Raw genomic sequence first — 144179 nt, forward strand, 5'->3', positions numbered from 1 at the left:
GCAAAGATGATGAAGTTAACACTAATCATTTCATTAATTGAGTCACGAATTACAATGAGGAGACAGCAAAATATTACAGAAAAAAATTAATAAATTCAAATTTGGGTAGAGAATATGAAGATTAATGTTATCCAATGAAAAATTAAGTAGCCTTTGTATTTAATTAATTGATTATATATTTAGTTTTCCTTACAGATTAATTAGTGTGCTTATTAGTCATTTTACACTTAGATAATATAGTCTTTCAATAATTTAAATGTTTGTAGGGTGAACTAAGAAAATGGTAGGTGGCAATAGCCGCACCCTAAAGTGATTAATCTTAACTTCTAGAACAAAGTAAGAAAATTAAGTAAAAAACAGGAGTAAAGCGATCCAATCAAAAACATTTAATGTCATTGATTCTAAAATTCTAAATTATATGGTTTGTCACCCCATTTAATTACAATTTATTTAAAAAATATTTAAATTAGATGGTTTCTAACTTTATTCTTATATTAAATGGAGAGGCCATGTATAGAAATTTATTGTGTTTAGATAACTATTCATACATAATTATTTAAAAAAATGAAGAAAATATGACTATTTTTTTCTTCTTCTAATACAAAGATTTTTTTTTTTTGTCATTTAACCTACCTATAAAATTTTATTTGAAATATAAAATCATAGAGTTGTTTATTAAGTAGTTACATGTATGTATTTAAAAATTCTCAAACATTAAAGACATATATCTTAGAACTAGCTGGGAAACAATTAGTCCCTTGACTCTTGAGATATTATTATTATTTTTTATATGCTCATGAAATGCTATTCTATGTTATCATATATCGCTAATGGTGTCTTTGATAAATCTTTTTATATATATATATTTTTTATAGAAATAAAGAGTTCATAAGAATAAAATTAATATAACCCTAAATCATGGGTAAGAATCGGTACGTTGAAGTCAAGTACTTTGACAAAGATTCGTAGAGACACAACTAGACAAGACAAACCCATCGAGCTTATCGTGCTTGTCAGTTGTCACCTCTCCTAGAGAAAAATAAGACAACACAAAAATAAATGCCTAAACCGAACCGAAACCCCCAAAAAAGAGGAATTATTGCAAAGGAAAAAAATAGAACAACCAGCCCAGAAGGCCCATAAGATCACTAGGCCTTGGGGGCCCAATAGGATAGGCCCATCTTAGTCCAACGGTCCAACCTTCCTTTTTGTGCAGAACCCTCGCACCAACACGAGCGGCGAGCCCTTCCCCCCCACCGCCGTCACGAACATGCTACCGTCGTCTCGACTGAAGGAAGCCACCACCAGCAGGATGCCACCAGAAAAACATCGGCGAGAACATACCGTACAAGCCATGAATCCTACACTTGACACTGCCCACGGTTCCTCGCAACGTCACCAACACCGCCGCCCAGATCAAAGCTCAAACCAAGTTCGAGCCCAATCTGCGCGGCCAACGCCCACTCCAAATGGTCCCACGACCGTCATGCCACAGAAGAAGCAGACCCAAACTATGTCGTCCACCACCGTCAAACTTCAGAAGCTACAGTCCCGAAGCCACATGGACACTAGACGACCATTCCCGTCCGGCAGCGACACAACATCAACGGGGCAAGCGCCAGCGCCAACATCTGCTGCCACCGGACGAGCAGAAGAAGCACGAGATTATAGACTATTATATTATTTTTTTATAGCCAAAATTTATTTTTTTATATTATAGACTATTGTCGACCAAATCAAGGCATATTTAGCACCATTTATATAATCTAAACGAACAGTTCATGTCTTGGATGCATATCTTGATGAAAATCATCTCTTACAAATTAGATGACATTAACGCACTTAAAATTTTGTGATAAAAGACCATTCTTTGTTGGAATGTAAATGTTATTGAAATCACTTCATGATTACTTTAATTTTTTTTTCTTTTTTATCAGATAAACAACTCATATGCAATAATTAATTTTTTATGAGTCGAACTCATGATCTCTCACTTACGAATGAAATACTTATATTATTAGACCAAATGTTACTAGGCATTATTAGTATAGTTACTATTTATTTTATCTTTTGCAAGAATTTTTTAAAAAGTAATATAGAAATGAATTCAAAAATCTAATAATCTAAATTACGCACCATTAGCAGAAGAGAAAATACTGAAAGAATTAAATGATACTAGACTAAATGGTACTAGACATGATTATTTTAGTTACAATTTATTTTATCTTTTGCAAGAATTTTTTAAAAAGTAATATAGAAATGAATGAATTCAAGAATCTAATAATCTAGATTACGCACTATTAACAGAAGAGAAAATACTGAAAGAATCAAAGAATAATGGTGCAAACACATCTTTAAACTATAGTAAAATAGTAATTATGTTACCATAGCTTAGGTCAAACCATTTGAGTGAAGACAAGAAAGTAAGATGTACGTCTTAGAAACTGATTGCTGGTTTTCCGCTTGATTAGACAAATTAGCTGACCTCTGTCACTTACTTATTAGTCGAATGGTGCTCTTTGTCAAGCTTTACCTGATGAGATTCATTAAATCTATGATCTTAGTTTTCTTTTTTATCCAGATTCAACTTAATACATCTCTATGTGGCTATGTGCCTAAACATTAATCAATTACCAATTGGGTAAGTTTAACAGTCTAAACTAGACCTTACGCCACCATGACGATGGTTTATGCTCAGAAAATCAGGCTATAGTTTTTGCATATATTATAGACTCGACAAAGTTATGAATAGAATACAGATTTTGTGGCAGATAACACGAATGGCCCCAGTTTCAGATTACAGGTATTAATCTTCTTTTTATGGGCAATGACAGCTCTCAATCGTATAAAAGTTTAAAACTGCAGCTAGCAATGAAGAAAGCGCTAAATACTTGGTTTTCAATCGGCCACTGTTAGCAGAATCGGTAATTATAGTGACTGACAACATTTATCTCTACATTTGAAGATCTTAGGATTTAATTTCCCTCTGACGATATTTGTATGACACAAAAGAATGTCCTCCCTTACTAGCTCATAGATATATATGGAAACTGGAAAGGCAAAACACTTCTTATATCAATTGATAAGGTGCGGTTGGATTTTCATGTAATTACATCATAAATAAACATGATGAGTGCAATTTTAAAACTGCAATCTAGAGACATCAAATTTAAGAGTTTCAATTAAAAAAGTGATCATTTGTTTAGCCATCAATTAAGTTGGTATATAGCTTCAATCTTCCGTCTAAGAGAGATGTTGCATATAGGTCAGAATATTGATTTCGTGTTTTTGAGTATTTATCCGAAATAGGTGGCGCTTCTATGTATTGATTCATATAATATAAAAAAAGATGAGGCTATTTAGGTAACAATTTTTTTTTAATAGCCTTAATAAGACGAGTTGTTAAGTTATATCTTTCAGATATATAAAAACTTTAGAACGACCACCAACTATGTAAGTACCTAAACTCCTTTATCAATATACACAGTGTGATAGGTTTTACAGTATATTTATCTGATTCCATTTGTATAAACAAAATTATGTAAATCATATTGGAAGGATATGGTGCGACTGTGCGAGTGCATGTAAGTGAGATGTCCATTACAGAAGATGAGTGTGTGTTTAATGGCAGCTTGCTTTACCTACTTCCATACTTGTCTCCTCTTTTTCCCGTGAACCCACCTCAATAGCCACTCAGTGCTTAAACTAAATTATTGTGTTAACACACTGCCCTTTCCCCTTTTAATTAGTATTTATTTTGGCATGTGATGTCAAGTATAGCTTACAAAATTGACGTGACTGGATTAATTTAACCCTAATTCTCAAAAGACATTCCAAAGTGTGACTTACCTCCCACTGCTTTCAGCTTTCCCATCAACTAAATTTTTATACTTCTTTTTAATTATTTGTTTAGATTTGTCTCTACTACTCACATCTCTATCAATGTCTAAGTGGAGTGGAATGCCAGGTCAATGGGCTGCATCCATCTGTTTTCTAATGAATATTTCTTTGATAAGGTCCAAAATGCATTATTATATGATTCAACGATCCAAAACAATATTATGCAACAAGACTATCCATCAATAAAGCAGTTGCCTTGGTTTTTTCGATAAAGCGAAAAAAATTACAAAATAAACTCTCTAACACAACCAAGACTCAACTCATCAAATAGAAAAACATGACTAGCAGCTGAGGGTAAAGATTTATTCCAACTCTGAGCAAAGCAGTTGCCATGGTTGGACCAAATAAGAAATCAATAATGTGTTTAATGTTTTACATTTTTACGAGCATAACAATTAGTAGTTGTTATTCACTTCTTCAGAAGGTCATTCATAATGATTTAACCATCATGAAACAATTTCAGAAGTGCAAGATGACCTCTTGAAGTGTGGCCGGATAGCATTGCTTTTTAACAAATTTCGTAAAGTAGGTCATAGCAATTTCATTTTCTTTGGTTTAGAGTACCATATGAGTGCATGACAAGGATTATCGATGAGCTTTAATGAAAGAGAGAATTTCACAAATAATCACTCAACTATGATTCATTCAACACTTTGGTCACTCAAGTTTCAAATATATCATTTTGATTACTCAACTATTACACTGTCAATCACTTCAGTCACCCAAGAGGCATTTTATCTCACTTTGATCACTTCTCCCAATCATTCTAATACATATTTCTCAATTTTCACAATTGGTTGCACAAAAATATCATTAATATTGAGGAAAATGGTCCGTACGGTGCCTGACGTTTGCCTCCTTATAACTTTTGGTACCTCATTTTTGAAAAATATCAATACGGTACCTGAGGTTCTTGGCCCGACCTATGGCCGTTATCTTCATTACAGAACTTGCCATCTCAATTTTTGAAGGGTATTTTGGTCCTTTCGTATCTTTTTTTTTCTCTAAACAAAATCTCTCTCTTTCTGTTCTTCTTTCTTCCTCTTTCCAGATCAAAGATCAAGAAAGCATAATTGTTAAGAAGTTATCAATTAAATCATAATTGTGGCATTTATCAATTAAAGTTGTTTGTTCTTTTCTGGGTTAGTATTTTAGCGTCATAGTTATATAGCTCCTCCTCCATCTTCTTCTGTTAAAGGAAATTGAGGACGACGGTTGGGGGTTAAGGTGATTTGGTTGGTGGAGAGGGGAGAGGTCTTGTGACCAGAGAGTTTCTTGATGAGTATTTGCAACGTGGTGCTATGAGGGAGTTGATCGGGTCATGCCCACCAAGGAGTTTCAGTGCAGTGATGTGAGTTGGGTTCTGTTAGTTTCTATTTTTGGTTCTGGCATTCGGGTCTTGCTAGTTTGATCGTGTGAGTTTCAAAGTTTGGAAGTTTGTTGAGAGGTTTTGATGATCTGGGACTGGGTAATTGAAGCAGTTCTATTACTATTTTGAATTCAAATTTAGTTAATTTTTCAATTGATAGGGAGAAGGAAGAAGATGAGAAAATGGGTTTGCTTGTTCTTCTTGTTCTATAACGGCGAACCTGTTTGAGGAGGGGTCACACATCAATTGCCCATTTATCAACTCAATCAATTGGTCTATGAATTTGAAAGGATCAGAGTATACAGAATATGAGAGATGGGAGAAAGAAAGAAATATGGGGGATCAGTGTTCTAAAAAACGGCTGCCCAGGCCGCCTAGGCGAGTAATGGCTAAATGGAGCTCTGAGGCGGATTGGATTTAGGCAGCCGCCTAGGTGGCCTGGGCGTCCGTCTGGGCGGTTTCAATATTTTTTTTTTCGTGACACCTAAACTCCAAATCGACAAAACTCAATCACCCAAGCCACTGCGCCTCTGCACTGGAGCTCTTCCCAAGCCACTGCAGCTCTCCCTAACCCACCGATCAAACCAATTTTGATCGTGAAACTGAAGGTGCGGTGGAGACAGCCGTGGCTTTTCAAGCTTGACAAAAATTATGAAAGCGAAAGAGAAATAGAGGATGGGAGCTCACCTTGGTCGATCGGAGCGAGAAGACAAGAGAATAGCAGAGAAGTGAATAGGGAACCAGATTAATATGTCGATTTTGACGATGAGTTTGCCGATGTCATATGCTGGGTTCTCCAGATCTATTTCTTTCTGGGACTCTGGTGGTCCAAGTCGACATTTGTTAGAGTACTTTGAATGTGTGGTTCAATTTGAATAGGAACCCATATTCCAGGTCAAGTGCTTGACCGGCATTGGAAACAGGAGTAAACTATATTCCTATAAAATGTGCTTATTAATCTTATTGTATATTATAGTAAGTCTTCATATATCTTTTAATAAAAAAGTCTTTATATATAATTTAAGTCTATATATAGTTATATACTCTTTTTTATATTTTTATATGCTATAAAAATAAATAATAAATTAAAAAATACAAAACCGCCTAGGCGCCACCTAGCCACCTGGGCGCTCCTCCCCAGCCCACCGCCTGACTAGCGCCTAGCGATTTTTAGAACCTTGTGGGGGATTTAAGAGAGGGGAGGTTTGGGTTTGGGATGAAGATGAGAAGGGGAATTTTTAGCTTGTCAAAGCCACCATTTGATGAATGAAAGAAAGAGAGACATAGGCGAGGATCCAATCTCCTTCGAATGGATTTCCCTCTTAACTTTCTCTCTCTTCACATTCACACTTGGAATAGAGAGAAAAAGTCCAGATTCTAGGTGGGTTTGAGGAGGACAGAGACATGGCTGGGATTACTGAAGAATATGACATTAAATGACGAAAATATCCTTCAAAAATTGCCAGCTGGCAAGCTTCGTAACTGAGATAACGGCCATATGTACCAATCCTCGGTCGGGCCAAGAACCTCAGGTACCGTATTGATATTTTTTAAAGCTGAGGTACCAAAAATTATAAGGAGGCAAATGGTAGGCACCTTACGGACCATTTTCCCTTAATATTGTGGCAAATAATTTTTTTTTAATGAAAAAAATTAACGAAGTGACTAAAGTGAATAACAGAGTTAAACTTGAGTGACCGAAGTGATATTTTTTAAAACTGAGGTACCAAAAGTTATAATGAGGCAAACGTCAGGCACCGTACGGACCATTTTCCCTTAATATTGTGGCAAATAATTTTTTTTAATGAAAAAAATTAACAAAGTGAATAACAGAGTTAAAGTTTAGAGGTCGTGACCACTTACCCAATTTCAGCTTCAAAATTATCCACTTACTCCACTAAGAGTTTTTTAACCTCATTTACCCAATTCAGTGTTAAATGACAATTTCAACCTTCAACTAATTAAAAAATTACAGGTTCACTCTCTCTCCTCTATCTCTCTATGCAGTTGCAAACTCTCTCTCTCTCTCTCTCTCTCCGGCGAGGAACATCCCCATAGATTTTGGCGGCACAGGTTCAGATCCTGATGGCAACGGAGACGGCTGCAACACGGTAAGGCTGAGTGACGCCGACGACGTTGCTTTTCCCTTGCGGCTTTCCTTTCCCCGACAGAGGTGACCCTTCGAAGCTCCACCCTCCAAGTTCGGGTATGGGCTTCGCTCGGACGCTTCAACATCGCTTAGACAGCATCGTTCTCCAGGTTCGGGTCTGGGCTTTGCTCGGACGATTCAACATCGCTCAGAAGGAGTCGTTCTCCAAGTTCGGGTATGGGCTTCGCTCGGACGTTGATGCTTCAACGTCTCTCAGACGGTGTCGTTCTCCGAGACTGGGCTTCGCTTGGACGTTGACGCTTCAATGTCGCTCAGATGCATCGTTCTGTTGGATTTTTTTTTGGGGGGTAAATTTGGCATAAGGCTTATACATGTCTAAGGAAAGAGGAAAGAAGAAAGAAAAAAAAAAGTTTTATCAAGGAGTTATGCATGTCTATTGCGGGTCAATAATATGATTATTGTGGGGCAATAAAATTATTATTGGCAATAATAAGATTATTACGGGGTAATAATAAGATTATTTATTTGGATAAACCTACAAAAACTTTCAAAATTATAAATATTTTCATTTTTCACTAATTATTGATCTCCAATGCCCTTGTTATTGGGGAGCAATAATATGTTTATTGAGAGGCAATAACATGATTATTGGGGGGCAATAATATGATTACTGGATATTATTTGGGGGGGGGGGTAATAAAATCAGATGCCGGAATCCGGTCACCAAACCGGTAGCCGGATTCGGGATTCCGGTCACCGGTTGCTGGATTCCGGTCATTGGTCGCTGGAGTCCGCGGCCGGCCACTGGTCACTGGAGCACAACAAGGTGGAGGACGATTTTTCTCTCTAAGTGAGAAAGAAGGAAAGAGCAAAAAAGTCCCAAAAATAAATAAAAATAATAAAAAAAGAATTAATTGGGTATTAGGGAAATAATCTCTTAGAGTGTTTTGGGTAAATGGGGTTAAAAAAACTGTTAGTGGAGCAAGTGGGCAATTTTTAAGCTGAAATTGGGTAAATGATCATTTCCCGTAAAGTTTAGTGACTAAAGTGATATATTTAAAAGGTGAGCGACCAAAGTGTCAAATAGGTAAAAGTTGAGTGATAATTTGTACTATTCTCCCTTAATGAAATTTAGTTCATTACTAGGTGCATTCCTATTCATATGATCATACATTTCACTAATGGATCATTTGGCATAAAACTCAATGTTCGTGCATTCACTACTGCAGACTGAAGTAGACGCACTCGCTCTCATCATGTCTGGTTAAAAGACGCTTTGCTTTTGAAGGGTTATCGATTGTTGATATGTGAGAAAACTTAACACAATTATCTATTGCAACTAATAAAAGTTATAAATATTTGTGTTTTTAAAAGAGAAAATATTTCAAACAGTACCCGAACTAAGGCCGACTCCTAACTTCAGTACCCGATTATGCAAAACTATCACTTTGGTACCCCAAGTTTGAAGCTCGACCCAAGAATAGTACACGCCGTCCATCACAGCGTTAAGTCTTTACTACGTGGCAAACCATGAAGGCCCTCAAAATATGCCACGTGGTTAGCTAGTTAACTCCGTGATGGACGACGTGTACCATTCTTGGGTCGGACTTCAAACTTGGGGTACCAAAGTGATAGTTTTGAATAATCGGGTACTGAAGTTAAGAATGAGCCTTAGTTCAGGTACTATTTGTAACATTTTCTCTTTTTAAAATGAGCAGTCAGTCAATTTTCTAATTTTTTACTCACCAATAATATATGGACATGCATGCGTTAGGCATCTGCCTTCATTCTTTTTAGTTCTTTTTCGATCTCCATATTTGGCAGGAGCACTAACAAAGAAGTCTAAAAATTTTACATTATTAAAGTTTATAGACGTAAAACTTAATGGAACAATTATTTGAGGGATAGCTATACCTAGCCTACCTAGCAATCAAAAGCCAAATTAAGAGATGTACGTGCATATATTGCATATATATATACGAATTTGATATCTGCCTATTTAGCTATTACCTTTTCTCTTGGGAAATGGCTTGCTCTACAGATTAGGTATTAGTTTTGGTTGTTTTCTCATAGGCTGTTCGAGATTTCCACGATCCTCTGAAAGTAAGCATGGATCTCTCTCTCTCTCTCTCTCTCTCTCTCTCTCTCTCTCTCTCTCTCTCTCTCTCTGAGTCATAATCCCTAGTTACCCTCACATGGTACTGGTCCCGTTAGGGTAATTTGTTAGGGCACGATCAAACGCGCTCACTGTTGATATTATTGATTAAATATACAACGGCAGCCAGAAAAAGAAAGCCATGTTTTGATATCCTCAGGCGTATTGTGCAGCTGGGTTGTTGATAAGGCCTGCATGAGAATTGAGACCTACAATAAACAATTCCGGCATAAGAGTTGGAAGCATGGCGTATTAGAAAATTCATCTTTTATTTTTTTTATTTTACACAATTACATGATTATCATTTTTATATGATTACATGTTTTTCTTTTTTATTGAGTGTTAGGTCAAACACTCAAACATAAGTTACATAATAAAAACGATCTTAAAGTTTTCAAATCAATTTTAATATATTCTAAACACGTTAATTAATTGCTTAATATCAAAAACCTAGTCTACTAAGCATGTGAACACAAACTTTCTACGTCTTTTATCTACCATAAAGTCTTTTTTGACTCGCAACTAATTTTTTCTTTGAAAACACAGAGGAGTTGTACGTGATTGAAAGGAGGTTAGAAGTTACCAAAAAAAATCAAACTCTTAATTCTAAGCATCTGTTTAATTAAGACATAATGAGAAGAAAAGCATCTAGGAGACTGGACATAATCGATCACATAGGGAAGTGCACTTGGAAAGAGACTTGGGGAGCCAACTTGATGGGAATTAGTTGGGTCTACAATTAGATTAGTACAATCATGTTTTAAGGATAATTCTTAGGTTCATTTTTCATTGTCGATCATCATCTCTGTAGAAAATCAATCGAATCAGAAATCGTTTAATTATCTAATTGAATCAAACAAATGAATGGTTCCAACAACACATACTACTATCATGATGAACCATCAATGTATTTCATACAAATGCATAACTAAACGGTCTTTAATTTGATTGATTTTTTACAGAGCTAATCTTTATATTACGTTATACAACATGAATAGTTGGATTAGAAAATTATAAAGTTATTATGCATTAATCGCAAGAGATTGTGAATATGCTCATTCACCCCTATATGTAAACCTAAGAATTGTCCATGTTTACAGTCATATTTTAACTTATACATTACTCGTTATCTACTTCAACAACAAGAAAAAAAAGGTAATTATAGTTTAACCGAAGAAAATACAATGACTATTCAAAACATTCAGAAATTAATTAATTTGTAAAATTGGTTTTAGTTAATCAATTAGTTAATTCCAATACTACAGATCCATTTTATTCCTGAATTAATTTTGTGTCTTCTTCACCATACTTACAGTCTATGTTGACCCAAAAAAAAAAATTCCTACAGTCTTTGTTGTATCGGAAACGAATTTGTCGCATGAGTTGAGACAGGTGTAATGTTGATGATGAAGACTGATGGATAACACGCGCATTTCTGTGGCAAAGCAGCAGCCCTCTCAGGTAATAAGGACCTCAGACAAACCACTGTCGCAAATGTCATGGAATCTTGAAATTGATGTCCCTCTTAGGATTGCAACACATATGGATGTCCATTTCTTAGTACTATGCAGGAAAATTCAGGTTTCGTGACGCTTAGGGGGTAGCGCAGTAGCGTTTTATATCCGACTACGTACCTTCCTCTCCCACCTTAAGGAAAATTTAGTTAGAGTAAAACATTCATGACGTACCAGCTAGTACGGTGCGCAAGTTACACTGATTAGAAAATTTTTGTTGCCGAGGGCGATAGACTCAATTTGCTCCTATATAGATTGGCCAGTGATGATAGATAATATTTACTCCCACGCCAAGTCAGTTCTTCCCGGAAACACTAAAGGTGGCTTTCTCCGGTAGAGTCGATGCTCATTAAGTTCACCTAGCCAAGTGTAAAATATCTATATATTTTACTAATTATCGAGGCGATAGTATTCAGATGGAAATTAATCTGACCTAATCAGGTAACTTGTAGTGGAGGAGCTAAGACTGTAGAACAGCTGCGGTAGTTGAATGAAAGGCAAGAAGCCTGTGATATCCATTGCAGCCTCTTGTGCAGCTAGGAGCAGTAGTACTGTTAATGGCGCTGAATTGCTCAAATAAGTGCAGGTAGTTATTAATAAAAACTAATGCAGCCAGTACCCCTAAGATCTTAAAACTAATGTGAATACCTACTTCGTTATGTATTAATAAAAATGATGACAATGACAGCTCTAACGCACTATCCCTTAATTAATTGCAACTTTGTTAGTTTCATCAAATTACGAGTGAACTAGTTGAGAGTACAGAAACACACTTTGCTAGGGCTTAGTTCTAATATATTGATTTTGTGTATCTGGTTGGAAAGGTACTGTCTTATGTGCATATATAATCCAAAATCTTTGTTTTATTTTAAACACAAAGGGTTTCTATGGACAGTGATCATCATCCCATATTCTCGTTAAGAAATTTGGTCACAATGTAAAAGGCAAAAAATTAAGGGTACTGCCAAGGAAATGCACTGGTGATCACCATTGTTGATGCAAGGTGGTATCAGCATAGATAATTTAGAGAAATAGCAAGTTTGTTACCAATACCAGATGCACTATAATTAATTTTAGTTTCTGACCATATTGGAAAATATTGTAGTAGTAGCTAGCAAAGTGATGGGGTGGTCCTGTAAGGTTTCACAAGCTGTTTGGACCTCAAACCTAAACTCATATTAGAAAGGGTCCCACACCCAACTAAGATTTGCAATATCTTCTTGCTCTCTTTCTCTCCATACCCACTCTTTATACACACCTCACTCATTTGCCTCTTGTTATAAATGGGTGTGCTACCAGGACAGCCAATGCAGATCATGGGTGTCACAAACTACTCACCATTTCTTCCTCTCTCTCCCTCTCTCTCTCAGAATCTCTCTCTCTCTCTCCCCCCCCCTTACCCCCCCCCCCCCCCCCCCCCCCAGGTTCTGTATGAGAAGAGAAGGGGAGAACAAATCTGAAGGTGTGAACTGAGCCAGATGAGATAAATATGAAGGTGTGAGTTGAGCAAGATGGAGAAGCAGGGCACGTGCATTTCTAACTCATGCGCATTCTTTCTCTACCTGGAATTAAAAGTTTCCCCACTTTTAGTTTGTTGATATGGGAAATCATATATATGCATGATCCTGCAGTGAGTTAGTTCTTCATGTGCCCCCCTTCCCCATCATGACCACTACACCTTAATTAGTATGAGCGCAGAAGAATCATGCATGCAGATAATTCCGTTCAAATCGAAATGCAGAAGCTTCGATCAGTAATTTCAGGTGGGTCATGATTTATGAGTTTTCTTTATTAACAGTCTGATCAGCTCTGTAGTAGCAGATAAATACAGCCTCAATAAACACATATAAAAAAAAGTGGGTAGAATATATATTGGTGTGGAGAAACAAAAATCCCAAGATAGTAGGATGGTTATGGTATGGTACCGATAAAGAGACGAAGAGCTAATGCATGTGTTTTTGCAGGTGAAGGTTTTGGTAGGGTAACTTATGATTTTGCCAACAAATGATGGCATATAATTAACCACCGAGTTATGAGCAAATTGCTCTCTCTCTCTCTCTCTCAAACTCCTCTCCATCCTCAAACTCGTTTTGATGCTGTCGATACATATATATTATCAATGCATAGAATGCTTTAATTTTGGGTTCCAACCATGATCTAACAAGCAATCTGATACTTTATACCTTTTTTCTATAACATGTCATCGTCCCGAGTATGAGGATAGCTTTCCACATGTGGAAATGCATGATGCTTTTGAAAAGGAGAAACCATGGAGCTAGCAGATCTCTCTATAATGGCTAATACATTAATATCATTATCAATGATGGTTTAGCAATATTAACTGTTATTGATTATTTTGTTGAGAATTTTTTTCTGAGAAGTATTATTTTGTTGAGATGAATTAAACAAAGAGGAAAAGAAAGTGGATACTTTCACAGTTCTCACTGGGTCTAACTTTATCTCTTCATTTTTTAAAATTTTTTTGGAGCCCTTGATATTGTTTATGGTGGGGAGAGGCCCCAGGGTGCGTGGGGATTGCATTGCAAATTCAGTGCTGTCAATTTTGTGCCAATAATGATGAGAGCTAAGCAAGAGCTGAAAGTTACATTACGGGTCGATGGTTTTCCGAGGACAGTTGTGGAACTTATGGGTGAATTCTGATAGAATTGACTACTTAATTGCTGCAACCACCAGAGAAACACCGGCCTTTATGAGTTCCTATTATGTTGTAGTGTTGTACAACATGCCATCTTAATTTTTAGGCGATACATAGTCCTACTATGTTGTACAACATGCATGCTATTGATCGACACCAAACTCGCGATGCTATTGATCTACTTTTAATCAGTAGAATCAAGTTTTTGGTAGGGTGATCATTTTCTTAGATAAACAGGTCCAAGTTTTGGATAAGTTGCCGAAAAGATGATCAACTTTTACCAAAACTGGAATATGACATATGTTGCGTGCAGCATAGTATCTACAGAAGCATGATAGAAATTTCCCATACTATCTGTCTCTGTTTAGTCCTTTGGGCACTTCCTTCTGTCCAGTTCCTAAACCACAAACAATGTTTAATCTAGCCGCTCCTGAGTACAGAATTTTATTACTTTCAAGAACTATAGAATTTTAGGAGTTAATATGGTCACTACAGAAAGTTTTGCCCACCGCAGAGCTAAACCCTTTTGACACCGACAATATTTTAAATTTCTGAAAAGAAGACACCTCAAGAAGACAAACAGGAATCTTTTGATGCCTCAATCATATCACTGAAAAAAGTGTTAAAGCGAGCAAATTGTTTCTCTTCCCTTTTCATTTGTTGGTTTCTTTCTGAGTAAACCAAATGGCTGCAATGCTTTCCACACAGAAGATAGACTTAACTGAGCAAATCATATCCAGCACCGCTTTCTCTGAAAGTTTTGAAGATCATTGACTTGAAAATTCAGATTGAATCAGAAAGTAGAAGATTTGGTTCCTATGGGCCATGCTTAACTAGTGATTAAAAGAAAATCCATAACACTGTTTTGAACTCGGGTGCAACTTATCAGAGGATGGTAGCAAACTTAAACGGATAAATCTTATCTTCTAAACTTTATTTCAAGTAATTTTGGAACAATGTGGTACAAAAATCAACTCGATATTACCCAACAAGGCGATAGATTCGTCACCTTAGTTGGAATTTTCTACCAACTGATCTATGTCAACTAAGCTATCACTTCAAGCAAAGCGGTTCTGGTAAAGAAAAAGCCAACAGCTACAAAACACCAACATGGGCACATAGCAAGTAAGGACAGAAGAGACAGTGATTATAGGTTGGTAATGGTAGAGATGTACTTACAAGTCTCTCTGCCAAACATTCTTGGACACTGAAATGAACAAACGGCCAGCAAAAGTGCAGTGAGCTAAGTCAGGCTAAATTGCCCAACTTCAGAAAAAGGATAAAAGAAAAGGCATCTGATGCACATGGAAGGAGCAACTTCATCTTCACCTTTGCATTGTATAGTTGAAATCAATCACCTGTTGTTATGGATTCACTACACCAACTAAAACCAACGCATTGTTTTCACTAAAGGAACCAACGCATTGTCATGTATAGGTGGAGTCAATAACTAGCTTCAATGGGCTTTTACCAAACTAGGCCGAGTAGTCTAGTGATGAGATCCTGAGCTAAAGACTAGTGCTTCCCAAGGCCTTGCCCTCAGCGCAATGTTCTTGTCAACCACTTTCTTCAGTAATTCCAGTACGTTACAGAATACAGACCAGGCCCCCTTTGGCACAATACATGAATTATCTCATCGTTTGTCGAAATGCAGAACAACTGAAGTCGCATTTCCTCCGTTGAAATACAAGCTTTGTGGACATCAAGTTTACGAAATAGACCATCCAGCATACTCTTACGTTTTGGCAAGCCCACTCTAGCACCCTTTGGAGTCATATAACTCATGGCCTTGAACAAAATGTTATTAGTAATTAAAACCCCTACTGTTCCATACGAGAAATCATCTCCAATTCAGTTTCCAAATTATTTTGCTTACACTAACCATTCAAATACACATTGTACAAACATCAAACAATTCAACTGCTTTCCTTAATTCCCGTCTGCAATAACACCTTGTAAAACCATGGTATAGGCGTATATATACCAAACAATATGAGGTTTAATTCCCTCCACTTGCATTTAGTACAAAACATTTGAAGCATCCAAGTAGTACCTTGTTTCACCAAAGTGGTCCATCATACCAGGACAAAACCCAACACAGTGATGACATATCAACTAAAAATTCTCACATCTAAACCATACCCATTACTGATCTTGTAATTCTTTATCCCAATAGCAATAACGTCTGTTCCTTTGCATTGTGTATGTGAACTTTAATTGTGGATTCAGTTCAATACACCAGCTAAAACTATTGTATTGCACGTGTAACTGAAGTCCATCAACTTCAACTAGTTTTACCAAGCTGACGCAAGTAGTCTCTACTAAACAAGTTTCAGACCCTGAACTACAGAGTAGTGCTTCCCAAGCCCCCAGGAAAAACTCTCTTGTCAACCATTTTTCTTCACCAAGTTCATTGCTTTACAAATCAAAGGCCTTCAACAGAACCCATTGATTATCTCATCAAAAGTCAAAACAACATTTCCTCCATAAAGAGACGAGCTTCATTGATGTCACCTTCACGAAACATACCACCCAGAATATAATTCTACATATCTGCTAATTTTCAACAGTCAACACCTTTAAGGTCATTGGTGTCATTGGTACCATCCAGCATATAATCCTACATATCTGCGAATTTTCCACAGTCAACACCTTTAAGGTCATTGGGCTCACAACCCATACACATAGTAAGTATGAACATCTGGAATCAACTCAACACGAGTGATTCATCAAGCACCTTATCTGCATTCTTGTAATCCCCATCTACAATAAAACCATGTAAAACTATGATATAACAAACAGCTCATCTGCTCTCCATACTTATCTTTCACAAATACACCGTGTAAAACCATGGTAGAAGCTAGAAGGTGTAATTCCCTCCACTTTCCTTCTTACCCATCATAACGAAAGTATACAGACCCTTGCCTTGTTTCACCAAAACTTAATCATATTAGAATAGTCCACCAGTGTCAAACCCAAGTTTATTCTTTTTTTTTTTTCCAGAAAACCCCAAGACCACAAAACCAGCTGAATCCTTTTGTTTACAGATAGAGTGGAAACAGTATTAAAGATCAAACTTCATGTCTAAATGTACTCATTATTGATCATACAATTCTATCTCAATAGCAATAACGTCTGTTTCGGCGTCCATAGTGGAGGTGAAGAGAATAAACTATAGTTGTGATTACACAATGTTTGTGTAGGTGACGTAGTGAAGTCAATCGACTTCAATTGGGTTCACTAAACCAGTCCAAGTAGTCTCTACTAAGCAAGGTCCAGTTCCTGAGCTAAGAAGTAGTGCTTCCCAAGCTCTTGCCCCGGGCGCAACATTCTTGTCAACCATTTTCAGCAGCAAATCCATTGCTTTACAAACAAAACCCCTCTGGCACAACCCAAAGATAACATCATCATATGCCGAACAACAACGACAGAGAAACTTATCCGACATTTCCTCCATAAAGATACAAGCTTCATCAATGTCACCTTTACAAAACAGACCATCCAGCATAATTCTATGTGTCTGCAAGTTTACCCCAACACCCTTTAAGGTCATCTCACTCACAAGCTCCTTCGCCCGACCCAGCTCCCCATTCTTACATAACGCCTTCAACAACATGTTATAAGTAATCAAATTCGGCTTGCACCCCAACTCTTCCATACAAGTAATCATCTTTATTCCAGCTTCCACATTGTTCTGCTTACACAACCCATTTATATAAACATTGTAAGTACAAACATCAGGAACCAAACCCAACACAAGCAATTCATCGAACACCTTATCCGCATTCCTGTAATCCCCATCTGCAATAACCCCATGTAAAACCATGGTATAACAAACAACATCAGGCTTCATTCCCTCCACTTTCATCTTCCCCAAAACCCTCAAAGCATCCAAACCCTTCCCCTGTTTCACCAAAAGCCTAATCACATTTGAATAGTCCATCATCCCAGCACAAAACCCAACTCTCTTCATTTCTTCCACAAAACCCACAACCTCCAAAGCAGCAAAACCCTCTTGCTCACACAATGATGACAGCACCAAAGAGCAAATCTTTACATCCAAATCATACCCATTTCTGATCATGCACTTCATTATCTCAATGGCATACCCAACCCTTCCAATTCCACACAATGCAGTGATTAAAATCCGAAAGCTCGACTCTTCTAGCCTAATCCCCATAGCTCGGCTGTTCAACAAAATCTGGGGCACCATTTTAAGACCTTCACTACTCCCACAAAGCACATACAACAAAGAATTGAGTGAAACGGCAGAAGGGTCACACCTGAACTTGGGAATCCTGTAGAAAACATCAATGGCATCCCCAATTCGATTGGCACTGCCATAAAATCTAATCAGATTGGCGAAAATCGATTCGGGTGTGTGGAATTTTTCTACAGATTCAAGGCGGTCAAGAACAGAAGGGATGCGGGTCAGTTGTGAGGTTTTAGTTAGGGTTTTGAGGACAAAGTCGTAAGCTTCAGGGGTTGGGTCAGAGTTGAAGGTTTTGAAAGAGTGGATGAGTGTGGAGAGAAGGTTTTGGGGTGGGTTTAGTGGGGAGTGTTTGAGGGTTTGGAGTGCTTGGTGTTGATTGAAGAGTGTGTGCCATTTGGTGTTGTAGGGTGAGACTGGCCATTTTCTGTGTTTTCTCAAGAAGAATTTGCTTCTGGGTGTGAGGGAAGAGGTTCTCACCATTTTGTGTGGGATTAGAGATTGTTGGGAAATTTAATGGGGATAATCTGCTTGTTTCAGTTAGAGTCTCTGTAAGTACAATTCTTGTACGTATCGTATTGGCATTCCCATACAAAACTATGACAAAGTCCTTTACTGATCTCGGAGAGTCACAGGTAATTGCATCTGCATATGCATGGGATTGCAGTGTGTGTTGCAATCCCCGAGTCAGCTGTCAGTTTTATGTGGAGTCCGATTTTGGAAAGTTGGTTTTAGGTTTTATGTATTTATGTCTTTAAAAGATTTTTCTGAGTGTTAAAATCGTGGTGTTGATGCCTTAGGGTTTTTAGGACTTGTCTATTCCTAATTGATTTTCTTTAAGATTGATTGGATTTCTTATATGGAAAGTTACTTTCCTAATTAAAAGAGAATTAGGGTAGAATCTTGGTGGAGAGGTTTTTGCCGTGAGTGCTTGATATATTTCAGAAGATATGCATGGCAAAAACGTGCACTTTTGGTGAGGCAAGAATTTTGATAGAGTCTTGCATGATTGTTTGAATTTTGTGTCTTCACAAAGAGTCATAACACTTGTTCCATGTATAAGCGTTGGTAATCATAGTTTCATATGCATCATACTTTCTCAAGATCAGTAGAGAGACGGTGAAGAAAGAAGAACAAGATTTGAAGATTGATCAAGAGAAGGAGTTCAAGAACGAAGACAAACTTTGTATTAGATTTGGTGTGAATCTTATAGCCAAGCTAGCGCTATTCAAAGTTTGTAAAAGAACATATCCTTTTCAATATGATGATCTTTATTTTGGGTTCTCAAGAGTAAGAGCCCCGCAGTGTTTTTAATCTCATATTTTGAGATTTTCACTGCGTAACCAAAAGTCTGGAGTTTGTTTCATTATTCATGATATTTGCCCAGTAGGGATTGATCCATATACTGCAATCCCCATTCTCCAGAAACTTATGTTCCATCCTTGTATTTTCAGTCTCTTTGGATTTTGTGGTTCCCGCAATTTCTTGAATTTCTAGTCTGAGCTTTGAAACAGGTTCAAACACACACACTAATGACACTATAAGCGGAGCGAAATAGGTTCGGGTCCGCGGGGTGGGCGGTCTCTACCCGTATTTTTATTTTTTCAAGTTTTTTTTTGAGAAGTTTCATTAAGGGACAAGCTCAGCGAGTCCAGAAAACCGAAGCCCAAAAACAGATACAAAGAAATGGAAGGCATTAACATCTCCATCTAGTTCCCAGTTAAACAAGGCATTCGAGAGTAAAGAGCCTGGACATAACCAGAAAATAGAAACAATTAAACAGGAGGACAGGGGAGTCCATCAGTCTTAAGAACACGAAGCAAGGATGGTGGTGGCATACTAGCCCATCTGTGAAGACCCACCGTCCCTTTGGCAATCGAGGCCGCAGCATGGGCGGTTGCATTCGCTTCACGGGAAGTCCAACTCCAGCAAATCTCAGAGAATAGAAGACTCCTCCTCCTAATTTCTTCAATAAGAAGATAGGTAGTCCAATCTCTACTCTTCTTTTTTGATTGAATTTCTGAAATTATTTCTAAAGCATCAGATTCATCTATCACCTTTGAAAGGTTAAGATGCAATGCAGAATCAATTCCATCTAAATTTGCCTTTGCTTCTGCCAAAGATGCAGAACCAAAAAAAAAAGAGTAGCTTTCATAAAAAAGAGGGAATCATCTGTGAAGAAAAGGTGGGAAACCATAGGGCCCCTTCTACTCAGTTTGACACCTTTAATATTTCCAATAGATACAGCCTTGGTTAGTCTTAGTGAAATAACTTCACTAATAATCAAGAAGAGATAAGGTGAAAGGGGGTCTCCCTGTCTGAGACCCCTGCTAGGCTTGACAAAAGATCCCGGGCTTCCATTCAACACAATAGAGAAAGACACAGTTCATCACCAAAGTAACCCATGTCTAGGAGAAACAAAGCGAAGTAAAGCAGCCTCCAGGAAATCCCATTCGACTCTGTCATATGCTTTGTTCATGTCTAGCTTTAGTCCAAATTCATGATTTCCACCCTCTCTCTTTAAAAGAAGATAGTGATATGTTTCGCCTGCTAGCAAGATGTTGTGTTGAATTTGGCGATCCGGGACAAAAGCATTTTGGTTTGTTGAGATGATCTGGGGGAGGATTGCTTTTAGCCTGTTAGCTAGTAGCTTGGATAGTATCTTGTAGGAGTTGTTGCATAGGTTGATGGGCCTGAAGTACATGGTCTTCTCAGGGTTTAGGATCTTAGGAATCAGAACTGTGGGAGTGGGAAAATTATGCTGGGCCTGCAATTAAGGCGATTAACTCCGAAGTTAGTATGGCGTTAAATTTCAGTCATGAATGCGGCGATTATTACGACAATAACTACGCACAATGATTATGATTATAAGTGCGTAATGAATGACTATCATAAATACGCAATGAATGACGGTAGTAAGTACACAATGATTAACTGTTATTAGTGCAGCAATAATTGTCATTATAAGTGTGTAAATAAATGCTGCCATCAAAGCAGAAATAATGGCGGCTTGTTCCCGAAGTAAGTCATCGCCTATATAAAGGAGGCTTGACGTCTAGGTAATCTATCGAATTCCAATTATCTCAACTCCACTACTAAGAAATGTACTGACTTAGGCATCGGAGCGTTTTCTGCAGGTACCCCCCTCCTCCTCGAGCCGACGGTCAAACTCCAGGTCAACACTCGAGGGAAGCTTCTCGATTGTTCCCAGGTCAGCTCCCGCTCCAGTCCGCATTAATTGTTGGGTCAAACTCCTCTACGAAATTTTTCACCTCCAACAAGTGGCACCGTCTGTGGGAAACACTTATCCCTAAAAAGTGATGGCGGGAGCTGCCCCTGATGGGATTCCATTTCTGTCACTAAGGACTGGGAGTGATGGAATACAAGCCTCGAAGTGACAAAAGTGTGGGTAACGTAGACTAGCGTTCTTTCCTTTAGTAATCATATTCTGACTTTTTCCTTTTATATTTGAAATATATTTGTGGTCAGTTGTTGAAATGTATGTGTCAAGCTGGTGGCCAGAGTAAATACCCAAGGCCGGTGGCCAAGGAGAATAAAATGTTGTTGATCAGATTCAAAGGGAAATGGGGGCAATTCCATGTCTCATGCTGAAAATGAATCTTCGCCTAGAGGAAAGAATCGAGGCGGCCAGGGCCCGAGGAAATATTCAGGGCTGCCAGGGCCCGAGGAAAGATTCGGGGCGGCTAGGAAGGCCAGGGCCCGAGGAAAGAATCGGGGCGGCCAGGGCCTGAGGAAAGAATCGGGGCGGCCAAGGCTCGAGGAAAGAATCGGGACGGTCAGGGCTCGAGGAAATATTCAAGGCAAGATTTGAAGCAGCCAGAGAATGGAAATTTCCTCTTAGGATGAGTGTCCAAAGAGAAAATTTGGGGGCATTGTGGGAGTGGGAAAATTCTGCTGGGCCTGCAATTAAGGCGATTAACTCCGAAGTTAGTATGGCGTTAAATTTCAGTCATGAATGCGGCGATTATTACGACAATAACTACGCACAATGATTATGATTATAAGTGCGTAATGAATGACTATCATAAATACGCAATGAATGACGGTAGTAAGTACACAATGATTAACTGTTATTAGTGCAGCAATAATTGTCATTATAAGTGTGTAAATAAATGCTGCCATCAAAGCAGAAATAATGGCGGCTTGTTCCCGAAGTAAGTCATCGCCTATATAAAGGAGGCTTGACGTCTAGGTAATCTATCGAATTCCAATTATCTCAACTCCACTACTAAGAAATGTACTGACTTAGGCATCGGAGCGTTTTCTGCAGGTACCCCCCCTCCTCCTCGAGCCGACGGTCAAACTCCAGGTCAACACTCGAGGGAAGCTTCTCGATTGTTCCCAGGTCAGCTCCCGCTCCAGTCCGCATTAATTGTTGGGTCAAACTCCTCTACGAAATTTTTCACCTCCAACAAGTGGCACCGTCTGTGGGAAACACTTATCCCTAAAAAGTGATGGCGGGAGCTGCCCCTGATGGGATTCCATTTCTGTCACTAAGGACTGGGAGTGATGGAATACAAGCCTCGAAGTGACAAAAGTGTGGGTAACGTAGACTAGCGTTCTTTCCTTTAGTAATCATATTCTGACTTTTTCCTTTTATATTTGAAATATATTTGTGGTCAGTTGTTGAAATGTATGTGTCAAGCTGGTGGCCAGAGTAAATACCCAAGGCCGGTGGCCAAGGAGAATAAAATGTTGTTGATCAGATTCAAAGGGAAATGGGGGCAATTCCATGTCTCATGCTGAAAATGAATCTTCGCCTAGAGGAAAGAATCGAGGCGGCCAGGGCCCGAGGAAATATTCAGGGCTGCCAGGGCCCGAGGAAAGATTCGGGGCGGCTAGGAAGGCCAGGGCCCGAGGAAAGAATCGGGGCGGCCAGGGCCTGAGGAAAGAATCGGGGCGGCCAAGGCTCGAGGAAAGAATCGGGACGGTCAGGGCTCGAGGAAATATTCAAGGCAAGATTTGAAGCAGCCAGAGAATGGAAATTTCCTCTTAGGATGAGTGTCCAAAGAGAAAATTTGGGGGCATTGTGGGAGTGGGAAAATTCTGCTGGGCCTGCAATTAAGGCGATTAACTCCGCAGTTAGTATGACGTTAAATTTCAGTCATGAATGCGGCGATTATTACGACAATAACTACGCACAATGATTATGATTATAAGTGCGTAATGAATGACTATCATAAATACGCAATGAATGACGGTAGTAAGTACACAATGATTAACTGTTATTAGTGCAGCAATAATTGTCATTATAAGTGTGTAAATAAATGCTGCCATCAAAGCAGAAATAATGGCGGCTTGTTCCCGAAGTAAGTCATCGCCTATATAAAGGAAGCTTGACGTCCAGGTAATCCATCGAATTCCAATTATCTCAACTCCACTACTAAGAAACGTACTGACTTAGGCATCGGAGGGTTTTCTGCAGGTACCCCCCCTCCTCCTCGAGCCGACGGTCAAACTCCAGGTCAACACTCGAGGGAAGCTTCTCGATTGTTCCCAGGTCAGCTCCCGCTCCAGTCCGCATTAATTGTTGGGTCAAACTCCTTTACGAAATTTTTCACCTCCAACAAGAACGATGTGCGTTTTGTTTAGAGCCCCAAGTCTAATTCTATTTACCTCAAAGTCCCTGGATGTAGCCCAAACAATCTCATTTACAATGCTCCAATACTTATGATAGAAAAGACCCAGGAATCCATCGGATCCTATTGGTTTCAAAGCTTCGAGTTGGTAGGCAGCCTCTTTTTCTTCCTCAAGGTTGAAGGGACATGTTAAATTGTCATTCATATAATTGGAAACCAACTGATCAACCCCCAAAAGAGCATCACCCCATGGACGAGTGCCCTGACTATAGAAGAGATTCTTAAATTGGACTTCAAATTCTCTCATGATAATCCTTTCTCCGATCACCTAAACCCCATCATCGTTCTGGACCCAAGAATTTGATTCCTTTGTCTATGATGAATAGTAAAAAGGTGGGAAAAGTGTGAGTTGGAATCGCCAACTTTTAGCCAGTGTACCCTAGATCGTTGGTGCCAATATTGCTCATCAATCCTCTACAACGAACTTAATCTGTTGGTAATCTCTAGTTGTTGTTCAATGCTTGTGAAAGGAGCAGAGGCTTGAAGGTCCTCAAGATCAATAAGACAGCTTTTGATCTCTGAATGTGTGCATTTGGGATATCGAGATTTACTCTATTTACTCAACTTGACCTTGCATCTGGATAAATTAGAGGGACCATAAGGAGACGTTTGAAGAGATAACATAATTCTTCCAATTATCCTTAATTATAGCTTGACAATCTAGGTATTCAGCCCAATGTGCCTCAAACTTGAAAGATGGTTTCGGCTTAATAATAACATGATTGATTTCAAAAAGGAGTGGATTATGATTTGACCCCACCTTAGTCAGATGAGTCAACATGGAATCTGGCCAAGATAATAGCCAATTCTCATCCAGTAGACTGCGATAAAGCCTTTCATGTAGGATAACTTCTCCATCCACTTTCCTAACCCAAGTAAAACTCTATCCCTTGAACCAAATATCTTAAAGCAAATTTGAGTTCTGGAAATCTCTTAAAGAAATTCTTCGATTTGAATCCCCAGTAGCTCCACCTTCTTTTTCATGTTGACTCACTAGCTCGTTCATGTCTCCTATAGCCAGCCATGGTGTCCCATCTTTCCAATTCCTGTCATTCCAAGAAAGCCAGAAGTCTTCCTTATCTTCATTGTAGGGGGGATGTATATCCAGGTGATCCTGAACCGAGTTTATCCGGGCTTGGTAACCATGGTGTCAATGAAGTGCTTTGAGTGGTTCTTGATTTCGACAAAAAATTCAGGTTTCCACCATAGATTGAGTCCACCAAATGTGTTAATGGGTTCAACGTTGAACCCCTTATAGTAACTAAAACGTCTTCGAATGTTATTAACAAAATGGCCATTCTGATGTGTCTCCGAAAGAAAAATAAACAAAGGACTATGAGATTGGGTTACTTCCCTTAAGGTTTGTACTGTCAAAGACTTCCCCAAGCCTTGACAGTTCCAAGAGATGTAATTCATTGATCCCTTGCAGCTGAATTTGGGCAGCCACCACAACCCTGGAGGTAGGTTAAATCCTCCATACCTTCTTTCAAAGAAAACATAGCACCATGGTTACAAATATCATTTTCTGAGATACCAGATCCAACATTTATATTAGTGGAGCTATCAGACAAGAAAGAATCCCTGCTTGTTCCTGCTCGAAAGCCTCTGCCTCTCTTTCCTTCCCTTATTCCAACCACCGATTTAACCTTAATAAGCTCAGCATCCTCCTGCTTCTCTTCTTTCCCCTTCCTCTGCCCCTACCTCTCTCTCTTATACTACCCATTAACAGCTCAGGACTGTAGATCTTTTTTGCCTATTTGTTCTGAGAGGAAGCACCTCTACCCTCACAATGAAGCAAGCATGTTTTTTGTTTCTGATCTGAGGGAGGAGAGTCAGGAGATGGTGAGCGATTTTCAAAGAGGTGGGAGCTGGTATAGTAGTGGTGGGCTCACTTTCAGTATCTATGTAGCCCGAGACAGGAAACATTGGATTTGCTCCAAAAAAATCCTCCTTGTTCTTGAAAACCCAAGGGTATGCATTGAGGTTCGGCCTAAGAATTGGGCTTAATGCTCAGCCCAGTCAAAGCAACGGTAATATTCCCATTTCGATACATAGAGCCATGTGTGTCCGGATCCTACATGTCAATCCATTTCTTTTGAATTTTTTTCTCACGCCTTACCGGGAGTTGAGGCTTGGATGAGCCATCGCTGTCTAGCCTAGAGCAGAGTTCAAACTGAGACTTGTCCTTAACGCAAGCAGCTTTAGTCATATCAGGGCTGACACCCATGTATTTGAATTTGTTTGATATCTCTTTCCTACTTCGTCAGAATATACCGATCGTCGGAGCATAGGGAAATTCCGGTGGAAAGTGTGCTTTAGTACACCGTCTTTGGGAGAGGTTTTACAACCAGGTTATCATCATAGACAACCCCCACTTTCAACAAGATAGGATTTACTTAGTATTTGCATGCAGTAATCATATGGCCAAGTCTTCCACATTTGAAGTAGAAGCATTTCAAATTCTCATATCTAAGTTTGATCTTTGTCTTCAAGGAGTTAGTTCTTGGAATTTGGCAAAAAGTTGTAAGTGGTCCTCTAGCATCAAAATCCACTCTTAGTCTGAGAAACCCTCGATTACCAGAAACTAAGGGATCCTCAACTTCAATGACAGAGCCCAATAAGTTGCCCAGCTTCTTGCCATTAGCCACAGAGATCTGGTCTATTGGGATCCTATGTGCATGTATCCAAAAGGTAGCATGTACGGTAGGGATTGATGTCATCAAATGAGTGAAAAGAGGGCCAATGGCACACAGTAAAGCAGTATCCCTTGATATTCTAGGGGCAACAGTTAGAGAGTGAACATTCTTCTGAATTTTGATGATTCTGATTTGGCCTAGAGCTTTCCAAATGCTTATCAGGACTGCCTTGACTCCTCTCAGCCCGGGCTCTTCATCAGCAATAAGTATGCCTATAAGATTGATCCCATATTTGAAATCTATGAAATCAACACTACTCTCGAAGTTAATGGACAGAGCCTCAATGATTTCCTCATCATCAAAAGGAATCTCTTCACCAATGTTTGAAGAAGAAGAAGCCATCATTGAATAAAAAGAGACTGTGCTCTTAACAAACCACTAGAGGGAACAAAACTACTAACAGTAGATGGAAATATTGACTGAGCCTAAAGTAAACAGGGAACTAACAAATAGCATATATGGACTAGGTATGGAAAAGACAGCAAGCATAGGGTCAAGAATCTGACTCTTTTTAGGTTCAAAACTCCAAATGAGTTGAACCAAAGCACAGAGAAGATTGCTCCCTTCGTGGAGTTATCAATTCCATCTAGTCGCATGAATGAAAGTATCGAGTTGTTTGTAATTGTTTGCTAGATTCAGGCAAGTTGGGCAGGGGAGATGGGGTTCTTAATTCTAGTGAGAGGGGAGACATTATCTCTCTAGCTTTTTCTCCTCTTTAACTTGTACCACTTTTTTTTTTTTTTTTTGAAAGGTTGTACCACTTTTTTTTTTTTGGAAATGGATATTTCTCATTAAGGGCAGAGCCTAAGCAAGAGACCACAACAAAGTAGCTGTGGCCCAGGAAGCATACAACTAAGAAAGGAATAATTGCCAACTAAGTCCGACAAGGACATAGAAACTGGAAGCAAACCCAGAAAAAATAAAAATAAAAATGCCAATGAAACCAGAAAAAAGAAACCAGTTACAGCTCCGCTGCGTGAAGACAGGGGAGGCCATCATTGCGTAGAAAAAGAGAGAGGGAAGGTGGTGGCTGATCAACCCATCGCAGAGGACCCACGGACAGGATGGCAAGCGAAGCTGCTGAATGAGGGGCTTGGTTCGCTTCACGGGGAACCCAGTCCCAACTATAATCATCAAAACCCATACAACGCCTTCTAATTTGAGCTATAATCGAGTAAATTCTCCAGTTTTTGCAAGAACTAGAAGAATTCAAATCTGAGATAACTTCTTTGGAGTCTGATTCAATCTTTACTTTTTTCAAATTCATTGTTAAGGCAAGTTTGACACCAGAGAGAATCGATTTAGCTTCGACAATGGCCACAGTGCCGCAGACAGCCGACACGGCGGAGCCACCCAAAACCAACCCCATATGGCTTCAGATCACCACTCCAAGACCAGTTGAGGAGGGGAGTTTCCATGCGGCATCGCAGTTTACCTTAACAAAGTCGATTGGAGGGGCTAACCACTTAATCGAAGTGACCAAATCAGTACTAGTATTTACTGCAGCTGGAAGATTAGTAGTGGCATCAATAAAATCAGATGCGAGGCCGACAACAGCCCCTATTGTACAACTTGGTGACACAGGTTTATGTTGGTAGACAAAGGCACATCTAGCCTTCCAAATGTTCCTAGCAATGAAACTGATCAAGGTGAGTACCTTTCTTTTTTCACTCTTGTTGAAAGTAATGTTGATGAATTGAAGTAGCCACCTATCAAAGGTAGTAATTTTCTGTTTGTCTACCTTGATGCCTAGGGGAGAGCCAAACCATACCTTATCAACCCATGTGCATAATAACAATAGATGTTCAAAACTTCCATAGTGGATTGCTTACTACCCTTCTTTTGTATAAGGCCTGCATAGTAGGAGCTGCCCCATTTAAAACTCTCCAGAGGAAAAGTTTAACTTTAGGAAGAGTGTTCAACTTCCAAACCGACTTCCAAACAAGCGAATTGATCATGTGAGAAGGGCTAATACCATGATTGAGGGAGTAAGATATGTCTCTGTGAATCCAATGGTAGCCAGAACTAACATTATAGGTTCCATTCTTATTCCAGGGCCAAATCAAGCGATCTTGACCCTCCCCATCCCCAATTGGGATTGACATAATCGCTGCTACCCCATTAGGATTTATGAGATGAATGATGCTATCCAGAGACCAATTATGAGTGTCCCTGTCAATCAAGGAACTGACCAAAGTAGGTACATTACGTGGTGGTGCCGCATTAGTACCCAATAATCCACAATGAGGGGGGGGGGGGGGGTAACCATAACCATCTATCTTTCCATATGTTAATGGAATAGCCATTGATGACTTGCCAGCTGCTGCCATTTATTAGAAAATCCTTAGCATCCCACAAGCTAGACCAACTCCAAGAAGCACGATAACCTTTAACAGCCTCAAAGAAATAACAATTCGGAAAATATCTTGCCTTGAGAACACGGGCCCATAAAGAGGTAGGATCCTGAACTAACCGCCAACACTGCTTGGTCAGTAAGGCAAGATTAAAATGATGTAAGTCCCTGAAACCCATTCCACCATCAGATTTGGGAGTACTGAGAAAATCCCAACGTTTCCGGTGAATTTTATGATCATTTTGACCGGATCCCCACCAAAAGCTTTCCAAGGGCATAATTAATCTCATCACATAAACTCGTAGGAGACTTGAAACACACCATAGGGTAGGCGGGAACAGCCAAAGCAACTGACTTTATAAGCACTTCTTTTCTAGCTTGAGAAAGGGACCTTTGCTTCCAACCTTCTAGCTTCCTATGCACCCTTTCCTTAATATAACACAGTGCCTCTTTCTTTGATTTTCCCCAAACAGTGGGAAGACCCAGATTGTTACCCGGATCTTCAACTTTCACAAACTCCAGAAGCTCACACATCAATCTAGCCATTTAGGGAGAGGTATTAGGAGTGTAAAACACACTAGACTTCTCATTGTTTATTAGTTGACCCGAAGCCAAACAATACTCTCTGAAAATCGTAACTAGCTGCCAACAGTTCCATAGAGTTGCTTTAAGGAAGAACATTGCATCATCAACGAAAAACAAGTGAGATAGCGTAGGACAGTCCCTGCTCAAAATTATGCCCAATAGAGACTTCTCCTCAACTGCCTTCATCAAGCGAAGGGAAAACACTTCGTTAACTATCAGGAACAAATAAAGGGATAAGGGGTTGCCCTATCGGAGGCCCCTACTAGGGACAAAGAACTTCCCAGGATTCCCATTCAGTACAAGAGAGAAAGACACAGTGCTAACACAAGCCATAATTAGGTCCACCCAACTCCTAGCAAAACCAAAACGAAGTAGGGCAGCCGTTAGAAAATCTCATTCCACTCGATCATAGGCTTTGTTCATGTCCAATTTAAGCCCAAGCTCGCAATTTTCTCCTTCCCTTTTTAATTTGAGGTAATGATAGGACTCGTGTGCCAAAAGGATGTTGTCTTGGATCTGTCTTTCAGGAACAAAGGCATTCTGGTTTGGGGAGATCAATTGAGGCAGCAATAGCTTTAACCGATTTGCCAGCAGCTTTGAGAGAATCTTGTATGAGTTGTTCCAGAGGCTGATTGGACGGAAGTGGGTAGTTCTTTCTGAGTTGGGGATTTTTGGAATAAGCACAATGTGAGTTATGTTTAACTCCATCAGCCTAACACAATTGTTTATGAAATCCTTTGTTGTCTCCCAAACCACCTCCTTCACAATATTCCAGTACTTGTGGTAAAAAAGACCCGGGAATCCACCTGGTCCCCCAACTGATTAGCTGCAGCCTTCACTTCCTCTAGCGAGAAGGGCGCTAATAGCCTGTTGTTCATGTCTTCCAACACAATAGGGGAAACCCCCATAAAAACATCTCCCCAAAATAAGGACCCCGATTTTGTAAAAATCTTCTTGAACTGATTTTCAAACTCAGACCGGGTAAGGTTTTCACCAACTACCCACACATCTGCTTCATTTTGAATTTTCAAAATCTGGTTCCTTTGTCTCATGTGGATAGTAGATAGATGAAAAAAATCTGGTATTTGAATCGCCAGATTTTAACCATTTGATTCTAGACCTCTGATGCCAGTACTTCTCTTCCCGTAACCAAAGAGAACCCAACTTGGTGGATAGCTCCTATTGTTTCTCAGTGCTAGAAAAAGGACATTGTAGTTGCAGCGTTTCTAACTCTTCTAGACATTGTTTAATCTCCAACTTGTTACACTTAGGGAATCTTTTCTTGCTCCAATTCCTTAAGCTAGAAAGACAACGATTGAGATTAGCAGTCCAATTTTTTACATTTGGGAGGGTAGAAACCGAAGTCTAGTCCTCCTCAATCAAGAGCCCAGCCTCCGAATCATCAGCCCAAAAAGACTCAAACTTAAAAGCAACCTTGTGTCTCTTCAAAGGTGGGTTTGTACTCATAAGAATAGGGTTATGATCATATCCTATTCTTGTGAGGTGAGTGAGACAAGTATTTGGCCAATCCAATAACCAGTGTTGATTGGCTAAGCACCTATCCAGCCTTTCTTGTATAACAATTAAGTCACCTACCTTTCGGGCCCAAGTGAACCTTTGCCCTTTAAACCCAATATCCAACAGGGAATTAGTATTCATAAAGGATCTCAGTAAATATCTACGGTTTGGGTTCCAAGCGGCACCACCCTCCCTTTCATGTTGGCATAGCAGCTCATTTAGATCTCCAATTACTAGCCAAGGGGTTACATCATCACCTCCTTGATTGTTCCATGAACTCCAAAAAGTATCCTTGTCCGCCGAATAAGACGGACCATACATCCAAGTTATTCTACTAAGGGTATTGGATTTGGGTAAAGTTATCAAAGTATCAATAAAGAACTTTGAAAAATTCACAATCTCAACACGTGACTCAGAATTCCACCAAAGACATAACCTGCCTGCTGTATTCAAAGGATCCACGTTAAAACCTTCAAAAAAGCCCATCTAACTTCTAATCTTATTTACATAATCACTGTTCTTGTGTGTTTCAGCAAGGAAAATAAACATAGGACGATGGGAGTGAGTAATCTCCCGTTGTGTTTATACTGTTAAGGACTTCCCCAAGCCTTGACAGTTCCAAGCAATACAATTCATTGATTCCTTGCAGCTGCATTTGGCCAGCCGCCACAACCCTGGAGGTGGGTTAAGCCCTCCATACCTTCAGTCAGTACAATCGAATCCCATGCAACGTGGACTTCGGTTAAATTGTCTCTTGCACCAGAGACAAAGTTTCCAGCAACAGTAGCTTCACCCTTATCGTCTTTTCCTCTCCCTCTTCCTCTTCCAGCTCTACCACCCCTTCCTCTTCCCCTAGTCTTTCCTCCACTTGCTGACAGTCGATGATGACTGGGGCTGTGGACAACCTTTAATTTCTTCCCACTGATGATTGAGTCATTCTTATCTACTGTGGGCTTTACCTGCCTCTTTCTCTTCACATGAAGACTTGTGTTAGAGGACTGCTCTAACACTACTTCTTTATTAGCAGGCAACTCCACTAGTTTCACTGAACTAGGTCTCATGGGCTGGTTATTTGCCTCCACAATATCAGTTCTCAGGGGGATAGGGGAAAAAGGGTTAGACTTGAAATAGTCCTCCTTCTCTTTGAAAGCGCAAGAAGGGAGGCACTCTGGATCAGCCCAATTCCCATCCCTTATACACAGACCTCCAAAAGCTCTCGTGACACTGCCATTTTGGTACATAGCCCCATGTGCATCAGGGTCAAACATGCTGGGTCCCTGACTAGTGTACTTAGGCCTAGGGATGAACCCAAAAGATGTTGACATGTCCTCTTTTGTTGCCACAGAGCAGATTGAGCCATCCCTATCTTTGATAGACCCATGAGCACCCACTAATAGGTCCCTATCAGGGTGTTGCTCATCCCTAGAATTCAAACTTCTGCACCTTCCACCACGTTTGCTTCCCAGGCCAAAAATTCCGGTCGTCGGAGCATATGGAAATTCCAATGGGAAGAAGGACTGAGTAAAAACAGGTTACTGTAATGGTTCTGCCACCAATGATAGATCATAGACCTCCCTAAGTATTAAGAGAAGAGGATGAATATGGTGCTTGCAGGAGGTGCTCACGTGACCCAATCGTCCACAATTGAAACAGAAATTCATGAGATTCTCATATTGCAATCTGATTCTGGATACTTTAGAATTCGCTCTTGGGAGATTGACAAAGGTTGCTAAAGGCTTTCTGGTATCAAAATCCACTCGCAACCTCAGAAAGCCTATGTTTCTTACCAGCCTGGGATCTTCAACATCTAAAACTGAACCCAAGAGATTACCCAATCTTCTGCCATTGTTGACATTGAGCTGGTCGCGTGGAATCCCATGTGCCTGAATCCAATATGTAGCTCTGTTGGCTTCAAAATCATCAATAGAATGATATTTGGGCCAATGCCTTATCGAGAAGCAGTAACCCTTAACATTCCAAGGGCTCTCCTCCAATAGTTTCTGGGCTAGCTTTTCAGAACCCACTGTTAAGTTGTAGGTATTTTTCTTTACCCTTATGATTCGGATCTGACCCAGAGTCTTCTAGATGCTCATGAGGGTAGCTTTGACCCCTCCAAGCCCAGGTTCTTCATCAGCAATAAAAATCCCAGTAAATCTATCCCATTTTCCAGATCAAGGAAGTCAGCTCCTTCTTCAAACTTAACGGACATAGCTTCAATGATTTCCTCATCGTCAAAGGGGATCTCATCTTGTGTGTCAGTTTGTGAGGCCATACTTGATGATAAAAAGAGAGACAAAGCCTTGAATAAACCACAGAAGGGTTGGGACCCAAACTCCACAGAGTAGGTGATAAAAACAGAAAAGAAGTAATGGCACAAGCATAGTAGTTAGGTTGTACCACTTTTTAGCAGTTCATTTAGACAAGCAAAATCTGATAAATTAGTACCGGTACCATTTAATAGTAATCTTAGTCTCTTATTTGTAAGTTGGAGTTTGGAGGTTATGAGTTCGACTTACATGCTAGTTTTCTTTAAATTTTTCAATCAATCTAAATTAATAAAATACTAAAATTATGAATAAAACACATAAATCTGGTGGGCTCTAATATGTCGATGCCATTTCCCCAAGCAGCAACATCTCCTTGAGCTTTATATGGATCTGAGCTCAGATTAGTGGCATCTCTTGACATAGCTTACTCAAGCCACTTTCTAGGTGATAAAGAAACTCTAGGATGGTGATCAATTAGCTGGTGATCGATATGAGACGGGGTGGCTATTGTTCTTTCTACTTTCTAGTTGGGATTCATGAGTGAGTTTATAGGTTTTGTTTGATGTGCACACTAATAGGAGCATAAAATGCGATGATTAATTACTCAATCATTTACATTTTACTTAGTTATCTAAGAAAATAATCCATTTTAACTTTGTTATTTAAGAGATCTTTAAAACTGTAAAACTGGAAGCTATGCAGACTTAAAAAAATGAGAAGGACACGCACAACTTTCCGCAGGCAGCATCGCAGTAAGTTCCATGAAGTTCATCAATCACCAATAAGAAAACCATTGATTGAGAAATCATTGAATGATTCAAATACTGCCATAATTAACAAATCTCCTCTGTAATAATTATGTTGTCCTTTATCCTCACGTGTCGTCCAAATTTCAACTAGTCGTCGAAACCAAACTACCCGGCAACTTCATCCCAAGAGGAGCGAAGAGACTTCCATGGACCAAGGTCCACCTGCACCAAGCCATTAGGGGGCGTTTGAAGGACACGCGCGGTTACCAAACCGCGGCTGATTATCGGATGGGTACAGTTGACATGGGAGGCAGTGAGGCACGCCGATTCGAAGCCTCTTCCATTAAACCACCTGCAGAACAGAGACAACTAGTCGGCGTCGGTGTCTCCGCTGACGGCTCCGTCAGAGTGTTGTGGTTGTGGTTGTGGTGGCGAAGAGAGGGAGTCGAAGCCGAGATCGTTGTCAAACTGAACCGACAGGAGATGCGGGCGACGTTCTGGGCCGAGGGCGGCGACGGCGAGGTTCTGGGCCGACGGCGGCAACGTGGTGCTGTTGTAGACGCTGATGAAGCGGAGATCTTGGACGTGTTGCTGTTGTTGACGGAGACGAAGGGTAGGTTCTGGGTCGAGGGAGGCGAGGCGATATATATATACAGTAACGCCCCAGCTGCATGTACAATCGGAGATCGCAGGGACGTAGGCGACTGCGAGACGAAGCTTTTTCCGGTGGTCCGCCGCGGAGAGATGGCCGGAGGAGAGATTTCCGGTCGGGTCAAGTCGTCGGGTCGCGGGGTTGCAGTTCGGGTGTTCTAGATCGTAATGGGGCTCCGGTTGGGTGGCGGATCGGTTGTCCGGTTGTGCTGTGGATGTGATCTTCTGCGCGTCGGTGTTCTCCGCTGTGCAGGTGGTTTAACGGAGGACGAAAGGAATTCGACCCCGACGAGGACGAAGTCGGGGAACAGTGAAAAACCCAGCATTTGCAGATCAGCGGGTCCCATGTCGCGTCAGCTGATTTCGGCTTTCTTCCTCACTCGCCTGAAACCCGCACGTGCTGTTCACCCGCCGGATTTAACCGTGGTCCACCTGGACCCTGGTTCATATTAGAATTTTCGCAAGAGGAGACAAAGCGCACGTTTGGTGCTTGGAAATAAAAAACAGAGAGAGAGAGCGACAACAAAAAACAAAAACAAAAAAACAAAAAAAGGCCGCGTATGTACAGAAATAAAGGGCATTCCTAGTTTGTCGTCTAGCGTCCTAAGCTACAGCTTTATTTTTTCACCGTTGATATCATGACTAAGGTCAGTCCAACTTGATCGTTAACAAAAACTACTTTTGCTTTTCTTATTCTCGGGTACTTTCCGTTGATCTTACATGCTTGACTTCATATTGGTCGTCGTCGAAGACCTGAAGTCTTCGACACAACAAACTCTTTCAATTGCCTTTGGAAAGTGTGATCAGCGTATAATTAGTTCCAAAGTTCCAACTCTTTCGTTAGGAAGCCTGATTCAGCTACCATCCAAGTACAAGCCAATCCTTCTTCCATCTATATATTTCCTGGGAGAATTAGTGAAGTACCCATAGCTAGTGGTAACACTGATAGTCGATCTGTAGCTGCAAGTTCGGAGCATCCATCCATCACACACAAGTTTAATTCGGATGGCTAGTTCGAGTTCCACAAATGAAGTAATACAAGATGAAATTACTGTAAACCAAGCTGCAGAGGATCTCGAGGCTACAGGGGACAGACGAATGGATCCAAAATTATACAGGTATGTAACCACTGGTAAAGTAGACCAAAAAAGTGATTTCCGGGCAATAATTACGGCCCCCTTCTGTAATCCTTTTTCGGTCTTTAGACAAAGAGTAGAGGTCATGATCTACCAAAAAATCTTGGGCTTTTACGAATGGCTTCTCCATATGTATACAACCTACTGTTATTCCGGCTTCAGCATTCCCTCTGAAGTAGAATTACTGTTACAAATAAATGGAGACAAAGTAAGCCCTGGCCAGAATACAGTGCTTCACCTTGCGGCAAGTGTAGGCAATACCCATCTCGTCACACAGATACTGGATCGTTTTCCGAATCTTGTCAAAGTAAAAAACTATCGTGGAGATTCTCCGCTTCATGTTGCAGCACACGGTGGGCATCTATCTACGGTGCGCTGTTTGGTTGAAAAGTTGAAGACACTGATTGGTGAAGAGAATGCGGTTGGTGAAGAGACTGCGGTTGATGAAGAGAATGGTGAAAAGACTGCGGTTGGTGAACAGAATGCGGAAGGAAACACAGCGTTACACATTGCCTTAGAAAATCACCACAAAAAAGTGGCCAAGTTTTTAGTCGAACAAGATGGATTGATCTCGCATTCCCAAAATAAAAGCAAAAAGATACCGTTGTGCATGGCTGCGGAAGCTGGAAATCTTGACCTTGTTCAAGTTATGGTGGTCAAGACACCAGCTGACAGGGCTTCTGTTTGGAAAGAGTCCAGTGGCTGCTCAATTTTGCGTGCTGCTATCGTGGGAAGGAATAATGGTAATTCTCATCTGCCACCAATCATTATTTTTATTCATGCATACTATTTATCCTTACTGAAATAGAAGCTTAGATGTCATTCCTAAGACTTAAATTTTAAAATTTATGGTAGATAAATTATACACACACATCTTATTCTGCTTAATGCACATATGTGAGTTTTGTAAAATTTTAAATCACTATTTTACCTCTAGCTTTCACTATTTTAAATCACTGAAATAGAAGCTTAGATGTCATTCCTAAGACTAAATCACTATTCTGCTCAATGGCAAACAACAATTGCTGGAGTGATTACTCGTTTTCTAATATCTGAGTGAGTTATGCTCACGTATTTAGCTTTCTGATATTATTTTGATAAAAATTTATCCGAAATGCTTACAACTATATATGCAAGTCTAGTAAATTATTGTAGTATTATTTATTTGAACAATGAAGAATGATGTTTATCAAAACACTAGCACATAAATAAGAAAAGTTGAATAAATTTCTTCACTATCTATTTGAGTATTTGCTTGGGATTACTAGATTATCAAAACAAAAAGTGAAATTCATCATAGTTTAATAGTATTATAGTAGTTCATTGATTCATATATATCTGGGTAGAGGTTTTGATGTCCAGTAAACTAAAGATCATGAGAACCATATATGGTACCTTTTTCAGAATGAATGAGAGAGAGAGAGAGAGAGAGGCGTTGTTATTTGCAGGTGATCGGAGAAAGAGTGTATAGTAAGGGAGACATAAAGATGCGGAAGGGTAAAAGAGGAAAGACATAGGGAAAAAATGGCAAAGAAAATTTGGAGGTGTATGAAGAAAAGTAGGATGTGCAAATAAAATTATCCTTCATCATATTCATTTTTTTAAAATTTTTTTTTTATCAGGAGTGAGGTTAAAAGCCACATCATTTATATTAGCGAGTTAATAACACGCTCATTTAGTCATATTCAGATCGATGTCCACGAGGATATCCCAGTAAGTATTGAGAAAAGATTTTTTTTTTAATCAAAAGAGGTCAGTCACATTTATAATTCAGTAAGCAGTACCATAAACGACACACCTCAAAATGGCCAATAGAAAGAGCTGTCCTGTAGGACATACAAATGACCTATACTAAGAAGATAGAGCCTCGCACTCCTAGGTACACCCGCCTTTTAAGGACAATTAAGCACCTTTATTCTAACAAAATCTAGAGACTTAGAAACAAAAACAATAAAAATGACAACCAAGCAACTAGATCTTGCGACCCAAGGGAAAATTAAACATTACTATTTGAGGATGTTGCTCCTACATCCTCACCAGTTCCATCATCTGCATGCACATCCTCTATAAGTTCAGTTTCAAGAGCCTTACATGTTTTCTTCTCCACGAAAACGTGAACCAAGTATTGAGAATAGATTGATCAACCAAAACAAATTTTTTTCTTCATAACTACATATATTAATTTACTTTGAAAATCAATTAATTAGAGAGAGTAAAAATGTAAAACCACAAATAAAAAAACAAACTAAAGAAAAAATTTGTATAACTCACCACTTTCTTCAAGTACCTCCACTCCTTCATCCATCACTGGGGGTACGTCTGGATGTTTCTATTCTCATGTCTCCAATAGTAGAAGTTATTTTTTTAGATTTTTTTTAATAATAGGAGATATTTTTTTTAGTTAAATTAACTAAAAGTAGTGAAATATAGCTAGGTTTAGCAATTTTGCTCTTGCAATAGTAGCTACTTGTAAGTTATATGATTCATTTTATTGAATCATAAATTGACATGTGTACAAAAAAAAGGGAGAAAGAGATATATATAACTAAGCAAGTCTTTTCATGATTCACTAGCTAAATATAGCTAGTCATTTTTCTAAAAGTTAAATTTAACTTAGCTACAGTTATTATGTTGGTGTTGAGTTTTCACTACAACAAAAGTCCTCATTTCCGACGAAAATTTCCGACGGCACGAAATTGCCCTCACAAAAAGACTCCTTTTTCGACCACAAAAAATGGTCGTCGGAAATGTTCTGTCAAAATATATTTTATTTCCGAGGGACAATATGCGGTAGGAAAAGAGTTCCAATTTCGTCAAAAAAACAAAAAAATTGGCGGGACCTTTTGGCGCCAGTATTATTTTCGAGAACATTTTGTGTCGTCGGTAATGGTAGACCTATTTCCGAGAGGCAGTTGACTTTGTCGAAAATGATTTCTTAATTGCGAGGGCAACAAAGTACCCTCGGTAATGAACAAAGTATTTCCGACGGCTAGTGACCCTTGAAAATATTTCTCTAAATTGTATTATTTTTATAAAAATATTATGTCAAAGAGGAGAATTGAACATAGGATCTCTAACTTTCAAAATTAATTTTACCATTTTTCCACAGGTTAATTGATGAGTATATTATTAGTTTATTAGAATTGATGCATATAAACAAAACAATTTTATTATATATTGGTTACAAGGTAAGATCGGATAAATCTCATAATATATATATATATATATATACACACACACACACATATACATATACATATTATATATATATATATATACATGTATATATATATATATATATTATAAGTCTCATAGTTATATATACATAATACCTATGTGTTTTGAATTTATATATATAAGACTTGATCGATCGATCGATCATGCTAATTGGGAGGTTACGCCCTAACCCAATATATTATTAGTTATGAAAGTAGATAAGAGATCATCTATGGTAAATCACGAATATGCTAATTTGGAGATTCCGCGCAAACTGGGATGCTAACTAGGAGATTCCGCATATTTAGATAAGAGATCATGCTAACTGGGAGATTTCGCCCTAAAACCCTAAACCTTAATAGTAAATCATGATTATGACTACATTAACAATCATCGATTGTACTAGAAACTTGTATAAGTGATCTACTCATGAAGACCTAAAATTGAATAGTGGAGATGTCGATATATGAAATTGAAAAGTGGGTCTCACATGCAAGAGATCTCTTAAAATGGCCAAAGAAAATATCCGTTAGTGGAAGACTCCTACACACACGCACACAACTCAATTCATTGTTGATCGATCATGTGTGCTTGTCCACGCACACACTATATTATTACACAGTACTATTCATTATCGATCACATACATACTACATATATAGTAAGAATTTCCCTCCACACATATATGAATTTGTATACAGTAGACATTGATCGATCATATACAATTATATAGAATAGCTAGACGAGAAAAAATAGAATACTAGCGAGTACATTTGTTTTTTAAAGGCTAACAAGTACATATTTATATATCAAGAATGTTATGAAATATTTTTCATTGGTCTATCTTATATTATAATAAAGATATTGATCTACATAGTCCGACATATCAATACATATGCATTTATATATAAGTTCCATGAAAATTGATTAAAAAAAAAAAAAACTTCCCGCCTAGGGAGGAAAAAATTTCCCTCCTATGGAGTATATTTTCTCCCTCCTATGCATTTATACATACCCTAATAAGGAGTCTTATCTCACCAAAAAAAGGAAAGACTCCTTATTTCTCCTCATGTTTAGTTCAACTAAATAATTAAAAAAATAAAACTTCCGTTGCTACACACTTATTTCTCAAACCCTAAAAACTTATGTTTCTAGCTTCCTCCTCTCTCATACGGCAGTGGGAATTGAGACTATATCAATCAAATTGGAGAGCAGAGGAGAGCAGGCCGATCAATAGTAAGTCATCAACAATGTGGCAGCAATATATATGCTCAAGGTCAACAGAGTTAGGTCAATCAAATTGGATGATCCAATGATTCATAATTAGAGGATCTCCTAAGGCTTCAGATATATTGATTGCAATTATGTAATTGCAATGCTTGTATGTTTTCTCATATTATTTCTAACACAGTTTTTTTTTTTTTTTTTGGGATATGTATAGAGTGAAGTGGAGTGGATCGGAATCACTGTTGATTCATTCTTTCGGTGCGGTGCGGCAAGCAAAAGCAAAATTAGGTACATATACAACTCTCTCTGTTTTGTTTCTCATTTTGTTTCTAGTTTTTTTTTTTTTTTCTGTACATTGATATGGGAGTGTCTTCTTTGATTTAAATTTGGTATATATGTTCATACTTTACAGCAGTTTTCTGATTTGTTGACCTAGGTAGACAATCTCTTACAACTGTACCAATCCATTAATAATTTGGAAATAGTTTCTTCTAGAAAATTTAAATAGACAAATTGATGATTAATACAGAACTGGAATCACTCAAAAATGATATTTCTACATTTAGTTATGAATTTCTGAACTTAAGTGTTAGTAAATTATATTATTTTTAACCTAGGTAAACGTTTACTTAAAACTGTACCAATCCATTAAGAAAATTGAAAAAGTTCCTTCTAGAAAATTTAAATAGACAGCTTGAGGATTGATACAGAACTGGAATCACTCAAAAATAATATTTCTACATTTAGTTATGAATTTCTGAACTTAAGTGTTAGTAAATTTTCGTATTTTTAACCTAGGTAAACGTTTACTTAAAACTGTACCAATCCACTAAGAAAATTAAAATAGTTCCTTCTTGAAAATTTAAATAGACAACTTGAGTATTGATACAGAACTGGAATCACTCAAAAATAATATTTCTACATTTAGTTATGAATTTCTGAACTAAGTGTTAGTAAATTTTCTTATTTTTAACCTAGGTAAACATTTACTTAAAACTGTACCAATCGATTAAGAAACTTGAAAAAGTTCCTTCTGGAAAATTTAAATAGACAAATTGATGATTGATACAGAACTAGAATCACTCAAAAATGATATTTCTACATTTAGTTATGAATTTCTGAACTTAAGTGTTAGTAAATTATCTTATTTTTAACCTAGGTAAACGTTTACTTAAAACTGTACCAATCCATTAAGAAACTTGAAAAAGTTCCTTCTGGAAAATTTAAATACACAGCTTGAGGATTGATACAGAACTGGAATCACTCAAAAATAATATTTCTACATTTAGTTATGAATTTCTGAACTTAAGTGTTAGTAAATTATCTTATTTTTAACCTAGGTAAACGTTTACTTAAAACTGTACCAATCCATTAAGAAACTTGAAAAAGTTCCTTCTGGACAATTTAAATAGACAACTTGATGATTGATACAGAACTGGAATCACTCAAAAATAATATTTCTTCATTTAGTTATGAATTTCTAAACTTAATGAATCATGTGGAATAGGAATCACTTCAAAAAAATATTTCTACATTTAGTTATGAATTTAATTCTCTTCATCTGGTGTTGATGAAAATGCTTTTTTTATCATTACCATAGGCTATAATCGAGCTTTGTAATTTTTTTAAAGAGTTATGTGCTAAAGTATTGAGGGCAGAGGATTTGGAACTTCTTGAGAAAAGTGTGTTCATAACTCTTTGCAAGTTGGAAAAAGTATTCCCACCAGCATTTAAGTTCCATGTAAGTAAAGCAATAGAGTGTTGGAGGAAGTTCCATGTAAGTAAAGCAAAGGAAGGAAAAGAAGAACATTGGAAAAGTGACAAGGCTAAGGAAATTTATGTAAGTTTCTATACTGCATTCGTAAGTCAAATTTTTCCTATTCATATATTATTGTGATGGTTTACGTATGATTAAATTTGTATAATTTTATTTGAAGGATGATCTTACTGAAAGAAAGAATAGAGTGGAAGAAGTGTTTGGTGAAGCTGATGATTGGGAAATATATCAGAAAGTGATTGGTGGGCCTAGTCACGGTCGTGTACTTGGTTTAGGTGCTGGGGTGAAACTAAAAGATTACAATTCACCTAACCAAACTTGTAATAAGCCTACATGTTTGGAAGAAAAAGAAGATTATGAAAGAGTGAAAGGCCAAGTTGAATCTCTGACAGATAAATTGGACAAGTTGACTCAAATTGTTCAAAGTTTGCTGCCTAATACCTTAGACAATTCTAAAGCAAGAAACTCACATTCTGTGGTACTATTTCTATCTTTCAAATATTTGTATATGTTGCTATTGTTCATGCTATTTACTGCATGTTTTAGCTCTTACTTATTTTGCATTCTAAGTTCTGTGTTTTTCTTTTACAATAGGACAATATTGCAACAGATTCAAGTGCACACCATGATGAAGATGGTACTGATGAAGATGGTACTGAAGATGTTGCTGATGAATATGATGCAAACTCTAGTTAAGACTTTTATTAGATATATTGTTAGCTTCTTTGCTTAAGAATGATTATATTATAAAGACCAAATATTGAATATTTATCTTTATCTGAACATGTATGAATGATTAACTATGTTTCTTCTAATGCAATTTTTTTATGAAGATTTAATTGTCTCCTTGTATGTTTAATAAAAAATTATCTTGATTCATCTACCTCTTCCAATCAGGTTAATTGACAATTAAATTGAGTGGGAGGAAAAAAAAATTGCTAACAAATTTCGACGAATAAACCTCGTGAAAAACATTTCCGACCACTTTTTCCGACTACAATATCATTCTCGGAAATATTAGACTATATTTTTCCGACAGAAAATATCAATTTCCGAGGAAAATATGACCCTCGAAACTTATTCATTTTCGATGCCAAATAGTCGTCGGAATTAAATATTCTTATCGGAAATAGTTTTTCCGACCACTACTATTTGTTGGAAATAAGTCCTTGGAAAAAAATGGATTGGCTAGCAACCAATTTTTTCCTGCAAGCAACAAATTATTTCCAACAAACATCTTTTGTCGGAAATACTATTTGTCGTCATTGAGGAGTAACAATTTCCGACCACCGAAAAATTATTTACGACCACATTTGGCTGTCGAAAATATATCTTTTTCCGAGGGTTGGTCGGAAAAAGACTATTTCCGATGATATTTTTTCCGAGGACCACCGAGGGCACCTAGCTGTCGGAAATAGCTTTTTCCGACGGGGAAAGTGCCTTTTGCAACCAAACACCACCCTTGGAAATGACTATCATTGTTGTAGTGTTTGCTTTGAAAGTTAGTTATATATAGCTAAAAATTGAAAAAACTGAGCGTTTTAGGGTTGGGGTTTTCAAAACGCTTTCTACTGCTTGTCCGGCGGCCCTTCTGTGCCAGCAACGGCGCCATGCCTTGCCGGCATGAGATAGGAGAAGCCGGATGGGCCTCGGTTTCTTTTGCTCTCTGCTATGAAAAGCTTGGTTGTTTAGGCATGGTTTTCTTCCATTCTCTGGTGGCGGCGCTGCTGGTAATGCGAGCCGGCCAGCGCAGATCTAGTGTGGGCTGGGGGATGGCTTCAGGGCGACGTGATCTGGTTAGGGCTGTCCTTCGATGCTGTGGTGGTTCTGTCTGGTGGAGCGTCGGTGATCGACATGATGGTGGTGGGATACATTGGAGATGGTGGAGGTGGATGACCCTTGGCTTATGGAGGTTGTGCAGAGGTGAAGGTGATGTTAGGATGTTGATTGACGAGATCTGTGGCAATCTTGTCTGGGTTCATGATGCATGGCGGTGGTTGGTGGCTCTGTGGGTGTGGAGTCTGAGACTGGGGCGTTGGCTTGGGTTTGGCATGATGTATGGAGCTTGGTCAGTCACCGACAGTGGGTTGGATATCAAGTGGTTAAATCGATTAGGGCAGTGGCTGTGCAGTGGGTGGGGTGCTGTTACTAGGCTAATGGAGGTGGCGGTACCTGAGCGATTGGTCAATCATGGTAGTTTCTTTCAGTTTTTTATTAGGGTTTTAGTTTCAGGTTTTTGGTTAGGTCAAATAAAACGTCCCTACTCAATTGAGCTAGGGTTTGGAGGTTTTGGTCGTGTTGTGGAGCCATCTATATGGTGTTACTCCTGGGAATAATATGTTACAAATTCGATGCTGTTTGGTTATCAACGGAAAGGTGCATTTCCCTTGCACGTGGTCTGGCGGTGTACTTACATAGGCATTCACAAGCATAATTAGCTATAATGAGCCATGCTCATGCTACCACTAGAGGTACTAACTCCCGCCAAAGGAGTAACCCACAGAAACACAGCCAAACAGGCTATCACCTGAGCCCCAGCTCGCCTCCAGATCGCCGCTGACGTGCCGCCACGCGCCACGCCAAGTTGGCATTAGTAGCTTCAGAAGCTGGGGACTGAAGCACATCAGTCTCACATCGAAAACATGGAGAAGATCAGTTCCCTCCTCACCTATAAAAGGTTCTCTCCTCTCTCCTCATTGATTACACATTTAATACTTACCTACTGTTACTTTGTCAACACTACAACAATGATAGTCATTTACAAGGGTGGTGTTTGGTCGGAAAAGGCACTTTCCCCGTCGGAAAAAGCTATTTCCGACAGCTAGGTGCCCTCGGTGGTCCTCGGAAAAAATATCATCGGAAATAGTCTTTTTCCGACCAACCCTCGGAAAAAGATATATTTTCGACAGCCAGATGTGGTCGTAAATAATTTTTCAGTGGTCGGAAATTGTTACTCCTCAACGACGACAAATAGTATTTCCGACAAAAGATGTTTGTTGGAAATAATTCGTTGCTTGTAGGAAAAATTTGGTTGCTAGCCAATCCATTTTTTTCCAAGGACTTATTTCTGACAAATAGTAGTGGTCGGAAAAAACTATTTCCGATAAGAATATTTAATTCCGACGACTATTCGGCATCGAAAATGAATAAGTTTTGAGGGTCATATTTTCCTCGGAAATTGATATTTTCTGTCCGAAAAATATAGTCTAATATTTCCGAGAATGATATTGTAGTCGGAAAAAGTGGTCGGAAATGTTTTTCATGAGGTTTATTCGTTGAAATTTGTCAGCAATTTTTTTTCCCTCCCACTCAATTTAATTGTCAATTAACCTGATTGGAAGAGGTAGATGAATCAAGATAATTTTTTTATTAAACATACAAGGAGACAATTAAATCTTCATAAAAAAATTGCATTAGAAGAGACATAGTTAATCATTCATACATGTTCAGATAAAGATAAATATTCAATATTTGGTCTTTATAATATAATCATTCTTAAGCAAGGAAGCTAACAATATATCTACTAAAAGTCTTAATTAGAGTTTGCATCATATTCATCAGCAACATCTTCATCACCATCTTCATCAGTACCATCTTCATCATGGTGTGCACTTGAATCTGTTGCAATATTGTCCTATTGTAAAAGAAAAACACAGAAGTTAGAATGCAAAATAAGTAAGAGCTAAAACATGCAGTATATAGCATGAACAATAGCAACATATACAAATATTTGAAAGATAGAAATAGTACCACAGAATGTGAGTTTCTTGCTTTAGAATTGTCTGAGGTATTAGGCATCAAACTTTGAACAATTTGAGTCAACCTGTCCAATTTATCTGTCAGAGATTCAACTTGGCCTTTCACTCTTTCATAATCTTCTTTTTGTTCCAAACATGTAGGCTTATTACAAGTTTGGTTAGGTGAAGTGTAATCTTTTAGTTTAAGTTCAAAAATTCATAACTAAATGTAGAAATATTATTTTTGAGTGATTTCAGTTCTGTATCAATCATCAAATTGTCTATTTAAATTGTCTAGAAGGAACTATTTCAAGTTTCTTAATGGATTGGTACAGTTTTAAGTAAACGTTTACCTAGGTTAAAAATAAGAAAATTTACTAACACTTAAGTTCAGAAATTCATAACTAAATGTAGAAATATTATTTTTGAGTGATTCCAGTTCTGTATCAATCATCAAGTTGTCTATTTAAATTGTCCAGAAGGAACGTTTTCAATTTTCTTAATGGATTGGTACAGTTTTAAGTAAACGTTTACCTAGGTTAAAAATAAGAAAATTTACTAACACTTAAGTTCAGAAATTCATAACTAAATGTAGAAATATCATTTTTGAGTGATTCCAGTTCTGTATTAATCATCCATTTGTCTATTTAAATTGTCTGGAAGAAACTATTTCCTAATTATTAATGGATTGGTGCAGTTGTAAGAGATTGTCTACCTAGGTCAACAAATCAGAAAACTGCTGTAAAGTATGAACATATATACCAAATTTAAATCAAAGAAGACACTCCCATATCAATGTACAGAAAAAAAAAAAAAAACAAGAAACAAAATGAGAAACAAAACAGAGAGAGTTGTATATGTACCTAATTTTGCTTTTGCTTGCCGCACCGCACCGAAAGAATGAATCAATAGGGATTCCGATCCACTCCACTTCACTCTGTACATATCCCAAAAAAAAAAAAAACTGTGTAAGAAATAATATGAGAAAACATACAAGCATTACAATTACATAATTGCAATCAATATATCTGAAGCCTTAGGAGATCCTCTAATTATGAATCATTGGATCATCCAATTTGATTGACCTAACTCTGTTGACCTTGAGCATATATATTGCTGCCACATTGTTGATAACTTACTATTGATCGGCCTGCTCTCCTCTGCTCTCCAATTTGATTGGTACAGTTTCAATTCCCACTGCCGTATGAGAGAGGAGGAAGCTAGAAATATAAGCTTTTAGGGTTTGAGAAATAAGTGTGTAGCGAAGGAAGTTTTATTTTTTTAATTATTTAGTTGAACTAAACATGAGGAGAAATAAGGAGTCTTTCCTTTTTTTGGTGAGATAAGACTCCTTATTAGGGTATGTATAAATGCATAGGAGGGAGAAAATATACTCCATAGGAGGGAAATTTTTTCCTCCCTAGGGGGAAGTTTTTTTTTTTTTTTTTCTTAAATCAATTTTCATGGAACTTATATATAAATGCATATGTATTGATATGTCGGACTATGTAGATCAATATCTTTATTATAATATAAGATAGACCAATGAAAAATATTTCATAACATTCTTGATATATAAATATGTACTTGTTAGCCTTTAAAAAACAAATGTACTCGCTAGTATTCTATTTTTTCTCGTCTAGCTATTCTATATAATTGTATATGATCGATCAATGTCTACTGTATACAAATTCATATATGTGTGGAGGGAAATTCTTACTATATATGTAGTATGTATGTGATCGATAATGAATAGTACTGTGTAATAATATAGTGTGTGTGTGGACAAGCACACATGATCGATCAACAATGAATTGAATTGTGTGCGTGTGTGTAGGAGTCTTCCACTAACGGATATTTTCTTTGGCCATTTTAAGAGATCTCTTGCATGTGAGACCCACTTTTCAATTTCATATATCGACATCTCTACTATTCAATTTTAGGTCTTCATGAGTAGATCACTTATACAAGTTTTTAGTACAATCGATGATTGTTAATGTAGTCATAATCATGATTTACTATTCAGGTTTAGGGTTTTAGGGCGAAATCTCCCAGTTAGCATGATTTCTTATCTAAATATGCGGAATCTCCTAGTTAGCATCCCAGTTAGCGCGGAATCTCCAAATTAGCATAATCGTGATTTACCATAGATGATCTCTTATCTAGTTTCGTAACTAATAATATATTGGGTTAGGGCGGAACCTCCCAATTAGCATGATCGATCGATCGATCAAGTCTTATATATATAAATTCAAAACACATACGTATTATGTATATATAACTATGAGACTTATAATATATATATATATGTGTGTGTGTGTGTGTGTGTGTGTGTGTGTGTGTGTGTATAATATGTATATGTATATGTATATATATATATATTATAAGATTTATCCGATCTTACCTTATAACCAATATATAATAAAATTGTTTTGTTTATATATATGCATCAATTCTAATAAACTAATAATATACTCATCAATCAACCTGTGGAAAAATGGTAAAATTAATTGTGAAAGTTAGAGATCCTATGTTCAATTCTCCTCTTTGACATAATATTTTTATAAAAATAATACAATTTAGAGAAATATTTTCAAGGGTCACTAGCCGTCGGAAATACGTACTTTGTTCATTACCGAGGGTACTTTGTTGCCCTCGCAATTAAGAAATCATTTTCGACAAAGTCAACTGCCTCTCGGAAATAGGTCTATCATTACCGACGACACAAAATGTTGTCGAAAATAATACTGGCGCCAAAAGGTCCCTCCAATTTTTTTGTTTTTCTGATGAAATTGGAACTCTTTTCCTACCACATATTGTCCCTCGGAAATAAAATATATTTTGACAGAACATTTCCGACGACCATTTTTTGTGGTCGAAAAAGGAGTCTTTTTGCGAGGGCAATTTTGTGCCGTAGGAAATTTTGGTCGGAAATGAGGACTTTTGTTGTAGTGCAACATAAATACATTGACTAACTTAGGCATCGAAGAAGAGAAGACCGCCCAGCGCGGTCTCCCTCTGACGCCCCCTTGTATTTTACTTGACAAGTAGCGGGAACTCTGAGTATGGTTTATAGCGGTCCGCCCATCGGACCAGCGTTAGTAAAAGATTTAGCTACCGCTAAACTTTAAACATTAACAGGCGGTTTATGGATACGGTGTGGAAGAGGGTGGAGTGGTTCGTCGGGATGTTGGTGACAAGGTCGTATCATAACACTCGGGATTGGTTATCGTTCTTTGTAGTCTAGGGTGATAGGCGTAAAAATTGGTTAGGGTTGGACCTTTTCGGTTCATGGATGTTACTATTAGTGACGGACCCATAACTAGGGATCTTGATAGGAATATGTGTCGTGGTGTTGACACCACAACCGGTTATTCCAATGCCTTGTAATTTTTTTTGTTATTAATGGATTCTATTTCTTCTAAAATATATATATATATATATATATATAGCTAAAAGTTGAACTATCTATTCTATAAGGGATGCTCAGATGACTGCTTCAATGTATTTCAATTCTATTTTAGGTATATATGTAATTTAATAATCATTATTTCTTTAGTTTCTACAAAAAAAGGCCAAACTAGAAATCATTTTACTACCATCACTTTCATTCCATTTTTATTGAATAAACTGTATTTGGTTTTGTTTTTTTTTTTTTTAAAGACGTGCAAAGGCTCCCGTTAGATAGGAGTAATAATGCTCCCACCCAAAATATTATTACTTAAGTTTGGAGAGTATAACAAGGGGACATAAAACCTGAACCTCGTGATACATTACAAGTTTACAACCATCCACAATAAGAACATCTTGAATGATATCAGGTATGTCATTAAGCCACAACTCATCCAACATGGATACATTAGCAAACTGCATTTGTTTACACGTTTTAGATGACCAAATGGTTAAGGTGTTGGCAAATCTTCATGTAGACATGATTTTTATATCAGAATACAAACAATAAACTGTTAGGATTATTCAAATAAATTGCATAATAGTTGAGAATAGTAAAACTCCGCACATTTTAATTTGAATAAGTCCATAAGCCAGAAATATCTAAAATTGTGCAAACCAATAAAAAGACAGCAGAATTACATTCATTTATAATTTATATGCATAAGTGACATGTTTTTGGTTACTCTTCATATTTTCTTTTCTTCACATAGTTACTTTTAAATCACTGTAGACATCTTGAAGACATTATTATTCAAAATTGATCCTACTCTCATCCATGTGTCAAAAGACGAAGAGGAAGAGGGGATGCCTCCTCTTGCACTTGCAGCATATATAGGTAACTTTGATGCCGTACGCTGCTTGTTAGACAAATGCAGTAACGATGCATACAGGCAGGACACAAATGGATTCTTTCCGATACACATAGCGTCCCGAAACGGCAACATCAAGATAGTTCAAGAATTCCTCAATCATTGCCCAGACTTGAAGGAGTTACATGACAAGCAAGGCCGGAACATTCTTCATGTGGCAGCTGCGTATGGACGAGCTAAGCTGGTTGAATATATGCTTGGAACGACCAAGCTTGAAATGCTTCTCAACGAAAGAGATAATTTCGGAAACACCCCTCTACACGTAGCTGTTCAGAACTGGCATCCTAGGATTGTCAAAATTCTGACCCGGGATAAGAGAGTTCACCAAAAGATTCTCAACAATAAGGGCATGACAGCATTTGATATTGCAGAGAAGTCCGAGGTGCATAAAGACATGCTGTTTCGATGGGTATTTTCTCAAAACAACTTACTATTTTTCTAAACCTTGGTTGAAGTCTCGATTAAAGGACAAAAAAGGATGAATGCATGACCAAAAGATTGTTTTTTTTTTTTCCATTGCAGAAACTAACTTTGATGGCCTTGAGATTAGCTAATGCTCCCCGATCTGAGATACAAAGAGTTGCAAAAGAAAGTGGAGCAAATGATTATGGTGAGAAGACCAAGAATAATCCTGATTATCTACTATTCTCAAGAGAAAATATGAATACTCTCCTTATAGTGTCGACACTGGTGGCTGCTATAACTTTTGCTGCTGGCTTCACTGTGCCGGGAGGATATAAGAACTCTGGAACTGACGAAGGCATGGCAACCTTGCGTAATACAGCTCTATTCCAAATATTCCTGATATGCAACACCATTTCAATGTACAGCTCTATTACCGTTGCGATTGCGCTTATCTGGGCACAGGCAGGTGATCTTAAAATGATTTGTGTTGCTGTGAGGACTATACTACCCATGTTAGGCCTAGCTCTTATAATGATGTCCGTGGCATTCCTAGCTGGTGTTGATCTCGTAGCGAATAACCTTACTTGCGGCTACGTTGTCGTGGCCCTGGGCTCGTTTTTCATCGTCCAAGTAGTTGTGTTCATTCTTCCGCTCACAATCCCACTTTCCTCCAAGAATTGCATTACACACTTCATTTTACGTGGTAACCTTCGTTTGCTGATGATGGTAACTAGATATGAGGTTGAGAGTGGTTGATAAGGATGGAAGCAGTCTGCAGTCCTAACGATGGTGGTTTGTGTGGTACTTGGCAACATCCAGATTTTCTTGATATGCAGCCAGCAGAAGAGCTTGTTTGATACATTAATTTATTGAGCAGAGCGTCTTGATCGATACGAGTTATATGCATTTTGCCTTGGTTCAACAAACTACCTCGGAGCTAAATAAGGAGGTTGCTGATTCTCAGGAAAACACCTTTGTGTATTTTTTTTTTTTTGGGGGGGGGGGGGGGGGACAATACTTCGCTGCCCAGCCATGGGCAGCCCTTCCTAACCAACACTTGCGTGTCTCACTCAAGGTCCAACACGTGGTTTTTTGGGGGCCCCTCTCTTTCTGTTCTCCTTCTTCTTCTTCTGTTCTCCTTCTTTCTCTTCACTATTCCCTATCGGCTGCTCACCCCGACCATCCTCAAACCTCATTCCTCCTCCTCCTTAATCCTCAACCCCTTCTCCACTCCCTATTGCCGGTTTCCAGTCACCACCACCGCCTTCCTCACTCTCTCAATCAAAGCCTACACCGCAGATCGAGATCTCTCCGTACTTGTCTCCGGCAATGGCAAATCCTCCTCCGGGATACTATTCCTTGTTTCGCAGCAGTACTATGCTTGCTGCCTCCACCTCCATCGCGGTCATGAAGCACAGCGCCACCGACGAAATCTAGATTGTGTAAAAGGCATAATTGGCTTAGGAGGACACATGTCTCCCAGTTAGTGGATATGGTCAGCCAAAGCTGTTTTATCCCCGGGGGGGGGGGGGGGGGGGCGGAGGGTTGGTGTGTTTGTACTATTCTTACTTCCCATAGAGAAGTATAATTATCCATTGCTTGTCGTAGTCCACAAAACATTCATTTGGTCTTTATTGTTGACGAGCCATAGCTGCCCGCGCGTTGCTGCGGGAGTTGTGGTGGCTAGTGAATTGCTTAGAAAAGTAAATGATTGTATACAAAAGAATATCATTGATTTTGTATTGTTGGTTTGTACATTTGGTTTGCTTTAAATTGTTTGATGGTGGTGCAAAAATTTAGGTAAGATATATTTGATTTGAAAGGATATTTGATTTGAAAGGGTATTGTGAAGAGAGATACAATAGAATATTCATTGGGTGTTGCTGTTGCTTGCTGGTTCTTCGATTGCAATTTCTCTTAAAGAAGAGCTTGTCTTGCTCTGTCAGCAATCATAACCATATGTCGATTTTCTTCAGAGTTCTTTTTCAACGTGGTTACTCTGCCGGTGTATTATCAATATGATTAACACTACATTTACAGACATCAAACACAGTATATCTCTACTTTGCGGGTGCATTGCATTTGCCAAACACAGGCTCAGCAAAAATTGTCTATATTTGTAATTAGAATAAACTAATTTACATCAGCTCCTTCGGTGTGACCCCTCCCCCCGTTGATTGTATCATGTCAATTTCATCAGTTGGAGTAGTTACCAGCTCCTTTGGAATCTGATTTGGGATGTTGTCACTGGAAGTCAGAAATAATCATGTCAATATGAAAGTTGACTGAGGAATGAGGTTTCAAAATGTCTAATATAAACATTGAAATTTAAAATTTGTCTAGTTCATGTTATCTGTAAATTTTCAGTGTAAAGTTCAAAAATTGTTGCAAAATAAAAGAATCTATTTGGTAGAAAACCATTTTTGGTGTAGAGTGAATGCAGAGAAGAGATGAGTTAGGAGTAACTTGAAAGAGAAAACTTACTGTAAAATTCCAATTCAGCCAGACATGGCACAAATGTGATATTATTATGAACATAATGCATATAGCCTTTTTGATTATTAAATCCTGGGGAAATGATTACTAATCCAGCGCAAGTAACTGTCCGATCTTTAACAATATTAGTTGCTCTGTTTCTATTTTCTTCCAGTAGAATATCGCATCTAAAATCTTCTTCTCAATTGAACCATTGATTGTATTTCAGTAAATGTGTGCATAAAACTAAATTTAGAATAATGTCGGATGTAATTTCTTGTACAATGGCATGGGTAATGTCTTCGGTTCATATTGTTCACCAAAAGAAAAAAAAATTTCACATTATCCAGTTGCTAACCTTGAATCCTATCTTTTCTTTCGAGATTTTAATCAGGAGAAAATGATCAGCATGTAGTCTATATCCATTCCAATTACCTGGCCTGTACTTGACTTTCTAGCAATGCTTCTACTCTTATGCACTCAGAAAATAGCTCAAGGTCATACCTCGAGATTTTAATCAGGAGAAAATGAACAGCATGTAGTCTATATCCATTCCAATTACCTGGCCTGTACTTGACTTTCTAGCAATGCTTCTACTGTTATGCACTTTCATTGTTAAGTTCTCATAAGCCTGTAACCACATCATATCCACTATTCTATGCTAGTTTGAAACTTTGAACTCAGAAAAATAGCTCAAGGCCATACCTTCTGCGAAAGAAACTGGATTTCCAAGCCTTGTCAGAGCAATTCAACCTTAGAAAACTGCAAAACTGTCAGATCTCAATCAAAATTACCGACTCACCAAAATTTCATTTCCAAGTGAAATTATTTCGGGTACATAAATGAGGTTGTGTATAGATAATCAAAGTAAAATTTTGGAGGAAAAATATGTCAAGACTATAACTTAAAACCATAATCTGACTTAATAGCATATTTGAGAAGCAAATGAATAGAATAGAGATGCATAGTATAATATAAGTTTGTAACGGAATTTACTGCTAACAACTTTTGAAATTCCAGAAACAAACTGGATCCAAAATGAATCAAAGTTGCAAGAAATAACCATTAATGCATAGTAAGTATAAAATCAAAATCAAAGCAACATAAGATTGATTCGATTTCAGAGCAGAAATCAAAGCTCAGGACAATAGATCTAGACATCAAAATCAGTTTTGAGAAGAATAATAAACTTCAATCCGAATTGAGCACACAAATCTGAAATGAAGAATAAATTCAGAGAAGATGAAAACTGATGGCAGAACTGTATGATTAATGATACTTAAGTATATATCATTTGAATCATTAAGTTTGTTTTTGAGTAATATGTGAGGACTATACTACCCATGTTAGGCCTAGCTCTTATAATGATGTCCGTGGCATTCCTAGCTGGTGTTGGTGTCGTAGCGAATAGCTATACTTGTGGCTACGTTGTCGTGGCCCTGGGCTCATTTTTCATCGTCCAAGTAGTTGTGTTCATTCTTCCGCTCACAATCCCACTTTCCTCCAAGAATTGCATTACACACTTCATTTTACGTGGTAACCTTCGTTTGCTGATGATGGTAACTAGATATGAGGTTGATAGTGGTTGATAAGGATGGAAGCAGTCCTAACGATGGTGGTTTTTGTGGTACTTGGCAACATCCATATTTTCTTGATATGCAGCCAGCAGAAGAGCTTGTTTAATACATTAATTTATTGAACAGAGAGTCTTGATCGATAAGAGTTATACGCATTTTTCCTTGGTTCAACAAACTACCTCGGAGCTAAATAAGGAGCTTGCTGATTCTCAGGAAAATACCTTTGTGTATCTTGTTTTTTTTTTTTTAAAGGAATGATTGCATTAGTAATCAAGCCATAAAAAACAGGCCAGAGTCTAACAGAACTTACATAAGAAATCTTGGGATAATCCAGGTAACCTATCTAAGCTACAACTAAACTCATTAAAGTCTAAAGGGACGCTCGCTGAACAGCAAGCCTAATCTATGCAAGAATAATCTCGCTCTCTAAGGAAAAATATTCATCTAGGCTAATCTGCCAAGCACTCAATTGTGGTACAAATATCAACTAGAAACGTCCTAGAAAAGCATATAGAAATCACCCTTACGTCAAAAGGCTTGAGTCAAGAATGTCTAAAAGCTTCGAGGACTTAAGAAAGCGCGAGTCCCTTCCCCGTAGGGTTGGAACCAGCACCATATACAGCCTCCTCCATAGCCGACAACCTTGGCATCAGGTTGCTCCTCGGGCTCATCTTGAGAGTTTGCAGCATATAGCCCCCATTTTCAGATTGGAGCCCAATAGGCCTAGTCCCTGTCTGCAGCCCAGTTTGTGCCCAAGGCCCATTCATCATACGCCCAGAAAACAACCCATTCAACCAAACAGTCAACCCTAGTTCCAAACTAGGGTCTCGGTCCCTCAGGAATTTTTCCAGCCCGTCTTCTTGCCCGTGACCAGCCGCCGCAGTGATTTCCTGCATACCAATCCAAGCCACCGTCTCGGTCATCGCCGGCCCTCCTGCCGCCTCTAGGAAGCATGACACAGCCCCATAGACCAGTACCACCAAATCCATCGTCTCCAATATCACCGGCAACCTCGACTTAAATCCAACCTTGGTTAGTGGAGGTCGCCACAATGATGCAGATCCCAGTCCCCCCGAAAGCCGACGGCGTCGACTGCAACACCTTGGCTCCGGCTCGATCCAGCAACCCCCTTCCTCATAACCACCCTCAGTCGAGCATGGACTCAACCAGAGCCCTGGAAAAGCTTGGTCGAGATCGCGACGTCGTTGCAGACGAGACCACAGCCTCTCCAAGCCCACGCCGCCCTTCACTCGCCTCTGCCTAGTTTGGAAACCACGGCGCTCTCCGCCGCCATCACGAAACCTAGGTTTCGCTCTTCCGGGTCGCTCCGCAGAAACTGGAGGCCCTCTCATTCTCTTTTTTCCTCTCACCTTTGTGTATCTTGTTTGCATACTTTTTTTTTTTTGGTCGGGGGGGGGGGGGGGTTGGTACTATTCTTACTTTTATTCTTATTTCCCATAGAGAAGTATAATTATCCATTGCTTGTTGTAGTCCACAAAACATTTATTTTATGCGTTTTTATTAAAATAGAACTAGAAATTTGAAGCCTGTGAAAGTTTACAAAGATCTTCGTATAGAATATTTTGAATTGCTATTATTGTCTCATCTATCCAAATAGAGGTGAGGCTCTAATTAAGATCCTAAAATGAGGACTCAATAAGGACAATTGAATGACAAGTGTATTATATAGAATTAATATTTCAACTAAAATTGAGATCACTTATTTAAGAGAAGTTTTAAATACACACCCCTAATTACTTAATACACACTCCTTATTCAATACACCTATCATTTAATTTCTCATTCTAACATTTTACTAAATATACAACTCAAATTACCTAAAATATCCTTAAACTTAAAAACCATGAAATACACTATTATTTAACATTTGATTAGTATATATAATTGACCATATTAATTACTTGTGTTAGTTATTGGGAAATCCATAAGGATTCATTATTGTTCCCTTCAAAGTTCAAATAGATGCTTAGAAATACGTTTTATATTATTTGAGTTCTCATCCACTAAACATCCTTTTGATCAAGTATAAAATTTTGAGTCGAACATTCAACCAAAATTGTATCAGTAGTTTCTCCACAATGGCAGAACTACGAAGTTGTCATTGGATGGTCAAACACATTAACAATTACAAAGTTTTATACCTGTGATGTTTTATATTAGATAATAAATTGTCTAATAATCACTTTTAGATAAAAAATAAAAAGAACTAAAAAGTGGGAGTAAAGCGATGTGTTTTAAAAACATTTAATGCTATTGATTTCAAAATTCTAAATTACATGGTATCTCACCCCATTTAATTACAATTCATTTGAGAATGTCCACTATAATTATAGAATAATATAAGGAACATATGATTATTATTATTATTTTTCTTTTAATACATAGATGTCTATTTTGGTCATTTAACATACCTATAAAATCTGATTTGAAATATAAAATAATAGGGATGTGTATTAAGTAGTTTGGGGTGTGTATTTAAAATTTCTCCTTATTCAATCATTAATTTGAAATATATTCAAATCCCTCATTGAGTCCTCATTTTAAAGTCCTCACTAGAGCATCTCCCACCCAAATAGTATCAACAGAAGAAAAACTAGCAAAGTAAATTAATCTATTACTTGCATAATTTGCTTTACGATAGACAAATTTAATATGTAAAGAAATTACGGCCTTGGAATAGGCCTTGCAAGCATCAATAATATGACTCACCTCAGAGAAGTCATCCTCGACTCTATTACAGGCGGCTACTAGAAGGGCATAATCACTCTCCGGCCTGCTCCACATCATCCCACCTCCGATGGATAGCTAGAAGGAGACCGGCCATGCATGCTTGTGTTTGCAAGTGCAGTGCAGACTGGACATGAGAAAATGAACGAGCCGAAGCAGCTAAGTAACGCCCAAAGTCATCACGACCCAACAATGTTACGCCAAGCATATGACACCTCTATTGCATTCAACCGGCATGAAAGATGTTACGTCCCGAATCTCAAGTTATCGTTTTACTAGTTTTTCAGACGGTAAATGATAGTTATTTTTATTTTCGGCTCCGTTTTGAACTATTAGGGGGCCCTAAAAGTTGACTTTTTGTTTGAGTTAAAATTTGAGAAAATTTTCATCATGAAAGTCGTAGGAGACGTTAAAATGAGCACGTGCATATATGGTTCGTAAAAATTGGAGCTCGTATGCGAAAGTTATAAGTGAAAAACAAAAGTTACTATTTATGGTAATTTAGTATATATTTGAAATTTTTACTGTGGGAGCCCGGTAACTCCCATTTCTCTCTCTCTCTCTCTCTCTCTCTCTCTCATCTGCAACTCTCTCGCTCTCCGGCATAACTCATCCATCCGGCCACCTGGGACGAGCCGTGACCACCGTTCGACTCATCTCTCTGTCCTCGACGCAGCTGTGGTGGTGGAGCACCTTGCTTTGGCAGGAAAACGAAGACCCAAGGCTGTAAACTTCACGTTTTGAGTCAACACCTGGTTCTCCAGATTCCGGCCACCAAAACCGACCAAAATTGGCCTATCAGAAGCGGCTTGAGACGTAGATCATCATCCTCAAAGATTTTGCCAAGAATTGAAGCGTGGAGGAAGAAAGCATAATTGGAAAATTTCACTGTACTTCTGATTTCATAATTGTTCGGCCCCTTAGAGGTATTGTATGACTTTGCCATAGTTGAGAAAGTTGTTCGTAATGTTGAGACGATGTTGTACATGAAATTTGGTGACCATCGGAGGAGGTGACTGGCAGCGCGTGAACCCCACCCGCCGCCACGTGTATGGCTATTTTCTGACTTCGATTTTTAGCCTATTAAATCCTATAAATGTTGTAGAGCTTATATATGAAGTTTGGTAAAGATTGGGGAAGTTTTGAATCGATTATGAATTTCTGAAATTTAGAATTTCGATTATCGATTTATGAGAATCCGACCGTCGGATTTCTTTCGAATTTGTTTTAGAAATTGTAAATGTGTTTGAGCCCAAAAGTATCTTTAGGCTGTGGCCTAGGGAGATAAGCACCGCGGGCAATCTTCAACGGCCAAAACTGAGAGCCTTTGGCAAATACCCCGCAGAGGCCCAGATGAAGCCCATGTTCCAGAAGGCCACCCCGAGTAATCATTAAGATTCTATGTCCACGTGGGTTATGAGAATACAACAAAGGTTTGTCTCGCGGTGGAAAGGGAATGCTAGGCGTGCCAAGGAATACAATTAGCTTTGCACAAATACAGGAATATGGCATCATGACTATATTAAGGCGCCACCATTGCAGAAAGCTCGCGGGGATAGGTTTAAATACCATATCCCAACGGAACGCATCCAACAAGAAGTTAGCTTTACTCTTATTCTAATCATATCCAAATTAACAGATAATTAACAATTATCTGCAGTATCTGCCAAGATTCCCAAGGTAATGCTTCTACAGGTCAGATACCTCTGGTCCAAAATAGAATATTCTACACTTTTCTGAGGACTAGGAATTCACAGAATAGCCTATATCGGAGGCTAAAACGAAAAAATGGAGGACATCCAATCAATCAACTAATCTCTACAATTATCCAAGTCTCTCCTGAGCAACCTATCTCTTACCGGTGACCACACTCCAGTCCTAGTCTCCCTAGGAGCCGACTGCTAGTGCCACTGCCACCGATACTGTCTCAACCAGCGAAGCAAGGGTAACGCCCTCGCAAACCAGCGAAGCTAAAGTCACGCTTTAGCAAAACCCCTCCTTCTCCTATACTTCCCGGTGATTCGCTCTACTCAATTTACAACATTGAGTATCGATTGTGTGATTAAGAAGAAACGAAGCAAAAGTCCTCGCTCACGAGGCATAGAAAAGAACCCCGCGAAGAGATTAGTGCTCTCCTCGTCCACAAGAGCTCAAAAAGAAGTCAGGTCAAGGGACACCCCAACGACTGCACCCCACGGTGCTGACATGCCCGCGCAATCACATTCATCACCATTGAAAGAAAAAAGACTGTTGACCAACCTAATGAAATTGGAGCCAAACATTTTGGCACGCCCAGTGGGACCTAACATCAGCGTTTCTTCGCTATAACCACCATTAGGAAGTCAAGCGAAAACCCCTACCAAAAGGTTTACGTTAACTGCCTGAAACATAAGACCTCTGGTTACAGGCCGCACTCTCGGGCAGACTGTCGTGGTCTTTCTGACGAGTAGATAACTCAAAGATTTTCTCTCAATCCACCATCATCTGAGATGTCAACTGAACAAGGAGGAAATCACTAGCCCATCATTAAGGGTGAGGATTACTTCTGACCTGCCTAATGAGGCTGTTAATGTTCCTGCTTCCACTAGTGCTACTGTGGCTAGTGAGACAACTGAAGCAAACGAGTTTACTTTTATAGACATACCAGAGGGTGCTAGCATCGATTAGCAACTCCGCGTTCTTATGATTAACAGCGACAGATATCAGAGAGAGTTAGCCACTTTGATGGTGAAGACCGAGCAACGTGTTTGCGACTACGATCAACGAATGGCCCAGAATGCCCAGAAGGCTAAGGAGCATGCACAACAACTTGCTGAATAAGCCAGGAAGCATGCAGACATTATCGCTGACAAAAATCACAAACAGTACTAGCAACTTCTTAGCGTTGTTAATGTTGTTAACGTTCAAAGTAAAAAAACCACAGCTGATATCATGGTCATAAGCAATGAGGAGTCCAATCTTGCGACCCAAGTTGCCATGCAGAAAGCTGACTTGGATCAGGCTAAAGAAGTTATGAATAAGACATTGGGAGATCCCAATGCTATTCTTGGTTCTCTTGGTCAGCCCGCCGCATCTGGCAAGTATGTGCCACCAAATGCTCGAGATAAGGCTAGTAGTAGTAATACTGCCACACCCTCTGCATCTACTACTGCCGCGTCGGCCAAGAGTAAGGAGATTGCCCTGGTAATCGACGGCAATGACAAGGTTACACCATTGGCTGCGCTGCAGAAGAGCAGGACCCTGAAAATAGGTGAGGGAACCCTCGTTGATCTTGTCGTGTTTGCCCAATACGACAGTGATGGAGCGGAGAATGTATACCAGGAACTCCAAGGGAACTACTATGGATCGACCAGGCGGGAAATCCTGTCAAAATCATAGGGGTCGCAAAGAGCCAGTCAGGACCGGGTCTCGTGTTGCAAACGTCAACCCAACCTCACACGATCCATACAGGTGTCCTATCGCTCTCTAGCCAAGCAATATAAGCACCATCTCCGGTCCAGCCAACTGGCGAAACAACAACTCATCCTCTCCCTGATCCGGGATACATAAGAAGAGAAGAGGTGGAAGAAATGATCAGCGCTGCGAACCAGAGGCCCAACTTAGAAGAGGGCTATCAGGGGCCCTTTCCACCACATATCATGCAGGCTTCCTACCCTAGAGGATATAAGAACATCACATTTTCTACTTTCTCGGGAGAGGAGGTCGAAAGTGCCGCGGCTCATTTGGTTAGGTTTCGATTACAGTGCAGCCAATATCAGAACAATGACAGCCTAAAGTGCAAGATATTTTCTACTTCTTTGTCAGGGGCTGCTGTCACCTGGTACACCAAGCTACAGCCAAGATTCGTCGCGAGTTGGCCGGCAATGGAAAAGCTGTTCAGGGAAACTTTCGGGACTATCGAACCCAAGGTAGATCTGGCTTCACTCACCTAGATGGCTCAGTAGCCAACTGAATCCGTTGTCACATATCTTCAACACTTCCAGATCCAGAAGGGGAGCTGAATGTGATCTTGCCAGAGAAAGAGCTGGTGAAGTTGGCAATCAAAGGTCTAGAACCTCGCCAACGCAAGAAGCAGCATGGGAGCATGTTTAACTCCATGGGGGAGTTGATCACAGAAGTAGGAAGCTTCGAGCACTTGCTCAGAGAAATGGACACCATGAAGAATGCCTCGAAAGGGATGTACATCCTGGGGAAAGGCAGGACAGTGGCGGCGCTGAGCCATCACTTAAGTTCTTATGACCCTTTCTACAGAAGCGAGGAATCTAGCACGGTAAAAGCTGAGGAATCTGAAGAAGACGAAGTAGCAGCGTTGGAGCTCACCGGGAAGAAGGGATCCAAGCTGAAGCAGCTGAAGCTTTGCAAAGAACCAGTCAAGCTCAAGTCGGTGGTCTTCACCAAACCTGAATTCGCGAGTTACACATACGATGAGAATAAGGCGCACGAGATATTAGATGAAATGATCACCTCGAAGATGGTGAAGAAGGACTTCAGACCATTCCCCAAACCAGACCAGTTAAGGGGAAATAAGTACTGCAAGCTCCACAATTTGTGGAACCACAACAAAACTGACTGTGTCAGGCTGAAGGATCAGATCCAGATCTGGTTAAATAATGCCATAATGGTAGCTTGCAGGTCGAAGCACCGGCAACAGCAGCAGTGCTTATGGATCTGGACCCTTTCCTGAACATTGGAGTCAACATAGTGGATGTGGTTTGGGGTACAAAGGATCAACAGAACCGGAGCCCATACCATATCGTTAAAAGTACGGGAAAGGAAACAAAGTCATTCGCGAAGCGGAGATCCAAGACGGCTTCACCCATTATCCTATGCTCGGGATGTAAGGAGGAATGTGATATCCAGGTGCTGCAAGAGGAGGCGGGCCAGACTGTTCGCTTTGGATCTTTACCTCCAATAAGGTTAGTATCACCTTCTAGAAACTTCCAACCATGTAGCCCAAAATTACACAGTAAGTCAGAAGCTTCTTCACCAAAGGACTTTAATCTGTTCAAGAAGCTAAAGGTTACGAGGGAAGAAGCAGAGGTGGGTAAATGACAAGATATCCTGACCAGGCCGTAGTTTCAAAATGTCGATCGTTTGGCTTCTAAAAGTTTCTGCCTGTTGAAGCGATTGATCGCTAGGTTCAAGTGATCGATCGTTTGCTTCTGCCTCAGGAAACAATCGATCGTTTTGTCTACTAGAAATTTTTGTCTCTCGAAACGATCAATTGTCAAGTTCAAACGATCGATCGTTTTTGGTTGTTTCAGAATTTCTTCCTTCAAATCGTTCCTCCAAATTTTCCAAGTCTTCAAAGACATCAAAATCAATAATAGGACAAGGATTCCCTTCACAACCTCTCTCCCCATAAAGGGAAGACTGAGAAGCTCCCCATGAGTAATATGGCTCAGATTCCCAGAATGAGACATCAAGAGATATATGTAATGCGTTGGTGAACGGGTCATAACATCTGTAGCCCTTCTGATACTCTGCATAACCCACAAAAATACACTTCTTTTCACGGGATCAAGTTTGCTCCGTTGTGGCTTTGGTATATGAACATAATCTGTGTAACTAAACACTCAGGGCTCCAAATTAGACGTAGAGGGGATGGTCAAAAGTGTATGAAGATTTTGATGAGGATTCAAAAGCTTAATTACCAGTGAAGGAGTACAGTTGATGAGATATGCTGCTGATTTCACTACTTCTCCCCAATAGGACCGATGTACATTCATGCCAAACAAGGAAGCATGAACAACTTCCATCAACTGCCTGTTCTTCCGTTCTGCCAAACCATTCTGTTGAGCAGTATAAGAATTGGAAGTTTGATGACGAATCCCATGTGACCTGCAAAACTCAATCATAGGGTCATTCACAAACTCTCTACCATTGTCAGACTGAAACACTCTGATAGATTGTTGATACTGAGTTGCCACCATTTTGAGAAATTCGGTAAACATCCTGAATATATCACTCTTATTCTTCAGTAATGACACCCATGTCATGCGAGTGCAATCATCAATAAATGTTACATAATATCGAGCTCCAGAAAGAGAAGGAATTGTTGCAGGACCCCAGACATCAGAGTGAATTTTCATAAAAGGAACAAGACTTTTATTAAGACTTGGTGAATATGAAATACAGTGGCTCTTGGCCAGTTCTCAAATGTCACAATGGAAATTCAAATAACTGACAACCGAAAACAAATGAGATTGCAACTTCTTAAGATAACTAAAAGATAGATGACCTAAACGGCGATGCCATAACCATATTGCTTCCTTCGCATTCTCTACCCCATTAACCATATTGAATCCTGTAGAAAACATCAATGGCATCCCCAATTCTATTGGCACTGCCATAAAATCTAATCAGATTAGGGAAAATCGATTCGGGTGTGTGGAATTTTTCTACAAATTCAAGGCAGTCAAGAACAGAAGGGATGTGGGTCAGTTGTGAGGTTTTAGTTAGGGTTTTGAGGACAAAGTTGTAAGCTTTAGGGGTTGGGTCAGAGTTGAAGGTTTTGAAAGAGTGGATGAGTGTGGAGAGAAGGTTTTGGGGTGGGTTTAGCGGGGAGTGTTTGAGGGTTTGTAGTGCTTGGTGTTGATTGAAGAGGGTGTGCCATTTGGTGTTGTAGGGTGAGACTGGCCATTTTCTGTGTTTTCTTAAGAAGAATTTGCTTCTGGGTGTGAGGGAAGAGGTTCTCACCATTTTGGGTGGGATTAGAGATTGTTGGGAAAACTAGAGTGGAAGGTTAATGGGGATTATCTGCTTGTTTCAGTTAGAGTCTCTTTGGATTTTGTGGTTCCCGCAATTTCTTGAATTTCTGGTCTGAGCTTTGAAGCAGGTTCAAAGACTATAAAGCTTAGCAAAATGGGTTCGGGTCCTCGAGGTGGGCGGTCTCCACCCGTATTTTTCTTTTTTAACACTTTGGACACGTTTACTATTATTTTTTATTTTTTAAGAATAGGTATGAATCTCACCTCATTATTAAGAATCAATTCCACTAAGGATTTCCTTAGTTTGATAACCCGGGGGGGGGGGGGGGTATGAGTTTAGGAATCATTCTCACACCGATTCATTCCTTATTTCATTCCCGGTTATCTCTAATTAATGACTTTTTCCATTTCAAATAAGTAACCATGTCATTCATTTATACAAGCTGAATATGATAAATTAGTGCTGGTAAGCCGGCTAGCTTACTCAAACCACTGTCTAGTTGATAGGGAAACTGTAGGGCGGGTTTTGTTGGTCAATTAGCAGGGGGATATGAGACGGGGTGGCTATTTTTCCTTCTTCTCTCTACCTGGGATTCATAAGTTAGCCGATTGAGGTTTTGGTTGACACTGACTCGAAGTGTGAACGCAGGCAACCTCTTGGCAAGCGGATCAAGCCGAAGATAGATGGGCAGGACAATGTTCCCTATACCGCAAAGTGCTCTTTGCATGAGTGACTTCCCAATTCCACCAGGAAAGGGAGGGGATAAGATGACCTATAATGGTGGTTTGATGTTATGTTTATACGTGGATCCTAATATTTTGGTACAACAATTGTAGTCTTATTTGTTTTAGGTTATGTAACATCCCATAGGACAAAATGAAAACCTTTATTTTTCAATCTCTTAATAAAGTGTGCAGCCTAGTCTTATATAAGATCATTTACTAGAATTTATCTCCGGATTTGGCCAAATGTGACTCAATTAGATTAGAGCGTTAGACAGCTTTAGAGGGTTATGGACTTGGCGTATGTAATACTCTAGCACTGACATATCATGTTGGTAAATATACATCCCTCTCTAAAAAAGTTATTTTTGTTTAAGGATATCTCTATTTGTGTTTAATCCAAACTCAAGGTTACTTGACCTAGTGGTAATAGGGTTCAATTAGAAGAATCTAGAGATTCTCTTTCCTTGTATGATTCTAACTCTATGCATTGTAATCCTCTATATAAAGAGGCCTCTATTATCAATGAGAATACGCAGCGATTATCTCTCAATTTCTGATTCCCTACAACACGTTATCAGCACGAAGCACTAACCCTGAAACAAATAGCCAAACCTTAAATCCGAATACAAAAACCTTGAAGCTTTTTCTGTCTCCACATCACACCTTGAAGTACTCAATCCCAGGAGCCTAGAACCGCTGCCGGCGTCACCGGAACCGGTCGGAACAGTGCCGAACCGACCTCCAGAAGATAAAAACAACCTCTGCCAGGTTCGCATTCTTCCAGACCACCTTCCACTGTTATATTTGGTTAGAACTGGCTCCCTGACTCCAGAAACACAACTTCTAGAACTGGTCGGAAAGTGGCCGGACCGGCATGCAGAAGTGCCGGACCTCCTTGAACCTCCACTGTTCTTTGTTCCAGCCTGCACAGCTCAGTCCAGCCCAAACCTCGTCCAAACGAGCCCAACGCCAGAAACGACGCGGCCCAGAGAAGAAAAGAAAAAGGTGGAGAGCCCAGAAGGAGGCGGGCCCAGGAGGAGAAAGAAGAAAGAGAAATAAAAGAAAAGGAAGTGGGCCTGCAGCCCAGCCGGAGGAGAAAGAACGAAAGAAAAAAAAAAAAAAGGGCCTGCAGCCCAGCCGGAGAAAGAAGAAAAAAAAAAGGGGGGAAAGAAAAAAAGAGGAAGCCCACATTCAAGATATTTCTTTTATTTAATTCCATTTGCTCCCGTAATTTCAATTTCTTTTCTTTTTCTCGGGGACTTGCAATCTCTCTTCTTCTACCCCCCTTTCTTCATTATAGGGGAGACCAAATTAAGCCGAACTGTGGGGGTTCGTGCTCACTCCAAACTTAGAGCTTGTTGAGATCTCCAAACTTAGAGTTTGTATAGAATTTATGATTGACCACTTACATCATTGTTTCGATATAATCCAATATCTCTTGGAATAGAATTTCTTGGAAGCAACTACGCTCGGAAATTCCTAATTTCTTAGAAGCGATTACACTTAGAAATTTCATATGTTTTCGTGGTAGCCTATTTCGCTCCGAAACTAACCCTAATTTCTTGTTCTCTTTCAGGATGAGTAACCTGAACAAATTGGACTTTGCTCCATTGGGAATAATTGGCTCTAGATATCACAGGTGGGTTCGTGATATCCGCCAGCATCTCAAGGTTGTAGGAATCTTGGATATGATTCTCGAGCCTAGCCAGGACGTGATAACTGTTGAGCAAGCTCAAGCTTTGGAAGCAAATAGATCAGCCTTAGAGGCAAATAAGGCGAAAGCCATCATCCTAATGACTCGTATTATGGATGATTCGCTCCAGTACGAGTATATGAATGAAGAAGACCCCAGAAGGATGTGGGTCTCACTCGAAGAAAGATTTGGCAACGTCCGTGACTTCTTGCTTCCTGACCTAGAAGTAAGATGGCATAGCCTCCGCTTCTGTGATTTCACGTCAGCTATTGACTATAACTCGGAAGCACTTCGCATTAAATCCTTAATGGAATTTTGTGCTAAAGAGATCACAGATGCGATGTTGATTGAGAAGACTCTCTCTACCTTCCTCGTCTCTGCATTGATGGTTGCTAAGAACTATCGAATCGATGTTAATGCAAGACGGATCACAAGGTTTCATGAGCTCATTGGAGCTATGAATGTCGCTGAAAAACATGACAATATCCTTGTGAATAACTATAATTCGAGATCCGTGGAAACATAGCATATTCCAGAATCCAATTATAGTCGCACCTCTAAGAGAGGGCTCCAAGAACGAAACCCTAATCTTAGGGATACTTCTGGACATTATGGTCCATATAATCGCTCTACTTGGGAAGGTAACTGCCAAAATAGGCGAACATGAAACCGAAGAGGTAAACGTGGAAAGAGAGAGGGAGGCAACGCCTCTGGCCATGTTGGTGGCGCCACCAATACTAAGAGTTATCTAAATGACGCTTTCAAAGCGCCTCAATCAATGGAGTTCGAGCAAAGAGATGTATGTTCTCGATGTGGAGTGTCTGAGCATTGGGCACACATTTGTAGAGCTTGTGAAGAACTTGTCACCGCCTACAAAGCATATTGTGAAGCAAGAGAATCTCACTTTGTGGAATAAGAAGATCAAGAAGATGATCTAGAGTGAAGGGTTGAAGACTACAAATCTGGCTGGGATCAATAGATCGCCAATTCTGTTTAAGTCTTTATTTTTCCAAGAGATGTAATAGGCAATTGCCATATACTTTGTCGTAAATGCCTATGGTTTAGTCTTTCTTCAAAGTAGGCTCACCCAAAGTAAGTGTGATGTCTAGGAAGGTTATGAGATTAGTGGTACTTAAGCGAGCCTTGCTCCACCGACATCTCTCTACTCACCTGGTCACATTTATTTTGGAATTACCGAAAGAAGTTAGACGACTACCATTGTTTTGCATTAGCTAGCATTTGGATTAGATTCTCCTAATGGTTAAGAGACAATGATGTACTTTGTTGGCTTATGAATAAAATTTCGAGTTCTTTTCATTATGACTTAATTTTGATTCTGAGCATATGACTTTGTGACTACGATGGCTGGGCCATCAGTATTAATTCAAGGACATGGAATAGCCCAAGTTCCACTTGCCAAATGGCACCTTGATTACAGCTGTCACAAAAACTCTCTACACTCCTAGGGCAAATCGTATCATATGAATAGCCAACGAATTCCATGCAAAAATGTATGTAGAGAACGGAAATGAGTTCCTTTGCAATAGCTTTAATGCTTGCGAACAAAGACGCATCTTAGAGAAGTTTATGTGTCTCTCTAGTGGACTCTATGTCACTATTCGAGCTATTAATCCAATAAAAGTTATAAGAGAAGATCTCTTGGATTTAGTCACGTATTGGCTTTGTCACGACAGGATAGATCATCCTAGTCATGATATGATGATCCGTCTATAAAGACTTCACATGGACATCATTTCTCTCGAGCAAAATGAAGCATGAATCAAAAGTTGATTCCTAGACTACGTGTGACCGACGCAGCTGCCTAGGGCACCGCCTCCGTCCACCACCAGCCTAGGGCTGGCGCAGTCCATATCCATCACGCCATGGATAGCGTCCATCATGGTGATGGCGCCCCAGGTGATATTTCTATCACCAACTTGCTTCATATAGCGTTTCAGACGCTCAGGCCTAACCAAAATACTCAATGGTTGCTTCTAAGGCCTCTCGCTCGTTTTACAAAGCCCGTTCCTTAGGGAAACTAGGACTGAGACCGTCTTATGTAAATGATATGACAATACTCATTCTGTTTTTACAAAGAATCCGTAGGGATTTTGTGGATTGATTCAACCAACTTGCGGACGCTTAAATATTTCATGATGTTGGTTGACAAGCAAACACGCTGGTCACGTGTTGTGCCATTGTCCACCTATAAATGCTGCTTACGCTACACTCCTAGCACATATCATATGACAACGGGCTCACTCCCCGAATCATCATATTCAGTCAATTGGATTTGACTATGCTAGAGAGTTTACATCGAAAGACTTTCGATGGATATTACAATGGGACTGATGTTGGACATCATATTCCCTCGTACACACCCAAATGGTCTGGCGGAAACGACTACGATGGTCGTCCGGACATTGGTGATGCACACCAATCTTCTTACATCCGCTTGGGGTGATGCAATATCGCATGTAGCTATGCTAATTTGTCTACGACCTACCGCCACTCAATGTACCTCTGCGTTACAGCTAGTGACTGGGTACACGTATTTTGTACTTATGCACATTTGAGTGAGCCATTTATGTGCCAATTGCGCCACCACAGTGCTCTATGATGGGTCCTTACAGACGAATGGGCAACTACGTTGGATTTGAGACTCCAACAATCGTCCGCCACTTAATGCCCTTGCAAGGCGATCTCCTTACCGCTAGATTTGCGGGTTGTCACTTTGATGAGATAGTCTTCCCGTCGTTAGGGGAAGATAGAACACGGATGTTCAGCAGGAACGACAGGAATTGTCGCGGCCTGTCCCCACAATGTCTCATCTCGATCCCTATTACAGTGACGAGATCACACAAATATGCTACAAACATGCCTGCAAGGAAGAACGTTCCTACTAGAGGACGTAGCACCACCCTACATGGAGGTAGGCATGGCGCCAACGCCAAAGAAAGTGGAACTCTGGCGTTACAGGCCATGGTCCCAGCTAGGATGCGTGGAGAGGCCCGTGGGTTCGAAGGATACATTGGCACAAACCAATCCTTGAATCATCGACACTCAAAATCCGTCTCATGAGAATCTTCCAGGTTATGTTTATCATTGGGGGACTCCTCAACGTCAGAACCTATTCATGAGAATATAGAGCTCTATGAAACTTATACTAGTGTACATGAGACGTGGGATAGAAACTCCATCATAATTGATGATGTAGTTGCGCATGAGTTTGTTGAGTTAGATGATATCGAACCACGCTCCGTTGATGAATGAATGCCAACGTAGAGAGTTTTTGGCCTAAATGGAAAGATGCGATCCAGGTTAAGATGGATTCTCTAACGAAGAGGAAGGTTTTCGAGCTAGAGATGCCAACACCTCCTAACATAAAATCTGTTGACTAATAGGGTCTTCGTTAGAAAGTGTAATGAGAAAAAGATATGGTAATCTCGCCTTATGGCGTAAGGCTTCTCACAAAACGCCCTGGATTCGACTACGATGAGACATTATCTCGTAATGGATGTCATTGCACTCCACTACCCTATCAGTTTGGTAGTTTCAAAATAACTGAACATGCAGCTTACAAATGTGGTCACTACGTATCTTTATAGGGATCTAGATACGAGATATACATGAAGGTTCATGGTGAACTTCATTTACCCAAGTCAAGTGGCTCTAGACCATGGAGCGCGTTTACAAAGAGGTTGAAACGCTCACTAAAGTGACTACTTGATTGGGAAGGGATATGCCCACGCGTTTCTATGACAAGTTTCGGATTCTATCGCGGTTCATGTTGGACATGATCTTTATTAGAAGCCCTTAAAGAGTTAAGGGAAATCGCTGAACACTTGAAATCCGAGTTTGAGATGAAGGATTTTGGGAGAACACGATTATGTCTCGGTTTGGAACTTGAGCATCGTGTCGATAGATGCTTAGGCATTTTGACAAGGTCAAGCTTTCAAGCACCCCATGATCGTCCGTAGTCATGATCCTGAAAATGATCCTATTCGTCGAAAGGATGATGACGAAGATGTGCTAGAGGCAGAAGTGCCTTACTTAGTACAATAGGCGCATTATTGTACTTATCACAATGCATAAGACCGGACATCTCATATGTTGTGAACTTGTTAGCTAGATATAGCTCTGCGCCAACACGACGCCATTGGATTGGTGTAAAAGATATCTTTCGATACTTGAGATGTATGAGTGATATGTGCTTGTTCTATCCCTACAAAGAGATGATGGATTCGGACCCATCACACACCAGGAACGCCGCCAACACTGGCTTGTGTCCATTATCCCCATCCCAAAGCGACATGTGTTTGGGAAGGTTTTGCTGATGTTGGGTATCTCTCTGACCCACACAAAGGTCATTCCCAATCCGGTTAAGTGTTCACCATGGGAAAAGACCGTGACATCTTGGAGGTCTACAGAATAGACCCTAGTCGCTATATCTTCGAACAATGCAGAGATCATTGCTCTTCACGAAGTGGTTCGTTAATGTATATGGATTTGATCCATAATTACGCATGTTCGAACAATTGTGGTTTGAAGTCTACCACAGATGAGCCTACGAGCGTTTAGGATAATGTTGCTTGTTTTGAACAAATGAGGCAATGCTACATCAAAAGCGACAACACCAAGCATAATCAGCAACAACAGACTCTCCTCGAGATCAAAGTGAACTAGATTCAATCTGAGGACAGTGAGGCAGACTTGTTTACTAAGTCATTGCCCAAATCCACGTTCGAGAAACATGTGGCAAGAATTGGCTTGCGGAAATTATCTGAACTCTCATGATCGTAGTCATCAGGGGGAGGCGCAGACATCAGGGGGAGATGTCTACATGTTCACCTCGAAACGTGAAGGGTGTGTTGTGCTCTTTTTCCCCTTCGACCGAGGTTATTTTGGTCCCACTGGGTTTTTGTTACTCGGCAAGGTTTTTTAACGAGGCAACGAGAGAAGCACCGCATTTGGACAACACAAGGGGGAGTGTTTAAGGATATCTCTATTTGTGTTTAATCCAAACTCTAGGTTACTTGACCTAGTGGTAATAGGGTTCAATTAGAAGAATGTAGAGATTCTCTTTCCTTGTATGATTCTAACTCTATGCATTGTAATCCTCTATATAAAGAGGCCCCTATTATCAATGAGAATACGCAGCGATTATTTCTCAATTTCTGATTCCCTACAACAGTTTTCATGAATTTAAAAGGTAATGAAAATACTAACATTACTGTAATTAAGAGTCAATAACTAAAGACGTGTCTGAAATTGTTTTGTAGGTTTAATTTGGTACCAGTTTGTAAGGACATGATCTATTTAGGATATGTGACCATAACCAAGCCACATATATCCATCTAGAGAAACCGAGGATACACTCTACAGAGAGGGTCAATCCAATGAAGAACTACTGTCCAGGCTGTCCTTATCAACATAAGAACAAAGAAGCAACGGAATCGAAAGACAAATCGGGGACATCCATTTCGGTTTGACTAACTCTTTATCTAATCCTTCCAGTGGCAATTTCTGACCTAGCAATGAGATCCCGTTTTCTGTTACAGCATTAACATAATGTGCAACTCGATCAATTAATATTATTTCCCTCTCTATCATGGATTTTAAAATCAAAGTCTTCGGCGTTATCTTTCGTGGTACAACATGGGATGACTCCCACCAGCCTAGCTTATTGGTTTCCATGGAAAAAGATACGTTCAACAGAGAATTACCCTAACATTTCCGACCCTCTAGAATATTAATTCTGCTTAAAAGTTTCTAATGTCTTCTATTGACTTGGTTGTGCTCTGTTAGCGGTCAATGTAAGGAACTACGGAACACGTTTTGGCCTCTTACCAACTTGTTCCAATGATTTTTAAAACCGAAGACATATGCATAAATAGCACCCCCTCTGTAAGAAACCTTCATTGAATCAAAATACAATTAATCCAAGAGATTGCAGCTAGTAATCATGCAACAAGCAAGCGCACCACCATCCGGCGCTAATCCGAGCGCAAGCGCAGTTCCGGTAGCATACGCTAATCCCACTGTTGCGATCATCAGCCCTAATTTCTGCACTCCCTACCCTGTTGATCTTGGTATTGTCCGAAAAGTTCTAACCATAACCGATGGCAACTTTGTAGTCACGGATGTCAATGGTAACACTGTTTTCAAAGTGAAAGGAGCGCACTTGAGCCTACGTGACCGTCGAGTTTTACTTGACGCTGCTGGCTACCCCATTGTAACTTTCCGAAAGAAGGTACCTTTAATCAGCTGCGGATTCATAATTTCTTTTTTCTTGACCTTTATATATATAGAGCCGTATTAAGGTATTTCTGCAAACATTTTGGCCTCATAACATTGCAAATAGCTTACCGAAGATTTGACTGGGTCAACTACCTTATACTCCATCCCCTTAATCCTAAAAAATTATGCTTAACAAACTATAATTAAATAACTGGCTCATGTATTTAAATTTTCTATGTACAGTTGAGGTCGGTACATGAAAGATGGCAAGTTTTCAGGGGAGATAGCACAGAATCGAGTAACCTGGTATTTAGTGTTAAGCAATCTTCAATGATTCAGATGAAGACCAAATTGGATGTGTTCTTAGCAAATAACACAGGAGAGTATGCACCTGACTTCCAGGTTAAAGGAAGTTGGTTTGAAAGATCTTGTGTTATACACGCTGGCAACTCCTCCACCATTATTGCCCAAGTAAGAATATCATCAATTGTTTACTTTTGATGATTGAATATTAATTTACTAGAACACTGAGATTGATTACGCATAGAAGTGAATTTGGGGTTGGGACTACGCATAGAAGAAAGACAGTATGTCTTCACCCTTTTTTTTTTTTTTTTTTTGCTGGAGTTAATGATAGTTAACAATAGAGTTAACTGTGGTTTAGACTAAAAATAAAAAATTGATGAAATAGTGATGTGTCAATTTTCATGACCCTTAGATTAAACAGAGAGTCCAGATTTTATGAAATTGAAGTAAATTCACAGGCTTCTCACTTTAGAGGAGCCGGATCCATTAACATTGTCTGACTAAAATCGATTAATTTTGCAGATGCATAAGAAGCACACAGTTTCAAGCGTGTTGTTTGGGAAGGACAATTTCAGTGTCACAGTATATCCCGGGGTTGACTACGCTTTCATCGTTGCGCTTATTGTCATCCTTGATGAGATCAATGCTGACTCTTGAACATGAGTCCATGAATTAGATTTGATTCAATATTTCATTCGTATGAATGTGCATGCATAATTAATTGGCTTGATCTTTCATAATTAGTGTACAATTGTACAAGTTATATTCCAATAGAACTTCGGAGTTTGGGATCCCTTTCTCTTTCAAATATCTAGTTGAAGTACTTTGTCCGTACCTAAGCTAATATGTATTATCTTGTTGAGTTTACTTCTGGAGCAAAATCTCTTTTATTTACCTCTGCACTCAAATTTCGAGTTTTATCGTCTCTCATCTATAATCTATAAACTAAGAGAGAATTGAGGTGCGTTCTATGTAATGTTTTTTTATCTCCTCGATCCTCCTAGTGACAATTTTTGACTCTAAGATGACTGTCGTTCTGCGTTTTAGCAGGAGCATAATGCCATAATGTACAACCCATATGTAAATATTACAATTTGCTGGCTGTTATTGAATAGGAGGGTGTGATGCACTTGACAAATAGAAATAGTATATTACTTTTGGTGAATAGGAAGGCTTAAAAAGTCCGAAACGGAAATCAAATTAAATAGCAATAAGAGGAGGCCGCAACAGGTCATCCTATCTTCTATCTCTCAAAAAGATAATTATATATCCAAGTTCAAAGTACGTCCCATACTCCCATTTGAGCAAGTCGATCGACAAATAGTATTTTGAAATAACATTTCCGACCCTCTAGATCCAATGCTGCTTGAAGGTCTTCAAGTTCATGTCTTTGTATCGACTTCATGACTTGCTCTATTAGCTAGCTAGTGAGCTAGTCTTCAATACATGGGACACGTACGTTTTGGTCCTTCACCGACCCTGTCCTCATTTGTATAAAGCAAAAGAGGCAACTTTCATTTCAGTAAATCTTTGCAATAAAGGCAAATTTAATTTCATGGATTTGCTCTTATATATCATCATGTGGTAGGTCACGTATCTAAATCTATTGAATCGTTCTAAATATGCCAAGGTAAATTAATTCAGAATCACACCTGTTTTGATGTCCACCTTTACTATCGATATTATGATTCAACAATCAAATCAAATCCACCTAATAATCTCGTACTACTTAAACAGATCTAGCGTCCTTTCACTTCTGTTCTATGTTTTTCAGAGCGTTATCAATCTAATTTAAAGGTGAGTGTCAATTAGTACATATTTTTTGCTATGAAATCTCAATATACTCATCAAGATCGATTTGTTTTTCCATAAATCAAAATACAGGTGTTAGTAGATTTCTGTTATCATGGCACAAGCAATCATCAGCCCTCACTTCTGCAGTCCGTACCCTGTTGATCTTGGAATCGTCAGACAAGTTCTGTCCGGCAACTTTTCAGTCAAGGATGTTAATGGCAATACTGTTTTCAAAGTGAAAGGAGCATTTTTGAGCTTGCGTGAACGCCGAGTCTTAGTTGATGGTGCTGGGAATCCCATTGTCACTCTTCAAAAGAAGGTAATTGGGGTTTTATTCTTTTATTCCTTATATTTGGTTATGCTTCACTAGCTATACGACTGACCGAGTCCTGTATTCTACACATCATAGTTGCTGAGTACACATCATAGATGGGAAGTTTATAGGGGTGATAGCACGGATTCGGGGAATCTGGTCTTTAGTGTTAAGAAATCTTCGGTGGTTCAGTTGAAGACGAAATTGCACGTTTTCTTGGCAAATAATAAAGGAGAGTATGCTCCTGACTTCAAGGTGAAGGGAAGTTGGTTTGAACAATCTTGTGTTGTATATTCTGGGAAATCCAAGTCCTCCAACATTTTGGCTGAAGTAAGAATTAATATGATGACTAAATTTATTTCCGGCGAAAACTAAGATATTAGCATTGTTGGGACTAATTGTACTATTAAAATTGCAGATGCACAAGAAGCACACAGTTACAAGCGTGTTGTTTGGGAAGGACAATTTCATGGTCACAGTGTATCCAGGTGTTGACCAAGCACTCATTGTCGCGCTTATTTTCATTCTTAATGAGATGAACTTCAGTGGTTCTGGTTCTAATTCTGGTTCCGGCGGAGACTAATTTGGATATACTTGAAGGGTGTTTATGCGTTTGCCTTTGTTTTTAGTCATTAGTTCACTTATATGTTATGCATGTAGGTTCATTGGGTTGATCCAGCTATTATATATGTTCGTTCCCGTTGGCATTATAATTGGACCCCCTTTACTCCCTCAAATATATGAGCATCAACTGGACCCCCTTCACTTCTCAAATATATGAGTATCATGGTTGATATACGATTGTGTATAGTCGGAATATGATCTCTGATTCTCTGCCGCTTAATTAGTACCCTAATTTTATATTTTTCATTATATAATTATTTTCAAAAGACAAACAAACAGGTAGCTCCAATGTATCTTAATGCTCTGAAATTTAGACCTTATGAATTAGACTAAAATGTCATAGAAGAAACAGGTTTTGGTCGTTCACCAATTTGTCCTCATTGCATAAAGCAAAAGATGGGAAGGGATCCAGAGTATCTAGTTATGTGCACTTACAATACGGGAATGGATGACTAAATAACATCAAGTGCATTTTTTTGTTATAAAAATAAAAATTGATTACAAATATCAAGAGCTAAGATCACTTAATAAGTTAATATGCCTTGGGTCACTTGCGTTATAGGTGCACGAAAATTTTTCGCTTTCTAACGTGATCAGTCACTTATTTATCGAATCGCTCTTAATATGCTAAGGTATATTAATCCAGCATCCCACATGTTTTGATGACCACCTTTACTCTCGACATTATGATTCAACAATCAAATTAAATCCACCCAATAACCACTTACTACTGGGGCATGATCAACAGATCTAGCGTCCTTAGAGTTCTGTTCCTATGTTCTTCAGAGCGTTACACAAAGACATAATATTCAGACAACGGATCTAATCTAAAGTTGATGACTATACACCTCAACCTAGAAGTTCCCTTGATCTCATCAATTTAGTACATAAAATTTTGTATGAAATCTCAACACTCATGAAGATCGATTTGGCCTTTCCATAAATCAAAATACAGTTGTTGGTAAATTGATCTCAGATTTCTGTTACCATGGCATAAGCAATCATCAGCCCTCACTTCTGCAGTCCGTACCCTGTTGATCTTGGAATCGTCAGACAAGTTCTGTCCGGCGACTTTTCAGTCAAGGATGTTAACGGCAACACTGTTTTCAAAGTTAAAAGAGCATTTTTGAGCTTGCATGACCGCCGAGTCTTAGTTGACGGTCCTGGGTATCCCATTGTCACTGATCTCCGAAAGAAGGTTTATTCTTAATATATGGTTATGCTTCTGTTTGGCTCCAAAACCAGCTGGTGTGCAAACAGTCTCTTTTGAGCGTGTGATTGCTCAGGCATGCCAGCACCGCGAGGTGCAGTCGTTGGGGAAGTCCCTTGACCTGACTTTTTCTTCAAGCGCTGTGGACGAGGAGAGCACCAACCTCGTCACAGGGTTCTTCTTTTGCCTTTTAGGAAAGGACTTTTGCCTTACGGGTAAGGACTTTGGGTGTGATCTCTTCGTGTTCACCGTATCGATACTTAGTGTTGTAGACTAAGCAGAGCAATCACTGGGAAGTTGTGAGAAAGCACGGGTTTTGCTAAAGCGTGACTTTAGCTTCGCTGGGTGCGAGGGCGTTACCCTTGCTTCGTTGGTTGTGTAGGTGGCAGTAGTACTGGCAGTCGGCTCGCGAGGAGACTAGGATTGGAAGCACGGTCGCCGGGTTGATCTGGTGAGGCTGACAGTCGGCTCGCGAGGAGACTAGGACTGGCGGGCGGTCACTGGGTTTCAACGAGGTTGAAGGTTTGCTCCGGGGAGGCTTTGTAATCGCTAAGATTGATTGATTAGAGAGAGGTCCTTGATCTCGCCGCTTAACCCTGTACTTATACCCTAGGGTTTCGGCTGCTCCTTGCCTTGTAAGGACTCTTAATTGTAGTTTCCTATTTCACCTCTACTACTCGAATTCAAGAAGGTTTCGTCTCCTTATGAGTCACAGAATGGGTGAAGCTATAACCCAAACCCGAGTAGTTTTATTTTTGGGCCGCAGGTATCGGCCCACTGGCTTGAACCCACCAAAGGATTTGCCAAAAATTCTTTTGGGCTCAAACATTGCCCCCCCAGGCCTCGAAATCAGGCCCGCGAAGATGTAACTGATTGAAGGGGACTAGAACGACGCGCCGGTCGCTTGAAACGATGCCATTAATGAAGGCCACGTCCTTTCGTTTGCGAAACACTTTCCGTTGCATCGTTTCCCTCACAAAAATTCTTTATTTAAACCCACAGCCGCAAAGCCTGTCACATCAGAAACCTTCCAGTCTCTTAAACCCAGAAAAACCCATCTCCGTCCACAACTCCTCTGCAAGCATCCAGAAATGGCTCCCCCAAAGAAAATCATCATCGATCAGGAGGAAAAGTTAAACGAAAAAGCTGCTCAAACTTGGGGAATCAACATCGGTGTTCGCATTCGTCTTCAAACATCTATCCATCGACCCTGCTCCTTCGCTTCTCCGACCATCAAACCGGACTGGGCCCAGCGCCGCAGGGCGTTATCCCTGACGATGCTATAGTTCTATACGGCCTACCCGTCCGTCGACCCATTCTAATCCTTCGAAGGACTCCTGACGATTTTAGTGGCTGGGGTGCCCAAAACCATCGAGCCAAAATAGGGCACTGGCCATCCTCCATTAGTGCATCGGAGACTTCCTGGTATCGCGAGACACGAGCGCGGGATCTGGCTCGCTGGAATGCAGCAGGTATCACACATACTATTGACCTGTGTTTTCATCTTCCTCGCGGTGGTAATCGTTCTCCACTCGCCTCCTTCCTTTGTTTCTGGAATACCGCCACCAACACATTTGACTTCAGATTTGGTCAAATGAGCATCACTTTGTTGGATATCCTCGCTATCACTGGCCTGCCCATCGATGGCGAACCTTATGTGCATGGTCAATTTGATTCTGTCAACTTCACCTCGACCATGGCCCAACATGGTCGCAGTGCTCACAGTGGCTCCTACCCTCGATGGTTGGCGTACTGATGCGCTTTTGGGAAGCGCGCAATTTAACCCTGAAATGTCGTTAGTAGTATAAGCAAATAGGGATCGTTCTATTCCGGGGATTGAGGGTACACCTGTAATTGTGAAACAAATAAGGAAAAGTATTATTTACATAAATAAAATAAAGAATATAAATATATACAATTGTATAAACAAATAAAGAATTAAAATAATAAAGTATTATTTACAAAAATAAAATAAAGAATAAATATATACAAGTAAACACAAATAAGGGGGGGGGATTATGATTCTTAAAATTAAAATTAAAATAAATAAAATAAAGAAAATGTAAAAACATATATACAAGGGTGGAACGCAAGGAACAAAGATCAAAATCAATTCCATGTAATCAAATTCGATTCAAACCCTATAATTGTTCTTCCAAGTCATGAGAGAGGAGTTGATCATGTGAAACATTCGAAAGCAAATGATTTCCCATATTTTACTTTTCAATGCTAATTAACCTAAGCGAAAGCACCTAGATTAATCCTATCAAACATGCAATCAAGCCCTAGAAAGCTAGTCAATCATGACATGTTCAACGCATTAGACATAGAGAAAGGCTATCAACTCAAGTGTACAACTTAGTTATGGAAAAGTCCACCTAATTGCAATCCTCTTCAATTAAATTCGATTCTTGTCCAGAACCTTTACTACTTTTGATTCAAGTTACACAAAACGAAAAGTCGATTTCATGTTCTTAAACCTAGCACCAATTACATGCAAATCCTATAAGTGTCGACCCAAATAAGATAAACATATAAAAGTTTTCTGTAAAGCAAATTTAATCGAACAAACTCACATAAGCAACTTAGAATCACAATTATAGAATTCGAAAACTTTATTTAAACATAGAAATTGGGCTTAAACTTTGCCCTAAACATTATTGTTAACTAGAAACAAGTTCATATGAATTCAAACAAGGAAAACAAAAAGGTTACAAGGAAAATGAACGAATTACACCGTGAGTGGAGATGGAGATGGAGAGCTAGATGGTTGGATCTTGAATCTTGGAAGCAAGCCTTCAAGGTGGATGATGGAGGATATGATCTTCACGGCTCCTTCTTCTTCTTCCTCTCCTTGCTTGAAAATGCATAAACTTAAAACTAGAGAATGGAGAGAAAAATGGAAAGGAAATGGAGAGACAAGGAGATGAAATGGATGAAGGAATGTAACTAAGGAAAATGGAGAGGAAATGGTGAGACAAGGAGATGAAATGGATGAAGGAATGTAACTAAGGAAAATGGAGAGGAAATGGTGAGACAAGGAGATGAAATGGATGAAGGAATGTGTATAGGAAATGGTGACTAAGGAAAATGGAGAGGAAATGGTGAGACAAAGAAGATGAGATGGATGAAGGAATTGGTGATTGAGAGTGAGAGGAGAAGGTGTTTAAATAGGGAAGAAAAAGAAGAGTGAAATGATGAGATGAAGAAAAATAATGAAAGTGGAGTATGAGAGTGGTTTGTAAAATATGTAAAAGATGAGGTAATGATGAAAGCAAAGCATGAAGGTGAAGAAATGTGGAAGTGATGATGATCTTTTAGGGTAGAAAAAATGTATCCAAGGAAAAAGAAATGCTTTCTTCATATGGGTGGGAAACATGAATATGTGGTGTTGAGCTGTTTTCAGGTCAGTTTCTTCCCCTTTATTCCTTCAATTATTTCTCCATCAAAACTTCAGAATGAGCCTTCGACTTCTTCATAAAAAATGTTCCACTATGAGTGTAGATCATCCTGAAAAATTTTCAGAGCTTTATTCCATGTGGTTGGGCCGGAAATGCTGCTGGACCTCTTACAGGTCCAGTTTTCCGGTTTTACTTCTGTAGAAAATTGGGCTGATTGTTTGAAGGCCTTCCACTCATATTTTTCTCTGGCACTCTTCATAAGAAATGATCATTTGGGTGTCTAGAATGGATCTGGAGAGTTTCAGCTCATTTCGAGTTCATTTGGTCAGGTGGCCGCTCCTTCTTCTTTGCTTGGCTTGGTTTCTCCTAGCCGGAGTAGGAATATGTGTAAAATTGATCTTTTAGTACATTTCCATTTTTCTCCATCATTTCCGGGTAATTATGGACCTACCGCTCATTTCACCTTCATTTACTCCAATGTACCTAAAAGTAGAAATTGAATTAAAAATCGATTCAGTTAAGGAATTAACTAAGCAAAATGTGAGGAATTAACTATTAAAATATCACATTAAAATGCTCCTATCAAATTCCCCACACTTAGCTTTTGCTAGTCTCTTAGCAAAACAAAACAAAAAAAATCCAAAACAGAACAAAGACTTGACAAAAAGCAAGTAAATGACTCTATTGCTCCTAACTGTTGTCTCAGAGACTCCAAACTCATGGCTTTCACGTTAAACACTTAATCAAAATCACAAAGATAATTCCATGGTTAATAAACCTGTGACATTCATATGACTAAGCAAGATATGGAGAACTTAAGTTATACAGTGAATGATAGCATGTTTCGAACAAGTCCAATCCAAACTCACAGGGCATACTCTCGATTTTTCTCTCAGAAATGGCTATGCTTAAAAGCTTCACACTCAAGTATATGCAAGAGAACAAATTGTAAGGCAACAAACAGCTTGCATATTTCATCAATAAACACATTTTGTGAAGAATTTTTAAAGACCTCATGAAATGACTGAGTGCACAAATGGACCTAAACCATAAGCTCGACTGCGTAACTGACTCCACTAACCAAAGACTGCCCATCTCAAGGATCAAGTCAGCACTTAAAATAGGTTGTAATGGGGCTAAGCTAGGGTTTTCGAAATGAAGATTAAGGATACAAAAAATCCTAAGGACCTAGCAGAGCATATAAGGACCACCTTATGTCATCATTTTTGTAGACCAAATATCATTGTTTTGGGCCAAACCTTCACTCTAACCAACATGGGAATGGACAAAGGCATAATTTTCAACTTTGAGCCTTCTACAAATTTGCAAGTCCAAAACCACACTTCAACAATTTCCCAAGAGTTTTCTTTTCAATTTTCTTCTCTTTTGCCGCTTTTCTTTCTTTTTTTTTTTTTTTTTTTTTCAAGGCAAATTTTTTTTTTTTTTTCTTCTTTTTTTCTTGGATTTTCCCCACCCTACACTTGTCTTTCATCGTCACCCCTACATACTATGTCATGCTCTACTAAGTCCTTAAGACAAGGGTAGAGATATCCTGTACTAAGCTCATGGTAGGGTAGTGAGGGTGATGAAACAAAGGTTTTCAACGTAGGCTCAAAGGGGTTCATTCTAAGGAGTCCCACGACGGGCACAATTGGGGACACATGCTTGTTTGGCTATGGTGGTTACCCTAATGCCTTCTATCCTATCCAGGATCAGTGCATATTATGGCATACAAGTTTTGACAATCACAACAGCCGAGTTCTAGTACTCTCTAGTCCATTAAAATCTATGGCACATGATCATTGGATTTTCAAAGAAAGATGAGGTTTTGCAAATACAGCCATGAAATTCTGAAATTATCAGTAAGCACTCAAAAAGAAAGTATTTTAGCTCAACAGCTCACTTGGGTCAAATGAATCAGACTTAATCCTAGCATGCTTAATGAACCAAGTTACAATCCTATCTCAAATCTTCATACAAGCATCACAATGTCGATTAACCACAGAATTCAATTAAGTCCTATTTTGATTGTGAAAACCTTCAGCCATGAATTCGGAGACATGTTCATTCTAGACGTTAGGAGCATCCTAAGACTCAAACACACAAAAACACTCTAAAACCAACATTTTTTTTTTTTTTTTTTTTTACAATTTAATTTAATTTCAACACTTAGGTACGGGAACAGGGAGTCTCGATGTGCAATGGGACTGAAACAGCTACCCTTTTTCAAGACTATGTTTAATCCAATATACCTTAGTGTATCACAACATCAATTAAAAACACAATCCAACATCAACTATTTTTCATTTTTTTTTATATACTAACTACTAAAAACACAATAAAGCAATAATCCTTCCCCCATACTTAATTCATGCATTGTCCTCAATGTATAAACAAATATAAATCATGCAAAGCATAAATCAAGCATAGAAGAGAAAGTTAACACAACGAAACCTAAAACAACCTAAAATTCATGAAAATAAAATAGAAGGAAGAGTTCAAGAAAGCAAATCTGCGTTTGATGGCTCCTCCACAGCTACAGTTGAAATGGGTTGCCTCCCATGCAGCGCTTAATGTTTAAAGTCTTTTAGCCTAGACTTGTACCTCCATTTACTCATTTGGAGGAGCGGTATGCGGGCGAGTGGCTTTCGCATTTCCCTTGAGCTCAGCCTCAACTCCTACGGAGATGCAGACATGACTTAGCATTATTATTATTATTATTATATATATATATATATTTTTTTTTTTTTTTTTGTAAATAAGACTGAATGAATGCAATTTTTTTTTATATTTTTTTTTTATAGAAAGGACTCAAAAATAAAAGACAAATATATATATAGGACTCAAAATGAAAGACAAAAATATAAATCTCTTCCCCCACACTTAAATATTGCATTATCCTCAATGTAATTAATTAAAAGCATGCAATGAAATAAGTAAGCATAGATAGAAGACATTTACGAAAACAAATCCTAAAATAAAAACTAAAGAGAAAAATTGAAAAATAAAAAGAAATAGGGAAAGAGAAAACAAATCTGATTTGCATGGGTTGCCTCCCAAGTAGCGCTTGTATTTTACGTCTTGCAGCCAGACGGTACCTACATTAAATAAAGTTAGTAACTATAATTAACAAAGAAATACAAAATAAAAACAAGTATAACTATTAATTACAAACTACAAGTACAATTAACAAGTATATTATACATAAGACACAAGTTAAGTACACAAGTGAGTATAAAACGTGAAAAGTATTTTTACAAGTTTAAATTGTGAAACAACAAAATAATTTACACGTATAGAGTATTCACAAGTATTTCTTTTGTTATAAACATTATTGATATCGAATCAAATTCCAAGCGGTAAATCAAGTGGACGTGCGGCCCAAGTATAGTCGCCTAGACACAAACTCCCTTTCAAATTGTTTGGGCAACCTTACTGAAATGGCCAGGTGGGGGAGGACGAACACGAGAGGAAAAATCCATTTTGGCATGAGCTACTCCCACATAGTGGTTTAGGCCCATTTGCAAGCACTTCTGGATTCAAAAACCCGTCATGAACGTTGTCCCCTTCCTAGACACCATTCCACATAGGCTATACTTACTAAGATGAAAAAGTTCATAAGTGTGAAGACAGTTCAACAAGTGTTAATAAAGGCCGCCCTCAACCTTAAGGGACCTGAGCTAGGTACCAATAAGGGGTTTAGGCCAATATTAACAAAAGAGACTTCACCTATTCCTCTCAATTTACAACCTACAATTAAAATTCGTGTTCAATAATATAAATAACATCCTAGTTAATTTAAACTAAGTTTCAAACAATTTTTAAACAAAAAATATATACAATAAATGACACAATTTAGCAAGTGATTTTTCAATCCCCGGCAACGGCGCCAAAAATTGATGCGCTTTTGGGAAGCGCGCAATTTAACCCTGAAATGTCGTTAGTAGTATAAGCAAATAGGGATCGTTCTATTCCGGGGATTGAGGGTACACCTGTAATTGTGAAACAAATAAGGAAAAGTATTATTTACATAAATAAAATAAAGAATATAAATATATACAATTGTATAAACAAATAAAGAATTAAAATAATAAAGTATTATTTACAAAAATAAAATAAAGAATAAATATATACAAGTAAACACAAATAAGGGGGGGGGATTATGATTCTTAAAATTAAAATTAAAATAAATAAAATAAAGAAAATGTAAAAACATATATACAAGGGTGGAACGCAAGGAACAAAGATCAAAATCAATTCCATGTAATCAAATTCGATTCAAACCCTATAATTGTTCTTCCAAGTCATGAGAGAGGAGTTGATCATGTGAAACATTCGAAAGCAAATGATTTCCCATATTTTACTTTTCAATGCTAATTAACCTAAGCGAAAGCACCTAGATTAATCCTATCAAACATGCAATCAAGCCCTAGAAAGCTAGTCAATCATGACATGTTCAACGCATTAGACATAGAGAAAGGCTATCAACTCAAGTGTACAACTTAGTTATGGAAAAGTCCACCTAATTGCAATCCTCTTCAATTAAATTCGATTCTTGTCCAGAACCTTTACTACTTTTGATTCAAGTTACACAAAACGAAAAGTCGATTTCATGTTCTTAAACCTAGCACCAATTACATGCAAATCCTATAAGTGTCGACCCAAATAAGATAAACATATAAAAGTTTTCTGTAAAGCAAATTTAATCGAACAAACTCACATAAGCAACTTAGAATCACAATTATAGAATTCGAAAACTTTATTTAAACATAGAAATTGGGCTTAAACTTTGCCCTAAACATTATTGTTAACTAGAAACAAGTTCATATGAATTCAAACAAGGAAAACAAAAAGGTTACAAGGAAAATGAACGAATTACACCGTGAGTGGAGATGGAGATGGAGAGCTAGATGGTTGGATCTTGAATCTTGGAAGCAAGCCTTCAAGGTGGATGATGGAGGATATGATCTTCACGGCTCCTTCTTCTTCTTCCTCTCCTTGCTTGAAAATGCATAAACTTAAAACTAGAGAATGGAGAGAAAAATGGAAAGGAAATGGAGAGACAAGGAGATGAAATGGATGAAGGAATGTAACTAAGGAAAATGGAGAGGAAATGGTGAGACAAGGAGATGAAATGGATGAAGGAATGTAACTAAGGAAAATGGAGAGGAAATGGTGAGACAAGGAGATGAAATGGATGAAGGAATGTGTATAGGAAATGGTGACTAAGGAAAATGGAGAGGAAATGGTGAGACAAAGAAGATGAGATGGATGAAGGAATTGGTGATTGAGAGTGAGAGGAGAAGGTGTTTAAATAGGGAAGAAAAAGAAGAGTGAAATGATGAGATGAAGAAAAATAATGAAAGTGGAGTATGAGAGTGGTTTGTAAAATATGTAAAAGATGAGGTAATGATGAAAGCAAAGCATGAAGGTGAAGAAATGTGGAAGTGATGATGATCTTTTAGGGTAGAAAAAATGTATCCAAGGAAAAAGAAATGCTTTCTTCATATGGGTGGGAAACATGAATATGTGGTGTTGAGCTGTTTTCAGGTCAGTTTCTTCCCCTTTATTCCTTCAATTATTTCTCCATCAAAACTTCAGAATGAGCCTTCGACTTCTTCATAAAAAATGTTCCACTATGAGTGTAGATCATCCTGAAAAATTTTCAGAGCTTTATTCCATGTGGTTGGGCCGGAAATGCTGCTGGACCTCTTACAGGTCCAGTTTTCCGGTTTTACTTCTGTAGAAAATTGGGCTGATTGTTTGAAGGCCTTCCACTCATATTTTTCTCTGGCACTCTTCATAAGAAATGATCATTTGGGTGTCTAGAATGGATCTGGAGAGTTTCAGCTCATTTCGAGTTCATTTGGTCAGGTGGCCGCTCCTTCTTCTTTGCTTGGCTTGGTTTCTCCTAGCCGGAGTAGGAATATGTGTAAAATTGATCTTTTAGTACATTTCCATTTTTCTCCATCATTTCCGGGTAATTATGGACCTAACGCTCATTTCACCTTCATTTACTCCAATGTACCTAAAAGTAGAAATTGAATTAAAAATCGATTCAGTTAAGGAATTAACTAAGCAAAATGTGAGGAATTAACTATTAAAATATCACATTAAAATGCTCCTATCACGTACTACAGCCGGGAACACAATGCAACCGGCGGAATTGCTTTTCTCGAATATTGGCTCTGTAAGTTCATATTCTGCACCTCTTCCTGTAAGTCCACTGGCACTTGGACTTCTTTAGCGACAGCCCTCTACAATGGCCGCAATGTCGGGCTCGGACAACCGGTACTAGGAGCCCTCTACCGCATGCTATACTAAGCGACGATGCATCCATTCGAGATTAACATGTCCGGCCCCTTCTGGATTCTGGACTTCTGGATCCAGACTTACTTTCCCTTCTTCCGCGGTGATGACATCCCGCTACTTCCACCGGCCAATCAACTCTTAGGTCGATGGTTTAGCCGCGAAGCAAAGTACTCATCACCCCCCTATTCTGAGTGTTTTTCTTATCTATATCTCTTGGAGAAATGCCATACTGCGACATCATTCTGGGTAGAAGATTCCCGTCCCTGCTTGAATATGGTTTTATTCCCGGCGACCCTCACTACCCTGACCGCGCTCGCCTGGCTTTTCGCCCCGCGATCTCCTGCTCAGATATCAGGATTGCGGCCGAAGAACTCAGCTACGAGCTTTATGCTTCTAATCACTTTGCCCGCCAGTTCGATCTTGTCCAATTGGTACCGTTTCCTCTGTATGATGCTTGGAACTTCAACACCTCTTGGTGCAGATTTGGGCCCCCCTCTGGGCCCCCGCCGGCACAGAGCATGCTCGCGCTAGTTGATCTTCCCGACTGGGCTCAGACCATCGACACCGTGGACGGAACCGAAGAAGAATACGAGACCTGGTGGGCAGAAGTTTCCGTCAACTGCTGGACTCAGCCGGACGACGAACTCTTTGCCGCTTAACCCTGTACTTATACCCTAGGGTTTCGGCTGCTCCTTGCCTTGTAAGGACTCTTAATTGTAGTTTCCTATTTTACCTCTACTACTCAAATTCAAGAAGTTTTCGTCTCCTTATGAGTCACGGAATGGGCGAAGCTATAACCCAAACCTGAGTAGTTTTATTTTTGGGCCGCAGATATCGGCCCACTGGCTTGAACCCACCAAAGGATTTGCCAAAAATGCTTTTGGGCTCAAACAGCTTCACTAGCTATATCACTGATCGAGTCCTGAATTCTACATGTATAGTTGCTGAGTACACATCATAGAAGGAAAGTTTACAGGGGTGATAGCACGATATTCGAGGAATCATAGATGAAAGACGAAATTGCACGTTTTCTTAGCACAAAATAGAGAGCCTGCCCCTGACTTCAAGGTTAAAGGAAGTTGGTATGAACAATCTTGTGTTGTATATGCTGGGAAATTCAAGTCCTCCAACATTCTTGCTCAAGTAATAACTAATATGATAACTAGCTTAATTTATTTCCTATGAAAACAGAGAGTAAGAGCATTTTTAGCAGTCTCTATCTTTGTTACTGAACTATTTTGAAGAGAATGGTTAGATCGATTTTTATCCATTTTAGCCTAAGTTTCTGTATTTTAACTTTTAGCTATTTAGTTTTTAAATGTATAGAGCAAGACGAGACTCTCTATTATTTTTGTTAATTTAAAATACTATTTTAAAGTTGTGTGTACTCACTAATGCAAGATGGGGTTGCGGCGATCCTTGGAGTAGAGAGAGTGGATAAACATGACAGGTACCTCGGGCTACCTACGGAACTTAGCTACTCAAAATCGGAGGCCTTTGGTTTTTTGAATGAAAAGATTCGCAAACGGGTTCAAGGTTGGCGTGAGAAAAATTTAAGCATTGCTGGCAAAGAAATCTTAATTAAGGCAGTAGTCCAGGCGATGCCTTCCTATGTGATAAGCTGTTTTGAAGTTCCTAAATATTTATGTGATGAAATGCATAGGTTGATGGCTCAGTTTTGGTGGGGAGATGTCAGAAAATGTTAATGCCTAAAAGTCTAGCGGTAGCTGGACCTTAGTTAACGCTGATCCGGTGGGCGGATCGATACTTGTGTTGTTATTGTAGTTCCCGTTACCTGTCAAGTAAAATACAATGGGCGTCAGAGGGAGACCGCGCTAGGCGGTCTTCAACTCTCCGATGCCTAAGTTAGTCAATGTATTTATGTTGACAAAGTAACAGTAGGTAAGTATTGAATGCGTAATTAATGAGGAGAGAGGAGAGAACCTTTTATAGGTGAGGGAGAGACTGATCTTGTCTTTGTTTTCGATGTGGGACTGATATGCTTCAGTTCTCAGTTTCAGAAGTTTCTGACGCTATCTTGGCGTGGCGCGTGGCGGCGCGTCGCCGGCGATCTGGGGTTGGTCCAACGCTGAGGTTGTAGCCCGCCTGGCGGTGCGTCTGCATGTCATTCCTTTAGTTGGAATTAGTACCTTCAGCGGAACGATGAGCGTGGCTCATTATAGCTAATTATGCTTGCAAATGTACATGTATGTACAAGTCCCCCAAGTCCCCAGTCAAGGAGGGCAATCTTGGTTGGGGAGTTGTTCGGCGGTTTGAAGCGTTTTCTTCCGCTAGACTTGCAAGAGCATAATTAGCGTCAGTGCGTTGTCAACCGTTGGCTTTACTGAACAGACGCTTTATACCCTTTCGGGTGGGCCCCTGCTGGGCCCCCCAGGGAGTCCCCCACTCCCCGGCTAAGATAGACCTCCGGATGGTCGGTAATTTGTTTGATGAGGGGGAGCTGCACGGAGCAGAGGGTGTTGGGTAGCGAGCCCAATGTTTAGCACCCAAATGACGGGGGTCAACGTGCCTGATCAGGGCCGTCGTAGACTGTTTGACTAGTCCCCGTGTCCCGTAGGGACGGTCTGACGGTAACGCCGCGTGGCGGTCGTTGTCAGTGAGGCGTAGCCTCGGGATTTTCCGTTAGCGGATATCCCCCCGCTAGATGCAGCAGGAAGCAGCGTCCGATAGACGTGTCTGGCGGTATTTTTGCAAGATGAAAAGAAAGGTTCCGCCAGCGGTGTGTAGCGAAGGACACCCCGCCTGTAGGGTAGCAAGGAGAAAGTCCTGCTGGCGGGATTTTGCTGGCGGAGACTTCGTGTCTTGGAAAATGACAAGGGAGAAGTTCCGCTGGCGGGGTTTGCTCAGCGGAGACTTCGCCTCTTGGAAAATAACAAGGGAGAAGTTCCGCTGGCGGGGTTTGCTCAGCGGAGACTTCGTCTCTTGGAAAAATGACAAGGGAGAAGTTCCGCTGGCGGGGTTTGCTCAGCGGAGACTTCGTCTCTTGGAAAAATGACAAGGGAGAAGTTCCGCTGGCGGGGTTTGCTCAGCGGAGACTTCGTCTCTTGGAAAAATGACAAGGGAGAAGTTCCGCTGGCTGGGTTTGCTCAGCGGAGACTTCGCCCCGCCAGTGAATACTTCGTCTCTTGGAACAGGACAAGGGAGAAGTTCCGCTGGCTGGGTTTGCTCAGCGGAGACTTCGCCCCGCCAGTGAATACTTCGTCTCTTGGAACAGGACAAGGGAGAAGTTCCGCTGGCTGGGTTTGCTCAGCGGAGACTTCGCCCCGCCAGTGAATACTTCGTCTCTTGGAACAGGACAAGGGAGAAGTTCCGCTGGCGGGGTTTCCGAAGTTGCCCCTTCGGTGGTTAATACGTGTCGCGCCCATAGCGGGTTAGCGTGCGTAGGTTTGTCTGCTAAGCCTGTCCGTCTTCTAGCCTTTAATGATAGTAACTGTGGGTTTCGTAACCGAGATGACGCCTCGGGCAATCCGGAGAGTGAGTGGAGACGTATGACACGTGTTCGGCTTAACAAGGGATGTTGGTATGGAGCGGACGGCTGAGGACGCGTTGGGGCCGATATAAAAAGGGGGGAAACTCTGGGGGACTCGACACTTTTGTGAAAATTTTGAAAGCTTAGCCACCGTTTGCCTGAAATCGGAGAAGGAGCCTACTGAAGTTTGGGTATACCACTCTCAGAGACGTCGGTCGTACTTGTGCACCACCGTGCCGGAGATTGCACCACTGAGGTTGGTATTCGGATCTCTGTCTCTTGCTATTTGTTTCTGCTAGTTTCTGGGTTTTGTTGTGTTTGCTTTTCTGGGTGTGCTCTGAGGTGTGAGATGGGGTTTTTTGTGGGGGGTTGAATGATGGTTGGCCAATGCGTTCAATGGTTTAGGATTTGGATAGCCAGTCTGGGTTGAGTGTGTTTGTTTACACTTTGGAGTTTTCTGGGTTTTGTTCTTGATTATTTTGGCTATATCTGATGCGAGAATAGGCTAGATCTATGTTTGTGCTAACTGATGTGGGTTTTAGGGTTTTGGGATGGCTAGCGTTATAGAGATTTCGAGCAGTGAGGATTCCGGGTCTGACGTGTCGCTCAGCGCGGCGGATGGGGTTTTTATTGATTCGTTGCGTCCGTCTGCCCCTGCAGGAACCTCACTGCCAGAAGTGCTAGACGTCGAGCCGCTACAGACCATCCCCTGGGAAGTAGTTATGGGTCGGGGTTCGCGTCCGGAGAGTTCTAAGGCGGGCGAGGCCGCTGCCGCCAAAGCCAGGCGCGACGAGCGTCTGGCGAGTAACAGTGCTGCCAGCGGCTCCGCTGGGGAGGGAGAAACAGCGGAGCAAAATGTTGAGTCAGCGTGGTTCCTCCCGGACGGGACAGCCGTTGACGAGGCGGGAGGGGGGATGAGCGGTGCTGCTGTCGCTCGACTGAAGCAGGCGTTCCGGTTGCCGGGGTCGGTGAAGCTGCGCCCACCGACGGCTGATGAGAAGGCGTCGATTCTCCCGACTGGGTGTGCGGCCGTGCACGAGGCCATATTCCGCCAAGGGGTGACACTTCCGCTGGTGCCCAATCTCCAAATCCTTGTTTGCGAGTTTGGCCTTGCCTTCGGTCAGATTTGCCCAAACATGTGGCGGTTGATGTTGGCGATGAACTCCTTGTGGCGCTTGTCGGGGTGCGAGGGGCCTACCGTGGCGGAAGTGCTCCATTTCTACGAGTTAGTATATGTGAAGCGCCAAGGCTGCCACGGGCAAGTAAATTTGAGTCGCCGGCAGGGAGCGCCCAAGCTGATCGAGAATCTGAGGGACTCCATGTCCTATTGGCGGGGGACCTTTTGCGTCGCTACGGACGGTTGGGAGTACCACGCTAGGTCTAACGAAGAAGGGCCGTCATTTAGGATTAAGTCTGAGTTCCAACCTATTCGAGGTTGGTGGCCGGTGTCCGCTGAAAATGTTTGGCGTGCTTACATGCTTGAACTTGTATTCTTGCTAACGACGTGTTTTTTTTGTGCAGCGGGACTTCGGTATACGCTGACGCGTGAAGAAGAGTGCCGCGTGGCGAGGATCAGAGGTTGCTGGCGGAACCGAAACCTGCTTGATTTCCGCCTGCTGACTGGTTGGGAGTTATTGGTCGACCTGCGACTAACACGCTCCATTGGTGAGGATCCTACCCTGTCGTTTTGTTTTAAAATTGAATTGTGTCTGACTGGTGGCTGTCTTTCCTTTTTTTAGAAACTCCACCGGGCAACAAATCCAGTCGCGACGCATTTGAGAAAGCGATGGATCGGGCGGAGATAGAAAATTTTTTGGAGGCCATGTACGCCGAGGGGCTGGCGGCCCAGCAGACTGTGGTGAACCCAGAGACGTTGGCGTTGAGCCAGTCCGAGGTTCCGGTGGTGATGGCGATGCCGCACCAGTCCCACCTTGGTGAAGATGGTCTGCCTGTGGTGCAGGCGGGGACCCAGACGGCCGGCGGGGATCAGAGGGGAAGTGCTGCGGCCGGGCCTCAGAAGGAGCGGATGCCTGCCCAGAGGCGTGGTCCTCAGGTGGTTCAGCCGGCGGGCGAAGTCGTGGTGACGAGGGAGGAACCGCCAGTAAGGGCGACTGATATGCGCATTTTAATGTGATATTTTAAATGTTAATTCCTCACATTTTGCTTAGTTATTCCTTAACGAATCAATTTTTAACTTAATTTCTATTTTTAGGTACATTGGAGTAGATGAAGAAGAAATGAGTGTTACGTCCATAATTACCTAGAAATGATGGAGAAGAATGAAAATGCACTAAAAAGTTAACCTTGAATATTTTCTTACTCCGGCTAGGAGAATCAGAGCCAAGCAAGGAAGAAGGAGCGGGCACCTGACCAAATGAACTTGAAATGAGCTGAAACTCTGCAGATCCATTCTAGACACCCAAAGGATCATTTCTTATGAAGAGTGCCAGAGAAAAATATGAGTGGAAGGCCTTCAAACAATTAGCCCAATTCTCTACAGAAGCAAAACCGGAAAACTGGACCTGTAAGAGGTCCAGCAGCATTTTCGGCCCAACCACATGGATGAAAGCTCTGAAAATTTGTCAGGATGATCTACACTCATAGTGGAACATTTCATATGAAGAAGTCAAAGGCATATAATGAGTTCTTAGTGGAGAAATAATTGAAGGAATAAAGGGGCAGAAATTCACCTCCAAATCTGCTAACAACCTTTGTCAAACTTGAGGAGGAAAATCAAAGTTGCAAGCAAGTGGAAAAACTTGAGGAGGAAAATCAAAGTTGCAACCAAGTGGAAAAACTTGAGGAGGAAAATCAATTCAAGTTGAACAAGTGATAAATAAGTGGGAAGATATTTTTTACAAATTTGTCTAACATATCTAGCCCTTCATTTATGTTCATCTCCACCCTCCATTCATCATTTTTTGGGCTATAAATACACTTCTCCTCTCACTCTCATGACCAATTCCTTCATCCATTCCATCTTCTTTGTCTCTCCATTTCCTTTCCATTTTCCCAAACATTCCTTCATCCATTCCATCTCCTTGTCTCTCCATTTCCTCTCCATATTTCTTTTTCATTCTCTAGTTTTCTTGTTCTTCATTTTCAAGCCAAGAGAAAGAGAAGCCATGCAATACATCAATTTCCTAACCGCCATCCACCCTTGTGTCGTCCCTAGAAGATTGCTTGCTTTCAAGGATCTTCAAGTTCTTCGTCTCAAGGCTTTATCATTCATCTTTCAAGGTGTATTATATCCTTTCTCTTGTTTTCTTTGTTTGATTTTGTAAAACTATGAATTCTAGTTAACAAATAATGTTAAGGGCAAAGTTTAAAGCCCGTTTATATGTTTTGAGATAAAGTTGTGATTTCTATATGTTGATTTTTATGTTGCTTATGTGGGTTTGTTTAATTAAATTTGCATGATAGAAAACTTTTGTATTTTAATCTTATGTGGTTGCAAACACTTAGGGTTTTGATATAATTGGTGCTAGGTTTAAGAACATGAAATCGACTTTTCGTTTTGTGTAAACTTGAATCAAAGTAGTAAAGGTTTTGTGCAAAGACCGAATTTAATTAAAGAGGATTGCAATTAGGTGGACTTTTCCATACTAAGTTGTACACTTGAGTTGATAGCCTTTCTCTATGTCTAATGCGTTGAACATGTCATGATTGACTAGCTTTCTAGGGCTTGATTGCATGTTTGATAGGATTAATCTAGGTGCTTTCGCTTAGGTTAATTAGCATTGAAAAGTAAAATATGGGAAATCATTTGCTTTCGAATGTTTCACATGATCAACTCCTCTCTCATGACATTTAAAATCAACTATAGGAATTGTAATTGGATTTCTTGCATATGGATGTGGTTTTGATCTTTGTTCCTTGCGTTCCACCCTTGTATATATGTTTTTACGTTTTCTTTATTTTAATTTTAATTTTAAGAATCCTAATCCCCCCCCCCTTTATTTGTGTTTTCTTGTATATATTTATTCTTTATTTTATTTTTGTAAATAATACTTTATTATTTTAATTCTTTATTTGTTTATACAATTGTATATATTTATATTCTTTATTTTATTTTTGTAAATAATACTTTTCTTTATTTGTTTCACAATGACAGGTGTACCCTCAATCCCCGGAATAGAACGATCCCTATTTGCTTATACTACTAACGATATTTTCAGGGTTAAATTATGCGCTTCCCAAAAGCGCATCAATTTTTGGCGCCGTTGCCGGGGATTGAAAAATCACTTGCTAAATTGTGTCATTTATTGTATATATTTGTTGTATATAAATTGTTTAAAACTTAGTTTAAATTAACTAGGATGTTATTTATATTATTGAACACGAATTTTAATTGTAGGTTGTAAATTGAGAGGAATAGGTGAAGTCTCTTTTGTTAATATTGGCCTAAACCCCTTATTGGTACCTAGCTCAGGTCCCTTAAGGTTGAGGGCGGCCTTTATTAACACTTGTTGAACTGTCTTGACACTTATGAACTTTTTCATCTTAGTAAGTATAGCCTATGTGGAATGGTGTCTAGGAAGGGGACAATGTTCATGACGGGTTTTTGAATCCAGAAAGTGCTTGCAAATGGGCCTAAACCACTATGTGGGAGTAGCTCATGCCAAAATGGATTTTTCCTCTCGTGTTCGTCCTCCCCCACCTGGCCATTTCAGTAAGGTTGCCCAAACGATTTGAAAGGGAGTTTGTGTCTAGGCGACTATACTTGGGCCGCACGTCCACTTGATTTACCACTTGGAATTTGATTCGATATCAATAATGTTTATAATAAAAGAAATACTTGTGAATACTCTATACGTGTAAATTATTTTGTTGTTTCACACTTTAAACTTGTAAAAATACTTTTCACGTTTTATACTCACTTGTGTACTTAACTTGTGTCTTATGTACAATATACTTGTTAATACTTGTAGTTTGTAATTAATAGTTATACTTGTTTTTATTTTGTATTTCTTTGTTAATTATAGTTACTAACTTTATTTAATGTAGGTACCGTCTGGCTGCAAGACGTAAAATACAAGCGCTACTTGGGAGGCAACCCAATTCAGAATTTAATCAGATTTGCTTTCTCTTTCCCTATTTCTTTTTATTTTTCATTTTTTTTTTCTCTATTGTTTTTATTTTAGGATTTGTTTTCGTAAATGTCTTCTATCTATGCTTACTTATTTCATTGCATGCTTTTAATTGATTACATTGAAGATAATGCAATATTTAAGTGTGGGGGAAGAGATTTATATAATTGTCTTTCATTTTGAGTCCTATAAATATAATTGTCTTTCATTTTGAGTCCTATATATATTTTTGTCTTTTATATTTGAGTCCTTTATATAAAAAAAAAAAAAAAAAAAAACTGCATTCATTCTGTCTTATTAAATTCAGCTATTTACAAAAAAAAAAAAAAAAAAAAAAAATTTACACTATACTAAGCTATGTCTGCATCTCCGTAGGAGTTGAGGCTGAGCTCAAGGGAAATGCGAGAGTCACCGCCATAGCCACTACCTCCCTCGGAAGTAGTGTTCATGTTGCCAAAGATGTCCTCACCATGCATGGGGAACAGTGGAAGGGTTTCAATCTCCTGGTGATATTCTCCTCGTTGTTCCATGATCGATCCATCAACACCATAGCCGACACGTAACCCAAAATTTAGATCAATGGATCTGTCAGTACTAGTAGAACCAGTGGAACCAAAGTTCAGATCGAGAGATCCACCAACCGGAACGTTCCGAAATTCCTTCAACTTCTGCCTCTCACGAGCCTTGAGGTTCTGGAACCAAAAGAAGACGTTCTTGTCCTCGATCTGCCCATACTGTTTCAGATGAAGGCAGATCTCTTGAATCTGCTCTGGAGTTGGGTACTTAAAACCCTTATCATAGTAAAGGCCCTTGAGGATTCTTAGTTGAGGCGGTGTGGGAGCCCACCGGTTATTAGTCCCGGCTGCTTGGTTGTTTCCTCCATCCTCGATTTGTTGCTGGGTCTGTTGCTCCATTAGTTGCAGAGTTCGTGGTTCCATGTTGATGAAGAAAGGATTTGAGTTTCGAAAGAAAGGCTGAAGGGTTGAGAGAGAAAGGCTGGAACTCGGAAGAATTTTCTTTTGGAGTGAATAGTCGCTCCCTCAGAATGCACCTATTTATAGAACGAGTGAGCGGATCTCCACCGTTGGATCGACGATCTCTGAGATTAAATCTACGCGTTGGATTAAAGTCACCCGAAAACACGGAAAAGCCGTTGGCTCGTGGAAGACACGTGGGGGAACCAAACGAATCTCGAGGAGCTGTGACAGACAAGCTACAGCAGAAAGTAGATTTAATTGCCGTGAATCAAGGAAAAGAAAGGACGCGTGGGGGAATCAAACGAATCTCGAGGATCCGTGACAGACAAGCTATAGCCGAAAGCATGCCATAAATCCAGGAAAAGAAAGGAATATTTACACGTGGGGGAGTTTCTTGGGCCGTGAACTATCATAACTCTTCTCCTTCCCGGAGAAGCTTTGTTAAAACCGTGTGCCTGTTGAGATTTCTACCCTATTTTGTGCTTTACATATACATCCTTTTTTGTCTCCTCCAGATTTTACTAAGGTTTGTCTAAGCGTGCAGTTTCAAATTCCTTCTACTTCCTCATGGCTCGAACCAAGGTTACCCCTCGCAGGGGCGTCAATCAACGCCGTATTCTCTCTTTGGAGGAAGAAGGTCGTCAAGCGGCCACTAGAGCTGGACTTACTCGTCCATGGGACCATCGTCCTATCCGTGAGCGTACCCGCAGTCCCCCTCCTCTGCCTCGTCGCTCTCCCAGACTGCATCCCGGAGAGTCTTCTTCCTCACCAGCTGCTCGTGCTCCTCGCCCTATGGCCACCCTGGAAAGCTTGACGGATTCGATTGATGATTTGCGTTCCTCTCTCCGCGATGGTATTATGGTGACAGATTGGAGAGTCAATTGCATGATCGATTACATCTCTGAGATGAACTGCTCTTTGATCCGCTGTCACACTGCAATAAACAAGCTTGCTCAGGAAGTCAATAACTTGCAGAGTTATCCTCCTGGGTTTCCTCGCAAGGACGCTACTGCATCACACCATGAGGACCCGCCTCCGAAGGCTGAAACCAGCAAGAGGGCTGCCACTCGCCCGCATACCGCTCCTCCAAAGGAGTAAATGGAGGTACAAGTCTAGGCTGAAAGACTTTAAACATTAAGCGCTGCATGGGAGGCAACCCATTTCAACCGTATCTGTGGAGGAGCCATCAAACGCAGATTTGCTTTCTTGAACTCTTCCTTCTATTTTATTTTCATGAATTTTAAGTTGTTTTAGGTTTCGTTTTGTTAACTTTCTCTTCTATGCTTGATTTATGCTTTGCATGATTTATATTTGTTTATACATTGAGGACAATGCATGAATTAAGTATGGGGGAAGGATTATTGCTTTATTGTGTTTTTAGTAGTTAGTATAAAAAAAAAAAAATGAAAAATAGTTGATGTTGGATTGTGTTTTTATTGTGTTTTTAATTGATGTTGTGATACACTAAGGTATATTGGATTAAACATAGTCTTGAAAAAGGGTAGCTGTTTCAGTCCCATTGCACATCGAGACTCCCTGTTCCCGTACCTAAGTGTTGAAATTAAATTAATTTGTAAAAAAAAAAAAAAACAAAAAAAAAATGTTGGTTTTAGAGTGTTTTTGTGTGTTTGAGTCTTAGGATGCTCCTAACGTCTAGGATGGACATGTCTCCGAATTCATGGCTGAACGTTTTCACAATCAAAATAGGACTTAATTGAATTCTGTGGTTAATCGACATTGTGATGCTTGTATGAAGATTTGAGATAGGATTGTAACTTGGTTCATTAAGCATGCTAGGATTAAGTCTAATTCATTTGACCCTAAGTGAGTTGTTGAGCTAAAATACTTTCTTTTCGAGTGCTTATTGATAAATTCAGAATTTCATGGCTGTATATGCAAAACCTCATCTTTCTTTGAAAATCCAATGATCATGTGCCATAGATTTTAATGGACTAGAGAATACTAGAACTCGACTGTTGTGACTGTCAAAACTTGTATGCCATAATATGCACTGATCCTGGATAGGATAGAAGGCATTAGGGTAACCACCATAGCCAAACAAGCATGTGTCCTCAATTGTGCCCGTCGTGGGACTCCTTAGAATGAACCCCTTTGAGCCTACGTTGAAAACCTTTGTTTCATCACCCTCACTACCCTACCATGAGCTTAGTACAGGATATCTCTACCCTTGTCTTAAGGACTTAGTAGAGCATGACATAGTATGTAGGGGTGACGATGAAAGACAAGTGTGGGGTGGGGAAAATCCAAGAAAAAAAAAAAAAATTTGCCTTGAAAAAAAGAAAGAAAGAAAGAAAGAAAGAAAAAGCGGCAAAAGAGAAGAAAAATTGAAAAGAAAACTCTTGGGAAAATGTTGAAGTGTGGTTTTGGACTTGCAAATTTGTAGAAGGCTCAAAGTTGAAAATTATGCCTTTGTCCATTCCCATGTTGGTTAGAATGAAGGTTTGGCCCAAAACAATGATATTTGGTCTACAAAAATGATGACATAAGGTGGTCCTTATATGCTCTGCTAGGTCCTTAGGATTTTTTGTATCCTTAATCTCCATTTCGAAAACCCTAGCTTAGCCCCATTACAACCTGTTTTAAGTGCTGACTTGATCCTTGAGATGGGCAGTCTTTGGTTAGTGGAGTCAGTTACGCAGTCGAGCTTATGGTTTAGGTCCATTTGTGCACTTAGTCATTTCTTGAGGTCTATAAAAATTCTTCACAAAATGCTTTTATTGATGAAATATGCAAGCTGTTTGTTGCCTTACAATTTGTTCTCTTGCATATACTTGAGTGTGAAGCTTTTAAGCATAGCCATTTCTGAGAGAAAAATCGAGAGTATGCCTTGTGAGTTTGGATTGGACTTGTTCGAAACATGCTATCATTCACTGTATAACTTAAGTTCTCCATATCTTACTTAGTCATATGAGTGTCACACGTTTATTAACTTTGGAATTATCTATGTGATTTTGATTAAGTGTTTAACGTGAAAGCCATGAGTTTGGAGTCTCTGAGACAACAGTTAGGGGCAGTAGAGTCATTTACTTACTTTTTGTTGAGTCTTTATTTTGTTTTGTGTTTTGATTTTGCTAAGGGACTAGCAAAAGCTAAGTGTGGGGGAATTTGATATGCGCATTTTAATGTGATATTTTAAATGTTAATTCCTCACATTTTGCTTAGTTATTCCTTAACGAATCAATTTTTAACTTAATTTCTATTTTTAGGTACATTGGAGTAGATGAAGAAGAAATGAGTGTTACGTCCATAATTACCTAGAAATGATGGAGAAGAATGAAAATGCACTAAAAAGTTAACCTTGAATATTTTCTTACTCCGGCTAGGAGAATCAGAGCCAAGCAAGGAAGAAGGAGCCGGGCACCTGACCAAATGAACTTGAAATGAGCTGAAACTCTGCAGATCCATTCTAGACACCCAAAGGATCATTTCTTATGAAGAGTGCCAGAGAAAAATATGAGTGGAAGGCCTTCAAACAATTAGCCCAATTCTCTACAGAAGCAAAACCGGAAAACTGGACCTGTAAGAGGTCCAGCAGCATTTTCGGCCCAACCACATGGATGAAAGCTCTGAAAATTTGTCAGGATGATCTACACTCATAGTGGAACATTTCATATGAAGAAGTCAAAGGCATATAATGAGTTCTTAGTGGAGAAATAATTGAAGGAATAAAGGGGCAGAAATTCACCTCCAAATCTGCTAACAACCTTTGTCAAACTTGAGGAGGAAAATCAAAGTTGCAAGCAAGTGGAAAAACTTGAGGAGGAAAATCAAAGTTGCAACCAAGTGGAAAAACTTGAGGAGGAAAATCAATTCAAGTTGAACAAGTGATAAATAAGTGGGAAGATATTTTTTACAAATTTGTCTAACATATCTAGCCCTTCATTTATGTTCATCTCCACCCTCCATTCATCATTTTTTGGGCTATAAATACACTTCTCCTCTCACTCTCATGACCAATTCCTTCATCCATTCCATCTTCTTTGTCTCTCCATTTCCTTTCCATTTTCCCAAACATTCCTTCATCCATTCCATCTCCTTGTCTCTCCATTTCCTCTCCATATTTCTTTTTCATTCTCTAGTTTTCTTGTTCTTCATTTTCAAGCCAAGAGAAAGAGAAGCCATGCAATACATCAATTTCCTAACCGCCATCCACCCTTGTGTCGTCCCTAGAAGATTGCTTGCTTTCAAGGATCTTCAAGTTCTTCGTCTCAAGGCTTTATCATTCATCTTTCAAGGTGTATTATATCCTTTCTCTTGTTTTCTTTGTTTGATTTTGTAAAACTATGAATTCTAGTTAACAAATAATGTTAAGGGCAAAGTTTAAAGCCCGTTTATATGTTTTGAGATAAAGTTGTGATTTCTATATGTTGATTTTTATGTTGCTTATGTGGGTTTGTTTAATTAAATTTGCATGATAGAAAACTTTTGTATTTTAATCTTATGTGGTTGCAAACACTTAGGGTTTTGATATAATTGGTGCTAGGTTTAAGAACATGAAATCGACTTTTCGTTTTGTGTAAACTTGAATCAAAGTAGTAAAGGTTTTGTGCAAAGACCGAATTTAATTAAAGAGGATTGCAATTAGGTGGACTTTTCCATACTAAGTTGTACACTTGAGTTGATAGCCTTTCTCTATGTCTAATGCGTTGAACATGTCATGATTGACTAGCTTTCTAGGGCTTGATTGCATGTTTGATAGGATTAATCTAGGTGCTTTCGCTTAGGTTAATTAGCATTGAAAAGTAAAATATGGGAAATCATTTGCTTTCGAATGTTTCACATGATCAACTCCTCTCTCATGACATTTAAAATCAACTATAGGAATTGTAATTGGATTTCTTGCATATGGATGTGGTTTTGATCTTTGTTCCTTGCGTTCCACCCTTGTATATATGTTTTTACGTTTTCTTTATTTTAATTTTAATTTTAAGAATCCTAATCCCCCCCCCTTTATTTGTGTTTTCTTGTATATATTTATTCTTTATTTTATTTTTGTAAATAATACTTTATTATTTTAATTCTTTATTTGTTTATACAATTGTATATATTTATATTCTTTATTTTATTTTTGTAAATAATACTTTTCTTTATTTGTTTCACAATGACAGGTGTACCCTCAATCCCCGGAATAGAACGATCCCTATTTGCTTATACTACTAACGATATTTTCAGGGTTAAATTATGCGCTTCCCAAAAGCGCATCAGCGACGAGGGCCGCCGCTGGGGGCCAGAGGGCGCTGGAGAAAAAGCGCCGGACGGTTGAGTCTCCTAACGAGGAAGAGGGAGAAGAGGTGGAGGTGGTTGGTGCCCGCCGACAGAAGAAGGCCCGCCAAGCTCCTGCAAAAACTGCGGCGGTGGAGGGAGAGACGCCCGCCGTCAGCGATCTGGACTCCTTTGCCGAGTATGCGCCATTCATGACAGAAGGGGAGCGGGAGTTCCTCTTCCATCTGTGCGAGCGGCTGGGGTTCGGGGGTCTGGCGGGCATATCGCGCCCGACGGCAATTGACCAATCGCCCTTCAGCTCGGCGTTTGGTCAAATAACGGCGGGGTTACACGATATGTTCGTGGCGGCGTCAAAGCAGCCCCGGGTTGAGGAAGAGCTCAAGGGAGAAATCGGGGGTCTCCAGAGGGAGCTGGCGGAGGCCAAGGAGAAATTGGCGGAGCTTGAGCGGGGATTGGTCAAGGCGGAATGTGATTACGCGGACGCCCGCGGCAAGCTAAATGCGGCCATTCGGCGGGATCTGGAGAGGAATGAACATGTCTCCAAGCTGGAGCATGAGATCGGGCTGCTGCAGGAGAAGATAGCCGCCAAGGATAAGAAGCTTATTATAGTGCAGCGGGAGTCCGCCGAAAGGATGGCCGAACTGAAGCGGCTGGGGGGTGAGGTTACCCGTCTGAGAGCTGAGGGGAGCACCGCTGCGGCCGCTGCTGTTGAATCATTCAAGCAGTCGGCGGAGTTTAAGAAGACACTGACCGAAGCGGCGAAGTCTGGGGCCCGGGCCAATATAGATATGTTGAAGCGGAAGGGTGCCATTGACTTTGTAAAGGCGTCACAGCCTGACGTGCCGCCGGTCGATAGTGCCCGCGCGGAGACAGAAGTCGTGCCTGCCCCGGCTGTAGGTACTCATTCGGGCAGCGGGGAAAGTGGCCCACATCCGACGGAAGGGTCGCAGCAAACTCCCCAGCAGACCCCGTCGGAGGTGTCACGTGCCGGATTTCTGGAGGCACACACCCGGGCCGACGGCACCATAGAGACCCCCAGTCCGACCGCCCGAGGGTCTGATCAAGCGAGCAGATCGGTCGCGCCGCCAGTCGCTGAAGCTGCCGAGGCCGAAGCCAACCGCTGAACCTATCTGTGACCTTAAAAATTTTTGTAGCCGCTGGGGCCCCTCTGTAAAGAATTTTGTGGAATAAAGTAAATTTCTGACTTTTGGTTTGGTATGATGTGTGTGTAGCATTTTGAGTTACATTTTTCTTTTGTCGATCAATGGAACATTAAAGGAATTAAGATTGGTCCAAGTGCACCACGTAGCGGACGGGGTCCGCCGACGATTGCTGGCGTTGCCAGCTGCCCTCGGTGCTAGACTTGGTAACAATGGTTTGAATAATTCCTCGTTTCATTGATGGCTGACTGATCAGCGTACAAAAGTGGGGTAGTACCCGTTGGGTAGCTTCCCTTAGCTAAACATTTGAACAAAAGATTTAGCTAAGTCAAGATGCGCATGGGTAGCGGTTTGACTATTTGTAATAATACCGAAGGTGTTCAGTATTCCAAGGGCGGGCCGACGTGACGCCGTCCTTGTCCATTAAGTAGAAGGTGCCTGGGCTAACGACTTCCACAATTTTGTACGGGCCCTCCCAAGTTGGGCGGAGTTTTGTTGGTGGCGGAATGACTTCCTTCATGACTGAGTCCCCCAATTGGAGGTTCCGGGCTCTGACTCTGGCGTTGTAAAAACGTGATACCAGTTGCTTGTTTTGTAGATTGTGTAAATGGGCCTTGAGTCTTTTCTCTTCTAGGAGGTCCCTGTCCAAGTTAACGCCGGTGCTGTTGGTCTTTGGGCAGTAGCCTTCGACTCTAGCGGTAGGTTGAGTAACTTCAATGGGTAAGACAGCCTCTGCGCCGAACATCATACAAAAAGGAGTTTCTCCGGTGGCGGAGGTTGGAGTTGTTCGAATGGCCCACAGGACTTCTGGGAGCCTCTCCGCCCATAAACCTTTGGCGTCGTCGAGCTTCTTTTTTAGTAACTTTTTGATTATCTTGTTTGCCGCTTCGACCTGACCGTTGGTCTGGGGGTGGGCGACAGATGCAAATCTCAACTTGGTGCCTAGGCTGGTGGTGAAGGAGATGAGCTCGTCATTGTTGAACTGTGTGCCGTTGTCTGTGATGATTGTGTGTGGGACACCGTAGCGGCAATAGATATTTTTCCAAAGGAAGTGAATTACCTTGGCGGTAGTTATTGCCGTCAGTGGCTCCGCCTCTATCCACTTGCTGTTGTAATCAATGGCAACAATGATGTATTTGAATTGACCTTTGGCAGTCTGGAACTTTCCCATCAGGTCAAGGCCCCACGTGGAATGAATCCATGGGCCCACAATGATTGGCAGTGGTTCCGCTGGTGCGCGTGGGAGATCTGCAAACTGTTGGCATTTGTGGCAAGACCTCGAAATCCGCTGGGCGTCATCGCCAAGTGTGGGCCAGAAGTAGCCTTGTCGCATTGTGCGGTTGGTCAGGGATCTGGCGCCCGAGTGGTTTCCGCATTCCCCGCCATGGATTTCAGTTAGGACAACCCTTCCCTCCTCTGGGGTTAGACAGCGGAGGTTAGGATGGGTGAATCCCTGGCGGTAGAGCTTGCCGTGCTGGATGTTGTAGCGGGTTGCTCGTCGCTGGAGCTGTCTTGCCTGGACCTTATCTTCTGGCAACGTTCCGTTGCGCTTATATGCAATGATCTCGTCCATCCAGCTGGGATTGACTTGAACGTTGAAGATTTCCGCCAGGGTCTTTGTGATACTTGGCTTGTCCAGGCACTCCACCCTTGTGTCCGCTGGACTCTGATGTGGTTGGGCGGTTGCCAGTCTCGCCAGTGAATCAGCCTTGGCATTCTTTTCCCTGGGAATCTGTGTGATTGTATGGAATTTGAACTTTTTTAACAATGTTTTGACGTACCCCAAATATGCTGCCAACTGCTGGTCCTTGGCTTGGAAGCTGTCGTTGACCTGGTTGACGACTAGTTGGGAGTCGCTGAATATGTTGACGCTGTCATCTCCTGAGTCAATGGCGAGGAGTAGGCCGGCGATGAGCGCCTCGTACTCCGCCATATTGTTTGAAGCTTTGAAGTTGAATTTCAATGCGTACTCTGCGTTCAATCCCCCGGGTCCGGTTAAGATGACTCCGGCGCCGCTGGCCTTGGCACAAGCGGAGCCGTCCACATGTAGGTCCCAATCTGACTGTGGGGGAGTTGCCTCTGTACTGGTTATTATTTCTGTTCCGGGCTCTGTTTGAGTATTGGGTTCCGGCTGGCGCTCAGTAAGTTCAGCGATGAAGTCCGCTACTGCCTGGCCCTTCATGGCGGTTCTTGGCCTGAATTCTATGTCAAATTCGCTGAGTTCAATCGCCCACTTACTGAGGCGCCCCGAGTGTTCTGGGTTTTGCATCACCTGCCTCAGCGGTTGATTGGTTAGCACATGGATCGTGTGAGCCTGGAAATATTGCCGGAGGCGTCTGGCGGCAACGATAAGTGCGAGGGCCAGCCGTTCCAACGGTGAATATCTTGTTTCTGCTCCGTTCATGCCTCTGCCGGCGTAAAATACCGGGAGCTCATCCTGGCCTTCTCGCCGAACAATGGCGCAACTTATCGCTGTTGTCGAAACCGCCAAGTATATGAATAATGTCTCTCCTTGCACAGGAACAGAAAGGAGAGGGACCGCCGCCAGATATTGTTTTAGGCTCTGGAACGCCGCCTGACATTCTGGGTTCCAGTCGATGACCTTCTTGTGAGTTGTTTTGAGGAGTTTGAAGAATGGGGCGCACTTGTCAGTAAGTCGAGAGATGAATCGAGAGAGGGCTGTTAACTTGCCTTGGAGACACTGGACGTCTACCTTATACTTGGGGTCCGACAGGTGAAGGATGGCCTGTACCTTATCTGGGTTAGCCTCGATACCTCGCTCGCTGACGATGTAGCCCAGAAATTTGCTAGCGGTGACTGCAAAGAAACATTTTTCTGGGTTGAGGCGCATACCGTAGGCCAGGAGGATGGTTATTATGATCCTGAGGTTTGTCACATGTCCGCTGGCCTTTATGCTCTTAACTAGCATGTCATCCACGTAGACCTCGATAATTTTTCCCAGATGCTCAGCGAACATGGCGTTCATCAACCGCTGATAAGTTGCACCGGCGTTCTTCAGACCAAAAGGCATGACATTGTAGCAGTAGAGGCCTTTGTCGGTGGTGAAGGTGGTGCATTCTTGGTCGCTGGGGTGCATTTTGATCTGATTGTATCCGGAGAAGGCATCCATCATGCTGAGGAGTTCGTGTCCGGCGGTTGCATCGACCAGCTGATCGATACGAGGTAGCGGGAAACTATCCTTTGGGCATGCCTTGTTTAGATTTTTGAAGTCGACGCACATCCGCCACTTGCCGCTGGGCTTTTTTACCATCACCAGATTTGAGATCCACTGGGGGTAGATGACCTGGCGGATGAATCCAATGTCCCGTAGTTTGGCGACCTCCTGTCCGATTGCCCGGTATTTTTCTTCATCAAAAGCCCTCCGCTTCTGTTTGATGGGATAGAAGGAAGGTTTGATGGTCAGCTTATGGGTGATTATTTCAGTGGAGATGCCAGGCATGTCCTCATAGGACCATGCAAAGACGGTGGCGTTGTCACGTAGGAATTGAGTGAGTTCTGCCTCTACTTCTGGGTCTAGCTGTGCGCCTATGCGGACTGTCCTTTCAGGATGCTCGTCTGAGATGCAGACGACCTTCAGCGACGTGTCTGGGTTGACCGGCTCCTTCATTACATATTTCTTCTCCTCATCTCTAGGATCCTCAAAGATTTTCGGTGGTGGTGGGTCATTACCCACTGTCAGGATTTCATGGCGGCGCGTTGACCGTGCTACAGTTGTTGAATAGCATTCTCGTGCCAGCTGTTGGCTTCCCCTCACGCAGCCTGTGCCGTTGGGCGTGGGGAACTTCATGAGAAGCATGTATCCGGCAATGATGCACTTGAGCTTATTAAGCGCTGGTCGACCAATGATGGCGTTGTACGAACTAAAACAGTCGACAATGATGAACTCCGTGTGTACCTCAGCCATACAGGGACTAGTGCCAATAACTAGTCGCATGTAATCCGACCCCAGTGGTTGTGTGATGTCACCGGAGAAGCTGAGCAGTGGCTCGTGATCCTGGAGTAGTTTTCTGTTCCGCTTGAGATGGTCGTAGCAACCGCTGAAGATGACGTTGACAGCGGACCCGCTATCCACCAAGATTCTCCCCACCGAGAATTTGCCAAGAATGGCATCGACCAAGAGTGGGTCGTCATGGGGTAAATGTACTCCGCGCTCCTCCTCCTCTGAAAAGGTAATAGGTTCCCAACCTGATTTCGGTAGTTTGGCGGATCTTTCGTAGCGGATGTTGCAAACTTCCTTTGGGTGGTTGGCGCGTTCATAGCGCTTTCTTGCCCTGTGAGACATGCTGGTGATTGGAGCACCGCCGTCGATGGTGTTGATGCGGCCCAAGGTCTCAACGTTGGCAATCACTGGTGGTGGTTGGCGCACCTTGAACTGCTCCAACTTACCGTCACGGTATAAAGTCTCAACGGCTGTTTTGAGAGCATTGCAGCTGTTTGTATTGTGGCCGCTGTCTGTGTGGTATTTGCACCACTTGCCGGTGTTCCTGGGTTTGCCTGTTTTTGGGTACTTTGGAGGGGGTGGCGGTGGGATCTGATCCTTGCACTGATTGTAGATATCTTCATATGAGGCCGTTAGGACCGTGAACACTGCATACCGCTGTGAGGACTCCGTCTGCTTGTTGTTGTTATCCCCATGAGTTGGGCGGTTTCCCCTGTAAAAATGCTGCCCCTTCTGCCGCTTCGTTTGGTGGTGGCCCTGCTGCCACTCTCTTTTCTTGTCAGTTGGCGGTGCTGAGGGGGGCTTGTCAGCGGTCTCCTGGTGACTGGAAGATGGTTGTGTTGACCTTGCTGTCGTTGTCGGCGGTGGGGTTTCTCCATATGTAATAAATTCCGCCTGGGCGTGAATGACCGCCTCACTCATGACGTGTTCGTACGTTGCATTGGGATGGTTGTAATTGAGGTGATAGAGGAACGGTCCCTTGAGGAGTCCCTTCCTGAAGGCCGCCGATGCCATAGTCTTGTCTAGGTCGCGGCATTGAGATGCTGCCGCCCGCCACCTTGTGACAAAGGCCTTCAGTGATTCGTCCTCCCCCTGTTTAACGCTGAAAAGCTGACTTGTGTTGTGATGTCCGGCGGACAATAAGATGAAGCGGGAGAGGAAAGCGTGCGACAGTGCATGGAACGAGCCGACAGATCCTGGCGGACATTCAAAAAACCAGTTCATTGCCTCGCCGTCCAATGTTTCGCTGAATAAATGGCACAAGGTGGCGTCGTCGAAGCCCTTGTTGTTGGTGACCTTCTTGAAGGTGTCCATGTGGACAAAGGGATCGGTCATTCCGCCGTACTGTGACATCTTCGGGGTTTTTGCATGTGTCGGTCTGACGGCCTGCAGGATCGCGGCGGAAAAGGGGCCGGGTCTGGAAGTAAATAGCGGGTTCCGAGTTGACGTCGGGACACCCGTCTCCGCCCGGATCAACCTCTGCTCCAGTTGGTGCATCCTGTCCAATAGCTGGGCGGTTGCGTCGCCGACGGAATCGGCCTGACTGACCTGCCGAGTGGGCTTGTGCCTAGGCATGGGCGGATCTCCCCCGGTCATTGTCCTGGTATTCGAGCGATTGGTGTGCGGAAGTGATTCCGCCACCTGCTCTGACATTAGTTGAGGTATGGGCGGTGGTCCCATTCCCGACAACCCAGGTGGATTCAGCGGTACATGCATTTGTACGACCGGCCCTGGCGCCATCGTGCCGGCGCTGGGTCGACTACGCCTGGTGCTGCGTGACTGCTCGCTCTGTGCAGGGCGGTCGGTGGCCCTCAAAGTGTTTTTTAGTTCCTCAAAACGTGCCATGAGCGCGGCCATCTGTCTCTGGGCTTCGGCCTTCTCCCTGCGTTCCTCCTCACGTTCTCTATTTGCCTTATGAAGATCCGCCAGTGCTATCTCGTACATGGTGACGAGATCCTGGCCTGCCGGGCGGCTGCTGCCTGGATTTGCCTCACCGCCGGGGTTGGCAGGTGTTGTGAATAGTGCGCGGTTAACGCCGATCGCGGGGTCGGAGGGTTGGGGAATGGCGGGGAGCTCTGCCCGCTCCTCAGCGTTTCCCCCGCTATCGTTAGTCATGGTGATTGTAGCGGGATGACCTTTTGTTCAAAAGATTCCCACAGACGGCGCCAATGTTAATGCCTAAAAGTCTAGCGGTAGCTGGACCTTAGTTAACGCTGATCCGGTGGGCGGATCGATACTTGTGTTGTTATTGTAGTTCCCGTTACCTGTCAAGTAAAATACAATGGGCGTCAGAGGGAGACCGCGCTAGGCGGTCTTCAACTCTTCGATGCCTAAGTTAGTCAATGTATTTATGTTGACAAAGTAACAGTAGGTAAGTATTGAATGCGTAATTAATGAGGAGAGAGGAGAGAACCTTTTATAGGTGAGGGAGAGACTGATCTTGTCTTTGTTTTCGATGTGGGACTGATATGCTTCAGTTCTCAGTTTCAGAAGTTTCTGACGCTATCTTGGCGTGGCGCGTGGCGGCGCGTCGCCGGCGATCTGGGGTTGGTCCAACGCTGAGGTTGTAGCCCGCCTGGCGGTGCGTCTGCATGTCATTCCTTTAGTTGGAATTAGTACCTTCAGCGGAACGATGAGCGTGGCTCATTATAGCTAATTATGCTTGCAAATGTACATGTATGTACAGAAAAATTCATTGGGTTGCTTGGGATAGATTGTGTTGCCCTAAAAGTGAGAGGGGTTTAGGAAATATGCATCACTTTAATCTTGCATTACTTGCTAAACAGGGCTGGCGTTTGCTCCAAGAACCGGATTCCATGATCGCAAAGCTCCTCAAAGCTAAGTATTTCCCACGGTGGTCGTTCATGGAGGCAGAACTTAAAGGAGGTGAATCCTACTCTTGGCACAACATTTTATTAGGGAGGGAGGTATTAAAGAAGGGTTTGAGGTTCCAAGTAGGCGATGGAGTTAACATTTCGGTTTGGGATGACCCATGGGTGCCTTTGCCACAGTCATTTAGACCATACTCACCGATCATGGAAGGTTTGGAAGAGCTTACAGTGGCTGATTTAATTGATACGGATACTCGAGAGTGGGCGGTGGATTTCAAGCAGGAAATTTTTACGTTAGGGGAGGTAGAGAAGATAACATGCATTACTTTAAGCGTCCGTGGTGCTCAGGACCACCTTGTAAGGAATTTTTCTAATAAAGGTCTGTACACAGTGCAAAGTGGATACCATGTCTACAATAACACGGTTGGTGTGGGGAACAGGGTCACAACTTCGTTAGGTGATAGTGGCGGGGTGAGTAGTGTGTAATGGAATAGGATTTGGAGATCGAGAATCCCACCGAAGGTTAAGTTCTTTATTTGGCGCCTACTCAAAGATGCACTACCCACTAGAGATGCTCTTACCCAACGTAGAGTGGAATTGGAGAATTCATGTTGTCTTTTCTGCATGGATTGCATGGAATCAGGTGTGCATGTTTTCAAGTCTTGTCTTACATTACAATGATTTTGGTTATTTGGGCCGTTGCAGTTGAAACCAAATGAGCACCCTGCCAAGTCATTGAAGGGGTGGCTTTTGGATTTGATGGATGTATTAGTTGAGGACCAGCGAGATTATTTTTTTATGGGGCTGTGGGCTATTTGGGTCGAACGTAATAACAAGCTTTGGCACGGTGTGAGCTGCCGACCAATGAACATGATTCAGTGGACCGTGAAAATGTTGGAAGACTTTCAAGTATATGATCCCAAAGCTGTTAAGAAGAAAAAGAGGCCCCCTGTGAAATGGCAGAACCCACCTCCAGGCAGACTGAAAATTAATATGGATGGTGCTTTTAGGGTGGAAAATGGTTATGGAGGTATTAAAATGGTGGTCAGGAATGATATGGGCATGGGTATTGCTGCGTTAGCTCGACCTTTTGTACATGCACACTCAGTTCTTAATATGGAAGCGGAGGCATGTAGAGTCGGTCTTCTCATTGGGATTCACCAAGGGTGGTCTGACATAGATGTTGAAAGCGACTTTGCCATTCTGATTGCTGCTCTTAATAGCAAATAGAAAAGTTTCTCTGAGGTAAGTCAAGTTTTAGATGATTGCAAGGATTATCTTCGTACTTTTCGGTCAGTTAGAATTTGACACATTTACCGTGAAGCAAATGGTGTAGCTGATAGGCTAGCTCACCTTGCTAGTTGGGGTGCACTTGATGATGCTTGGTTAGATGAGACGCCTGTTATTATTCAGGATGTTCTCTACGAGGATTATTGTAGTTGTTTCTCTGTAGCACGGGGTTTAGGTTTTACGCCCCCCCCCCCCCCCCCCCCGGTTGCAAACTTTTAATATTAATATAATAAAGGGATATCTTCACAAATGGTGTATGAACTTTAGGCCATTCTACATTTTGGTGTACCAACTTTCAAAACTATCAGAATGGTGTATCAAGTTTGCTCCAATCTTTCATTTTGGTGTACGCCGTTAAATTTTCCGTTATCTTTGCAAAAAAAAAAAATTCCGTTATCTTTCCTTTAGCTTTGTCTGTTTTTTTTTTTGTTTTTTTTTTATAAAGATAACGGAAAATTTAACGGCGTACACCAAAATGAAAGATTGGAGCAAACTTGATACACCATTCTGATAGTTTTGAAAGTTGGTACACCAAAATGTAGAATGACTTAAAGTTCATACACCATTTGTGATATTTTCCCTTTATCCCTATAATAAATGGAACAGGGTGTGGGGCTGAGCCTCCCAGCTAGGCTGGGTTCCAAACCCATTTTCAAAAAAAAAATATATATATATATATATATAGAAAACTGATACATACATATTTTAATAGTGGCTAGCGATAATAATTTTTTAGCTAATTTAGCTCAAATTTGACTAAAAAATAACCAATATTGCTAAAGATGCTTTAAGATATTAGCACTGTTGGGACTAATTGCGCGTATTAACATTGAAGATGCACAAGAAGCACACGGTTACAAGCTTGTTGTTTGGAAAAGACAATTTCATGGTCACAGTGTGTCTAGGTGTTGACCAAGCACTTATCTTCGCACTAATTGTCATTCTTGATGAGGGGCGTTTGATTCTGCGTCTAATTTTATATTTGATTGTGTTGCTTCCGGCAGAGACTAAGATGATCAAACTTACTTACAAGGTGCCTTGACGAGTCTTGACTCTTATGGAAGATTTCAATAATCTTTCTACTCATTCGTCAATATTTCCTTCACTCGTGTTTTTTGAGAGGCAAATATAGTTGTGGACCATTTTACTAATCTAAGTAGGTAAGAGATTATGTCAAAATAGTATATGATGCATGAAGGCGATTCCCCTCTTATGTTCCGTAGCTTTTATATTTTGACGAGCGTATGTATACGATCCCGAAGGAATCTGTGTTTTAATATATTTATCTTAAAAAAAAAAATCCCAAAACATAGTGTTAGAGTTGACGCACCAAAATTATTATTGAGTGCAGAAGAGTGTGCTAATAACAATTTCGGGTGTCGGCCGTGTCGCAATAACAAAGTGACAGTGCAGAAGCACAGCCCATGACAACATTCATGTCCTTTTTATTGCGCAACAGATTCGTTTAAAATTCGGAATTATGCGATTCTCGCAGGCGGTGACGCGGTGTTGTTTAACTCACACGTACCCTCCCACCGCCTGCAAGTTTTACTCAATATTCCTCTCTTTGTAATCGCACTCACACCGAAAGATTCCTGCGCTCACGCCACTGTGTCATCAAGTCACCCCAAAATTTCGCATCAAAAGCCAACCTATAAATATCAGTTTCGACTTGGTGATCACTGATCAATATCAAACCAGAAAACATTAAACTCAATTGACTCCGTTGGGCGAGAGATACGATGTCCTATGCCGTGCCGGTGCCTGCGGCTGGGCCGAGCTCTCAGCCGCTGGCAAACCTCGTGACGGTGGTTAGCCCGCAGTTCCAAGCAACCTACCCTGTGGATCTGGTCATCACGGAGAAGATGATGTCGATCAAGGAAGGTGCTTTTACAGTGTCAGACGTTAATGGAAATGTCATGTTCCAGATTAAAGGCTCCTTGTTCAGCTTTCATGATCGTCGAACTTTGGTCGACAGCGCCGGCACTCCTATAGTCTCCTTCCGACAAAAGGTAACTGTTTTTTTTGAATTATTGATGAATCCCCTTAATAATGTTCCTTACTTGATAATCGTTACTGTTACTAGCTTAAGTAGCTTGGTGTTGTAAGCTAGGTGAATGGCTACCCTTAATTCATGTTTTTCTCAAATTTCATCTTTATTAGAGTTGGATTCATTTCCATGTGTATGTCATGTCGCATCCGAAATGCTATGAAGGTCTTGTTTTGGGATTTTAACATCCGTTACTCATTGTATCTAATGTTTGGGAACTCGTGGGAAATTCTATAGTTAGAGGATTCATAGATATTATTGTCCTCTAGAGATTTGGATGATGCTCAATTTATCATTATGTATATGCTGCTTCCATTTTTCGAATTCTGTCTTCTATCTATTATTAACTTAATTGTGGAATCCCATGTAGATTATGACCTGAATCAAATCGGTTTGTTTGGCAATCTCTATATGTCCACTTCTTTTTCTTTTTTTTCTTTTTTGGTATACGATCGTGTATTTTTTTATATTCTGTAGTTCCTTTGATTAGTTGTGCAAACTAGTGAGAATCAAAACCTTAGGTCGTTGCACCAAGCTGAATTTCATTAACTTTGACATCTATGTATGTATATTCTCAGATATTGACGGCACATAGGAGATGGCACGTATTTAGAGGAGAGAGCTCAGACGCCAAAGATCTACTCTTTAGTGTCAAAAAGTCATCCCTTTTCCAACTGAAGACAGAATTAGATGTGTTCTTGGCTGTTAATACTAAAGAACAAGCGTACGATTTCAAGGTCAAAGGAAGCTGGGGGGAAAGATCATGCACCATATATGATGGAAACAACAATATTATTGCACAAGTAAGAATTCATTTTTCGATCTTCGTCAATTCCATCATCATCATGACTGATATAAGTAGTCATAATATACAATAATAGGATGATGAATAATTAGAAATGTCTTGTGAGTAAGGCTGATTGATGCTTGGTATATCGCCAAATGCAGATGCACAAGAAACATGATCTTAAAAGTATGTTCTTTGGGAGAGATGCGTTTGCGGTGACTGTATATCCTCATGTTGATTACGCCTTTATAGTTGCCATTGTGGTTGTTCTTCATGAGATTAACATGGACAGAAGTGGGCAGGACTGAAGCTGACGCTGCTGCTTTGTTTTGTTCTTATTAGAATATGAAATAAAATAACTTCCCTTATTGTCACTTTAATCTGTTAATATGCACTCATGTCTCCTAACTTTCACGTCAGTATGTAATAGTCCATCTTGGCTGAATTATGTACTCTCTTTAAGGTCTAATTCCTACTGTGAATAAATAAAGTCTGTTCCAACAACAACAACAAAAAATCTGGTAATTTTCTTGGAATATTAAACCACAACTCCACGGGTACTTTATTTGTTCTGGTCGATGAATATGATATGGATCTCTAAATATAATTGTGACTTATGAATGTGGGAAAATAGCTAAATAAAAAAAATTGTTCATGTTTTAGGGAAATGAGAATTGAAAGAAATTTGCTGTGTGTTCTCATTGATAATATGGGCCCCTTTATATAGAGAATTACAATGCATAGAGTTAGAATCATACAAGGAAAGAGAATCTCTAGATTCTTCTAATTGAACCCTATTACCACTTGGTCAAGTAACCTAGAGTTTAGATTAAACACAAATACAGATATCCTTAAACACTCCCCCTTGTGTTGTCCAAACGCGGTGCTTCTCTCGTTGCCTCGTTAAAAACCTTGCCGAGTAACAAAAACCCAGTGGGACAAAAATAACCTTGGTCGAAGGGGAAAAAGAGCACAACACACCCTTCACGTTTCAAGGTGAACATGCAGACATCTCCCCCTGATGTCTGCGCCTCCCCCTGATGACTACGATCATGGGAGTTCAGATAATTTCCGCAAGTCAATTCTTGCCACATGTTTCTCGAACGTGGATTTGGGCAATGATTTAGTAAACAAGTCTGCCTCACTGTCCTCAGATCGAACCTAGTTCACTTTGATCTCGAGGAGTGTCTGTTGTTGCTGATTATGCTTGGTGTTATCGCTTTTGATGTAGCTTTGCCTCATTTGTTCAAAACAAGCAGCATTATCCTAAATGCTCGTAGGCTCATCAGTGGTAGACTTCAAACTACAATTATTCGAACATGCGTAATTATGAATCCAATCCATATTCATTCACGAACCACTTCATGAAGAGCAATGATCTCTGCATTGTTTGAAGATATAGCAACGGTCTATTCTGTAGACCTCCAAGATATCATGGTCTTTTCCCATGGTGAACACTGATAGGCGCATTTTAATGTGATATTTTAAATGTTAATTCCTCACATTTTGCTTAGTTATTCCTTAACGAATCGATTTTTAACTTAATTTCTAATTTTAGGTACATTGGAGTAGATGAAGAAGAAATGAGTGTTACGTCCATAATTACCTAGAAATGATGGAGAAGAATGAAAATGCACTAAAAAGTCAACCTTGAATATTTTCTTACTCCGGCTAGGAGAATCAGAGCCAAGCAAGGAAGAAGGAGCGGCCACCTGACCAAATGAACTCGAAATGAGCTGAAACTCTCCAGATCCATTCTAGACACCCAAATGATCATTTCTTATGAAGAGTGCCAGAGAAAAATATGAGTGGAAGGCCTTCAAACAATCAGCCCAATTTTCTACAGAAGTAAAACCGGAAAACTGGACCTGTAAGAGGTCCAGCAGCATTTCCGGCCCAACCACATGGACTAAAGCTCTGAAAATTTGTCAGGATGATCTACACTCATAGTGGAACATTTTTTATGAAGAAGTCGAAGGCTCATTCTGAAGTTTTGATGGAGAAATAATTGAAGGAATAAAGGGGAAGAAACTGACCTGAAAACAGCTCAACACCACATATTCATGTTTCCCACCCATATGAAGAAAGCATTTCTTTTTCCTTGGATACATTTTTTCTACCCTAAAAGATCATCATCACTTCCACATTTCTTCACCTTCATGCTTTGCTTTCATCATTACCTCATCTTTTACATATTTTACAAACCACTCTCATACTCCACTTTCATTATTTTTCTTCATCTCATCATTTCACTCTTCTTTTTCTTCCCTATTTAAACACCTTCTCCTCTCACTCTCAATCACCAATTTCTGAATCCATAACACACATTCCTTCATCCATTCCATCTTCTTTGTCTCTCCATTTCCTTTCCATTTTCCTAAACCAATTCCTTCATCCATTCCATCTTCTTTGTCTCTCCATTTCCTTTCCATTTTCCTAAACCAATTCCTTCATCCATTTCATCTTCTTTGTCTCTCCATTTCCTTTCCATTTTCCTTCTCCATTCTCTAGTTGCAAAGTTCTGCGTTTTCAAGCAAGGAGAGGAAGAAGAAGAAGGAGCCATGAAGATCATATCCTCCATCATCCACCTTGAAGGCTTGCTTCCAAGATTCAAGATCCAACCATCTAGCTCTCCATCTTCATCTCCCCTCACGGTGTAATTCATTCTTTTTCCTTGTAATGATCTTTTGTTTTCCTTGTTTGAATTCATATGAACTTGTTTCTAATTAACAATAATGTTTAGGGTAAAGTTTAAACCCAACTTCTATGTTTAAATAAAGAATTTCGATTCTTATGTTGTGATTCCAAAGTTGCTTATGTGTGATTGTTCGATTGAATTTGCTTGATAGAAAACTTTTATATGTTTATCTTATTTGGGTCGACACTTATAGGATTTGCATGTAATTGGTGCTAGGTTTAAGAACATGAAATCGACTTTTCGTTTTGTGTAAACTTGAATCAAAGTAGTAAAGGTTTTGGACAAAAATCGAATTCAATTGAAGAGGATTGCAATTAGGTGAACTTATTCATACTAAGTTGTACACTTGAGTTGATAGCCTTTCTCTATGTGTAATGCGTTAAACATGACATGATTGACTAGCTTTCTAGGGTTTGATTGCATGTTTAATATGATTAATCTAGGTGCTTTCGCTTAGATTAATTAGCATTGAAAAGTAAAATATGGGAAATCGTTTGCTTTCGAATGTTTCACATGATCAACTCCTTTCTCATGACTTGGAAGAACAATTATAGGGTTTGAATCGAATTTGATTACATGGAATTGATTTTGATCTTTGTTCCTTGTGTTCCACCCTTGTATATATGTTTTTACATTTTCTTTATTTTATTTATCTTAATTTTCAATTCTATAATTCTTAAACCCCCCTCCCTTTTTATTTTGTTACTTGTATATATTTATATTCTTTATTTTATTTTTGTAAATAATACTTTATTATTTTAATTCTTTATTTGTTTATACAATTGTATATATTTATATTCTTTATTTTATTTTTGTAAATAATACTTTTCTTTATTTGTTTCACAATTACAAGTGTACCCTCAATCCCCGGATAGAACGATCCCTATTTGCTTATACTACTAACGATATTTTCAGGGTTAAATTATGCGCTTGCTAAAAGCGCATCAAACACATAACCAGTTTGGGAGTGACCTTTGTGTGGGTCAGAAAGATACCCAACATCAGCAAAACCTTCCAAAACACATGTCGTTTTGGGATGGGGATAATGGACGCAGGCCAGTGTTGGCGGCGTTCTTGGTGTGTGATGGGTCGTAATCCATCATCTCTTTGTAGGGATAGAACAAGCCCATATCACTCATACATCTCAAGTATCGAAAGATATCTTTTACACCAATCCAATGGCGTCGCGTTGGCGCAGAGCTATATCTAGCTAACAAGTTCACAACATATGAGATGTCCGGTCTTGCGCATTGGGATAAGTACAATAATGCGCCTATTGTACTATGTAAGGCACTTCTGCCTCTAGCACCTCTTCGTCATCATCCTTTCGACGAATAGGATCCTTTTTAGGATCACGACTACGGACGATCATGGGGTGCTTGAAGGCTTGACCTTGTCAAATTGCCTAAGCATCTATCGACACGATACTCAAGTTCCAAACCGAGACATAATCGTGTTCTCCCAAAATCCTTCAACTCAAACTCGGATTTCAAGTGTTCAGCGGTTTCCCTTAACTCTTTAAGGGTTTCTAATGAAGATCATGTCCAACATGAACCGCGATAGAATCCGAAACTTGTTATAGAAACGCGTGGGCATATCTCTTCCTAATCAAGTAGTCACTTTAGTGAGCGTTTCAACCTCTTTGTAAACGCACTCTATGGTCTAGAGCCACTTGACTTGGGTAAATGAAGTTCACCATGAACCTTCATGTATATTCCATATCTAGATCCCTATAGAGATACATAATGACCACATTTGTAAGCTACATGTTCAGTTATTCAGAAACTACCAAACTGACAGGGTAGTGGAGTGCAATGACATCCATTACGAGAGAATATGTCTCATCGTAGTCGATTCCAGGGCGTTTTGTGAGAAGCCTTGCGCCATAAGGCGAGATTACCATATCTTTTTCTCACTACGCTTTCTAATGAAGACCCCATTAGTCAACAGGTTTTATGTTAGGAGGTGTTGGCATCTCTAGCTCGAAAACCTTCCTCTTCGTTAGAGAATTCATCTTAACCTAGATCGCATCTTTCCATTTAGGCCAAAAACTCTCTACGTTGGCATTCATTCATCAACGGAGCGTGGTTCGATATCATCTGACTCAACAAACTCATGCGCAACGAAATATGCAACTACATCATCAATTATGATGGAGTTTCTATCCAACGTCTCATGTACACTAGTGTAAGTTTCATAGAGCTCTATATTCTCAGGAATAGGTTCTGACGTTAAGGCGTCCCCTAACGATAACCATAACCCGGAAGATACTCAAGAGACTGATTTTGAGTCTTGATGATCAAAGGATTGGAATGTGCCAAAGTATCATTTGAACCCACGGGCCTCCCACTCATCCTAGCTGGGGCCATGGCCTGTAACGCCAGAGTGCCACTCTCTTTGGCATTGGCGCCATGCCTACCTCCGTGTAGGGTGGCGCTCCATCCTCTCGTAGGGACATCCTTCCTTGCAGGCATGTTTGCAGCATATTTGTGTGATCTCGTCACTTTAATAGGGATCGAGATGAGACATAATGGGGATAGACCACGACAATTCCTGTAGTTCCTGTTGAACATCTGTGTTCTTATCTCCCCCGAACGACGGGAATACTGTCTCATCAAAGTGACAACCCGCAAATCTAGCGGTAAAGAGATCGCCTTGCAAGGGCATTAAGTGGCGGACGATTGTTGGAGTCTCAAATCCAACGTAGTTGCCCATTCGTCTGTAAGGACCCATCATAGAGCACTGTGGCGGCGTAATTGGCACATAAATGGCTCACTCAAATGTGCATAAGTACAAAATACGTGTACCCAGTCACTAGCTGTAACGCAGAGGTACATTGAGTGGCGGTAGGTCGTAGACGAATTAGCATAGCTACATGCAATATTGCATCACCCCAAGCGGATGTAAGAAGATTGGTGCGCATTACCAATGTCCGGACGACCATCGTAGTCATTTCCGCCAGACCATTTGGGTGTGTACGAGGGAATATGATGTCCAACATCAGTCCCATTGTAATATCCATCGAAAGTCTTTCGATGTAAACTCTCTAGCATAGTCAAATCCAATTGATTGAATATGATGATTCGGGGAGTGAGCCCGTTGTCATATGATCTAGGAGTGTAGCGTAAGCAGCATTTATAGGTGGACAATGGCACAACACGTGACCAGCGTGTTTGTGTGTCAACCAACATCATGAAATATTTAAGCGTCCGCAAGTTGGTTGAATCAATCCACAAAATCCCTACGGATTCTTGTAAAAACAGAATGAGTATTGTCATATCATTTGCATAAGACGGTCTCAGTCCTAGTTTCCCTAAGGAACGGGCTTTGTAAAACGAGCGAGAGGCCTTAGAAGCAACCATTGAGTATTTTGGTTAGGCCTGAGCGTCTAAAATGCTATTCGAAGCAAGTTGGTGATTGCAGCATCACCTGGGGCGCCATCACCATGATGGACGCCATCCATGGCGTCATGGATAGGGACTGCACCAGCCCTAGGCTGGTGGTGGATGGAGGCAGTGCCCTAGGCAGCTGCGTCGGTCACACTTAGTTCGGAAATCAAGTTTTGATTCATGCTTCCTTTCGCTCGAGAGAAAGGATGTCCATATGATGTCTTTGTAGACGGATCATGATATCATGACCAGGATGACCTATCCTGTCGTGACAAAGCCAATATGTGTCTAAATCCAAGAGATCTTCTCTCGTAACTTTATTGGATTAATAGCTCGAATAGTGACATAGAATCCACTAGAGAGACACATAAAATTCTCTAAGATGCGCCTTTATTCGCAATCATTAGAGGTAATGCAAAGGAACTCATTTCCGTTCTCTACATGCATTTTCGCATGGAATTCATTGGATATTCATAGGGTACGATTTTCCCTAAGAGCGTAGAGAGTTTATGTGATAGCTGTAATCAAGGTGCCATTTGGCAACTGGAACTTGGGCTATTCCATGTCCTTGAATTAATACTGATGGCCCAGCCATCGTAGTCACAAAGTCATAAGTTCAGAATCAAAATTGAGTCATAATGAAAAGAACTCGAAATTTTATTTATAAGCCAACGGGGTACATCATTGTTTCTTTGATCAAAGAAAATCTAATCCAATAAAAAGTAATATGGCAATCGCCTACATCTCTTGGAAAATAAAAAGACTTAATCAAAATCGCCAGTTTCTGGGTCTTGATCCTTGTAGTCTTCCACCCTTAGATCTAGATCGCCATCTTGATCTTCTTGTTCCATGTAATTTGCTTCATGATACGTCTTGTATGCGTTTGCCACATTCTGGGGTGTTGTACATGTTTTGGCCCAATGTTCAGTTGATCCACATCGAAAACAAACATCATTATGGTCAAGCTCCCTTGATCGAGGCGCCATTGGGGCGCGATTTGGACGACCTATGCTCTTGGTGGCTTTGCCTCCATGGTCCGCCTCTCTCTCTCTTCACACGTTGACCTCCACGGTTCCGTGCACGCCTCTCTCGGCGATTTCCTTCCTCATTAGGGCGAACATATGGACCAGAATGACCAGAATTGTCCCTACTCTTAGGGTTTCGCTCCTTGCGTCCTCCATTGGGGGCGCGACTATGGTTAGACTCCGGAATAGGCTTAGTTCCCACGGGTCTAGCATTATAGTTCTTCACAAGAATATTGTCGTGCTTTTTAGCTACGTTCATGGCGCCAATGAGCTCATGAAACCTTGTGATACGTCCTGCATTTACATCAATCCGATAATTCTTTGAAATCATCAGTGCAGAGACGGGGAAGGTAGAGAGAATCTTCTCGATCAACATCGTATCAGTTATGGCTTGGCCACAAAACTCCATCAGAGACTTGATACGAAGAGCTTCCGAGTTATAATCAAGCACAGACTTGAAATCACAAAAGCGGAGGCTATGCCATCGCACTTCTAAATCAGGAAGCAGGGAGTCACGAACGTTGCCAAATCGCTGCTCAAGTTCTACCCAGAGCTTTCTTGGGTCTTCCTCATTGAGGTATTCATTTTGGAGCGCGTCATTCATGTGCCTTGTCATGAGAATTATGGTTTTAGCTTGTTTTGCTTCAAAAGCAATAGCTTGCTCAATGGAGAGCACGTTCTGACTAGGCTCTTGGATGGCTTCCAAAAGTCCATCAGCCATAAGATGTTGGCGCACATCTCGGACCCACCTATGGTATCTTGAGCCAGTTGTCTCTAGTGGAACAAAATTCAGCTTGTTCAGGTAACTCATCCTGAAAAACAACATAAGATTAGGGTTAGTTTCTAAACGAAAAGGGCTACCATGAAAAACTATTAAATTTCTTAGCGTAGTTGCTTCCAAGAAATTAGGGATTTTTCTAAGCGTAGTCCCTTCCAAGAAAATCCGATTCCAAGAGGGGTTTTGGATTAGATCGAAACAACGATGTATGTGGTCGATCGTTTTCTTCTCAACAAACTCTAAGTTTGGAGGACTCTACAAGCTCCAAGCTTGGAGTGAGCACGAACCCCCATAGTTCGGCTTTTGGTCTCCCCTATGTAGAGAAAGGGGGTAAAAGAAGGGATGATGGAAGTCCCCGAGAAAAGAAGAAGAAATTGAAAAACTTCAAAAAAAATGGGAACTTTTAGAAAAGTTTACCTTAAAAATTGGCCGGAAAACTTGACCGAAAAGTTGGCCGGAAAATGTAGCCGGAAAAGTGTTGACCGGCGTTGACTGACCGTTGACCAAGGGTGCTGACGTGGCAGGTCAGAGCTGACGTGGCAGTGCGGCGCTGACGTGGCAGAGTGGTTTGGAGGCTTGGTGGCTTGGCGGCTTGGCTGATGCACGTGGCCTTGGGCTGCACAGGATCTCCTCCACTTTTTTTTTTTTTTTCTTTTTGCCGGTTCAGGTCAGGAAGGCGCCGGTGGCCAGTTCGGTTGAATTTTGGCCGGTTCCGGTGGTGATTTTTCAAGTTCCTAATTCTGGGGACGAGGTGCAGCTACTGACAAAAGGTGGCAGTGAAGGGTGGACAGGAAGATGGTGAACCACGAAGGAGATCTTTGGGTTTTTCTTAGGAGGCCGGTTTGAACACTTCCGGTGGCCGGTTCAGGTTCATTCCTGCCGGTTTTTTGGGTGGTGCCGCCGGTTCTGGGTTCCTGGGATTGAGAGCTTTAAGGTGGTCGGCGGTGGTTTCAGGGTTAGGGCTCGTGCTGATAACGTGTTTTAGGGAAACGAGAATTGAGAGGAATTTGCTGTGTGTTCTCATTGATAATAGGGGCCTCTTTATATAGAGGATTACAATGCATAGAGCTAGAATCATACAAGGAAAGAGAATCTCTAGATTTTTCTAATTGAACCCTATTACCACTAGGTCAAGTAACCTAGAGTTTGGATTAAACACAAATAGAGATATCCTTAAACAGTTCAATATTTTTAGTTCAGTCATTTAGAATAGATCTCAAAAATTATGTTTTACCAATAGTGAAATTAAGACAAGATATAATTTGAATAAAAAGTAGTCTAAGCACGGTTGTGACGTATGTGTCGTGGCATGCCAAAACATGTCAAACATTGTCAACATTTTCTCTTATTGAAATTCTCCGATGACATAATCTCAGTATTGGTAAACCATGATTTTTAGAGACTTTTCCAAGTGTCGGACAGTAAAACTTTCAACCCAAGTCTTTTTTTCTTGTGACTTATCTCGTTTTTCGACTTTGGGAAAATCGTAAAAACATTTTATTTTTTCAAGATTTTTGGGCTCCATCAGTTCTAGAATTGCTTAAAAATCATGATTTAGCAGTGGAAAAATTTGGGTGAGAAAATAAGAACATGCTAATTTGGCAAAATAAATAAATAATCATGTGCTAGAATCCACAATTTTGAAGGAAAAACTATGATGTTGGATAAATTTTTATTTTTCTAGAGAAAGCCTCAAGGTTGGATCCCATAGGGTTAGAAAAGTGTACGGTATGTTTTGGTGTGCTTAGCCTCGCTTGCATTGGCATTGTTCGCCTCACTTATATGAACTGGGACCATGGGGGTGGGCATGAGCATGGGCATCGTTAGCCTCACTAACCGAGAAGTAAGAAAGTGGTTATTTTTGAAATTTTACTCATAAGTCAAGAACTTTCAACAAGGAGTAATTATTGTGTGGTCCAAAATTATGACCACTACATGTCCGTAATCTCAACCACTATGATGCAGATACGTGCATGCTAGGGTAAAGATAAGCAAAAATTAGACCAATTGTACATACACTAGTATTACATGTCACCAAGCATAAATAATGCCCTTCTAGTGGACCCACACGACATGGTGGGACTCAACCACCGACATGCATCACATAAACCGACATCCAAGCTACCTCATCATGGTGGAAGCCGGCCAAAATCTTACGAGGAGGCCACCCTCCCGACCTCACCAAAATGAGGAATGAGGGCTCCCTTACTTATAAAAGGGATCTCTTTCCTGCTTAGAAAAGATTTTATCCTTACTCTCTCTACTTGGGCCTCAAGGCCCACTATTGTATTTGCATCACATAGACCGACATCCAAGCTACCTCATCATGGTGGAAGCCGGCCAAAATCTTACGAGGCCACCCTCCCGACCTCACCAAAATGAGGAATGAGGGCTCCGTTACTTAAAAAAGAGATCTCCTTCCCGCTTAGAAAAGATTTTATCCTTACTCTCTCTACTTGGGCCTCAAGGCCCACTATTGTATTTGTACTCCCCCCCCCCCCCCAAATAGTGAAAATATTCTCAAGTGAATTAGTCTCCTAAGTCCTAATGACTTGAATCATATACTCTCGCAAGCGTATAAATCGTGTCAAGTAAGGGAAGTATTTGGACCTTAGTTTATCGTACCTCGGGAATTAGGTGTTGGACCTAACCAAGATGATTGGCGGTAGGATACTAAAAGCACACAAGAAAAATAAAAAGTTAAATAAAAACTATAAAAAATCAAGGCACGTACCAAGCCTCGGTAATGCTCAACTTAGCTCACACCATGCCTATTCAAAGCCACAAACTTGTAGCCTCAAGATGGGTACACACAAATGAGTCGATGGATATAATATTTGAGAGTTGATTTGAACTTAACAAAAAGTAATAAAATGCAAAGCGATTAATAAAAATGCAAGGATTAAACTAAAAAAGTGTGAACAATATAATGAGAATGTCGGGTGTTAGGGAGGTTCCTTCACCCAAATCTCATGTATCGGAAGCTAATCTAATGTAGATGCAAATTTCTTACTTTTGCGGTAGTCGTATCCAAGGTGGGTCAAGGCTCAAGGACCGAAATTTTATTTCATGGTATTCCTACTCCGGTTCAAGGGTCGTAGGAACTCACTTGGCATGAATTAGGGCCTGTTCAAGGGTCTCTAATTCACATCAAGAGGCCTAAAGATCGAGGAATTAGACTACTAAGCAACTCGCCCACGCATTCACGCAATATGTGTAAATCACCATGCTTATAACCCCTTGAATACGAAACTGAAGGTTTCTAGCTTAGAAATTAGAGGGGAGCAAGGCTCTAACTCCATCCTAGACATGCTCAAAATACACACCCTAGAGTTGATTAGACTCCAAGACATGCATTTTAACCCAACAAAAATATATATAAGCATCTATCATATGAAAATTGCATCATTACATTAAAATAAGTATCTTTTACACAAGATTTGAACTAGGGCACACAACCCTAGCCCCCAACAACAAAACTACTCACTACCCATCATTAAAAAAACATCAATATACATAATTTAAAGAAGAACAAAGTAAAGAGAAGTAGAGTACCAAGAACAAGCCACAAATTGCTATAAAACAATTATGGCTAACCTTGATTTATGGCTCCCAACTTTTACCCAAATTTAATAGTAATGAAGTTCTTGATGCTTGGGCTTCCCCTTTGAAATTTGTGGAATTGATGAGAATTCAGATGGAATCTTAGTGAGGTGGATTTTAGTGAGGTGAAGTGGATCTTGGTGAAGTGGTGTGAATCTTGGTGAGGAGAAGAAAATATGAGAAGGAGAAATTTTGGTGAGGGTGGATTTTAGTGAGGAGATGTGTGGATCTTGATGACGAGAATAAATTGCTGAGAATGAGAAAAAGATGAGATATGGGGTGGGTGGTTTCGGTGTTAAAGAGAGAAAAGAGGATGAAGTAGGACAGTGGGTGGTGCGGCTGAATTGAGGTTGATGTTGGAGTAATGGGGTGTGATTGAATATATATATATATATATATATATATATAGGGCCGCTCACCTGCGGGACATGAATTAAGGGACAAAACGGGACAAAATGCTGGCAGCCGTTTGATTTTAAATGAATTGATCCTACGGATACAACATCAAATCATTTAAAACCCAATTTTCTTTTACTCATTAGTCATTACCCTCAATCTCGTCTCTTTGGCCACTCTTTAATCTTTATCTTTTTATCTTCTTCCTCCCTCATCTTTATCTTCATCCCCTCTCTGCTCACAGCTCACTTGCTCTAAAACTCATTAGAGGCTCATGAAGATTTAAAGCTTCTTATCTAAACCCAGTATTTGAACCGCATAAGAAAATATCATATCAAAATATAGCAGATCTGGTGATTTGAATCTCTTCTCAATCATATGGGCGATGTCCATAGGATCACAATCCAATGAATCTCTTGTTTGGTGGAAATAAGATGAGTACATGTGGAGAAGATGTCAATTAATTCTTTTTATTGTCTTTCAGTGAGGGAAGGATTTAATGATGCTAACCAAAATTTTATTCAAAGGTATTCAACTCTCTCAGATCAAAAGAAAAATCCAATCTCATGTTGTTTGTGTTGTTAGGTTTTGTTCATGAGTTTTTCAGTAAGGTTTTACTCGTGGAAGATTCTCAAGAAACAGGTTTTGCCTTCTTCATTTGCAGAAATTCTCTCCAATTCTGATCAATAACTGCATTTATATGATGGTTTGAGACGAGGGAGGAAGATAAAGATAAAGAGGCTCTGTGGCCAAAGAGACGAGATTGGATTTTAAATGATTTGACGTTGTATCCGTAGGATCAATTCATTTAAAATCGAACGGCTGTCAGCTTTTTGTCTCGTTTTGTCTCTTAATTCATGTCCCGCAGGTGAGCGGCCCTGTATATATATATATATATGGCTACTGTGCGAGAGAAAGATAGAATGGGTGGCTCTGATTCGCCGAGAGAGAGAGAGAGAGAAAGATAAAGTTATGGCTGGTCTTCTTAATAATTAACTCAACTCTCTGCCATGTGTCAAAAAGTGATAAGCCCATTAGCTATTGTTTGAATTCCAGGTGATGACAGCAACGTTTCTTAATTGAAACCAAAGCTTAATTAAGTGCAAAGCTTAATTAAACTAAGGTCTAATTATGCGCACGACATTTTGTATAGTAGGTTCCATATTCTCCTTGACATTGACCTTGTTTGACTTCATCGTCTATCTTGTCCATTTATCGAAAACTCTGATTTGCACATTTTTTTCTCGATTTCCGTAATTTCGCTTATTTTCTACAATAAAAATAAAAATAGATTAATTACATAATAATTACTTTAGAGATTTGTTTAATTCTAGTGTTTATAACATAATTATGCGCATAAAAATGCGTGTAATCACCTAATATAGGAGGTGAATCATGTGTCACCATACTCTCTATTTTGCACTTCTATCTAGACCCCCGATATCAATAGAAACATCAATCACTATGAAAACAAGATCACATGGTCCAATCAGATTGTCCAAAACCACAGATCTACGTGTTAACATACATGTTGTGATTTTCACCGAACTCAAGGAGTGTCGTAATTTTCACTGATATGAATCACACACATAAGGGTTAAATTACTTCTATGGTACCTGATGTATAGCCAATTGGAAATTTTGGTACATAGTCTTCAAAAGAGGACAATGTGATACCTAAACTAAGGCGCTATATTTGATAGTTTGGTACTTTTGTTAATTTTTTCAGTTAAATGTAACGATAAAATTGAAATTTAGAATATATGTATAAAAACAAATTAAAAAACATGAGTTTTGTGTGCTGATGACCATCTACCATACGTCTTCATCATTTTTTGGGTCACTTTTTTTTTTTTTTGACAAAATAAATATAGAGATTTCATTAATTCGGTAAGGCCAGAATGACTATTACATATCATTCCACTACCATGTAAAGATAGTCAAGAAGTTGTGATGCTAACACACCACAGTGATACATATGCCAGATCATTCATTCAACAAGTCATGCTCACTTATATATTCTAGTGAGCCTATGTACTATGAAAAACAAGCATAGTAATAGGTAATAAACCATAAAAGTCTACATCTTTTCTTTGCCCTTCAAGCTAGGGCTACAGACTTTCCCGAATGCAGATAGGAAAGCACATCTTCAGCAGAGACTTGTTTCTTTGGCTTAGGAGGACTCTTGTTTTTAGACCCTAGAGGCCTTCCTTTTTTTCTTTTTGACAGTGTATTTTTCAAGGGCACCTTCTCGGGACATCATCACTTCTGCAGGTACAACCATGCCACCAGGTGTTTCAATTAGCCCCAACGAATTAGCAGAAAGCTAGAACAAGTCTACAGGCTTCTTGACCTTTTTACTTGGTACATACAGGTGAACCACTGCCTCCAACTACAACCTCTCCAAGCATGGTCCTGGGTTTCTTTGGAAAGACAAAATGAGAGCTAGGTCTTCCATGCTTCAAAGGAGACTGTTCTAAACTGGGCACCAAAGCAAGCTGCTTATTAGCATCCTCAGATGCCTGCAGATTTGCATGACAAAGAACCAGTGGCTTGCGTAGCTTGGACGACGAACCAGAGCCAAACTAATTACGTGCCACAGGAGGCAGGATAGGAGTCTAAATACCATGAAACCTAAAAGCACCGCCAGTAAAGTTGCAATGTGTGAAACCTGCAAAAGAACTAGGCACTTTTAGGTTGTTTGTTTTCATTCAACTTGGGATCAGGGTTTGGTTGAGCACTTTTACCTGCATACTGGCATGTCCGATTCTCATGAAAAATGAGGCCGCACTCTTTACAATGCCTAAGAAGATTTTCAAAGAAGAAGGAGATTTCCTCAATAACGCCCGGTGCTAGCTTTAGGGTTTTTGTCAGGAAGAAAGGTTTGGCTACATGATGCGCCACATGAACCATAACGTCCCCTATTGCTTTGAACAGTTTATCGTCCTATTCCATAAACCGTCCTGAAATTGAAGCCACGTTAACGATTGTGTTTTTAACCTCCAATGTAATGCCCCGTACCTTAAAATTTTCACTAGTTACATTTACCGATTTTGATCGAAGAGTTAACTTTTTCTTTTGTCTGTAAGTTGGGAATTTCCTTGAGAATGCTGTAGTATACGAAAAATCGAGTTTGTGGATACGTAGTTTGTGTTAATCGGATTTTTTACGGGAAAGTTTTGACCAACAAGGAAAGTTACTATTCCTAGTTGATGTTTTAAATAAGTTTCTATTTTGTAGGACTGGGATGGGTTATGATTTTGGCACTTTTTGCCGGAACCGGAAAGTTTTTTTCAGTTCGGTTACGACACTTTTCATTACCGGAACCGTTTTTTCAGTTTGGTTATGCATTGTTTTTGGTTCTTGTACACAACAAGAAAAAACCCAAGTTTTGCTACTTCTTTCAACTTCTTAGTGATGATGTGATTGAACTTCTTCTTCTCTAAGGACAATCTCATTATCTGGAGTAGGAGTACTTGGATTGAAGCCATCTGGTAAGGTTAGATGATTTGAGAATTGGGAATTTGGGATAGAAAGGGTCGGATGTTTGAGATTTGGGATTTCAGATGATTGAATGAGGATCGGGGGTTTAGGATTTGCCGATTTGGGAATTTCAAATGAACTGGGAGGGTAGGGTACTGGGGTTTTATGGGTTTTTGAAATGGGGAAGAAGTGAAGAACTAAAGAAAAGTTCAATACTTCACTACTAGGATAAAGTTAATACACATCAGTCCACAACTGATGTTAAAAAAATAAAAATTCTGATGTCTTAGTGGACAATGTTAAAGATTGCTAAAACTTAGACATCGGTTCATAATTGATGTCTAGTTTGCAATGAGATATTGGTTTAATGTTCAGAATTGATGTAAAAACATTAATGTGATCACTATTTTGGTGTGTTTAGTTATTGTCAAACCTTCATATTTTGGCATTAGATGCTTAATGAAAATAGGTCTAACAACACAATTATCCATTTTAACATCATTACTGATTTTAGAAACAATATCTGATAATATTTTACACATCGGTTCCCTTTAATTTTTGCTTGTGGTTCATGAGCTTTTCGCATGTTTGCTCATAATATTCCACTAGACATTCAATCTATATTTTGTAGTATAGTTTGAACTGATATAATTACTCATTTTAACATCGGTTTCTGAAGAAGAACGATGTCCAATGCTATATGGGACATCGGTTCCTTGGTCTATATGGATGTCCATAGTAATGCTAGACATCGGTTTTTACCTAATTTGATTTCATACGGATGTACATTCTCTTTTATGACATCAGTTTTTGTTATTTTTTTTCTTTGTTAACATCTATTTTTGTTTAACAACTGATGTACATCTCTTTTATGACATCGGTTTTTGTTTTAAAACTGATGTACATTCTCTTTTATGACATCAGTGTTTGTTTAGTAACTGATGTATTTTCTCTTTCTTGACATCTGTTTTTGTCTCCAAACTAATGTATTTTGCATTTCTGACATTGGTTTTTGTTTTCAAACTGATGTAATTTCTCTCTTTTGACATTAGTTCTTCGTCAGTAACTGATGTTTTTTTTCTTTCTTGACATCAGTCTGCGAATTCAAACTACTGTAATATCCCTTTCCTAACATCAATTTTGTCATTTTAAAACAAGTATTTGGTACTAGAAAGCTGATCCACAAATAACATGAAATTGAAATGTAATTTAAATATTAGGGAATGTAATTTTAAAAAAAACGGTAACGAAAGGATGATTTCCATTATTCAAATCACAAGCTCTATAATGGCTTTCTCAAGTCTCTGTTGGGCTGCTGCTTTGGTCTATTTGGCTTCCCTGGTTTCTTGTTACACTTTTTTGCCACGGTCTGTGACCAACCACTAATTGGGTCAACATGAGTGATTGAGTTGGCTGTGACGAAGATACAGGGGATGTTTAGGATGATGACTGAACATGCATTAAGGTTGCTTGAACTGTTGAGGTTTGAGATGCAGTACATGGCATGCACTCCAACACATTTCCTGATCTGTTTGGTGCTCTCTTGACCTAAAAAACAATAATTTTCAACATTTGATTCACCACAGCACAAATGAAAGACCAAATTTGCCACTTATTCCACAGATTTCTATAGCATATCTGAAAACAACTACACACCACACACTTGCAAGTTTTCAGATCCTTTCTACCCTTGTAAATTTGTGATGCATATAGGATTTAAATAGTTTAACCAAAACTGACAAAACCTAGTAACCTACTACTCTGAATTTGAAATGTAATGAAGTAATTGTTAGATAGGGAAGTTTTACTCTGGTGTCGTTGTCGTAGACGATGATTTTGCGGTTGTTCATGTGAGAAATCTCAGGTACCAGAGGATCATATTTGTTTAGACCTTTTAGCAGTGATCATATGGATAGAAGGACCTGCAAGGGAGATAACCAACGCATGCAACAAGATGACACTAAACAAAAAAGAAAAAAGAAAAAAAAGAACTCATCTTCGATTTGGTTTAACCCAGAAAACCAAAAGAACTCATCTTCGATTTGGGTAGATTGGGTTTAATTAGTTTCAAGAGACAAGAGTTATAAAAAAAATTAAAATAAATTAAAATAAAAGACTGAGACGCCTAATCGCCGACCCGCCCAGCACAGCCTAGGTGGCCGACTTTCTGCTCGGAAGAGAAGGAGGCGGTGGTGACCGTGGAAAGAGAGCGGGAGAGGAAGGAGGAAAGGTATAAAGTTTCGGGGAAGAGATAGTTTACTATGTATTGTTGAAGATAAAGTGAACGAGATAAAAGTGGGAAATCTGACTTAAGTGCCTGCGTATGTGAAAATTTTCAACTTCGTGTTTTCCGCGTTTTTTAAAATTTTGGAAGTAAAATATAGACATCAGTCAAATGTAACAACTGCTGTTTATTATATAAATAGAAATCGGATTTTTAAGAACCGATGTTAGAACATTTTTTAACATTGCGTGAAATCCAAACTGATTTAAATGACGTGATGTCTATTAGCATTATTCTAGTAGTGTTTTGATATCAAAACCGCTCTGATCGAAATGGGTGATAAAAAAAATGGGGAGTTTGTTACACATGCCTGAGCCTAGTGGACTTTAAAATAATGTATATGGGCTTCTAAATATATCACAGATATATGGGCTGGAGTACTTTATTTAAAAAAAAAAAGGCTGGAGTACTTCTTTATCGGTTTCTTCAATTCCTCAACATTAGACAAATGCAAAACCGAAACCAAACTGCAAATTGTCTTAACAGTTCGGTTCTTGTAAAAATGGATGCTTTCAAGACACAGAACCGGACCGAACTGCCTATTTCTGTTCGGATCGGGGAGGTTCCACCGGTTCTCGGTTCAGAAATCCCAGCCCTACTATTATGGGAATGAGGATAGAGAAAGTCAAGCAGCCCCAAATCGGGACAGACCCAACCCCCCCTCCCATTTTTCTTCTTCCTTTCGCCGTTTCTAGTTTTCCAGCGAAATCGTCGTCGTCCGGCCGCCCCAACATGCACCGCTCACCATGGCTTGATCCTCTCTCCCTCCTCTTCCTAATTATGTAAGTTTTTCACCTTGGGTACCTTTGGTTTTTGAGTTTCGAAGAGAATTTCAGAAATGGGGAAAACCGAAGTTTGGCTCCGATCTTCAGTTTTCATATGATTTCTGACCAAATTTCTTTGGGGCTTTGGTTGCTGGGGTGACGCTAATCCTCATCCCTAACTTTTTGCAGCTTTTGTTGGCCTGTGGAGGGAGAATCAAAGGTGAAGGAGATCGTGAACAATAGCATACGAGTTCTTAATTTTGGGAGTGAAATTCCGGCTATTTCTGCTTAGAATTGGTTATTGTTGCAGTATATAAATTGTTGGGCTTCTTGTGGAGATTGTGTAGGTGAGATTTGGAGGCTGGTTTTGGGTGTTGGAGTGGAGGCGCGTGAATGCCACGCGCCGCCACTGATGGTGGCGTGTAGCGGCTCCGTCAGATAGTTTGAAATGCTTTGTTTTGTGTTGTTGAATTATACTTGATGTTGGGAACCCTCAATTAGCATTGTTTTAGGCATGAGATTGTTTGGGTATTGAGTTTTCTTGGAAATTTGGTGTTGGACATGGTTTATAATTATTATGGTTTAAATCTAGTGGTTACATATCGGACTTGAATTATTTGGTTGGGAAATTGGAGAGATGATTGTGAATCAAAAAGAAAATTTAGAGAGAATTTGAGATTGTTGGAAATAAATTTATGTTATAATTTTTGGTGGTTAATTAGGGTTAAGGAATTGAATTTTATTGGCTAAGTTATCGAAACAATCCTTGTGATGATTAAAGACTAAGTGAGGGTGTTGAATCGTTAAGGAAATTCCGTATTTAAGAATTTTAATCCCAAATTGAAGTGTGGGATTTTTATAAGAATTTATGAGTAACGAATATTAATTCCAGAGGGAATGAGTTTTGATTTTGAGATTATTTCCTTATTATGGTTAATTATATCCTGCCCATTTACTACAGGACGTACTGAGCCCTCGAGCAAGGAGGACATGGGCAGGCAGCAGGATTAGCTGCAAGACTAACCTGTGAGTGGACTTTTATTTTATTTAAATGATGTATTCGGCATGGCATTAAATTTATAACGGAATATTATTTTAGTAAATGTAGTTTTCGTGCAAAGAAACGAATTTTGAAGAAATGAATTGGTAAGGAGGCTATTTTCGGCGCATGCATACATTTACCTAGTCAGCAGTCCCCTCTAGGTAATAGTTTGGTCGGCAGTTCCCTCCAGACTACATCTCGGTCGACAGTCCCCTCCATATGATATGAGGTAGTTAGTCGGCAGTCCCCTCTAACCACCGCCTCCTAAATTCAGTCGGCAGTCCCCTCCGATGAGTCATCTGGGTGGCAGTCCCCTCCATATGGCATGAGATGACTAGACAACAGTCCTCTCTAGTCATTGAACGAGTTTCCTTAAAAAGGATATTTCCAAAAAGGAATGAGTTGGAAACGTTCTGTAAATCTCGCTGCATGCCGAATTTTGTTAACAAGAAATGGGGAAGCATTCAATTAATTATTTCATAACTTGTTTCAGTTTTGTCCACTCACTCTAACGGATTTTAAATGTTTTCCCCTGGGCCCTTTGGTTGTAAATACTCAGGTTTCAGATTTGTCGAGATCGCGTCCAGGAACTCGAGGCATAGGAATCAGCGCTTCCGTTTTGACTATAGGTTAATACTTAACCTACTTTGTATGATATTGGCTTAGTTAAGTAGTATTGCTCTGATCATTTTTTTTTTTAATTTGGAGAATGTTGTTACTTGAGAATTTTTTTATCGTTTTGAAGTTGTGGTGGAATTCGTACTTTCTGGATGTAACATATACACTTGGAATGTGTCTGTGAGTGTGAGATTAGCTTTGATCATGTCCAGGTTTTGTAAACATTTGGGTAGTACATTTTAGGGGAGATTCTGTCTATTTTTCTGTAGGTTCTCACCTAACGTGGGCCCCACAGGCTCGTATCAGGGTTTCAGGGTGAAACTTGGGTCGGGTTCTGTCATCCAAGGTCGGTGGTATATTACGTAGCTTCACTTAAAAGAACAATTCATCCATTTGAATTGCAGCGGCGGATTTCAAGCCATCATATTCATGGATGATGACAGGTGCCGCTGAAAATACCAAGGACCTCCTCGCAATACCTTGTTCATGTCCTTGCGTAGATCAAAAGATACTATAAGCACTTCTACGCTCTTTCTTGAACCTTGAAAGCAGCGTTGAGAACCCAAATCCTCTTGAAATGGCGCCGCAGATTTGGTGTTGTGCATAGTGAGGGGTCTAGTTAGGAGGTATGCCTAAGACTTTGAGAGCCTCACCTGGTATCCGCTCCTAGCATCTTGGAGATATCCACCACATCATTGCCTAGGAGGGCCAGCAACGATGCGAAACTCGCTACAACATCTTCGATCGTTGCCATGGTAAGAGTGCTCAAGAAGCAAAACTCAGATTGCTAGGGTTTTGGCATCAGAGAGGCGCCTAGGGTATTTTTTTATAATAAAAAGTCTAATGATATGATAGCCTTACTCAAGTTTTTTCGGTCACTTGGGAGAAAATGAACTTGAATTAATGCGTTTGAGTTATGTTAAAGATGACATAATTGAATTTTATGTTTACAAAATTTAGTCGTCGTGATTTGAACACTCACAAGACTACTTTCGATGGATCAGACATAGTTTGGTGTAGTAGTCTCGTGGGTGTTCAAATCACAATTACTATATTTGTTAAACATAAAATTCGATTGTTTCACCTTCAACATAACTCATAACCATTCATTCATATCCATAAAATATGAAGAACGGCCATCAACCCAAAAAAAACTCTTGTTTTTCATTTTGTTTTTATACATAAATTCTAAATGTCAATTTTATCTTTACATTTACCTGAAAAAATTAACAGAAATACCAAATTGTCAGACAGAGCCTCATTTCAGGTAATTAGGTATCAAACTGTTCTCTTTTAAAAATTAGATACCAAAGTGTGGGTGGCCATATCTCAAGTACGATAGAAGAAACTTACCCCACACATAACATCGACCTAAATCATTCTCCCGTCATTCTCGCGATATAAATCATTCTCCTAATTTATTCATGTGTTTTCCATGGCGGAGCAGATTCTTTTTCAATCTTGGAATCATGCGAGCGGTGGCCCTTTAACGCACTCGAACGGTGTGAGAACCCGAAACTTGTCTTTTAGTAATCATGAGACGATAGCACTACAGTATTCTGCCCGAATGAAGTTTGGCCGAGTCGCCCATAAATAATGGTATCCAGTCGCTGCTCTTACTCCAAAACAATCAAAACAGATAATCTTGAAGCCTCTGTACGTGACTGATACGATGTCGTATGCAGTGCCGGTACCTGCGACTGGGCCGAGCGCTCAGCCTCTGGCCAACCCCATTACGGTGGTCAGCCCGCAGTTCCAAGCAACCTACCCTGTGGATCTGGTCATCACGGAGAAGATGATGACGATCAAGGAAGGTGATTTTACAGTGTCGGACGTTAATGGAAATGTCATGTTCCAGGTCAAAGGCTCCCTTTTCAGCCTTCATGATCGTCGGACTTTGGTCGACAGCGCCGGCACTCCTATCCTCTCCTTCCGACAAAAGGTAAACTCTTTTACCGTGGTGAATCCCGTTAGTTAGGGTTTCATCTTGATAATTGTTACCGTGTTACTGTTTATATAGCTTGCGTTGTAAGATTATGCTGGTGATCGAGTGGCTACAGTATATCGATCAGTTATCTCAAATTTCATCTACAGAACAGTTAAGATACAGTTCCATGTCTAGGTCAACGTAATTTTACCCACGTCGCAACAGAAATGCTATAGAGGTTTGAGATTTTAACTTCCTTTACTCACTGTACCTGGGGAGTAAATGATTTGTGGACTTGTGAGAACTTCTTTGGTTCGAGGATTCATAGATACTCTCCTCTTGGAATTTGGAAGATGATCAATTCATTATTATGCATATGCCACATAGATTAATATCTTGGGGAATCGATGCCACATAGTTGATCTGTTGATGACCTGAATCAAATACTTTTTTTTTTTTTTTACCTCTATACGTGCAATTCCCTCGGACGTACAGTAGAGGAAATTTTCAGATTTGTTGTACATAGTTGATACAGTCGTGTATTTTCTGATCTTCGTGTAGATCCTTGGAATAATTTTTTGGTTCTGCAAATCAAAGATCATGATGACCTTAATTGGCCGAGTTGCACCAAGTTTAATCAATTTTAATTTGATGTCTTTTTATGTTGTTTGGGTTGCGTTTTTCTTCATCTCAGATAATGACAGCACATAAGAGATGGCACGTATTCAGAGGAGAGAGCTCAGACGAAAAGGATCTACTCTTCACTGCCAGGAAGTCATCCTTTTTCCAGCTCAAGACTGAATTAGATGTGTTCTTGGCTGGTAACACTAAAGAAGAAGCTTACGATTTCAAGGTCAAAGGAAGCTGGGGGGAAAGATCATGCACCATATATAATGGAGACAACACTATCATTGCACAAGTAAGAACTCGCATTGAATTGTTTATTTCATATCATGACTGATATAAGCAATCATAATGTACATTATAGGATGATGACTTATTAGAAAATGACTTTCAAGTAAGGCTGATTGATGCTTTTATATATTGCCAAATGCAGATGCACAAGAAACATGATCTTAAAAGTAGTTTGTTTGGGAGAGATGCGTTCTCAGTGACTGTGTATCCTCATGTTGATTATGCCTTTATAACTGCCATTGTGATTGTTCTTCATGAGATTAACATGGACAGAAGTGGGGAAGACTGAAGCTGATGATGATGCTGCTTTTTGTTATGTACTTATATATAAAAATAAGAATAAACAATTTCCCTTATTGTCACTAAATCAGTTAATTGTACGTCTTGGTATATAATTACCGAGAGACTTTATTGTGTGATCTCTGGCTTCGGGCCATCTAGTACAAATGAATAAATGATTTGGATCTCTTAGTTTAATTGTGATGTAAGTTAACTTGATCTACTTTCCCCTATTCATAGGATCTGTATTTTTAAAGAAAAATAAATATATATTCCAACAGAACATAATATAAAGGCATACGAAGATCGTATCAGAAAGATGGAAATGAAAGGACACATGACATCCCAAAGCGTGCATCAAAGGAATCTCATCTAGTTCGTCTCAAACTCTTATGCTGCTGTAGCCTCTCTTGTGTGTATGTGTGAGTGTAAATGCAACTCTCTGTGTGACAATTTCCTTTTCTGTGCCTATGCCTTCGGCTGGACCAAGCCCTACACCCCTTTCGAACCCTACAACTGTGGTTAGCTCACAGTTCCTGGCATCCTACCCCGTGGATCTGTACATTTCTGAGAAGCTGATCACCATTAAGGAAGGTGCCTTCACTGTCACCAATGTTGATGGCGAAGTCATGTTCACTGTAAAAGGTTCTTTTTTCAGCCTTCATGATACTCGACAATTGCTTGACAGCGCTGGTACTCCTATCCCCACCTTCCGTAAGAAGGTAAATTATATAAAGCACTCAATCTGTACATCTGATATTTCATTACTATGTCCTTTTGTACAATTTTTCAAAGCAGCATCAAATTAGGAAGATAGAGTTTAAGATCCATACTTCCACCAGGTTGGCATACCCTTGATCTCATTCTCGTATGTGTCAATTCCATGATTATTTCCATCTCATAATCCCACTATTGACTTCCATTACGATTATATGTCTCCAAATGTGTTTCAATTCAGATTATTTCGATACATAGGAGATGGAAAGTATATAGAGGAGATAGCTCGAGCAGAAAAGATCTACTTTTCAGTGCCAAGAAGTCAGGGCTAGTCCAAATTAAGACTGAACTAGATGTGTTCTTGGCTACTAACACAAAGGAATTAGACCAGCATGATTTCAAGGTCAAAGGAAGCTTTAGGGATAAAGCATGTGTTAATGATATAGGAGTGAATTGTAATTCCAATCCTAATATTGGAGTGGAACACAACAACAATCCTATCAGAATCCAACAATTAACACCTGCCATCAAGTGTGCTTACAACATTATCAAGACACAGTCTGGGCTACAAAGCAGAATTCTGAGTAGAAAGCAGAACACACCAAGCCAAGACAAAAAGGAGCCTCTACACCAAGACAAATGTCCTCTGTGCTGTTGTAAATCACACCACAAACTCAATCGTGATATGTACTAACAGATCAAGCACCACACATTTGTATAGCATCTCAATTCATACTAGGGCTTTAGAATTCGACTATAAAAACCATTGTAAAGTCTCATATTCTGATACAATGAATGAATATACAGAGTTATACATTAAAACTTCTATCTTTATATATTTCACTATGGAAGTTATAGATTTCTTTCAGCATGCACCATATACTCTAAAGACAACACTATCATTAGACATGTAAGATCATAGTTAAATATTACCATTATTCATCAATTATTTCTTTTAAGTTTTTCCCATTTTGGGTAAGTGAATATGGAATTGACGATGATGAATGATGCAGATGCATAAGGATTTAAAGATGTCAGTATTAAAAACAGTATATTAGGAAAAGATGTGTTTTCAGTGACTGTGTAGTGTGTACCCTCAAGTTGATTTCGCCTTCATAGTTGCTGTTGTGGTGGTGATTCTTCATGAGATTAACCGGGAACGATCAGGAAAAGACTGATGATCATATATTAATGTGATATGTAATTGCTACTCGAAACAACTTTTCTACAACGATATGATTACTCTAATTGACTTTTATGTTGTTTTGAGCTTGAAGTAAATTAACTCTTCATGCATTTTGAGAGAATAAATCATGTGATGTAGTCATAACTCATAAACATGTAAGTTCATGATTTTTAGAAATGTGTGTGTGTGTGTGTGTTTCATACTTTCATATGATATACCTTTGATGCTGTGTATCAGTTCAGTAGAATGTTCCCACATGTTTACACAAGTAACCTCGTTTTAGTGAAACTATATATATACACCAGATGCACAAAATAATTTTCCGCTTTCTTCCTATCACTTCTGGTACACTATGATTGCATTTACCTCTGGACAGCAATGTCAGAATTGAAAATAAGACACCTCTCCATTAACTTGGCGAAAGCGAAAAGCATTTAAAAGAATCTATGCCAATCCAACAAAAAATGACAAACTGATGACAGAGTAGAAAGGCAGTATTATTCCTTGTACTAATTAACGATTGTAATTATCTGCCCGTGGACCAATTTCTCAAATGAAAACACAACCATCTCGCTTCCATTATATCTGCAAAAGCAAAAAGTTTTTTGATAGATTCCAACCATTCCAACTTCAACTACTATACTGACCACAAAATAATTCAAGTGTGCTCTTCATTATTTAAAAGAAGAAACGAGGAACACAAGGGTATAGTGGATTTACATGATGACCTGCAGACACAGTTAATTATTTATAATGGAAACTGGAAACTGACGCTTCTGAAAGCAATCTTCTCATGAATAAACAAATTAACCACAAGATCAACAAAGGTACAATGCCAACCTGCTTATACATTAAAGCAGATCCATGCTAACTAGTCATCCAATTATACCACTGAACGCTCAACTTAATGGTGCCTATCTATCACCATTAATCGCATCAAGGATCACAATAAGCGTGGCAATGGATGCATAGTCAATACCAGGACATACTCTGACCATGAAATTGTCCTTGCCAAACAGCACACTTTGAACTGTGTTCTTCTTATGCATCTGCAATGATAATTGCCACAACAGTACTACTCAAATACCAATTTTCATACACACAAACACACACATTAGTACATTACATCGAATCAATTAGCTTCATAAGTACGTATCGCATGTACATAGGTTAGAATCTTACTTCGGCAATGATGGTGGAAGAGTCCCCAGCACAGGGCCGGCCCTGGGTATAGGCCCAGCAGGCCTGTGCCTATAGCCCCCAAATTTCATGGGCCCCCGAAATAAAACCAAGTTTTATATATATTTATATATGTAAAAAAAAAAATGTCATATATGCCCATATCGATGTCTTATCGTTTTATACTTCTTCTCTTGTTCTTACCTCACCTCCATAATCCAAATTCTCAATTCTCAAAACCTAGCAGCTAATTCATCATCAGATCATTGATTCATCGTCGCCAATAATCATCATCATCTGCAATTATTCTTTTATTTTCTTGTTCTTTGTAATGTTTTATTAATTTTTCTGAATTTCTGGCAAATTTGAGAATTGGGAAGAAGGAAATAGCGAGTGATTTTAACCTTTTGATACTAATTAACACAGCAATTTCTTTAGGCAAGCCTTTAAGTATTCTTTTCAAATTCAAATATTTTTCAATGAATCAATGATTAAGATTTTAGGGTCTGTTTTCTTTATTTTTCTTCTTATTCGATTCGTCTGAACTCTGAACTAATAGTGATTATAACTAATTATGAATTAAGTGTATCTTTGTTATTTGTTAATGGAATAATGGTAGACTGGTACTAGTGCCATAGTGGTATCAGGATGCAAGCTAGATTTTTTTTTTTTTTTTATACATAAACCACAGAGCTATACTCTATTATGCAGAGATGCGAAAAAAATCCAAATACAGAAGATAGCAAGTTTTGTTGCCTTTGCTACCTTTTGCTCCTGAAATACTGACAATATATATTCAGAAAGTAAAACTAAGACATGAAGGGTCGATCAAACTGACAAACTTTTATAAAAGTAGAGGAATCTTAGTGGTGGAGTTGGTTTAATGGATTATGAAGGCAGAATGTATTAGTGAGGACTTTAGTAGTTTAGTTGCAAGTGACTATACTACTAAATTGTATTCTTATAGAAACCTGTAAGCCTATTAAAAAGCTGTAAACTTAGTAACTTACTTAATTTTAAAGTGGGAAAAAAAATTGTGAATATATTTGAAGGTGGGGAGCCCCATTTTTTTTTCCGCCTAGAGCCCCTGAAAACTCAGGGCCGGCCCTGCCCCAGCATATATGAGGCAGGTGTTGAAAATTCTGATCATGGTGAAAATTAAGCCCTCAGCTAAAGAACAGAGGAAGAAGACGATGTACTTTTCTGATTTTTCTCCAGGTAGCCTTTTTTTACAATTGGTAAAACAACTCACAGTACTAAACGATAAATCTCCCTATTTATACTGACTTGATTACTCACTTTGATCTTTGACCAACTATATTGACTTTACCTATACTCTTAACATCCCCCCTCAAACTAGTACTTGGGGACCAAGGACTAGGTTGCAGCAAAGATATAAACTGGGCAGTGTGAAATCCTTAGGCAAAAATGCAGCAAATTGATCAAGCACTTGTCTCAACCAGGAGGAATGAGTGGAAGTGATTGCCATTGTACCTACATGTGCCAGAACGAGCATAATTAGCTATAATGGGCCACGCTCATTGTACCGCCAGAGGTACCGACTCCCACCAAAGGGATGACCTGCGAAGGCACGGCCAGGCAGATCACCGCTGACGTGCTGCCACACGCCGCGTCAAGATAGCATCAGAAGCTCCAGACGCTGGGAATCGAAGCACATCAATCCCACATCGGAAACAAGGGGAAGGTCAACCTCTTCCTCAACTATAGAAGGTTCTCTCCTCTCTCCTCATTAATTACTCAATTACTACTCATTTATTGTTATATTGTCCGTATACAGTGACTGACTTAGGCATAGGAGCAGTGAAGACCGCCCAACGCGGTCTCCCTCTGACGCCATGTCTATCATGTTACAGTAAACAGGAATCATCCAATCTTCGGAGTAGCGGTCCGCCCACCGGACCCGCTTTAAACTAGGAATCGGCTACCGCCGAACCTGAGCATTAACAGCCATAAATTCGTAGACTCATAATCTTGCCTACAATTCATCATATTTTTGTCCGGAGTGGAAGGAACTAGCCAAGTTTCTGGAAGCAAAACTTCAATTTTCTTGAGGAGAGCTTGCTGCAAATGAGGGTGAGTAGTAACTGATAAAGGATATGTAGGTGTAATTGGCAAAGGCTTGACAACTTCTGATTGAGAGGCATTATCACTTTGCAAGGCAAGACGAATACTTGGTTGAGCAGTATCGGAGAATGGCATTGGTTGAGTGGAGATGGAAGCATATAAGGCTTTAGGGGCTGCACAAGTTTGTTGTTGAATACCATAGTGGTGCCTGCGCAAACATTCTGCTGCACTATGACCTATTTTAAAGCAAATTTGACAATGCATAGATGATCCAGAAGCAACAACTATTCTAGGAGAAGATCTCTGAGAACAAATCTGAGCAGTGTGACCAGAGTTGCAACATATTTGACAAGCTTCAAGGTAACTATTGAATTGATTTGAAAGTCCAAAAGCATTATGACCTCCAAATTTAGCATGATTATAGGCAGCGAAATTACCAAAATTATTTGAAGTGCCAGCATTATTACCTACCTCAGTTCTCATATGGCAACCAGTAAACATGGTAGTGTCTCCATTCTCTTGAGAGTTAACTTGTTGTCTACAGTAGCATCTTTTAGCAGAATGTCCAGGCCTCTTGCACATTTGGCACTCAACAATAGAGGTGGAAGCCTCAATATGATTCCTGTAATAGTGTTGTTCGAGTTTTTGTTGTTGCAAAACTGAGGATAGCCTTGGCTGTAATTGTCTGAGTAACTCCCATAGTTGCCTTCATTTAGACTGCAAAGTCTAGTCAAGCCTCCAGAATGTTGGGTCTGCATATTGTTGTTTTGAGAAAAACTTCCAAATTGTTGTGCTGAGTAACCATCATAGTAATTCTGTGAGTTGTTCTGCAGTTGCTGTGAACCACTATATATTTGTTGCATTCCATTTGTATTGCCACCATTTTGTGCAACAAAACTAGATGGTGTTTGAATACGCCCAACATATGGAGATGAAATATAACCAGTAGATGATGTCATGTTAGGTACTGAGTTGACATTTCCCATCATGAAGATTGGTTGTGAACCATTAGACATCATAAGTCCTGAAGTAAATGTAGGCATAGAAACATTATATGGAACTGGAAGACCAACAGAACCATTCCATTGCATTCCTTGTGATGCACCATTAAAAGATGAATTTCCATTGTGTAATATACCACTGTGTGCAAGCAAAGCAGTAAGTGACAACAATGGTGATGAATTATGTTCAAGCTCAATTTCAACTTCTGCAGATAACAACAAGGACCTAACTTCTTCCATATCAATATTAGGTTTTCCCCTGATTATTTGTCTAGTATGTCCATACTCACTAGGGAGACCAGCAAGAATAAGAACTTTTACATCTTGATCTGACATATGAACCCCAATAGCAGCTAATTAATCTCTTACACTCTTAAATCTCAACAAGTATTTTTCAATGGAATCAAGTCCCTTTCGGATGTTATGTAAAGAAGACTTCAATTGCATTATATGTAACTCAGGAGTACTAGCATAACGCTTCTTAAGAGTAAGCCATTCATCCATTGAAGATTGACAGCCAACAATAAGAGTGAGTGCTTCCGGGGATAGTGTGTTGGTAATAATAGATATGATGAAACTATCCTGCTCTAACTATTTTTCATGTGCACCAGAAAGATCATGAGTAAGAGAGTCATTAGTACCGGTGGGAAATTGAGGCGGGCAAGGATAGGATCCATCAACGAACTTCAAGAGACCATGGCCACGCAGGTGATGTTGCATTAGATATAACCAAGTTGGGTAATTGGTTTCATCGAGACGAACAGGAACTGAGTTGCAAACTTGAGTCGGAGAACCCATTGAAATCTTCAGAATTGAAACTTCGATCTTGAATTTGACAGAGAAAGCTTCGATTGTTTGATAACTTTGAAGAAGAAAGCTTCGATTGCACAGCTTCGTGTGCGAACAAGTTTGAATCTTGAAGGAAAATTGTTTCGAACAAATTATAAATCTTGAGGATGAACAACCACAGAAACGAACTTGACTTCTGGTAATTGTACAACAATGATGAAGACACTAAAGTAATCCTTGGTATTTGACGAGTAATTGTACAGAAACGATTGCAACGCGAAACACGATCTTGATTCTCTTGTAGTTTCTAGGGTTTTTAATATGAAGAGCAAGAAGAAATTGACGAATCGAAACAGAGAGCAGCGGAAAACAATGGCGATAAGCAATGGTCAGGCCTCCATGGGCTTTGATACCATGTTGAAAATTCTGATCATGGTGAAAATTAAGCCCTCAGCTAAAGAGCAGAGGAAGAAGACGATGTACTTTTCTGATTTTTCTCTAGGTAGCCTTTTTTTACAATTGGTAAAACAACTCACAGTACTAAATGATAAATCTCCCTATTTATACTGACTTGATTACTCACTTTGATCTTTGACCAACTATATTGACTTTACCTATACTCTTAACAGCAGGATCGTTGGAGCCAGCTTCCCTTAACCTTGAAATCAGGCGCATTCATTGTGGTGTTTCTTGCTAAGAAAATATGCAATCTTGTAATGAACTGAAACATTGAAGATTTGATTGCACTAAAAACCAGATCACTCGGTTCTTTGCTAGTTGCTACTGCCCCTATAAATTAAC

At 40.1% G+C, this 144179-nt stretch overlaps 8 protein-coding genes and 1 long non-coding RNA gene across 13 annotated transcripts; 7 read left to right on the forward strand and 2 right to left on the reverse strand.

The window, feature by feature from the left end:
• Window positions 1–16673: 16673 nt before the first annotated feature.
• Window positions 16674–19436, reverse strand: LOC112191829 (pentatricopeptide repeat-containing protein At2g38420, mitochondrial). Its single transcript, XM_024331256.2, has 2 exons — window positions 19374–19436; window positions 16674–18465 (listed from the first exon to the last, which is right to left on the reverse strand). The coding sequence occupies exon 2, from the start codon at window positions 18395–18397 to the stop codon at window positions 16922–16924; it is 1476 nt and encodes a 491-aa protein (XP_024187024.1). The 5' UTR covers window positions 18398–18465; window positions 19374–19436; the 3' UTR covers window positions 16674–16921.
• Window positions 19437–35135: 15699 nt separating this feature from the next.
• LOC121048827 (ankyrin-1-like) lies at window positions 35136–42575 on the forward strand. Of its 4 annotated transcripts, none has more exons than XR_002933248.2 (5): window positions 35136–36272; window positions 40186–40259; window positions 41572–41811; window positions 41909–42226; window positions 42343–42575. XR_002933248.2 is itself a non-coding variant. In XM_040517177.1 (5 exons), the coding sequence occupies exons 1-5, from the start codon at window positions 39890–39892 to the stop codon at window positions 42442–42444; spliced, it is 834 nt and encodes a 277-aa protein (XP_040373111.1). In that variant the 5' UTR covers window positions 38950–39889; the 3' UTR covers window positions 42445–42575. The 4 variants fall into 4 exon arrangements, 2 of the variants coding, with proteins under 2 accessions (XP_040373110.1, XP_040373111.1); XR_002933247.2 differs by having other exon boundaries at window positions 41603–41811; XM_040517177.1 differs by lacking the exon at window positions 35136–36272 and adding an exon at window positions 38950–40020 and having other exon boundaries at window positions 41603–41811.
• Window positions 42576–45171: 2596 nt separating this feature from the next.
• Window positions 45172–46731, reverse strand: LOC121052128. The gene is made up of 3 exons (XR_005808124.1): window positions 46625–46731; window positions 46349–46422; window positions 45172–45382 (listed from the first exon to the last, which is right to left on the reverse strand). It is a non-coding gene; the product is annotated as an uncharacterized LOC121052128 (long non-coding RNA).
• Window positions 46732–49742: 3011 nt separating this feature from the next.
• On the forward strand, window positions 49743–50968 carry LOC112191945 (protein ACCELERATED CELL DEATH 6). The gene is made up of 2 exons (XM_040516935.1): window positions 49743–50216; window positions 50330–50968. Exons 1-2 carry the CDS (start codon window positions 49743–49745, stop codon window positions 50966–50968), a joined length of 1113 nt encoding a protein of 370 aa, XP_040372869.1.
• A 21072-nt stretch (window positions 50969–72040) lies between these two features.
• LOC112191421 (protein LURP-one-related 10) lies at window positions 72041–73480 on the forward strand. Its single transcript, XM_024330764.2, has 3 exons — window positions 72041–72394; window positions 72625–72852; window positions 73210–73480. Exons 1-3 carry the CDS (start codon window positions 72107–72109, stop codon window positions 73342–73344), a joined length of 651 nt encoding a protein of 216 aa, XP_024186532.1. The 5' UTR covers window positions 72041–72106; the 3' UTR covers window positions 73345–73480.
• A 193-nt stretch (window positions 73481–73673) lies between these two features.
• Window positions 73674–75657, forward strand: LOC112191423 (protein LURP-one-related 15). Its single transcript, XM_024330767.2, has 4 exons — window positions 73674–74484; window positions 74572–74800; window positions 74891–75124; window positions 75213–75657. The coding sequence occupies exons 2-4, from the start codon at window positions 74594–74596 to the stop codon at window positions 75375–75377; spliced, it is 606 nt and encodes a 201-aa protein (XP_024186535.1). The 5' UTR covers window positions 73674–74484; window positions 74572–74593; the 3' UTR covers window positions 75378–75657.
• A 36087-nt stretch (window positions 75658–111744) lies between these two features.
• On the forward strand, window positions 111745–113725 carry LOC112193406 (protein LURP-one-related 15). The gene is made up of 3 exons (XM_024333551.2): window positions 111745–112396; window positions 113013–113237; window positions 113383–113725. Exons 1-3 carry the CDS (start codon window positions 112127–112129, stop codon window positions 113527–113529), a joined length of 642 nt encoding a protein of 213 aa, XP_024189319.1. The 5' UTR covers window positions 111745–112126; the 3' UTR covers window positions 113530–113725.
• Window positions 113726–134807: 21082 nt separating this feature from the next.
• On the forward strand, window positions 134808–136613 carry LOC112195041 (protein LURP-one-related 15). The gene is made up of 3 exons (XM_024335353.2): window positions 134808–135242; window positions 135922–136146; window positions 136285–136613. Exons 1-3 carry the CDS (start codon window positions 134973–134975, stop codon window positions 136429–136431), a joined length of 642 nt encoding a protein of 213 aa, XP_024191121.1. The 5' UTR covers window positions 134808–134972; the 3' UTR covers window positions 136432–136613.
• A 136-nt stretch (window positions 136614–136749) lies between these two features.
• LOC112195039 (protein LURP-one-related 10) lies at window positions 136750–137938 on the forward strand. 2 transcript variants are annotated; one of them, XM_024335352.2, is made up of 2 exons: window positions 136750–137143; window positions 137380–137938. In XM_024335352.2, the coding sequence occupies exons 1-2, from the start codon at window positions 136892–136894 to the stop codon at window positions 137830–137832; spliced, it is 705 nt and encodes a 234-aa protein (XP_024191120.1). In that variant the 5' UTR covers window positions 136750–136891; the 3' UTR covers window positions 137833–137938. The 2 variants fall into 2 exon arrangements, 1 of the variants encoding a protein (XP_024191120.1); XR_005807858.1 differs by having other exon boundaries at window positions 137003–137263; window positions 137380–137509.
• Window positions 137939–144179: the final 6241 nt, after the last annotated feature.

This window comes from Rosa chinensis, chromosome 3 (assembly GCF_002994745.2).
Source record: "Rosa chinensis cultivar Old Blush chromosome 3, RchiOBHm-V2, whole genome shotgun sequence".
NCBI lineage: Eukaryota > Viridiplantae > Streptophyta > Magnoliopsida > Rosales > Rosaceae > Rosa > Rosa chinensis.

Excerpts from the sequence above, each read along its gene's own strand:
- LOC112191829 (XM_024331256.2), bottom strand. The coding sequence starts at position 18,397 with ATGGTGAGAACCTCTTCCCTCACACCCAGAAGCAAATTCTTCTTGAGA.
- LOC121048827 (XM_040517176.1), top strand. The coding sequence starts at position 35,399 with ATGGCTAGTTCGAGTTCCACAAATGAAGTAATACAAGATGAAATTACT. Across the intron at positions 35,937-36,002 it reads AAAGTTGAAGACACTGATTG|GTGAACAGAATGCGGAAGGA; the intron begins GTGAAGAGAATG and ends AGACTGCGGTTG.
- LOC112191945 (XM_040516935.1), top strand. The coding sequence starts at position 49,743 with ATGCCTCCTCTTGCACTTGCAGCATATATAGGTAACTTTGATGCCGTA. Across the intron at positions 50,217-50,329 it reads AAGACATGCTGTTTCGATGG|AAACTAACTTTGATGGCCTT; the intron begins GTATTTTCTCAA and ends TTTCCATTGCAG.
- LOC112191421 (XM_024330764.2), top strand. The coding sequence starts at position 72,107 with ATGCAACAAGCAAGCGCACCACCATCCGGCGCTAATCCGAGCGCAAGC. Across the intron at positions 72,395-72,624 it reads TTGTAACTTTCCGAAAGAAG|TTGAGGTCGGTACATGAAAG; the intron begins GTACCTTTAATC and ends TTCTATGTACAG. Across the intron at positions 72,853-73,209 it reads CCTCCACCATTATTGCCCAA|ATGCATAAGAAGCACACAGT; the intron begins GTAAGAATATCA and ends TTAATTTTGCAG.
- LOC112191423 (XM_024330767.2), top strand. The coding sequence starts at position 74,594 with ATGGCACAAGCAATCATCAGCCCTCACTTCTGCAGTCCGTACCCTGTT. Across the intron at positions 74,801-74,890 it reads TTGTCACTCTTCAAAAGAAG|TTGCTGAGTACACATCATAG; the intron begins GTAATTGGGGTT and ends TACACATCATAG. Across the intron at positions 75,125-75,212 it reads CCTCCAACATTTTGGCTGAA|ATGCACAAGAAGCACACAGT; the intron begins GTAAGAATTAAT and ends TTAAAATTGCAG.
- LOC112193406 (XM_024333551.2), top strand. The coding sequence starts at position 112,127 with ATGTCCTATGCCGTGCCGGTGCCTGCGGCTGGGCCGAGCTCTCAGCCG. Across the intron at positions 112,397-113,012 it reads TAGTCTCCTTCCGACAAAAG|ATATTGACGGCACATAGGAG; the intron begins GTAACTGTTTTT and ends GTATATTCTCAG. Across the intron at positions 113,238-113,382 it reads ACAACAATATTATTGCACAA|ATGCACAAGAAACATGATCT; the intron begins GTAAGAATTCAT and ends CGCCAAATGCAG.
- LOC112195041 (XM_024335353.2), top strand. The coding sequence starts at position 134,973 with ATGTCGTATGCAGTGCCGGTACCTGCGACTGGGCCGAGCGCTCAGCCT. Across the intron at positions 135,243-135,921 it reads TCCTCTCCTTCCGACAAAAG|ATAATGACAGCACATAAGAG; the intron begins GTAAACTCTTTT and ends TCTTCATCTCAG. Across the intron at positions 136,147-136,284 it reads ACAACACTATCATTGCACAA|ATGCACAAGAAACATGATCT; the intron begins GTAAGAACTCGC and ends TGCCAAATGCAG.
- LOC112195039 (XM_024335352.2), top strand. The coding sequence starts at position 136,892 with ATGCCTTCGGCTGGACCAAGCCCTACACCCCTTTCGAACCCTACAACT. Across the intron at positions 137,144-137,379 it reads TCCCCACCTTCCGTAAGAAG|ATTATTTCGATACATAGGAG; the intron begins GTAAATTATATA and ends GTTTCAATTCAG.